The sequence below is a fragment of the Pongo pygmaeus genome, chromosome 4 (genome assembly GCF_028885625.2).
Source record: "Pongo pygmaeus isolate AG05252 chromosome 4, NHGRI_mPonPyg2-v2.0_pri, whole genome shotgun sequence".
NCBI classification, from domain to species: Eukaryota; Metazoa; Chordata; class Mammalia; order Primates; family Hominidae; genus Pongo; species Pongo pygmaeus.
Window position 1 is genome coordinate 87,320,072 of NC_072377.2, and position 144,179 is coordinate 87,464,250.

General features: G+C 37.5%; 1 protein-coding gene, 2 long non-coding RNA genes and 2 pseudogenes across 8 annotated transcripts; 3 read left to right on the forward strand and 2 right to left on the reverse strand.

Moving 5' to 3' along the window:
• Positions 1-10,289: 10,289 nt before the first annotated feature.
• Positions 10,290-83,957, forward strand: LOC134739593 (uncharacterized). Its single transcript, XR_010126408.1, has 7 exons — positions 10,290-10,788; positions 58,897-59,016; positions 60,308-60,479; positions 77,026-77,192; positions 81,349-81,406; positions 82,095-82,236; positions 83,416-83,957. It is a non-coding gene; the product is annotated as an uncharacterized LOC134739593 (long non-coding RNA).
• HAPLN1 (hyaluronan and proteoglycan link protein 1) lies at positions 31,396-112,733 on the reverse strand. 2 transcript variants are annotated; one of them, XM_063664953.1, is made up of 6 exons: positions 112,135-112,733; positions 68,802-68,851; positions 66,933-67,058; positions 45,872-46,243; positions 38,089-38,391; positions 31,669-35,504 (listed from the first exon to the last, which is right to left on the reverse strand). In XM_063664953.1, exons 3-6 carry the CDS (start codon positions 67,030-67,032, stop codon positions 35,215-35,217), a joined length of 1,065 nt encoding a protein of 354 aa, XP_063521023.1. In that variant the 5' UTR covers positions 67,033-67,058; positions 68,802-68,851; positions 112,135-112,733; the 3' UTR covers positions 31,669-35,214. The 2 variants fall into 2 exon arrangements, with proteins under 2 accessions (XP_054344228.1, XP_063521023.1); XM_054488253.2 differs by lacking the exon at positions 68,802-68,851 and having other exon boundaries at positions 31,396-35,504; positions 112,135-112,711.
• Positions 94,803-94,898, forward strand: LOC129037650 (U6 spliceosomal RNA; annotated as a pseudogene).
• On the forward strand, positions 101,422-109,250 carry LOC129036717 (uncharacterized). Of its 5 annotated transcripts, none has more exons than XR_008502628.2 (5): positions 101,422-101,832; positions 102,712-102,881; positions 104,217-104,414; positions 105,877-106,069; positions 108,708-109,250. It is a non-coding gene; the product is annotated as an uncharacterized LOC129036717 (long non-coding RNA). The 5 variants fall into 5 exon arrangements; XR_008502629.2 differs by having other exon boundaries at positions 102,715-102,881; XR_010126334.1 differs by lacking the exon at positions 104,217-104,414.
• A 25,338-nt stretch (positions 112,734-138,071) lies between the features above and the next one.
• Positions 138,072-138,759, reverse strand: LOC129037006 (large ribosomal subunit protein uL13-like; annotated as a pseudogene).
• Between the last annotated feature and the right edge of the window lie 5,420 nt (positions 138,760-144,179).

A 144,179-nucleotide genomic window follows, 5' to 3' on the forward strand; every position in this document is an offset into this window, starting at 1 on the left:
TATACATCTTCTCTATCCATATATATATATATATATGGATATATATATATGTGATATCTATTTAATATATGTGCTTATATATTTAATATATGTGCTTATTTTATATATATATAGACTTGGAATACTGGCTATGCAGGATAAGGGGAAGATAAAATGATATAATTGAGGCAAAGACTACAGAATTACCACCCTAGGGATTTTTTTGTATTGTCTTGATAAGTGGTTCCCACAGTGACCTATGACATGTGAGGGACAGTGCTAAGGCCTAGGAAAGAAATGGCAAACAAAAACAGTGGGTTAGGGCAGAATGCAGAAAGGTGGACTGTAGTGAAATCAGAAACACAAAGACATGTAGTGAGTTTTCCTGTAGCTAAAGATATTTACCTTGAAGAATTGGCCTTTCAAAATTATTTCTGTTTTATGTTAATGTTGAAATTTCTTTTATTTTATGAAATGATAATATTAGTAGGAAGAAGTTTTTATTTTAATATTCTTATTGGAAAAATTAAAACTTGGCAGCTTTATTATGGCATTCTAATTTTTTTTTTTTAATTCTCTGGTCTTTAAAGTCTTCAAGTCTGGGAGCCCTTTTGTCTGACATCTCTAAATGTCTATACTCAGAACTGAAGATGCCTCCCACTACAGATTATTATCCTCATTACACCCACTTCTCAACCACTACCATTGGAGAAGCCAACGGAGAAAGTAGAAGGAAACACCCTCCAGATTAATTCAGATAAGGCTGAAAATAAATAGAATTATATATTGGGTAATGAATAGCATTAAAGCTTTCCCTAGGGAAACAATTTTACTAAAGTACAGGGTTTTGCCAGAAGATTGTTGCTACATATTAAATTTGGATCTCTAAAATTGCTTTATAGAACATACTTTATTTTTTATACGGTCTCCAGTGGAATTTAACCTATCCAGTATTTTTCTGGTAAACAGTTCCAGGATGTGGAGTGATATCAGATTGGATAACTCTTTACCTAAAATAACTGACCCTATCAAATGAACACAAGGTTCTCCTTCCCCATCATAGTCCATTTGGCTCAGATCATTTGAGAATCTATAGACAAACCTGTTGCAAAAGGATGTTTGGTTAGTGCCCAAGAGAATCAAAAAATGATCTACAAGCCAGGCCAGGTGGTTCGTGCCTATAATCCCAGCACTTTGGGAGGACAAGGTGGGTGGATCAGCTGAGGTCAGGAGTTCTAGACCAGCCTGGCCAATATGGTGAAACCCTGTCTCCACTAAAGACACAAAAATTAGCCGGGTGTGGTGGTGCGTGCCTCTAGTCCCAGCTACTCAGGAGGCTGAGGCAGGAGAATCGCTTGAAACCTGGGAGGTGGAGTTGCAGTGAGCCGAGATCATGCCACTGCACTCCATCCTGGGCAACAGTGTGTGACTCCATCTCAAAAAAACAAAAAACAAAAAACAAAAAAAACTATGAATATCCAAAAACTAAATGTGACCATATTAGTGTATGTACCAATAGCCCTCAAGTAGAGAACTTGCTTTTATACTGGGAACAAATGTTGAAGAAATCAAGAATATGAATGAATGAGAGGAAATAGCTCTTTTCTCTAGAATGGTGAGCAGGACAAAAAGTGAAAAGAATTAAGCCCTTCAGGACAGCTATGATATACTCCAGGATAAACAATACTTCATGATAAGCATCTTCTTGGTGCCTACAAACATGAAAAATGCTGGATGAAGAGCAGGGCTCTCCTTGACTGGAGAATTCTAAAGGAAGCAGAGTTAGCATGGGCTGTCAAGGTGGTGGTGCACAGATTATTCGAGTACAGGCACAGCACTGTGTACCTGGACAGTGTCCAAAAGAACAGAGCAATTTCCCCAAGACAAGGAGACATATGTGATTGACATGAAATGGCTCTTTAAGAAGGCTTATTGGAAGTGTTCAGAAGATGGTCTTTAGCTGTCATCCCTTGAGGAAGTGACTGTGCTCCAGGTGTTCACATCTTGCCCAAAGACACATCCTTCCTAGGACAGCCCACATCCAATGACTGACTGCTATATAAAGGCTCAGACTCATTTTCACCACAATGTGGGACTACTCTGAAGGGCCATTTGAACTCCAGGACTCCTCAAGGAATCAGCTGAAGCTGTGCTAGTCTGAATCTTTTTGTCCCTTCAAAATTTATATTTTGAAACTTAATTCCCAATGTAATAGTATTAAGAGATGGAGCCTTTAGAAGGTGATTAGATCATGAGGACTCCACCCTCATAAATGGGATTAATGCCCTTATAAAAGGGGCCTCAGAGAACTTGTTTAGCCTCTGTTATGTGAGGACACAACAAGAAGGTGCTATCTATGCAGCAGAGAACCCTCACCAAACATTACATTTGCTGGTGCCTTGATCTTTAAATTTCCAGCCTCCAGAACTGTGAGCAACAAATTTTTATTGTTTATAAATTACCCAGTCTAGGTATTTTGTTATAGCAGCCCACATGGACTAAGAAGAAAAGGGGTATCAAGAGTGGGGTGCTGATGTAACAAATGTCTAAAAATGTGGAAGCATCTTGGGAAGGGTAATGGATACAGGCTGGAAGAATTTGGAGCTGCATACTACAAAAAGCCTGCATTGTTATACATGGAACATTAAGGTGGATTCTGGTGAGGGCTCAGAAGAAGAGGGGAGACATAGAGAAAGCCTCAATCTTTTTAGAGATTACCTGAAAGATGGCAGGCGGGATGTTGGTGGAATTATGGATGGTAAAAGCCATTTGGATGAGGTCTAAGATGGAAATGAGAAATATGTTATTAGAAACTGGAGGAAAGGTGATTCTTGTTATAAAGTGGCAAAGAAGTTAGCTGAATTGTGTTCATGTCCTAGTGCTTTGTAGAAAGTAGAACTAACTGATGAAAGAAGATATTTGGTGGAACAACTACCTAAGCAAATTGTTGAGGTACGATATGGCTTCTCTTGACTGCTTATCGTAAAATTTGAGAAGATTAAATTTATAATAAAAAATGAAGCAGAACTTATGCCTGGCCATGTTGTAAAGAACAAAAAACATGTTCAGGACAGAATACCAAGGGTGTAGTCAACCTAACCTTTGATAAGGAGATTAGTATAGATAGAAGGAAGTCAGATGCTACTTATCAGGACGATGGAAGAATAACCCTGAATGCATTTCAGAGATCACTGGGCTTGCCACTTTCATCACAGGCCCAGAGTGCCAAGGCCTTGTGGACAGAATTATGTCAAAAAAGGAGTCTTCGGTGCCTGTAGGGCTTTGGTGCTCACCCTGTGCTGCCTAAAGTCTCTGCTCCCCTCATTCTGGCCCAGCACTCCTTAACCATACCATGTGGTTCAAGCTGATTTAAGTGTAGCTCAGGCCACCTCTCTAGAGGGCAGAGATGGTAAACCTTAGCTGCATATGTTCAATGCCGTCTCCAAAAACGTGAGGAATGCACAAGCTGTTCACCATTACTACCTCCATTTAGATTTCAAATGATGCCCTGTTGAGTCTTGGGGGCCTGGTGGAGAACTGCACACAGGAATGGGGTCACCACAGAAAGCCCCCACTAGGGCAATGACTAGTGAAGCTGTGGAGGCAGAGGCGCTGCAGAGACTCCTTACTAGGGCAATACCTAGTGGAGCTGTGAAAGTGGACTCACCCTCAAGAATCCAGCTCAGTAGAGCTAGCTGGGTGCAACTCCACTCTGGGAGAGATACAAGCACAAAACTCAACCCATGAGAGTTGTGGCATTGGCCACACCCAGCAAAGCCATGGGAGCAGGGCCACCTAGAGCCTTGAGGTTCCAATTCCTGCCCTAGTGTGTCCAAAAGATAGAACATCAAGTCAAAGAACATTATTCTCCAGCCTTAAGATTTAATGTTTGCTCTATTGAGATTCGGACTTACTTGATACCCATTAACCTTTTCTCCTTTTTTCTAATTTCTTCCTTTTGAAATGGGAATGTCTATTCTATGTCTGTCCTACCATGTATGTATTTTGGAAGCACATAATTTGTTTGATTTCCCAGGCTCACTGATGGAGGGAAATTTACCTCAGGGTGAATTGTACCTTGAGTCTCACCTATATTTGATTTAGCTGATATTTAGGTGAAATTCTGAACTTCAGACTTTTGAGTTCATGCTGGAATGAGTTAAGACTTTGGGGCTGTTGGAATGAATGTATTTTTCATGTGAGAAAGACATGAACTTGGAGGTGCAGGGGCAGAATATTAAGGTCTGAATATATCCCCTCAAATTCATGTGCTGAGATTTAATTCCCAATGTAATAATTAAGAGGTGGGTGTCTTTGAAAAGCGCTTAGGTCATGAGGGCTCCACTCTTACAAATGGGATTAGTGCCTTTATAAAAGAGGCCCAAGAGAGCTCATTTGGCCTTATACCTTGTGAAGACACTGCAAGAATCTATGAACAGCATCTACGAAGCAGGGAGCCCTTACCAGATACCAAATCTGCTGGTGCCTTGATTTTGGGCTTCTCAATCTACAGAACTGTAAGAGATAATTTTTTGTTGTTTATAAATTACCCAATCTAAGGTATTTTGTTATAGCAGCCCAAAAAGACAAAGACAGGCTTCTTACCAGTCCTGTATGATAGCCTGCCTTCCTCCTCTGCTAATTCTTTCCTTTTCCTCTCCTACAAGGGCACTCCCTAATAAACATTCCACGTGCTAACCTCTCCCTCAAAGTCAGCTTCTTGGAGAAACCAACCTGCACTTGAGTAACATTCAAGGTATTTCTTCTCTTGAAGCAAAACTGGGACACCTTCTAGCTGATGTAGCTGGAGGAAATACTGGTTACAATTATAAACAAACAGTGCTACTGTACATAAAACAGTAGATTAAAAAAAAGTAGGGAATAATGTTTTATTATATTCTAATTCCAGATAACTTGGTGAACTCAGTTCTTTTCAAAATCCAGTTTAAATGTCCATGACCCTGTTATTTGATCTGTAGATTTCTCAGAAAAAAAATCAATCTCTTCTTTTATTTTGCTCATAGAGCACTTAATACCAGTGTCTTACCAAGGGTATGGGAGATGGAAGGGGGTTTGGAGAAGAGCAGTCAGTCCTGGGCAGGTAACAAAGGGGTACATTGTCTGTGGAGAATTTAAAAACTGTAATAAAACTGACTAGAAGTCAGCCTGCTTTGTATTATCACTGTGCTTGTACAATTTCAAATGATGTCAGTAACAAAATACTCCTTCCATCCATGGAAAGTTGTTCCCCCTTTCTACCCTCACAACACTTACACACATATACTCCCTTACACCTTGTTATACTATGACTCAGTGTATACCTTAGTTATGGCATACATCAGCCACCTTGCATTATAGTATTAACTCCCAGACTATGAGTTCTTCATGTCAAACTTAACTACGGCTGATCTTTGCCCCCTCCTTTTCATCTCTGTATGATCCTTATTAAAGTAGCCGATCCAGAGTAGACACCGATAATTTTTAGTTGAAGAAATAAAGGACTGTAATTCAGTTCTTCATCCACGTGTGGGAGTAGCTGATTAGCACAGAAATAATAAAGTCTTCCATCCCCAAAGCTCAACCAATGTCCCAAATCAATGCCATTATGATTCCCTCAAATGTGTTTCTCTTAGTTTTCCACATAGTTATTAAGTCAAAACTTCACTTTTTCTGGTGATGTGGTTCAGGATACACTAACCCAAAATATGACTGTAAGAGACCAGAATATTTTTACTAAAAAGCCAGGGGTTTAGTTTAGGTCCCATTGCTTGTCCCGCAGAAAGCCAATCACCAACGCAACAAGTATTGCCAGGGAAGAAGGCTTTTTATTTGGGGGACTTCAGCTGAAGAAGTGAGAGCCAAACCTCAAATTTGTCTCTCCCACTTGACTAAATTTGGGGTTTATATGGTAGGAAAGGAATATAGCTGTGTTCAGGGAAAACAGGAATCAGAAACAAGTAAGAAAGCAATCAAGTGGATGAGAGGCCTGGCTTCTCATTGTCTGGATTTGAGGAGTTACAGTTTTTGCCTGAGGGATGGTTTCCTGAGGAAGGAACTAGAGCAAGACAAATTTAAGTTTCAAGTTTTAAAACCAGGGAGAGTCAATTTCTATGTTTATTAAAAAAAACATAAACATTAGTTCCATGGGACAATTGAGCCAGTTTCGATATGCCACCCCAAAAAGCCTCTTTGGCATATGGATTATTTTGAGCTAGTTATTTTGAGAAATTGCTGACTAAGGAGTAGTTCCAAAAGGTTATCCTTTGGTTAGAGAAATTTACATCTATTAGGAAATCTCCATGTATAAGAGTGTCTCCCTTTCTGCACCAAGAAAAGTAGGATGAGTAAATCACTAGAGATTCTTAATCAATGGAAAAGGTATCAACTTAAATCTGTCCAAAAATCCTTACCAAAGGCACCTGGTGTAAGGGGGAAGTGGTCCTGAGTATCAGCATGTGCTCAGCCTATGAAGCAGTGTGTCTGGTGCCAGGAGGTGATGTTCTATCTCAAGGTGATATATCTATCTTCTCACAGATGTCCTGCAGGGTTGGCTTTTTTGATTCACAATCAAGAGAATGGTGAAAAGTCTGAATGAGAGAAGAGAAGGGAAGGGGCTAGAGGAGCAGATGGTTAGGACTGAGAAAGGAGTCTTTTAGGAGAGTTAGGGTGAGAAAGGACCAAAGCAGCTGCAGGTTGGGAAGGAAGGGCTAGGGGAGAAATGGGATTTTTAAGAAGCATTGCTCAAATATAGAACCTAAGCTACTTTGAAATTTCTTTTGATTGCTAGGCTATGTTTTCTTTGTCTGCCATAGTGTTAGCAAAATCACTTTACATTTCAGACTCTATGTCTCAATTTAAGTAGGTAAACCATCAGTTAAAATCTGTAACTGCCTTCCAGATCAGTGTGTCTGGGACAATGAAGGAATCCATTCATCTTTGAATTCACCAACTATTTGACCTTGAGAAAGTTAACAATTTTTGAAACGTCTACTTTTTTCATCTGCAAACTAAGGTAATAATGGCACCTCTCCCATGAAGTGATTGTGAGGATTAAGTGAAATCACGTATGAATGAAGCCCTCAGCTCAGCCTTTGTCAAAGAGGGAGTGCTAAATAAATGATAATGACCTGTTCTTGTTTATGTTGTTAGAATAGTGAAAACCAAGCAGAATTCTTGGCAGTCTCAAAGAAAAATTGTGTGTCCTAGCAAACTAGATGGGGCCAAGAAGAACCCCTGGGGCTAACTGAATTACAGTGACTGGAATCAAAACATTCTACTCCTTGCAGTGGTTCCTGTCATCTGCAGATGCAACATATTTTTATTTCTAACTGCAAGCATGTCATATTTTCCCTAAATAGTAGTTTCTTATGTTAAGCATTTCATATAATTTTAACATTATTCTGTATCTCATTAGCTTAAGTTTTTTCTTCCATATTCCATCTTGTTTGCTTGCTTCTACTCAATCTTCCTTCCATCAAAATAATATAAAGATTGTAAAACTCCTCCAAATTCGAATTCAGTGATGAAAATAAGCTTAACATCCCACCTCTTTTCTCTCACAGTCATTGCCCTTTCTCTCCTGCTCCTTACCTTACACCTTAGATATTTCACCTGAGAACGACTTGCTCCTCAAGATCTCAGCTCTTTCACCTTCAGAGATAAAAGAGGGAGAGGCCTTTAATCAGTTGAATCTTGTCTCATAAGGAAGCAATAGCAATAACAACAAAACCACACTGCCTCAACAGCTAGTTGTAATTAGAAGCCAGACACAACTTAAAATAAAATTCAAACTAATAAACAAAACACTGGGACAAAAGCTCTTTGAGTCATTGTGGTCCAAGGGGATGCTTTCCTTTCACTTTCTCCTACAGCTCGCTCTTTGCTTGTTGTATTGCAGAGTTCTGTCCTCTCACACCATTTCCATAGGTGCATTGTTCTTAATCAATGGTCTGAGGACAGTAGCACAAAAGCTTTCTTCCTGGAGTCCATGAATTTCAAAACTTTTAACAATGTGTGTGTGTGTGTGTGTGTGTGTGTGTATTCATGTGCACAGGCAGATATTTTCTGGGAAAAGGATCCTATCTATCAGCAAAATGCCAGATGCCCCTCCAAAGTAAGTCATACTTTGCAGGACTTAGATGGTTTATCCAACTCTTAATTCCATTTACTTGTTTTCTTCCTGCTTTTCTCATTGCACTTATACTATTTTCACACACTAATGGTTCTATGTAAGCATTTTAGATTTCAAAGCAGAAATATTTATTTCTTTTTCACTACTGTCTTGAGAGGATTATCTTTTAGTTCAATGACTATATAGTAGGCATTTCAATTCAAATGACATTTTCAAACAGTGCAGATGCCTGGTGATATAAGAGAGAATTAGGCATGACTCCTGCTGTCCAGGAGCTTATAATATAACAGGAAGGCAGATAATGTTAAAGAAAAACAACTACAGTAGCAGCAATGAAGAATTAAACATGGAGAGCTATAAGAAGGATAGATGAGGAGGTTCTAAATGTGCCCAGGAAAGTTAGGATAAACCTGTTGAAATAGGTGACATTCAAATGTGTCTGGAAAGGCCTTGGTGAGTTTTATAGGGAAAACAAGTAGGAAAGAACATTCCTGGCAGAAATGGAAACAACAGTGACACAGTTTTGTTCTGTGTCCCCATCCAAATCTCATCTCGAATTGTAATCCCCATGTGTTGAGGGAGGGACCTAGCTGGAGGTGATTAGATCGTGGGGGCAGTTTCCCCTGTGCTGTTCTTGTGATAGTGAGTCCTCATGAAATCTGATGGCTTAAAAGTGGCACTTCCTCCTTTACTCTCTCTCTCTCCTGCTGCCATGTATGATGTGCCTTGCTTCCCCTTCACCTTCTGCCATGATTGTAAGTTTCCTGAGGCCTCCCCATTCATGTGGAACTGTGAGTCAATTAAACCTCGTTCTCTTATAAATTATCCAGTCTTAGGTATTTCTTTATGGCAGTGTAAAAGTGGACTAATACAAACAGTTTTGGTATCTCTGAGGCCTGAGGTGAATGTAGGTGTGGTGGGACCTGGGACTGGAAGGTCACACTGGAGTCACGTGAATGATCCCAGTTGAATGACCTGGGACATCAAGCCAAATCATATATGCGTATGTATGGGCATGTGTGTGTGTGTGCGCACATGTGTGTGTTGTGTGTGTGTTGCATCCTTACCTATGTGCCTATGCAGAGAAAGTATACTTTGGGTAGAAGTCTGCTAAGTTGCCTAGCAGTTCCAAGGCTGTGGAAGACAGGAAGGCAGAGGCTGAGCAGAAACAGACCATTCGGGAACTGAGGAGTGCAGCATCTGAGGCCTAGAAATACAGGTCCAAGTGAGAGGTGACACCGTGCTGGCAGTCCTCACAGCCCTCACTCGCTCTTGGCGCCTCCTCTGCCTGGGCTTCCATTTTGGCGGCACTTGAGGAGGCCTTCAGCCCACCGCTGCACTGTGGGAACCCCTTTCTGGGCTGGCCAAGGCCAGAGCCCACTCCCTCAGCTTGCAGGGAGGTGTGGAGGGAGAGGCACGAGCAGGAACCGGGGTTGTGTGCGGCGCTTGCGGGCCAGCTGGAGTTCCAGGTGGGCGTGAGCTTGGCAGGCCCCGCACTTGGAGCAGCCGGCCAGCCCTGCCGGCCCCGGGCAATGAGGGACTTAGCACCCGGGCCAGCGGCTGTGGAGGGTATACTGGGTCCCCCAGCAGTGCCAGCCCACCGGCGCTGCGCTCGATTTCTCGCCGGGCCTTAGCTGCTTTCCCGCGGGGCAGGCCTCGGGACTGCAGCCTGCCATGCCTGAGCCTACCCCAGCCTCCATGGGTTCCTGTGCAGCCCGAGCCTCCCCGACGAGCACCGCCCCCTGCTCCATGGCGCCCAGTCCCATCGACTACCCAAGGGCTGAGGAGTGCCAGCACATGGCGCGGGACTGGCAGGCAGCTCCACCTGCAGCCCCTGTGCGGGATCCACTAGGTGAAGCCAGCTGGGCTCCTGAGTCTGGTGAGGACGTGGAGAGTCTCTGTATCTAGCTCAAGGTTTGTAAACACACCAATCAGCACCCCGTGTTTAGCTCAGGGTTTGTGAATGCACCAATTGACACTCTGTATCTAGCTGCTCTGGTGGGGCCTTGGAGAACCTGTGTGTGGAAACTCTGTATCTAACTAATCTGATGGGGACATGGAGAACCTCTGTATCTAGCTCAGGGATTATAAACACACCAATCAGCGCCCTGTCAAAACAGGCCACTTGGCTCTACCAATCAGCAGGATGTGGGTGGGGCCAGATAAGGGAATAAAAGCAGGCTGCCCGAGCCAGCATTGGCAACCTGCTGGGTCCCCTTCCCCACTGTGCAAGCTTTGTTCTTTGGCTCTTTGCAATAAATCTTGCTACTGCTCACTCTTTGGGTCCACGCTGCTTTTATGAGCTGTAACACTCACCGTGAAGATCTGCAGCTTCACTCCTGAACCCAGCGAGACCACGAGCCCACCAGGAGGAAGGAACAACTCCAGACGTGCTGCCTTAAGAGCTGTAACACTCACCGCAAAGGTCTGCAGCTTCATTCCTGAGCCAGCGAGACTACGAACCCACCAGAAGGAAGAAACTCCGAACACATCCAAACATCAGAAGGAACAAACTGCAGACGCGCCACCTTAAGAGCTGTAACACTCACCGCGAGGGTCCGCGGCTTCATTCTTGCAGTCAGTGAGACCAAGAACCCACCAATTCCGGACACACAAGTTCAAGTTGGAGATGGAGACAGTTCCCTGAGGCATGAGGGAGGACAGGAATCTGCCAGAGGGTAATGAAGCTAAATTTGTTATATACATTATTCAATTCTATGAACATTTAAAAAGGCATCATGAATATAGATCCTTAAACATTTCTGTTTGTTATTTAAAATGGGCTCTTTCAGCTTATTTTGTCAGGAAGATTCCTGAGTTTTGTGAAGAGCATTGTGCAGAGTGCACATGGATTAGGTCATGCAATTATGTTCTTAATGAAACCCTATTATGCACTGATAAAGGTCAAACGTAAAATGACTATTTTTGAAAAGGTGACTTTCACATAATTCCGTTGTATTTTAATAAGTAGCATGGTAGTAGACACTTCATTCTGAGCACATCTTAAGTGCTTTCACAAACAGGCCTACGTGTTATTTTCACTGATAAACACAGTACTGAGGGCAAAGCTTACAGGCCAGTTCTGAGACTAAACATTGTAGTTGTTTGTATGTTACAGCACTCTGTGAAAGAAGCCTTTGCCCAGGGCTTTTTAGAGGTAGTTTAGCTGTCAAATAAAGTTACTAAGTGGACTTTTAATTTACTGTATATATCAGAACCTTAGGATAAGGTTGCAGGTATCTGAAAATTGGCTAATGGAGCAACATAAATGTGTCTGTTATCACTGTTCAAGGGGCTACATTTGAATCATTGTTTTAATTTGCAGAACTGAAGTATTTTTAAGGAGGTGCAGATAAAATTGAATTAAGTTTAGTGGGCAGAGTAACTGTGGAAAGATTTTTGCTCTAAAAATGGGTTTTACCTAAGGCCCTTTTCATGATAAAGATTAAAAATTTTGTAGGCTGATGTTTTATTTGCCTTTTAGTTTTTGTTTTTCTTTTTCTCTGCCGAGTAATATCTACTAGTTGTCTTTCATGATGACACTTGTTTCTTCCATTGTTACCTTGATGATTTTGTCTGAGCATGTGGCTGGTGCATGGGCTTTTTTTTTTTTTTTTTTTTGGTTTATAAACAACAAAAATTTATTTCTCATAGCTCTGAACACTGGGAAGTCCTAGATACATTTTTAAAAAATTTTTTTTATTTATTCTTTTTTTAATTTAATTTTATTATTATTATACTTTAAGTTTTAGGTACCTGTGCACAATGTGCAGGTTAGTTACATATGTATACATGTGCCATGTTGGTGTTCTGCACCCATCAACTCATCATCTAGCATTAGGTATTCTCCTAATGCTATCCCTCCCCCCTCCCCCACCCCACAACAGTCCCCAGAGTGTGATGTTCCCCTTCCTGTGTCCATGTGTTCTCATTGTTCAATTCCCACCTATGAGTGAGAATATGCGGTGTTTGGTTTTTTCTCCTTGTGATAGTTTACTGAGAATGATGGTTTCCAGTTTCATCCATGTCCCTACAAAGGACATGAACTCATCATTTTTTTGTGGCTGCATAGTATTCCATGGTGTATATGTGCCACATTTTCTTAATCCAGTCTATCATTGTTGGACATTTGGGTTGGTTCCAAGTCTTTGCTATTGTGAATAGTGCCACAATGAACATACGTGTGCATGTGTCTTTATAGCGGCATGATTTATAATCCTTTGGGTATATACCCAGTAATGGGATGGCTGGGTCAAATGGTATTTCTAGTTCTAGATCCCTGAGGAATCGCCACACTGACTTCCACAATGGTTGAACTAGTTTACAGTCCCACCAACAGTGTAAAAGTGTTCCTATTTCTCCACATCCTCTCCAGCACCTGTTGTTTCCTGACTTTTTAGTGATCACCATTCTAACTGGTGTGAGATGGTATCTCATTGTGGTTTTGATTTGCATTTCTCTGATGGCCAATGATGATGAGCATTTTTTCATGTGTTTTTTGGCTGCATAAATGTCTTCTTTTGAGAAGTGTCTGTTCATATCCTTTGCCCACTTTTTGATGGGGTCGTTTGTTTTTTTCTTGTAAATTTGTTTGAGTACATTGTAGATTCTGGATATTAGCCCTTTGTCAGATGAGTAGGTTGTGAAAATTTTCTCCCATTTTGTAGGTTGCCTGTTGACTCTGATGATAGTTTCTTTTGCTGTGCAGAAGCTCTTTAGTTTAATTAGATCCCATTTTCCAATTTTGGCTTTTGTTGCCATCACTTTTGGTGTTTTAGACGTGAAGTCCTTGCCCATGGTGCATGGGTTTAAATCAGGAAACCCCAGGGTCTTGCAGGAAGCAGGATATTTGTTAATGTTTTATAGGATATCACAGAATGTAGGATTTATTAGAAATGTGGGGAGGTTTTTGAGGGAACCACCATCTGGAAGTAGCTTTTCTCCTACCAAAGCCTACAATACAGTGCAGAAATTGTGACCAGTAGAGCCACAGAGAGAAAAAACCTTCCAGAAAGCCCCAGGAAGTACGTTTGCAGATAAGAATTACTCTAAGAGTAAACCTCTTAGAGTCTGGCCTTCACAGGGCTCTAGATATATTGGATACAGAGTTTTACCAGAAAAACTGAACTGTGTTAATAATGGCTGAAAGATATTTCTCCATCTTTGGTATATAAACCTTAACACAAAGATGTAATACATTCAGTGCAGGCTAGTGTGCGACACAGAAGAGGAGAAGCAGACAATCCAGACTTTAAAGTCACGGCAGAAGAAAACCTGGGCAGAACCTTTCTCCAAACCTATCTCCTTGAAGGACAGGGATATCTTTAAAGTCCAAGTGTAGAGTACTTGACTAGATTTAGGTAGATCTTTATAGATTTTTGCTTGGGTAGTGGGTTGAAGAAATTATTGTAGCCACTGGCAGTGGAATTTCTGTTAAAGAGGAAGGTGTCTGTATTTAGGGAAATAATTTGTGAAATGGCTTGGGGTAAAAAATGAGAGCTTGGAGTCAGTCAACTTAAAAAATGGCATAGTGGTTGTGCATTAGGAATAAACAGGGATTCATGGGAGAAGAGATTCACTATAGAAAAGTAGTGGCATGGATGAAGGACACACAGCAAAGACATTTCAGAATAGATATTCCTAAGGTTCACTTTCAAGTTTTGTTGTCATGCTTTGAATGTCTTTCTAGCTCACAAAGATGGTTAATGGAGTCTGTTGTGTACCTCCAAGCCTTTGTGTAATTGCTAAGACAACACTTTTCTTTGGTTCTTGGAGGTGTATGCAAAAGATAAAAGAATAAAAATATATGTAAGTGTTCGGACACTGATAAAGAACACTTTATCTCTTTAAGTACAGTTTTATGATGTTAAAATGTTAATCAGAATGTTTATCATATAGAGTCACATTTTAAAAGCAATTAAATAAAGAAATTATATATATAATAGCCAGGCTTCATAGGATTAAAGAATTCTATTTAGAGGTTTTTTGCAACTGTGATTTTCTGGTTTTTATTTTCCTTTTTTGGTAATCCATTTGAAATCCTTTCTGGACTTAAAAAAATAACTTTACATAGTGGTTCAATGTGTCTTTATCCTACCTTTTATACAGCAAGTTATGATTGCTATTTAAAAAGCAATTTATTAGTTCAATGTTACACCTTGTCATAACCAATTAACTTTGGATGCTGGTCCCCTACTGTGATTTCTAAAACTTTATGTATCCCTTATATTGTTAAGTTGTATCCCTTACTTTGTTAGCTAAAAACATTTTGTTCATGAACGTCACCAGTTAGCAGTTTAAATCTTTACAAAGCTTTCTCTCGTTTAAATATGAAATCATAACTTATACTTTTACCTAGGGACTACTTATGTAGAAATACAGTTGTTTTAAATTGTGAATAAACCTCATCACATAAAATTATAGGATATTATACATTTCAAAATATTACCATCCTCCCCTAACAAAATTTAGTTATAATCAAAACTGTTGCCTTGTAGAAGAACCCTACTAGCTTGTTTAGAAATGTTTTTCTCCTAAAGACAAAGACTAGGTCAGTGTTAGTTCAAAAAGATCAATTAGACAGTTGGTATGTGGCATTCAATGCTAAACACTTTTTACAGAAAGATGGTATAAAGCTGGGCTCTGTGGCTCACACCTGTAATTCAAGCTGCTTGGGAGACTGAGGTGGAAGAATCCTTTGAGCCTAGGAGTTTGAGTTCGAGGCTGCAGTGAGTTATGATTGAGCCACTGCATTTCATTCCAGCCAACATTTCATTCCAGCCACTGCATTTCATTCCAGGCAACAGAGTGAGACCCTGTCTCTAAAAAAGAGTTTTAAAGGTAAAACATAATAGATAAAAATTATCCAAGTAGTCACATTTTTAAAAGTGATTAAATCAATGCATCTTGGCACATATCAGGTTTTTAAAAATTGTTTTCTCTTCTTTTTAGCCTAATCTTGAGTTGCTTGAGCAAATTTGTTTTGTATCTATTATTGCTAAACTTATAAGCTCAGTTTTTCAGCATTTCACACAGGAGCAGCAGTCCTATATTATCATGATGTCAATACTAAAGGTTTATAATGTAATTTGTAACTGCAGGAAGTATTCCTGTTCCCAACACTTTAAAAAATGTGTATACATGAAAAAAATTAAGTTTCTCATCAATGTTGATAGATAAATTGTTTACTTAAAATACTTGTTTCTTCAAGGTGTTAATAGCCATTCCATGAAGCTATTTGAGTAAATGCATAGTTTTATATTTTTGTTTGAAGAGAATGCATAAAAAAGAGCTTTTAAAATTTAAGGTATTTTATTATCATGGCTTATTTGTTTCAGAATCTAGAAAAACCAGTCATTTGACCTATAAAATGAATTATGAAGGTAAATTAAGTCTGTGGAAGTCACAAAAATCCTCATTCGGGCATTGCATTTCTGAACAGTGATGGTGCAGATGTGCTTTTTTGATATTACTATAGTAATTGTATAGTATTCCTTATAACAGGAATGATGATACAGGGCTGGCTGCTTCTGATTTCTCTGCAGGGCTGCAGAGAAAAAAATTTATAAACCAGAATTTTTAATTTTTGGCTCCAGGCATGGTCAGAGGATCAGGAGTATCTTAAAATACATTTTTTTAAAATCTCAGATTACCACAGGGCTGTTGTACCTAAAATAAGACCTGGGAGTTGCTGATGATTAAAGAAGTTGAATTTACAGATTTACTGGATCTCTTCTGTGGATGAGAAGGAGGAAAATAGGATTGGAAGGAAACATTTATATTAGCTTGGGTCATACTGAGTATCCCAAACCCAGTCCCCACAGCACCTCCTCTGCCAGCAGCAGCAGCAGCATCTCCTTTCTTGATGCATGAAGCTGGTCCTGCTTGCCTGGTAACCTGAAACAACCTTATCTGAAATGGTTATGCTGCAAATGCAGTGCTGACTTTTCTCATGGCCTACCCTTGCTATCTCTCATTGCTTCCAAATGATGGGGTACAGGAAGCCCTACCCCCAAATATGGCATCTTGGCATACTGAGAATTTTAAGCTGAAGGAACTGAGAAAATGCAGAAGCAGAAATGTTTCCCTGACCTTCTCCTACTCCTTCCCTCCTGACAGGTGTCCTGCCCTATACCTGGAGGACAGGAATGTTACATAGAGAGGCAAAGAAGAGTCACTAGGGTCTCCCAATTTCTTACCATTAGATCATATCCCCTTTTTGTCTAACCATACTTATACAAGAATGTCTGATTTTTATCAAACTAACGCATAAAGATAGTTTTACCTGGGTCTTCGGGTCTTTGTTTCTATAGGATTTCTTGTCACATAAAACTTTGATTAAATAGATTTGTTATGCTATTCTCTTGTTAATCTGTCTTTTGTTATAGGAGTGTCAGCCATGAAACTTGCACTGGACGGGTAAGAAAAGATTCTACTTTTCTCCCCTACACAAATCTATATCTAGAATCAGGTTCCAGCAAGACCCAGGAAGAAATACAAAATGTGACTTGAGAGGAGAATGATGACAAAAAGACTTGCAAGATTTTGACAATTCATGTAATCAAAAAACCAAAAGGTAGATACCACCTCCCACTCATTAGGATGGTTACTATGAAAAAAAAAAAAAAAGAAGAAAGAAAATAACAAGTGTTGATGAAGAAGTAGAGAAATTGGAACCCTTGTGCATGGTTCGTGGGAATGTAAAATGATACAGCTGCCATGGAAAACAGTATGGCAGGTCCTCAAAAAATTAAAAAATGCAATTGCCTCTCAGCACTTTGGGAGGCCAAGGCAGGTGGGTCATGTGAGGTCAGGAGTTCTAGACCGGCCTGGCCAATATGGTGAAACACCGTCTCTACTAAAAATACAAAAATTAGCTGGGTGTGGTGCTGGGCACCTGTGATCCCAGCTCCTCAGGACACTGAGGCAGGAAAGTCACTTGAACCCAGGAGGCAGAGGTTGCAGTGAGCCAAGATTGCGCCATTGCACTCCAGCCTGGGCAACAAGAGCAAAACTCTGTCTCAAAAAAAAAAAAAAAAAAAAAAAGGAATTGCCATTCCATTCCAGCTGGATTATTCCAGCCATTCCTCTTCTGAGTATTTATCCAAAAGAATTAAAGCAGGGTCTCAAAAAGGTATGTGTATACTCATATTCATAGGAACATTAATCACAATAGCTAAAATGTGGAAGCAACCCAAGTGTTCATCAACAGATGAATGAATAAGCAAAGTGTGGTATAGCCGCACAATAGAATATTATTCAGCCTTAAGAAGAAAGGAAAATCTGACATATACTACAACATGAATGAACCTTGAGGATATTATGCTAAGTGAAAGAAGCCAGTATTATGACTTGAATATTCATCCCCTCCAAAACTACTGTGCTTGAAACTTAATCATCAATGCAACAGCACTGGGAGGTAGGGCCTAATGGGAAGTGTTTAGGTCATGAGGACTCTGCCTTCATGAATGTATTAATGCCACAATAAAAAGGCATTTAGGAGTGGGTTCACCCCCTTCTGCTATTCTGCTATGTGAGGAACAGCATTCCTCCCCTTCCAAGGATACAGCGTTCAAGGTACCATTCTGGAAACAGAGACTGGGCTGTTACCAGACACCAAGCCTGGTGGTACCTTGACCTTCTTGTCATACTGGTATTGTTGACTTTCATTTGTGGTGAATTGGGATGGATTTTGGTGAAAGAAATGCACTGGTGGGTACAATATCTAGGTGTTTCAGATTCAGGGAGAAATTGTAATGATAAGGGCCATGAAAAGAGATGGCTGCTGCTGGGGGCCATTGATGAATTAGAGAAAGACAAAGAAAAACTAAGGGTAATTAATCATCAATCAAAAGTAAATTGTGAAATTCAGGAGATATCCTTGGAAGCACATAAACTCTCACTTCTGTTACTGTAAGGCAGAAAAAGGATCAGGCTCAGGACTTAATTAGAAGAGTAGTAAAGCTTCAGAGAAGATATGTTGAAATTCTACTCCCAGCAAGTCTGTGTGTCAAAGTTTGGGCCAGCACAGGGAAATCATCGGGTCTTGAGAGTGGAGTTTGATGAAATGATGTACTTTCATCAATTCTGCATCTGCTGGCAGAAATTGGATCAATTGCCAGAGATGAGTCACAACATAACCTGGCTAGGAAAGTGCTGGGTGTACTAGGGAAGGAAAGGCTCTGTACCTGGAAGAAGCTATAGGACTTGGCTGACATATACCAGTAGGAGTTGGGACCTGATGAATCGGGCAGGATTTTGAGCATGCTGTATAAGGAGAGTAGAATGTGAAGCTGGGTAAGAGACAGTTTTTTCAATACAGGAACAGCCTCCTATGATACAAGATTCAACACCCTGACAATGACCTGGGAGATACTGTCAACACTCTCTACCGACAGCTCTTACAAGTTTGGAAAAAATAATGGCCCACACTAAGTAAAGTATAAGTGTCAGAACTGCTGAGGCAAGTAGTGGAAAAAGATTAGGTCCAAGGCTTAAAGTGGGCATGCTATGTGGATGTATTAGGTAAGGTCAGAAAACATACCAGCTGGAGCTTTCCAGAGGAAACTCCAGGTATGATGGATTTCAGGATGGTGAGTCCTATCACATTACCATTTAACTCACCTGTTTAGCTCATTAAGCTCACAGATGATTCTGTTAAATAACAGTGCATTATTGTAAGCTTAATAAAATAAGTGACTTCAGATGCAGCTGATGTTCCAAGTTTCTTCACTAGAATAATCAACAGAACCCTGCACCTGATAAGCACTTATCAAGTTAGCAAGCCTTCCTCCCAATTTATTTTAAACTGAGCTTGCCAGAGCAGTTTTCTTTTATTTGACAGAGACTGTGCATCTTCATTGTTTTACATCAGGGCTACATCAAATAGTCTGGGTCTATGTCATATTTCAGTCCACAGAGACATTGATCACCTCTCCATAACATGAGACATCTTCCTAGGACATTATTGACATTCATGGTAAGCCAGAGAGTAACAAACATCCTAGACCCCTTGGTAAGACATTTACATAGCAGAGGATGAAATATAATCCCATAAAAATTCAGATACCTGCCACTGAAATAAAGTTTCAGGATAGTCCAGTGGCCAAGGCATGAAAAGACAGTCTCTCCAAAGTGAAACATGAGTTCTTATACATTAGACTCCTTATTATTAAGAAAGGGACACAGCATGTGTGATCAATATATCCCACATTTGGGTACATTGCTCCAATTCACTTAATGAGAAGTACATAAAACTGTAAAGTTTTAGAGTCCTGGTAGAGACTGAACTCATAACTAATGGATAGAAAATATCTATGTGGCCTGAAATACTCTTCATGAACTGAGTGTTTCTGATTCAGCAAACGATAGAATTGGATCAAGCCATCATCAAATGAAAGGAGTATATAGGAAATTGGGCTTAGACAGGTCTTGAAGGCATGAAAAAGTTATACAAGTAGATGGCTCAGCCACCCAGTGCAACCATTTGTTTGGCATTACCACCCCTGCCTCAGTCAACGTTTGTGACACATTTACTAAGGAAGAAAATATTTATGTCTGTTTTATAGGTGATTGTACCAGAAATAGACAGAAGTGGACTATCATGGTATTATAGTCTCATTCAAGAGTGGCTCCCAAGCAGAGAAGGGAAACGAAACCCTTTCAGTGGGCAAATGTTCATCTATGTATCTTTCTGGTGTTCCTTTTTGCTGGAAGATAATATAAGCACACATATGAACATACACTGCTTTATGGGTAGTGGCTATGAATAGGTCAAGATAGTCAGGGGCCAGATAGCCCCTGAATCTTGGAAATCAGTATATGAATAAACCTCTCAGAAGTGGTTCATGGGAATGTCACCAAAGTAAACTCACTGCAAACGGGGCTCTTAATAACCAGGTGGATAGGATAGCCCATTCTATTCAGATTATTTAGCTTCCTCCCCTTACTATTCTGGTGCCTGATCAATGACTTATCAACAAAGACATCATGGTGGCAAGAGTGGAGATTATGCTGGGTTCAACAACCTGGACTTTCACCAATCCTATCCTAGCTATCATCACTGTGAATTTAAGTCTGTCAACAGTGGAGAGAAATACTGAGCCGCTAATAAGAAACTATAAGCTTTTAGAACCAACCAGCAACCTGGTTCCATTATGGAGGGGGAAGCAACTCATCCTCACTGGAATAGATAATTGGATTGTATCCAGTTTATGTACTTCCTCACATTTTCTTGGCCCCACCCATCCCACTTGTTTGCTCAATGGAATGCTCCGGTCTGGTCATCATTACCATTGTCTCATCTCAAGTCCTGCATGCTTTCCACCCTTTCTTGAATGAGGGCAAAGGGGAAGCCTACTTTTCCCACCATATTCAAACTAAATTGAAGCAACCTGCTTTGGAGCATGGTATCTGGCTCCCCAGTGACTGCCCAGAGGCGCTAAGTAGCACAACTTGGAAGTGTGGGGGAGTTAATACCTCAAATGGTGAATTTTGACCAGTAAGAGATAGGGAAACAGAAAGAAGCCACAGCATAATGAGTGCATATTTGTTTGCATAATATTGGTGGGAGCATGTTGTTGATGCTATTTGTTGTTGTTTTTCTAAACAAGTATACAAGTATACATGCTTGAGTATACATAAAGAGTGTACATCTATGTTGAGTACTCAAAAGGAAGGCTTGCTTTGGCTATGGTGGTTTGGCAGTCAATATTGATTTTAATCACCTGTGTTGCCTTCCTGTATATTGAAAACTAGAAAGATTTTTTTTACAGGTGCATTTCCAAGTCTTCCTTGCCGTGATGTTTTGCTATATAAGTTCCACTGAAAAGATTCAAAAGATGAAAGTATGGAGAAAGTTATTTTTCTGATTCTTTGACTTTCTGATGGCAAGGACCATTTGGACACATTGAGACTTTTACGCACTGCTACAGTTTCTAGCCACTAATTTTCATGAATATTAAGAGCCAGCTGCAATTTGTGGCAGTGGTTTTCTCCCTGTATCACAGCTGTAGCAGTGTCCTTAGCATTTGGCATATAGGAGAAACTAAAAAAATGCTTAATGAATTGAACTGGATTTCATAGAACTTGTAAAGAAAAACAAAACCAAATTTATGCTGTAGTCCATAAGTGCCAGGGTGCACATCATTTGCAGCCAGTAACTGTATTCGTTACATTTTGAGCCTCCCTTTTTGGTGTATTTTGTTGTTTGTTTTTAACTACATATGTATACTGAGAAGGAGAGTAAAACAGGGGCTGTGTGCTCCCTCACAGTTCAGAAGGGGCTTTCCTCCTCTCCTGCAAGGTATACAAGTCTCCTCTGTTCTGGATATGTCGGGTAAGGGGCTGGGCAGAGTCTTTTGGTACAAACCATGGTGGATGGCTGATGATTAGGCAGAGGGCTGAATGCTGGCAGTTGGTGCTCCTGATAGGGCATCAAATCTGTGCTGATTCAGCACACAAACCGCTCCCTAACACTGATGGGGATCCACAGTTCTGTTCACACGGCAGCCCCCTGTTCTCTCTCCTCTCACTCAGCGCATCATTTTTCTAGTCCTGGAGAGCAGTAAATTCTCTCTGCAAGCATGCATCTGAATCTATTCACCTCCTGTTAGACTGGAAGGCTGTTGAAGAATTGAATATCTTAGCTTTCCTTCATAGGCTCTGCATGGGTGACTTGTATCTGCCCATAAAAACTTGGGGGAGGAAACTCTTAAGATGTGAGTGAACAAAATCGGTATTTGGTAGAAAAGACACAAACTAATAATTAAAATATTATTCTACCACAATGTGAATTGCTGTATTGTTTGTTCCTTGTGAGTTGGCAGAAAATAATTTGAGAACTGCCAAAATATATAACATCACTTAACTAGAACCATTAGAAAATATTTCATTCAAAGCTGGTCTGAAGTATTCGTGTGTTTTAAAATCTGTGGGCCTTCACAGGTTCCACTAAAACAGGTTACACTCATTTCCACTTAACAACCATTTATTTAGAATGCTAGGGACAAGTTGAGTTGTGTTCTTGGAAATTTATCTTATGATCCCAATTTCTTTCCATATTTGCCAAGGCTAACTCATATTAAATCACCCAATAAAACCTGAACAAGCATCAATAATATTTTCTCCTTACACAATTTGCTTTCTATTGAAGGCTACATGAAGAGGAGAAGCTCAATTATTTTAAGATAAAACTGTTAGATTAGGTGGAAGTCTGCATATTTGCTGGCCATCTGGTTCAGTCACAAACTCCCCAGGAATCCTGAACATATTTGCAACCAAAAAGAATTTGAACTTGAATGACTTTTAAATTGGGACATAAAATGTGGTAACCCAGACTATGCACAGACACTTACAAAGGACCAATTAATAGATTTATTTTGAGCCTTATGCTCTGTGATATTTTCTTTTCTTCAGAGATAACTAAAAGAATGCCAATATTTGTTAATAATTGAATAAAAACTCTCCCACCTGTAAAATGTATTATAAATTTATCCAAAGAGTCTTCTGCTCCAAGGTTAGCCAGAAAGAAGCAAAAACAAAATCAAAAGCAAGAATTGCATTGTGTGTAATCTTTCTCATTTGCCAGTTTGCAGGGAAACAGTAGTTAAGTTCCTTATGCAAAGGAAACTCCTACAAAGGAAACTCGAGGTGTTTTATGATTAGTCTGGAGACGACAAAATAACAAACCTAATTTTTGTTTGTGGAATTATTTTCACAATTACATCAGACACACCTCTTCAGCTATCAAGCTGCAACTTGATAGAAAGTCTACAGTGAGTAGTGTAAATGAGAGCACATGTTGCTGGAACTATGAAGGAAATAGGGAACTATGTACAATATTTCATCTCAAGAAACTTGTGATGTTTCTTTCAGAGGTGTTTGAACAAGAACAACTCCATCTTGAATAGGAGCTGGAGAAAATAAGGCTGAGACGTACTGGGCTGCATTCCCAGATGGTTAGGCATTCTTAGTCACAGGATGAGATAGGAGGTCGGCACAAGATACAGGCCATAAAGACTTGTATCCTTGCTGATAAAACAGGTTGCAACAAAGAAGCTGGCCAAAACCTACCAGAACCAAGATGGCAAAGAGACTGATCTCTGGTGGTCCTCAGGGCTACACTCCCACCAGCGCCATGACAGCATACAAATGCCATGGCAACATCAGGAAGTTACCCTATATGGTCTAAAAAGGGGAGGCATGAATAATCCACCCCTTGTTTAGCATATAATCAAGAAATAACCATAAAAATGGGCAACCAGCAGCCGTCAGTGCTGCTCTGCCATGCCTGTGGAGTAGCCATTCTTTTATTCCTTTACTTGCTTTCACTTTACTCTATGGATTCATCTTGAATTCTTTCTTGTAAGAGATCCGAAAACTTCTTTTGGGGTCTGGATAAGGACCGCTTTCCAGGAACATTTCTATGTCACAGATGTCATGTATCAAAATGCAAGTCACCAAGTCCTATGCCAGAACACAGCTCACCTTCAGTTTATAGTAGGATGTCTGGCAAACACCAATTTTAGATCTTGTTAAAATCATTGGTAAGAACCTTCCCCCCACCTCATTAATTATCTAAACTGCATTTACCTTCACAAAGGAACTGCAGACTATACCAACACAGGCCACATGCTGTGTTCCAGGATTATCATTTAAAGATAATTCAAACTTTTCAAGTACATAATTGACAGTGAATAATTTTGAGATATTGACTCTAATTTTGAATCCTAGAGGGAGGATCTTAATGAAAAAAAGCTTCACTTGCTACAAGAGGATTTGCTAAGCTAGGAAGAAAATATTTTCAGTTCAAATGTTACTGGTCTTGTATATTAAAAAATTGTAATCTAGCCAACACAGAAAATTTCCAAAGGAGTATGTGTAACTTGAAATTTACATTATATTTTGTTTTGCAACTCAATAAATGTTTGTGAACTTTTACTGTGGCTCAAATTTTGACTGTTGAGCAGGAACTATTTAAGTTGGTCACCTTATTGAAGAAGAAATATCTTGCTTTGTGCGGAGCATGATATACTTATTATAAGCTTCCAGGCTTGGGCAAAATTGCTATGTGATATACTGTGTACAAAATTGCTATCTGATGTACTGTGATTGCAAAGGCAATCACAAATAATGGAGGTGATAATGATGAAGAAGATGATGATGATGATGATAATAATTCATGATTGCTGATGAAAATAACATTATCAAACCCTTACTATGTGCCAAGCACTATTAGAAGCACTTACACACACTAATGAGTTTAATCAGCAAATAATCTTAACCAACGAGGTAAATGCTGAGATGAGCTAGTTTCTCTCCGAATCTCTGGCACTGGTAAAAGAACTGCTAATAAATAAGAAATTAGGGTTAGCTAAAATACCTAGGCACTTCCTGGAGAAGCTCAACCTTGATGGAGCCCACAGTGGGTGGTTGGTTTAGGAAGGAGCATGCCCATCTGGCTCTGGTGACACTAAGGCCAGAGCTTGGTTGTGGCCACCTCATAGCGGATGTAATAAACTCCACTGGGGTGCATCATAGCTTCTTTAGTCCCCTTCTATTTCGTCATTCCCTTTATAATAAAAAACTCGGGCAGTTCTCTAGAAAAGTACTATTTTGTATCTTGGGGATGTAGGGAAATGTGTGTCCTGTGTTTTGAGTTGTCACAATGATAGGAATTCGGTTATCACTGGCAATGAGCTACTGGAGGAGTGAGGGATGTAAAGTGTCTTGGAAGCTAAGATAGTCTCAGATGGTAAAGAATCATTTTATCCAAAATGTCCATGGCTCTCCTTTGAGAAACAGTGTTGATGATTCAGGTCCTCAGCAAGTGATATCTAGGCTGGCTTTTACAGTGGTAGAACTGGAATAGAAAATGATACGGTAGGGAAAGGCTGGGCGTGGTGGTTCACGCCTATAATCCCAGCACTTTGGGAGGCCGAGGAGGGCGGATCACGAGGTCAGGAGATCGAGACCATCCTGGCTAATACAGTGAAACCCCGTCTCTACTAAAAATACAAAAAATTAGCTGGGCATGGTGGCGGGCGCCTGTAGTCCCAGCTACTCAGGAGCCTGAGGCAGGAGAATGGCGTGAACCTGGGAAGTGGAGCTTGCAGTGAGCCGAGATAGCGCCACTGCAGTCCGGCCTGGGCGAAAGAGCGAGACTCCATCTCAAAAAAAAAAAAAAAAAAGAAGGAAAGAAAGAAAGAAAATGATATGGTAGGGAAGAAATTATAGAGTCAAATCGGGAATATTTCCCCCCAAGTTTTTAAAAAATTGTTAGGCTGCAATGAGAATGTTCTAGTACTGCAGTACATTTATTTGTTAAATAGTTGTTGTAGAATACATCTTTGCAATGGAAACTCTAGAAGTAGGAGGGAAATATATTTGATGGATATATTGAATGAATTTCCTTCCAGGCATATTATTATTATTATTATTATTATTATTATTATTTTGAGACAGAGTCTCACTCTGTCACCCAGGCTGGAGTGCAGTGGCGCAATATTGGCTTACTGCAGCCTCCACCTCCTGGGTTCAAACATTTCTCATGACTCAGCCTCCTGAGTAGCTGGGATTATAGGCGCACACCACCACACCTGGCTAATATTTTGTATTTTTAGTAGAGATGGGGTTTTGCCATGTTGCCTAGGCTTGTCTTGAACTCCTGAGCTCAGGCAACCTGTCCACCATGGCCTCCCGAAGTGCTAGAATTACAGGTGTGAGCCACCGTGCCCGGCATTCAGGCATATTAATTGACTGTGTGTAGGAGAGATCATACACACAACGCATATTTTATTTATTTATCTATTTACTTATTTATTATACTCTAAGTTCTGGGATACATGTGCAGAACGTGCAGGTTTGTTACATAGGTATACACGTGTCATGGTGGTTTGCTGCACCCATCAACCCATCATCTACATTAGGTATTTCTCCTAATGCTATCCCTCCCCTAGCCACCCACCCCGCAACAGGCCCCAGTGTGTGATGTTCCCCTCCTTGTGTCCATGTGTTCTCATTGTTCAACTCCCACTTGTGAGTGAGCACATGGGGTGTTTGGTTTTCTTTTCTTGTGTTAGTCTACTGAGAATGATGGTTTCCAGCATCATCCAAGTCCCTGCAAAGGACATGAACTCATCCTTTTTTATGCTTCATAGTATTCTATGGGACAACACATATTTTAAAATTGCTATTTTGATTATTTGCATTAGAATGGAGTCCTTCAGAGCCTCAAATCAATAGTGTATATTTATAAATTCTGGACTTCTTTAAGGCTTCTGTATGTAAAGCACCATTAAATATTTACCTCTCTTTAAATATTTAAAGGAATAAGCTTTAATTATATTTCCAGTGTTCTATTTATCTTTGCGTTATTCCAAACAAAACGGGAGGGAATTTATTTATACTACATGTCAAAACTGTCTTGTGAAGTAATGCTTTAGCTAATATTACAGAAAATGATAAGCCAAAGTATGACTCTTTGGTATGCTAAGTACTTTGAACTAAAGGAGATTAGAAGCCCTCAGAAACAGCCTCAGAAGCAAAGTCTCTCTCTGACCTCCTGCCCTTCTGTCTCTTGTCCCTCTTTCTCACTTGAAGTGACTAATAGAAACTGGAATTCGTCTTCCTCTTCCCTAAAGCAAACCATAAAACCTCAAAAGGTCACTCTGTGCCTTCTCCCTCAGCAGTCTCATTCCAGCGGGGTCCTGCCCCATACCCAGGAGGAAGGAAAGCTTCACAGCCAGAAGAATCTAAACAGACAGGCCTTGTGGGTTTCCAGCCTCGATCTATTACCATTAGATCATAGATTGGACCCTCTGTCCAATCACATTTCTATACAGTTATCAGTTTTTTATCAAACCTAAGCATATGATAAGTTTCCCTTGGGTCTTTGGTTCTGAAAGCTCCCATGTCACGTAAAATTTTGATGAAATAAATTTGTTATGCTGTTCTCTTGTTAAATTGTCTTTTGTTATAGGAGTGTCAGCAGTGATCCTTATGATGGATAAGGAAAGCTATTACACCTTTCTGCCCTTACATTAATACGATGTAGGCATTTCCGTAAACCAGCTGTCATAGAGATAGCTTTTCTCCATGGACTTTCTACAGCATTAGGCTGCAGTCTCTAGGCACTGTTAGGCTGCTTACCTGCCCAAGAGTTTTCAGGTTTCCAGAGTACATCCTGAACAGTGCTCTCCCACCAAAACATCAAAACCCTGATGTCTGAAATTTCTTCTCTGACCCTTAGAATGAAGTCAGCTCTCAATGAATTTGTCATACTTCATCAGTTTTCTATATTTTTGGGTGACAACTAAGTGTTATTATATTTTTAGTGCACCTCTCTAATTAATATTTATCCTTTTTAATTTGATAAGATACTTGCTTATTACCCTTTTCTTTAGAATTAGTCTTCCCAGTGGAAAAGATACAAAATAGGACTTTATTTCTTTTGCACAGAAGTGTGCTTGTCCGAAGCCTCTGTGTCTTTAGCTACGTGTCTTTTCTTTGTGTACTCTAAAACTAGAGTAGGAAGAAGGCAGGCCCTAGTCCCCTGGCACCAATGCTGGGCCTTAACCTGTGCCTCTGTGCTCTCTAGGAGAGTCACGGAATTCAGGACTCTAGATCATGGCTGAAGGAGTTATTAGGCTATCCCTCCTAGTGGGATCATCCAACATTTAAAGAAGTTTATTATTGAATTTTACTGTTCATATATTTCACCTGTATCAGGGTGAGTTATAGCAGACTCCAATAGCCATACCATATCCACTGGTCAGTTTAATTAAACACTTGCTAAATTAATTAATCAATCCTGGAAAATATGAAATGTATGAAACTATGTCTTTAAGCAAACTATAAGTGATATTCCTAAAATTTTGGGTATGATGATCTAATTTTGATTAAAAACTATGATTTATTCACATATATAATGGTAAATATGATATTTTAAAACAAAATTTGTGTCATTTTGTCCCCTGGATATTTGGATTATGAATTATAATAAATTTTCATTTTCTTTTTGTACTTATCTGATTTTTTCAATATTTTTTCTATAAATATGTATTCAGTTTTAAGAAAATACAAATTTCCAAACTACATTGACAGCACTATGCTAGCCCTTGCAGTGAGGTTGAAGAATTATTAAGATAACATTATGTAGTCTATGCTTTTAGAAACTTATAATTTGGTTTATTGACCAAGGACATATGCAAACAAAAATGTAAGTAATTATATATTAAAGATTTAAATAGTAAAAAAACCAACATATTTTGAGATAGTGTGTAATGATAAGTGATAATGAATTTTCTATCTTTAAATGACCTTATTTAATTATTAGAAAATAAACCTTATAATGTATTCTGATCATCTTCATTAGGGTGAGAAAACTGAGGACTGTTTTTTGATCTGACTTGTAAATCTGTATATAGATTACAACATAATAACAGCTAATATTTACAGGGTGCTTATTATGTGCCAGGAACCGTTCCATGGTTTTCCATGAGGTTAAGTATGGTACAGTGATTAAGAGGGTAATTCCTTGAAACTTCTGCTTGACTTAAGTCTTCACTTTGCTATTAAGAGAAGCCACGAGAGCTTGGGCAAGTCATTTATCCTGATTGGGCCTTCATTTCTTCATTTTGAAAACTAAGGCAATAATATCTGTCTTACAGGGTATTAAGTGGATTAAATAAATGGTATACGTAAAATACTTAGCACAAATGTGGCATTGTGTTAGCTATTTCCACAATATATTAACTCATTCAAATTTTATAACGGTATCAGGCAAGCATTAATGATATCACTAATATTAATATTTCTACTTTTAGATGGAGAAATCAAGACCAAGAAATGTTAAATGATTTACCTGGAGACAGTAGGTGGCAGGGCTAGATTTGAACTATGGTACCATCATGCCAGTGTCTATGCTTGGAACCACTCTATTGAACTGTGTCTTCCAATTATAAACGGTCCAATATCTTTAACATTATGAATAAGTTGCTGATAAGTAATAAGTAATGCATGTCTTCATGATGCCATAAAATAATTATGCTTTTGGAAAACAGTAGTGATTATCTATGTAACGTATAGTATTAGAGTTTTAAGAAGTAAACAGTTATCTCTGGTATTTGGTAAACCAATTTAATTAAATTATATATCCTTACTGAGGACAAGGGTAGAATTCTCTCTCCTCTCTCCTCCTTCTACCCTCTCTGTCTGTCTTCCTCTCCATTCCACACTCCCACCCAATCTTCTACTTAGCTAGCATTGTGTTGCTTTTGTTTTTTGTCTGAGGGTCAGTGTTGGTAATGGAAACCTCACAGTGAATTCAAGTCTTTTTCTCTGAGATATAATTGAAATCTCAGAAGTCATTGACTTCAATGTGGAGTTCAAATTCTTATCCCAAAATATTTTACATGATTATTGTCATAGCCTTTACATTTCAGTACTTTAGATGGGAAAGGGTTTGATAATATAAATGGTTTAAAGTAGTTTTTATTGAAGGAGTAACAATAATAGGGTAGGCACATAATTTATTAGATACATATTTGCTAATGTAATTGGAACTATCACTAGAACAGAAATTAAATCAAAGCAATTAAATATTTATGCTTGAAGAATATTCTAAGTTCAATACAATTTAAACCAATTATAGAGTTTTTAAATCATTTTAAGTTGTGAGTCATAAATATCAATCTAATTATATATGTGTGGAATAGCTTTGTTTTTTGCCCCTAAAATAGTTCAATCCAGTGGTTCTCACCCCTGGCTGCACGTTAGAATCACGTTAGAATAGGGCGTGGGGGTTAAAAATTCTGATGTCCACGTTACACACTTGACTATAATCTGTGGGGAAGGGACTCAGACCACATTTTTCTGCAGATTCCGAAGTGATTCCAATATGCTGACTACAATTGCTTTAACAGATTACTGAATGTTCATGTACACTGAACTGAAAGTTTGGCTCTTCAAAGGCATTCTATTAGAATAGCAGAATTTGCTTCTCAGCCACTTGAAGTTTGGCTCTCATCACAGGAGCAAGCATCTTCCCATAGAGAAAGGACGTTCGTTCAATTTGGCAGAACTCTGAGCACAGGAAGAACCATGAAGGACATTATTTATCTTTTCCCTGGGCTTGCGGCAATCATTACACATGAACATGTTTATTTATTACAATAATAAATGGTTTTGTTTTTAGATTCACATGCAAGAATCTCAGCATCTTCAAAGAAGGACCTTTCATAGTCTCTAAAATCTCAAACTCACTTGTTTTTTATCTTTCTTTGCTCTCTGCATATATATGAATTTTGGCAGGCAAATTTTCATTGATTAAAATCGAAGAAACATTTTTTTCAAATAATGTTTTAAAAATCCCAGATATTTCCAACAGATGAAGAGCTGGCAATTGGGCCCCTTGCTTTGCAAGAAAAATATAAGGATACAATATTCTTAGAAGTCTATTTCTATCCAAGAATCTTACATTTGTTGTTAAAGCCAATAGCTTCATTGTCAGGTAATAGAAAATCAGAGCTTTCTCTCCGCCCTGGGGGTACCCTCCTGAATAAATGGAGCTCAGGCTGCTGTCAGACACCAACTAAATTAAAGAGCCATCTTTTAATAGCTGAGGCGTGAAGCTATTATCTTCCTGAATATACCGCCAACTGAGAAGCAAAGACTACAGAACCATCTTAAGATATGCCTCTAAATAATCCTAAATGGAGGGCCCAAGAAGTAGAGATAGGAAAGGAAATATCTTCTTCTTACACTTCTAGTGTCAGTTTCTTCTTAGTTCATTTTCTCCCTCATATTCTCCAATAATCTTGGCTTTTATGACTCCTCTTATACATCTACCATCATAGACAGGGTCCATTCTGCACAAGAATAGTCTTATTATAATCTGCACAAGAATAGTCTTATTATAATATTAAGCTCTGTCACTCTGTAGGACAGTAAGGACGTCATATCTTAATAGTTTACTTGTTTTATTTTAACATTATGAAACTCTGTAAGATCCTTCAATATTAGTATCAAGCAAGTTTTGTATATGACCAGGCCACAATATACAAAAATTGCTGGCAAGGTGAAGATATCGTCCATCTGTGTAAGAACTGAAACACTAAAAGTAAATGATTTAATTTCATATCATCCTTGGACTTTTTTCTTCTCCAAGGCAATTAATGTATTGCAAGTAAGTATGGGAAAAATTTTAAGGTACATTTTTATTTGAATATCAATGACAAACTCATTTAGGTGTGTTTCTGTTCAAGTCATTGCACCAGCAATAGATCCTTGCATTCAAGAATTCATTTCTGTATATCAGAAAAATCCAGAAACTATTTTTTATGTTGAAAATCCAGAGTAGGTATGGAAATATTGCAAAATATATTCCTTGTTATTGGGAGTGTAAAGTGCTAAAGAGAAGAACTTAAGTATGAAAAGAAAAACCTTTCTTTTAATTCAGCACTCATGATTAAGTTATAAAGAATTTAAAATGTGTTAATCTAAACAACAACACAATAGATTTCTGGGTTTGCTGAACTAGTGGGCAAAATAAATTATGCTTTGAGTCATATACAAAGAAAAAAGTCAATATATTTTGGGATAATACTATAGTTGATTTAGTGACACCATATATATGCTCTTTTTTTTTGACTTTGCAAGAGTACTAGGACATGAACATTGTACGTATTTACAACTTGAAGTCAAATGTATCAGAACAAGAATGAATTAAATGCCTTTCTTGGAAATAATGTATTGACAGAGTTTGACACAAAGAAAAATAGCTAAGATTCTACAACTCAGAAGAATTAAAAGATACTGCAGTAACACAAAATTGACTTTTAATGTACCAGTTCATTGTATCTTACAGAAAATGAAAACATTTTTTTTTTGGTAATACAGATTGATTCTTCTCCTCAAAGTTATACTTGATATCTATTAAATGCCTTTAAATATTGGTTTTCTTTTAATCAGGTGGCTTAATGACTTTTGTATTTTTCATCTCTTGTTGTACATCCATTGCCGCTCTGGCAGTAGTGAGCTATGATACAGTTAAGTTCTTAACAAAACGATGTCAGTTATCCATTGATATTTCTTAATGCATCCTATGCCAAAAACTGACAAGTGATTCCCTTTTAATCCTCCCCTCCTTAGTGGTCAGCTACTCCATGAGACCACCATATTCTTTGGAGTACTAAAATCAAGAAACCCAGAATGGCTGCCAGCAACCAAATTGGAATCTCCTTTGAGTCTACTTCTAATTGCCAAAATAAAAAGTGACTATATTATTGCATAAAATAACACTTTGACAGGTACCGGCCCCCTTTCCATGAGAGAAAGTTTAAATTTACAAATGCCATATTTGGCTAAAAATTACTGTGACACAATATGACAGCACTCACTTAAAGATGGCTTCCAGTGTTAATGTGACCAAATTATTTTCGTTCTTATATTGTTTTTTTATTTGAATTGCTTCTTTTTGTTTGGGTTTTCCAATGTAGATGTCTCAGTGAAATGTGCGGATATACTTTGTTCCTTATATGGTCACCAGTGTTAATTATGGACAAATACATTAAAACAAGGGTTCCTAGCCCAGTCTCCCATCTAATCTCTTTGATACTCTTGAAATCTAAGTCTGAGGAGCGATTTCTGAATTAGCCAGTGTTGTACCAACTTTCTGTTAGGAATTGTATTAGAATAACCTTTCTTTTTCAGACCTGCTCAGTGAGACATCTTGGGGAATGAAGTAGGAAAATAGAGATTTGGTGGAAAAACAGCAAAATGAGAACATTAAAAAGACTCATTCAAGTAGGAGTATAAAGGGCATGGAAATTCTGATCCTTTGAGCAAAATGAGAAGACAAAAATTCTGCTCAGCAATATTCAATGTGTTAAGATTTTTTGTTTTTTACACGAATGGAAAAATGATGTGTAAGTGGTATGGATTTTAATCAGCTAACAGTCGCTCCAGAGATTTTGATCAGCACCAGTTCCTATACTAGTAAGTATTTAAAAGTTAAGAAATACTACCACATTTAACATTATAAAGGTAGAGTTCTGGACATAACTGAAAATTAGATGCTTGCTTCAATAGAAATTTGTTCCCACTTGTATTTCCAACAAAATTATCAGAACATACATAATAATAGTTGAAGTATGGACTTCTTCCAATGAGCTAGCCCCCATATTTGAGGTGTTAAAGTTATTATTTGGGAGATAGTCCCCTCTTTAAATAATATATCATCTCATCCTAGACCATTTAGGTATCTTCCTTAATTTAGAAGTGCAAGTTCTATTTATACCACCAGTGTTTGAGTTTAAACTTTACAAACTCTTTGGATTTATAGTTTTGTACAGTTTGCATATCCAACCTAACTTAAAAATGTGCACGCATAACATTGTCATCTTTTAATATTAAAGCATCTGAAAATTTTCAGATATGTTTTTGATGAAAGAAAGGACCTACTTTTATTACAATATTTTGTCTGAATAATATATGATTATACTTATGGTTTCATGGACTTCCAATTGTTCTATACCTTCCACACACATAACTCTATAGAGTAAATTTATTAGAATTATTACAGAGCTTTAAATGCAACCACAATCCATTCAGGAAACAGATTTATTTACTTATGTTCATGGGAGGAAAATCTACATAAAAACATTCATGAAAGCATACCAGCTATGTCATACTTGGATTATTATAGTAAATCCCATTTATTAGAACTCATTGTGAAACAATGGGAAACCATGAAATGTAATTTGAATACAAATATTGGTCCCTGTGGGGTCTCAGCAGTCATAAAAATATAGGAAAACAGAGCTTTATTTAAGATTGGAGCTGCTAATGTGGAAAATTGTGTTTTGAAGCTGGACTTAACTTTTTATTTAAAGCCCTGAAGATTTTAGTGTAAACTCTTGGATGACAGCTTCAGCATTTAATTTAAGCCTAATGATGACCAGCAAGGAAAGTGACATCATTAACTACATTTTCTATTTGGGAAAAGGTTTAGAACTACACTGTTGACTTTTCCCCCCAAACACAGGCACTAGTTGGGTTCTCTAGTGTATATACAAATAGGAATAATAAGAATTTTGAAAGTTGCGTCTTTGTTTCTGCATTAGGGATTCCTTTTATAATGTAATTGATTTTCATATAATGTAAATATGAAATATTAAATAAGTTTAAAGTTATTTTTATAGGACAATAACATTTCATAGGCTAACAGAAAATCAAGCTGCTAAATTTTACAATTTTTCTGTCCAGCAGTTTATCTATATAACTGCCCTGAGTAGATGCTAAATGCTGCTTAGCAAATGGCCCTTAGAATTTAAATACAACTCGATAAAGCTACTCAAAAGATAAAACAATTCCTCTTAGACATGTGTAATTTTAATTATAAGAAGGTAGAAGTCTTTCATTGGTTAAATATTATCTGCTTATTTATGTGTCATACTTCATATAAATGGGATTATTAAGGAGTTTTAACTGTGCTTGTTACCATGGATTGGAGTCCATATGAATTTTTTTTTTCTTGGTCAAAAAGGCAGGATTTTAAAGAGTAAAATATTCTGTCTATTAGAGACTTGAAATATTAACTTTTAGAAAGGTATAGATTGTTCCCTTGTGAAACTGAGTTTTGTATAACCTCTCAGTTTATGTAAAGAAGCCTGTATTTCAAATGTGTTGCTCTAATTTGTTTATTGTAGTGCATTTCAAAATTGTACAAATGTGTAAAGTTTGTGCTTGTGGAACCTGCTGCTCTGAGTAGCTTTACTTTCCTTAATTTAATCCTAGCAATTCTTAAGCTATTGCATGCCCCGTTCATGAAAGGATACTTTGTTGGGATGATACAGCTTAAACAGTTTGGCTCTAAGTCTCCTTACGTAGAGCTTCCCTTAAATTTATATTAATTTATAATATATATTGAATGATAGCTTTACAAAAAACAAATCAATGAATTGGTCTTTATGAAAATGACTCTTTACAGTAAGTAAAAAAGGGTTATCACAGTTTTGGTAACTTGCATGAGTTCATATTGGAAAAAAAAAACACCTTTCACATGTTCTTAATGACTTTAAAACTGATGCACTCTAAGGGCACATTCAGTTGTATGCTCTGAAGCAGTAGACACCATACAGCTTATGCTTTTTATCTGGGAAACCTACAAAGCGCACTGCAGCCTCAGTAGGACTGCAGCGCCTTCTTGGCCTAGAGATAGGGTAGCGGACGCTGCCATCCGCCAACCAGCCCGCATCACAGCGGTCATATCCGAGAATTTTCCAGGCAGCAAATATCTGGCCCACTTTTGCAATCTGAGCACCATCATTGAGACAAGCTTGAACCGCTTCATCATAGGTCAGTTTGGTGGGGTGGATCAGATAGTAAAAACGGCCTGTAGAGAAAAGGAGACAGAGTCAATGGGCTGGTCTTCAACTGAGCCACACAGAGATAGAAGGAGCCAAAAACGGAAGTGTTTCTCAATGAAGGGGGATATAGAGCAATGTTTGTAAAATGTTGAGAACATAGAAATGTCAATTAAATGTAGTGTCCCTAGGTCACTTCCATTAAATTAGTTTTTTCCCTTGCCCCTTAATATGTGTCCAGACATGCCCCTTTTATCGCTCTAAAAAGAAAAGGGAAATGGCAGAAGCAGTTTCTGTTAGCTAATTAGTGACTAAAAGAGCCCTTCTGTGGCACTAGAGAAGACAGAATTCCATGTTAAAAGCAAGGGCTATTTAAATTCTAGCTGTAGCGAGACTGAACCCCAGCACAAGTTTCTGGAGAGGCAAAATTTGAATGTGAAAGGATCAAAACACATTCCTGACATAAAAGTCCATTTTAAAAAAAATCAAAAGCCCTCAAGTCCTTTTCATTACAGGTATCAATTAGACATTATTCTCATTCAAAGACTACGTATGAAAATGCATAAAATACAGGAAGTCACTTGCCACAGATAATACGTACTCAGAATGTAAACCTAATCTGTGTTGGTTCACTAGCAAAGAAGACAAATTTGTTTATTTTTTTTCAACTTCCATTTGTTGAAACCCTGACACCTAACTATTTCTCAGTTTCACTAGAAAGACAAATAAGTCTCGATCACTTATTGAATAGTGTTAATTACTGAGATTCCTTCAACATGTATTAAATATGTGTAAAATGTATAAAATATGACTTCAACTGACTGAAAGTGATAAATACACACGGACTGAAGATTTTCTTATGCATCTTAGTTTTAGGTTGAATCTAATCAGACTCTCTTACCTGATTAGACATTGTAATATGATGTTCCCCTGCCCGTCATTAGATATAGGTTACTGAAGTGTAAATTAATGCTTGCCAGTTCTTTCTAGACTGAGATGATGTGATTTGGAGAAAGGGTAGTGGCCACTGGAATATTAACTAGAGGTTAAGTATAATCATCTACACCAGAGTTCAGCAAACTATAGCTCATGGGTCAAAATTGGCCTCCTACCTGTTTTTGTAAATGAAGTTTTATTGGAATGCTGCCATCTCCATCTGGGTTTAGTATTTTGATGGCTGTTTTTGTGCTACAACATACACATTTACAATGAGCCGTTGCAGCAGACACCATATGGCCAGGAAAGCCAAAAATATTTACTATATGGCCCTTTACAGAAAAAGATTGTCGGCCAGGCACAGCGGCTCATGTCTGTAATCCCAGCACTTTAGGAGGCTGAGGCAGGCTGATCATGTGAGGTCAGGAGTTGGAGACCAGCCTGGCCAACATAGTGAAACCCCATGTCTACATAAAAAAAGAAAAAAAAACCCACAAAACCAAAAAACAAAAATTAAGTAGGCGTGGTAGCATGCACTGTGGTCCCAGCTACTCAGGAGGCTGAGGAGGGAGAGTCACTTGGGAACCAGGGAGGTGGAGGTTGCAGTGAGCCCAGGTCGTGCCACTGTACTCCAGCCTGGGTGACAGACAGGGTGATACCCTGTCTTAAAAAAAAAAAAAAAAAGATTGTTGACCCCTGACCCATAATCTCTTTCTATTTTTCCCAAAGCTTATCACCAGGGACCTCAAAAATAAATAATGGGGCCAGGGCTTGCTTCATGAGTGTGTGACCTGTGCCACCACACAGGGCCCCACATGGAGAAGGGCTCTGCATTTAGTTTAATGCTCTGCTGTCACCATCTTAAAATTTTTGACATTTTTGAACAAGGAGCTCCACATTTTCTTTCCTTGTTTTTTTTTTTCTTTTTATTTATTTATTTTTTCTTTTAGAGGTGGGGTCTCACTATGATGCCATGTCTGGTCTCAAACTCCTGGGCCTAAGCAGTCCCCCTGCCTAGCTAGGCCTCCCAAAGTGCTGGGGTTATAGGCGTGAGCCACAGCACCCAGCCCACATTTTCATTTTACAGTGGGCCGCACAAATTATGTGGCTGGTTCTGAAGACAGCAAGAGAAGGACTGAGAGGTATATGAATTTTATTCATTATACAGCATCAACACTGCTGCAACCTTTCCTTCTGCTTTCACCTTGAGAGTTAGTTCTACTTTCTTTTTCTTGCTTACTCCCCACTTTGTCCTGAGCTCTGTTGATCACCTATGAATAAGTGTATATGTGATTGAGAAAGGGAGAGCATGGGTAATAATGAAGGCACGCTTACTTTGATTGAGAGAACCATATCCTATGGAGGGCACACACTGGCAGCATCATCTTTGACAATAGGTAACAGACCTCAAGCCACATAACAGTTTCAATTGTTTCATGTAAAAATGGGATGAAATAAAATGTACGAGTACTGGTAATATGTACTTTTGCTTGACTTGTGTGGATATTTAAAAATTATGACACTCAAGAAATTTTTATATCTTTTTAAACTAGAGCAAAACTTCAAAGCTTGTTTTTGTTTGTTTTTCTAAGAAGATAAGATTAAAAGCCAAGTGTAGTGTCATAGTATGGAATAGTCTCTGAGATAGGAAAGAAGGCAGTACAGTTATTATCTTACCATTGAAATTGGATGTAAAACAGAAAACATCATATCTGCTTTTATCTTTATCCCAAAATCCATAGTTCCTGACTCCAGGCACTGTGTTCTGGCCCCCACAGGGCTCTCTGGGCTTTGTGATGGGATATTGCACAGAGCCATCACTGAGCCAGCCGGCATTGCACCAGTCCAGCCCACCCCGCCAGGCGTCGTACAGCTGGTCGAAGGAGGCAATCGCAGCATCCTGGTCCAGACACGCCTGCTGCGCCTCGTGAAAATTGAGATTGTAGCGCCCCAGTCGTGGAAAGTAAGGGAATACCACACCTGTCCAAAGGAGAAAGCAAGGAGTCATTAGAAGCCCCAAAACTAACAACTCTGAGCAAATGCCACCTAGTTGGTGAAAAACATAACAGACCCCCCATCAGATGAGACAGTAGTTTTTTGTCAACTAGCAACTGTTTCTCATGATCCCTTTCCCTTTCAAGCAGCCTCTCAGTTCTCAGCATCTCATGATCAGCTTTTCTATTTTATAACTTCAGTGATTTACTGCTTTAGCTAAGAGTTCAACTCAAGTCTTAAAATTCTCCTTTCTGAAGAGATCTGTCCACAGATTACAGTTTCCAAATAGCCCTCCCTGAGAACTTACCGTTTGCTGCCAGTTACTAACTCTATCATGGGTTACTACTGAGCTCTGTCACCTAGGGAAAAAGTCAGTATTGAATACTAAGAGTTGGTGGCAGATATAGAATAGTCATTGCGGAATACTAAGAGCAGAGGGGATGTAGTGCTCCAAGAGAAGGTATTTATCAAAATTCACAATGTTTTTCTTAGTAATTTTCCCTATATAATTAGTAATTAGTTTTATGTAGTCTTTTAAATGTATAAAGAAGCATATTAACAAATGATTCAAATGTAGATATATAACTTTTTACATGTTCTTCTAATAACTTACAGATAAGTAACCTTCACTTAGGGGGGATTCTTATTTGGAGAAATGTGAAAACAAGCTTGTCCAACCCATGGCCCGTGAGCCACATGTGGCCCAGAACAGCTCTAAATGCAGCCCAACAAAAATGTGTAAACTCTCTTAAAACATTGTGAGATTTTTTGTGATTTTCTTTTTTCTTTCTTTTTTTTTTTTTAACTCATCAGCTATCATTAGTGTTATTATATTTTATGTGTGCCAAGACAGTTCTTCTTCTTCCAATGCGGCTGAGGAAAGCCAAAATATTGGATACCCCTGCTAAAGTGGACTCCTTTGCATATCTAGCAAGAAAATAATTAAACAACCTTATTTCAGATTAATAAGACAGATCTGTACGAGGCATGCCTCCATAGAAAGTATCATGGTATTCTTGTATGTTTACTTTTAATGTAGCTCTTAATCTTATTTTTTTCCTGCCCTTAAATAGCACAAGTAAAACAAGGGCTTTCATTTAAAAGTATTTCCATTACTATTTTTCAACTTCCACATGTATATATTGCAAACTGAGAGTAAGGGGTTTGAAACATTTTTATTATAAACAGGAAAAAAAAAAGCTTCCCTAAGCTCGTCCTATAAAAGGTAGGTACAGAATAGACATCCATTGATTGACTAATGCCAAATAATTAAGTTAAATATTTTGAGGACAAAAGTTCCTTAGCAAATGTAAACAGTGTGACTTCGCATTTGATTTTGCCTAGGAAGATGTATGGCTTTCCAAAACATTTCTTTTGGTCAAATAATTATGGGAGGTGACTGAGCTGTCTCACAACACTCCGCCCAATTTCTTTAAAGGCTAAGGATTACCAAATAAGAAAGCAAAGTTGCATCACTTGCTGGACTTTGAAAAGGACTACTGTGTCAAAGTATTTCTCCGATGGTTATTAAAAGATAAGTAATTTTGAACCATTATTCAAGGGCTTGCCTTGAATTTTTGAATATAATTAGAAATAATTAGTATTTTGGCATGTGGAATGCAAACATTTGTCCCACTGACACAGTAATTTGGTGAGTTATAGCACATGTGCTATTTTATGAGACTGCAGACGCTATTCAAGATGATGTACAAACTCACTAATAGCATAACCAGTACACAGGAAATATTTCTTTAATAAATTGTCCTAGAAGACTCTACAAGAAGAAATTTCAATGGCCTTAAATCAAGTCACATCCACTGAAGGCCTCTGTAGGACACGTTTGTCTCTGTAGGGCAATCCAGCTGGCATTATCCATGAAAGGCAGAGATCCAAGAAAGCTTCCTGATCTCATTCTGCCTTCTCAGGTTCTTGGCTGAAGGATCTATAAGCTGAATCAGAGCCAAAAGGAAGGAGTAAAAGCCTCTCTTGGTTGCCACTAACTCCTGTGGTGAGGGGGGAGGGAAGGCCTGGAGATGGTTCTATCTAAGGAGGGCTCTGCCCAGGCACTGAGCTGGGAACCCAGTGAGTGCTGGGAAATAACTATTATGGTGCCCTGGTCACTCGTATCTTTTATCCTCTTTCCTCAGCAACCTTGGGATTGCTGATGAAAAGGAAAATATTCAATTTATTCAGTAGAGATTCCTTTTAGCTAGATCTTAAGTGACAGAAAATCTCAAAGTATCTCAACCTGAAGATAGAAAGAAACCAGTGGGGTTGACTTCCATTTCCAAAATGGCTGAAGATGGTAACATTGGAGAATGCAGAATATTTTAATTTATACTAATTTTAAAGACCTGGAAAATCTTTCAGGTTTAAATTCACTGTAGTGTATTTTGGTGGACTCTCATAAACATCGGGACAAGTTTTTCTCTAGTAATTTGTCCTTGATTAACCACTGAACATTACTTAAATATGATTTAGTTCCACAACAAGTGCTATATATTTTTATTTGAGTTGTTTTCAAATTTAACATAATTTCATACAATCATTTTTTAGAGTCAAAGTGAAACTTATGTTAAAATTTTAGTATTTTTCAGTTGTAAGAATTGTCAGCTAAGTGTTGTATCAGCTCAAAAGATTTACTTAACAAATTTGAATTACTGTTGGATATGCTGGAAAGAACATATTCCAAGTAAATCAAGGTAAAGCTCTATGCTTTACTCAAAGTTTTAAAACTTTCCTTGTATTCTACAAATTTCACATGCACATTTCAACAGTAAGATGTATCTTACAAGCAGGGCCATTTTTGGAACTTCATGATTGTTAGTATTTTACTTGCTTACTTATTATACTTCTGGCTAGTTAAGATTTTAACATCCAATTGCAGAAACCTTCTTGGCTCTGTAGAAAAAATGTGCAATTCTTACAGCTGAATTCTGGAGCAAATGGTTGCTTTTATCCAATGTTGCAAAAATAAAAAAAGTTAAACTTTTATGGATGGGAAAGAAGGTGGTATGATTGTCCAAGGAATATCTGACTAATTTAGCCTTCATACTTATATGTCAAAATATAATCAAGGGACACATAAAAGTTAGCTTTAATAATTACATAAAGTAAATATTTCTAGTCATAAAAAGGCAGAGACCATGTAGCATAAATAATGTTACCTTCCTTAGTGCCTGTCGTAGTGCTTATCAGTGCTATGCACATATCTGAAATTGTGTTTCTATTTCTGATAGTTCTCAGACTATAATTTTGTATATTTAGCCCCATTTTCACCAATGGAAGATAAATACAATGGAAGTTTGGAAGCATAAATGTCATGTTTTTCATATCATTATTTGTGTATTTATTGATTGCTGCGCTCAATTGAATTGCTGATTCTGTAGTCCAAGCTTCTTCCTAAATTCCTAGTGACACTCTTTTGTTACATCTGTATAAAGCTTGTTGCTTGTTGCATGCTATTTCTAGGTAGGTAATTGGTGGCAGTCAGAGGGCTCTGCCCTATCCAAGATTCTGTATGAAAATACTGTGTTTCCATATCTAATTCCAGCTCACATGGAGGTCAGTCTTTGTTAAGGATTTACAATTTTTTTTTTTGTCAGTGTGATTATATGGACAGTTCTTAAACAACAACTAACAGCAAGGCACTGTGCTTGGTACTCTAGGATATAGGTATGGATGTGGCCTCTTCCTGTATTTGACAGGATATATATATATATGGTTTGAATCCAAGGCAGAATAAAAGCTTGTAATACAAATAGGAGCTATATAATTTAGGCTACATGAAGAATTTTTTTTTCTAATTGGTAAAATTCTTTAGTGTAAATAGCATTTAAGCTGGTATTAAAGGACCAACACAATTAAAGATAATGTGCAATTACAGTTGGAAAAGCAGCTCAATCAAGGCATTTAAAATGAGATGCTTCCCTGGCCCTTTGGTGCATGTTAGAAGACTGACAGGGAGCTTGAGTACCACTGCCTGATTGGTAGATAGTCACATGTAAGAATGTAATTCATAATGAAAAAGGTTAAAAATGAGAATGAGAGCTAATAAATGATAACCAGAAGGTATGTCTCTTGCCATGTGTGGTTCAGCACAGATTTCAAACTCTTATGCATATAATCTGCTGCATCTTGAGTTTCTATCCCAGAATACATGGAGATTGTCCTTAGCTTATGTCAAGTTTTCTCAAATTTTATTTTTATGGCTTTTATTTTATTCTTGTGGCTATCTTAATTTGTTGTAATTTTACTTTGAAATATCAATCCTCATCTTACTCTGAAGTATATTTAGATAAAATAATATCCCGAGTTTTTCTTGAAAATTATTCTGTGGTAGTGGGAGTAAGAAAGCAAAATAAAATAAGATTGGCTATATCATGATACTTTTTGAAGCTGGATGATGATATATGGATTCATTACACTATTCCTTTTACTTTTCCAAATGTTTGAAATTAGCGACAATGAAAAGTTAAACATTTTTATCCCACCCTGTCACCAATGTGAGACTTAATGCAGGCAAGCTGGAATGCTGTCGGTGGTATCTGTTGTTCACATTTTTGCTTTGAGTAATTTCTCTCTCTTATCTATGATGCCCTCTCTCCTGCTTTTTCATGCTCATTACCTTTTGAAGGGCTTACATTCATGGTCCAAATCAAGTATCTCTCTCTTTTTTTTTTTTTTTTTTTGAGACTGAGTCTTGCTCTGTCACCCAGGCTGGAGTGCAATGGCCCAATCTCCGCTCACTGTAACCTCCGCCTCCTGGATTCAAGCGATTCTCCTGCCTCAGCCTCTAGAGTAGCTGGGATTACAGGCATGCACCACTATGCCAGGCTAATTTTTGTATTTTTAGTAGAGATGGGGTTTCACCATGTTGACCAGGCTGGTCGCAAACTCCTGATTCCAAGTGATCAACCCACCTTGGCTTCCCAAAGTGCTGGGATTACAGGCGTGAGCCACCGAGCCCGGCCAGGTGTCTCTTTCTTAAGAATGGTTTCCATGACTCCCACATTGCATGCATACTTTTTTGTATTTGAAAGTTTAAACACTTTGTATCAAACATTCTTTTACTTGTAAACTATTTACTGAGCATGAATTCTGTTCTTGGCACTCGAATGTCCTCAAGTAGTTCATGCTTAACAGACAAAGAAGTTTACAAATATTTACAAAACAAAATGTGATTGGAACTATAATGGAAGTCTACAAAAGGTGCTATGAGAACATCATGGAGGAGGGAGATTTAACAGCTACCACGAGCCCAGGACAGGTCCTAGCTTATCGCTCCAATAACTTTGGGCCTTTCAGAGTTTTCTAAAGCCTGAAGCTGCTGAATGCTGCTGTTTTTTTTAAAGCCTCTCCTCTACCAACAGAAAATTTCTCCTTCTTGCAAACCCTCAAATCACAGTGGAGTAGAGCATAGGCTTCATGCAATACCTTTGGTATCAAATTCCAGCTCTAGCTCTTACTAGAGCTAGCCATGTTATCTTAGAAAAGATGTTTGTCTTAAGCTTCATCTATAAAGAAGATTGACCGAACATGAACAAAATAAATAGAACATATGATTATAGAAATTTGTTTGTGCCTACTTATTTTACTGACTTCTGCCTTATTGCATTAAATTATTTGAGAATCTTTAATGGACTATAAGATTGTTGAATGAAAAGAGCAAAGATTGGAATTCTTTCCATCTCGTGGCACCAAAACAGCACCTGTAAAAATATGTATCAATTAAATTGGCTTCTTGGACCACATTTACTTAGCTCATATGCCTATGTGATATAGGGCAGGAATGTTCCCTAAGCATGGAGAATCTGGAGATTTGCAATAGTGCAGAGCCTAGGAGAAAAAAAATTATTTTCTTAGTCCCCTTTCAGTGTCTCTAATTGTGTCTTGGAGGAGCCTTGATTTGACCCTATAATGCATTATACTGTAACACAGGCTGAAGCTCCTTTTAAACAGTGACCTTATTTTATTGTATTTATTTTTATTATTTCCTTCTATTTCTGGTAAGTTATACTGGTTTCTTTTTATTTAGAGTTTAATTTTGTAAAACAAACATAGACAGCAGATATTGCATGTGAATTACTTAAGTTTAGGAAATATTTAGCTATATAAACGTAGGGTTTTAGGAGAAAAAGTAACAACAGATAATAGAATTCAAACTCGTTTATGGATAAATGACCTGCCCCAGTTAAAAAACTGATACTGGCAGAGTTGAGGTGAACCTAAGCCTCTTAATACTACTAGCTCAAGGCTCTCTCCAACCTTCAATGCCCCTTTGATAAATAGTTTCAATTAAGATTTGATGACATACTGTCTTCTCTAAGTCAACTCCTTCCATCCTGAATAATGCCAATGTTCATGGATATTAATGTGAATCAATAAAATCTTAAAGCACAAAGTGGCATGTACTCAGGGGCCAAGAACTACCTATAAGAGACAACGAAAGGTCACAAAAATATACTTTACGATGTTCTGCAATTTATTAGATGTATAAAGCAGATACATCTCCATACATGTGATAGGATTGTATGGGATTCAGAAGGTCAAATAGTCAGTGATATGCTAGTGGACCAAACAGATATTTTCCCCAAAGCCACAAATCTGTCCTCAGAGGTGAAAGGAGCTTCTAGCAAGCATACACTTAGAGTTTTATGTAGATAGGGAAGGAAATCATTCTCTCAATGCTGCCAAAACCCACCCTTCAGTGTAAAATAATGCTGAAATTTATGAAAAATAAGATGTCCTGTGATCCATGAGAAACTAAGGAGAGGAGGGTCTCCACAGGGTGGACACTGGGCAGAGGGGAGGCAAGGATGGCAAGGACACTTTTTATTGTACAGGTTTTTACACATGTTGGTTATTGAACCTACTGAATGGCCTACATATTTAAGAAATAGAATTCTCCCACAAAATACCTCGACCAAATGGCTAAGAGACTCTGAACCATTACAAAATCACTTCTTTAGAAGAATATATAAAGAAAGCTAGAGATTACCTTTTTGTTGAATTAAGGTTTTGCAGTTATTTTACAGAATACAATTACATATATTTTAGTTAACAGATGTCCTTTACAAAACATGCCATTATTTTGAAACTGAGATAATTTTAGAAACATAATAAAAAAGTACACAGTCTGAATTTCTCAATAACCATATAATGGAATTTAGATGATTTTGAACAGCATAAGGCAGTATCTGAAAACTGTTAATTCAGTTCCACTGCACGTTTCTCCTAGTTACAAATAGCTTCAATTTTGCACATAAGCATTGTGTATGCATTTCAAACATGAAAGCTGGAATCATAGGCAGACTGTAGAATACAAAAGAATAGAAAAAGATGCTAGGCAAGGACTTTGGTTTTTCACTTGATTACTGTGTTAACCACTAGACATTACTCCTCATGAAAAAAAAGCGACTATTAATGACCATTTCTACGTTGAACATGACTTATAGATACCCACCTTGTAAGTCCAGTGCTACCACAGCAGTGTCATCTTCTAATCCTTCAATCACCTCACACTTATATCTCCCATAATCTTCCAGAGTGAGGTCTGTGATGACCAGAGAAGCATCATTATCACTGCCTCCCTTCAGAAACACTCTACCCTGGTAGCCTCCATAGGTTTTTTTGTGGTATCCCATGGAAACAAAAACATCCACTTCCTTGAGGTAATCCGAAGTTAGCTTCGTCCACTTAATTCGGATTTTATGGATTCCTGAGCCAAATGCTGTAGGGTCTCGATAAAATTTACATGGCAGTGTAACATTGCCACCTCTGTGTGAGAACACCTTGGCTTGCTCTGCTTCCACAAGTAGACGGGGGCCATTTTCTGCTATAATTAAAAAGGAAAAAAAAAAAAAACTATTAATATACTTTCAGACATTTTCGTAAAATGAAATATATCACATATATAGGGTATCTGACAAAGGATAGCTTTGAGTGGTTAGCTTCTCTACGTAATCTCTTTTGAACCATATAGAAAGGGACCTCTAATAACTAGAAGGTCTCTAAAGTAGTCATGTATTTTAAACCAAAGGGGAAGAAGTTACATTAACGTCAGTAAGAAATATTGGATATAAGACTCCATAGTCATCTGAAGGTCAATGATTTCATAATAAATTCTATCTATTATTGTTTCAATTTTTTCTTCTACATTTAAATATCAAAAATATAGAAACAAGACCAAGAGAAGTGCGAGAGTTGCATGACGGGTTCGTCAATACAAACCCAAACATTTCAAGGTAAGGAAAACCCAGCTGGGCTTTCTAATACAATAAATTTATATTGTACTTACAGGCAAAATATGAAGCAACATGATTCATTTTCATACTGTTCTGGCCAAAGAACTCAGAATATCCTCAATTTATGGCTTCTAGTCAAATATACACCTGTGTTAGGCTCTTCTGAAATATTTCAGGAAATATGTACTTTGTTTTCACAGAAAGGTTAGACAAAGGTAATTTTAATAAATGCTTTTGACAAATTCCAGAAGATTTTGAAATGTATTCCTCAAAATTGGAATGTTAAAAGCGTATCCAAAGTTATACTTCTTTTCTGATTAACCAAATAATTATTTGCTTCTTTACTCCCTTAAATATCCTTCTATTCTCTCTCTTTGTTTTCAGCTATGTCTTGTTTTGCAGTTATCTTATTACTTCCACCTTTCCTTTCCTTGTCCTTTTGTTTTCCTCCAAGTCCTTCCTCCAAGGACTCTATTGCCTTCCAAAGAGCACCACAATATCCTGAGTCTGCCAAGTCAGCAGGTCTGCCGTTTTCTACATATCAGCTGTTATTTTCAGATTTTCGCTTTCTCTGGGGTTTCCCCCTGGCTAGCACATTGTGCTTTTGACCTTGACAGTGTCTCTTGAGGATGTGCAAGATTTGAAAATGAGAAAGCAATATAAGAGCTCCTGGATATAGATATCTTTGTGTCTATACACAGCTTTCAACAGCTACCAAAGCTGCCCTTCACACAACTCTGCAGACCTCCTGCTTGGGCAGATAGGTGTTGAATAATCCTTTGCCATGAATCATTTAAGATGTCCAAATCACTGGGAAGAGTAGCCATGTTGAGACACACAGTTATTGAATGGCAAATATAGGATTTGGATTTTAAAATAGAAAGTATCCAAAAAATAGACATAACATCTCTATTTTTATCTTATAGCAATCAGAATTAATATTTTTAATGAGCATATAATTTCATTTATAAGTGAGTCCCAAGCTTCAAAAAGCTGAAAAGTTTAGTAAAGCCATCAATGCCCCTCACTTTGAATAGATAATGAAGTGCGAGGATAATGGCTTCATTTATTATTTAGTTAAGAGGAATCACAAATCCAGCTCATTAAGCATTTCCTTTATATTCCATTCTTGATCTCATTATTTAGGACCATAGAACCTCAAGATATAAAAGATAAATCTATGTAATTCTACCCTACATATAATTTTTTCCTTACAATATCCACAATGCCTGCATCCAAGTTCTACTGAAACATCTCTAGTGTCTTCTTTCTGGGAGGAGGAAAAAGTGCTGTTGACTAAGTTTTCTCAATAATGCCTGAGGGTCATAGGGAACATTTCCTCACCAGTATCTTGTAGGGGGCAAGGGTGGTGTGTGGGAACACTCCAGGAGCTGGGCCTTCCCATACTGAAACATAGTTTAGATATGACACATAGCTAAAATAGGTCTCAGTTTCATTATTCTTTCAGTTGTTTAGTTCAAAATCAAAAATAATGCCCAAATGCACTGGCATAGAGGATATCATAGCAGTTGTGAACAAGGGCTCTAATGTGATATAGACCTTGGTCTAACCTCACTTCCTCAATTTACTAGCTCTGTAGCCTTGGGCAAGTTGTGCAACCTCTAAGCCCTAATTTCCTTATATGTGAATTACAGATACTATTACCTACAATGTACAATTAACCTAATACACATAAAGCACTTAGGACAATGGCTGACCAATACGAGGTGTACACTAACTACTAAACTGTTCCTACTTCATAGATTTTACACAGTATTTTCCAACTAAGATACTGCCCAATATAGAGCATAATTTTGTCATATATTAGTCTTCCATAATTTCACTTATTTATAAAGTTTTGAATCATGTGGAGTAAAAAGTAAATACATAAAATGCCACCTGTGAGACTTGGAAATAGGGGAGTTGGAAATTTGGGAGGTTTAGTGTAATCATAAACTGTTCCAGAATGAACACAAGGTCTAAATGTTTTATAAATTAAAGGGTTAAGGCAAAGATCAAAACTCTTGTATAAGGGACTCAGACTTCTAATTTTTTTCTGTGGTTAACTGTAAACCATCTTGCAGTATTTTAGAAGTGTAGGCTTCTGATTTTGTTTTTGTTTTACTTCTACTCCAGCATTGTGAATAGAGGATGACTTGTGTGGTATAATGTTGAAAATTAAGCAGACACCAAACATCCACTGACCCTCACCCAAAATAGTTTTTTAACAAGCCTATCAAAATGTATAAAATTCTACCATTCTCATTTGTTTTGGGGTGTGTGTGTGTGTGTGTGTGTGTGTGTGTGTGTGTGTGTGTGTGTTGAAGTAATAGCTGCCAGAAGTCTCTGGCTGAAATTCAAAGAACCCTAGCAAAGGTATATAACATATTTAGTGACTAAGGCCATTAAGGTTCCTTAGGCTAAACCTCCAACATGGCCTTGAGAATAATGTTTTCATTTGTTTGTTTGCTTTTAGAAGATCTACACTGCAGATTATACAGCACTGAGCATTGTTGGAGAAGTGGTCTATTGCAGGCTCTCCCATGCCTTAGCTGTTGGACTCTGATAAGTCTACCTCATGAGAATCTTGAGCTTGCAGTTCTTATCAGGTGCTATGTCACAGGTTGTCATCACAGAGACCAGCCAGGAAACACACTGAATTAGACAGGGAAATGAAAGGGGTGAAGACACAGGAAAGGGAACCAGAGGCGTTGATTACAAACTTTGCACACTCTTGCCTAGAGAAAGTCTTGAATCTGATAATTGGATTTAAACTCCTGGATCAGTTTGAAATTAATGTTTAAATCAAAACTGTTTGATTGGGGCTGGGTGCAGTGGCTCACGCCTATAATCCCAGCACTTTGGGAGGCTGAGGTGGGCAGATCACTTGAGGTCAGGAGTTCGAGATCAGCCTGGTCAACATGGTGAAACCCCGTCTCAACTAAAAGTACAAAAATTAGACAGGCATGGTGGTACGTGCCTGTAGTCCCAGCTACTTGGGAAGCTGAAGCAGGAGAATTGCCCGAACCTGGGAGGTGGAGGTGGCAGTGAGCTGAGATTGTGTCGCTGTACCCTAGCCTGGGCAACACAGAAAGACTACGTCTCAAAAAAAAAAAAAAAAAAAAAAAAAAAAAGAACTGTTTGATTAGCAGGCTGTTGCATAGCAATTGAAATGCAAAAGATAAAAATAAACCTTCATCACTAGAATGAGTATTGCTTTTTTTTTTAAAAAATGCAAACAATTTTTTAAAAATGCAAAAAATAAAAATAAACCTTCATCATTAGAATGAGTATTGCTTGTTTTTTGTTTTTTTTTAAAGAAAAAAACAACATGCGAAAATAAATAAAACTATGTAGCATACAAGTGTCCATTTCCCCTTTTCCTTTCAGTGTGAAAAGGTGCACATAAACACTTGCATAGTGTTGAAGAGCTTAATTTTGTCCATAAATGAGGCTGTATGTTGAAATTCGGGAAATTGAAGATGTCCAGTGGGGGACTGAAATTTTTTAAAGTGCAATTTACAAGTAAATAAATTCCCCATTTCCATTAGTGACAATGACTTGAAAGATCTGATGCCCTTCAAAGCTCAGAGTTGTCTCCAGGGGAAACAAGTAGGGCCTGGTGAGAACACTAATGGGGACTCACTGAACCGCTGGGGCCTCGTTATTATCTTACAAATTCTGCTGTGAAATCCAGAGGACATCATTTAGTTTCACCAAATAATAAAAGCAATGGCGTGAGCAAACAACTGATCTTTATACTTGCTATGAAATTTAGATGAAGACTTTTAAACAACAGGACAAGCGCAACTGGAGAAAAACAATTTAAAACTATGATATTGGACCACTGCCTATTGTTCTTAGTCCTATTAAAAGCATAAAAATTTATTTGGCAGTTTATACTCACAGAAATCTAGATGATAGAAAAAAGGAAAGGGTGCTATGAATCAAATTTTGTGTGTGTTTTTTTTTTTTTTTTTTTTTTTTTTTGAGACAGAGTTTCACTCTTGTTGCCCAGGCTGGAGTGCAATGGCAACATCTCGGCTCACTGCAACCTCTGCCTCCTGGGTTCAAGCCGTTCTCCTGCCTCAGCCTCCCGAGTAGCTGGGATTACAGGTGCACACCACCACGCCCTGCTAATTTTTTGTATTTTTTAGTAGAGATGGGGTTTCACCATGTTAGCCAGGCTGGTCTAGAACTCCTGACCTCAGATGATCCACCTGCCTCAGCCTCCCAAAGTGCTGAGATTACAGGCATGAGCCACAAAGTTTATGTTTTTAATCCATACAAAGTCCTACCTTAAACTTAGGTCATTTGTAGTTATACATTTTGTGAATCATCATGGGAAACAATGACATTACATGAAATTGGGAGCCCTCCTGGAGAAAGACAGGGATGATTGGTTGTCAGGGGCTTCCTCGCTCCTCTCTAGAAAGCCTTTCCCACTAGAAAGACTTTTTCATCCCTCCATTCTCATGGTCCTTACACCACTCATTTTGAAAGTGAAGCCCTTGGGAACCACCCTGATACAAATCAAAATTTCCATGCTAAAAAACAAGTTTGTCTTGGTGCAAGCTAGCCAGTCTTGATGTTGGTTACTTTCTCCACCGGTGTATGGATGAAGTAAATTCGAGACTTTTGGATTTCCTAGATCAATAATAATTAAAAAAAAAACCCAACTGGCAAATGTATTTAAGATGGCTAAATAAGAACATTAAAAATGATCTCTCCAAGAAAATACTCTACCACCATCATTTAATTTTGTCCATTGTGATAAAATATATATTTAAAAAATTGCATTTTAACCATGTTTACGTGTATAATTCAGTGCCATTAATTACTTTCACCTTGTTGTGCAACCATCACCATTACCCGTTTTCAAAACTTTTTCATCATCCCAAACAGAAAGTTAATTTCTTTCTGACATTCCAAACCGATAGACATAGACTCAATTGTCAGCTCCATAATGAGTTATTTGAAAAAAAAATGCACAAGGTTTTAAAAATAGTTCTTTATTTTGTGACATTTGTTAACACTTTGGTAGATTTGGATGTGTAATACTAACACTTTGGAAACTGTTATTTTCCTTAGGGTAGCCAAAGCCTGCAGGAGAATGAGCAGCCAGGATGGATTTCTGTCCATCACTGTGCTTACCATGGTCTATTGCAAACAATCACTCTGCCTTGTTTATGTTGTTTCTCCAGCATCAACATAGTGCCTGATGCAATAAGTGTCTGTGACTGAAATATACTAGTGCTGCATACAGCTTGGGCCTAGCTATGGCAGTAAACATGGATATCTGAGCTTGCTTCACGCCATACTACCTCTCTAAAATGAAAACACTTTATAAAAACAGTTATACACATTAAAGACACCATATTTAAGTAGAATACGTAATTTAAACATTTGTCTCTCATTGTACTTTACACATTACATTTGAGTAGGACACAAAATTTAGAAAATAAAGAGTGCCTTACTTATTAACCTTTAACTTTATCATTATTTTGTTTCCTTCAGACTGGAAGAAATCTAATTTTTCCTGAAACTGCTCACCTGGAGTCAGAAGAACCTATCTTTTGGTCATAATTCTAATGTGTCTAATCAGATCGCATTAGAAACCTTTCCAGGCGCTCACCCCCATCCATGCTGACCCTCTCCCTTCGCATCCAGCCTTTACTGTTCTTTCAAAGAGTTCATTACTTTTATCAGAGACCAAGTTTTAGCTTGCTTCCCCAGCTATTCTTGAATGCAGAGGATCTTGAGTCTCTAGAAGGGAAGACAGTAAGAAAGGTAGTAGAAAAATGATCTCATTCTTGCCTTGTGCCCTCACCTACTTGATTTGAATTTGAAACCTGGAGCTGGGTGCAGTGGCTCACGCCTGTAATCCCAGCACTTTGGGAGGCAGAGGTAGGTGGATCACCTGAGGTCAGGTGTTTGAGACCAGCCTGGCCAACATGGTGAAACCCCATCTCTACTAAAAATACAAAATTAGCCAGGCACGGTGGTGCACACCTGTAATCCCAGCTACTTGGGAGGCCGAGGCAGGAGAATCGCTTGAATCTGGGAGGCGGAGGTTGCAGTGAGCCAAGATTGCACCACTGCACTCCAGCCTGGGTGACAGAGCGAGACTTCGTCTTAAAAAAAAAAAAAAAATCTGGAATTTTTCTCTGGCACATCTTTGCTTTCACCTGGAAGTTTAAACTTTGATCTGAAGATACGAAGGAGTATGTGTGCTTCTTACCATATGTGAGAATTCAAAAGTTTGTGTAGTGTAGTTTGACATAAAGTATATCTGAAAGGATTCACAAGAAACTAACAGCCTTGGTAGACTATGAGAAGCTGTGGGGAAAAGTGGGTAGAGGAAGGCTTGGGAGATTTTCACATCTACACTTCCATATTTAAAAAATTTTAAACCATGTGAATGTACCACCCATGCATAAACTAAATAAAAATCTTATAAAAATAAATGTAGAAGTTGAGGGAATTTAACAAATAGACAAAAACCCTTTATCTAGAGTCTGTCTACACAAGAACCTGGTAGCCATAATTATACTATATTATTATAATTGAAGGATTATATTTTCTCAGTATAACTATTGCTGTGTTACTAAAAATGTTATCTTTAAACATGTATTTAAAACATGAAATACATGGTATCACATTTCCCTATTTTTTAAAGATACTATTGCCAAAGATAGTAATTATTGTCTAGTTTTGAACCATAAAGGAAAAAAATCTAATGCTGAAAATAGGATAAGTGGAGATCGCTCTTTGATATAAAGTGATTAGTGCTGTTTTTCATCATCTGTGACCTGCCTTTTGGTCTCACAGGCTACGAGATCATACTCCTCCATCCAGCCCACTTCCCAACCCTGCCAGGTGCTACCTTCTCTGCACCCACTGTATAGTCCTCATGCTCTGCTCTTTCCTATCAATCTATAGCTAAATTGTGTTTTTATAATTTCTCAAACGGCATGTTTTGCCTTCCTGTTGAGATCTGCATTATCACATGTGATATGCTATGAAGCATTCTTGTAGGTATTGACGAAATCCATCATTTTTTCTTTCCTTAGAGCTAAATGGATTATGTGATGGAAAACTGCTCAATAACAAAATATAGTATTGTTTTGAGTGATGCTGATCATGAATGTGTACTATGTTATGATCATATCCATGTTTCATAGTAAAAAAATGAAGACAAATTCTATCACTGTTTTGGAGCCTGGAGGTTTATCTATGGCAATGTTTAAAAAAAGTTTTTCAAGAACAGTGGAATTCCTTGTCCCTGCAAAGGATATCTAAGTCAAACCTTTTCCATGTAATCTTATAAATGTGAGCCTCTCTGCTTGAGATGGGCATCACGAGGTCCCAAGGAGCTCTAGGAAGTCAACTGAACATAGTTTAAAAATCACTGTTCTGAGATGTACACCAGAAACTCTGATAATATCCTGATAAATATTCTGTCTCCTGTTAATTCTCTTTTCTTAATCTTTTTTTTTTTCTAGCAGGAAGAAGTAAAATGTGAGGAGGAAGTTTAGCTTTGTTCTGTTGGTAAAGTTCTTTGTGGCTTCTGCCTTTCCACATTCATTATTTCATTTCTTTTCTCAGCAGTTACAGAGTATTAGTTAAGCATATGGACTATATCTCTTACATTGTGTCACTTAATCTTTCTGTACCTCAGTTTCCTCATCAGTAAATGGAAGTAAGTCATCTTCATCCCTGGGTTCTTGTGAGGGTTAAAGGAAGTAATTCACATTGAGAACTTAGCTTGGTGCCTGGCCTATAGTGAGTGCCCAGCTCATGTTGACTCTTACTAGCAAATATTTACATGTCCAAAGTGTGCCTGGCGTACAAAACAGCTTCTATCTTCTACACTGTCTTCTTTACTGTGCTCTTCCAGAAGGCGGTTCCTAGAAAGTATTGGTTCCTGAGAAATTCACATCTCATCAACTCTTCAGGATCGCCTAATCTAGTGGTTCTTAGCAAGACAGGAGTGCATTTCACGACTACTATTTTAGAAGACTTTTTAAACAAATTTATCACTATCTTTCCACCAATGCCTATGTCTTTGTCATCTATACCTATATCATCTATATCTATACCTGTGCCTATATCTATCCATCTATATCTACATTTATATCTACCTATATCTATAGCATTCAATTCCTGTCTGCTCCTTCCTCTATTTCCTTGGGAGTTTCAGACAGTTTGTATTTGTGGTGGATGTGGAATGTGTATATTTGCAGTTGCCATCCATTCCTTGCTCCTCTTACCCCTGTTAAGAATCACAATGGTGGTCTGTGAGAAAAGCTTCTTCTTTTTTTTTTTTTTGAGACGGAGTCCTGCTCTGTTGCGCAGGCTGGAGTGCAGTGGCGCGATCTCGGCTCACTGCAAGCTCCGCTTCCCAGGTTCACGCCATTGTCCTGCCTCAGCCTCCCAAGTAGCTGGGACTACAGGCATCTGCCACCCCGCCCGGCTAATTTTTTGTATTTTTAGTAGAGACGGGGTTTCACCGTGTTAGCCAGGATAGTCTCGATCCCTGACCTCGTGATCCGCCCGCCTTGGCCTCCCAAAGTGTTGGGATTACAGGCGTGAGCCACCGCGCTCGGCCCAGAAAAGCTTCTCTAAAGCCCAAGACCAAACTTTATTTCTCTTAGTGATTTTATTTCTTCTGAAACGTAGTTATATAAATTGAATGGAATAAAATGGGGACCATTTTTACCTATTGCATCATGCAAAAGATGCCATGAAAAGGCTTTGATGTTGCTGTGTGTTCATGTATGGGTTTGGAGCACAAAAGCCAACCTGCCTGTGTTTAATCTCATCCTTACCACCTAACAACCACGTGACCTGGGACAAGCTATGTAACCTCTCTCAATTTCGGAAGTTAGCTGGGATTATAGGCACCCGCCACTGCATCCGGTTAACTTTTGTATTTTTAGTAGAGATGGGGTTTTGCCATGTTGGCCAGGCTGGTCTTGAACTCCTGGCCTCAGGTGATCTGCCCCCCTCGGGTTCCCAAAGTGCTGGGATTACAGGCGTGAACCACCATGCCCAGCTGGTTAACCATCTTTATACCATCTTATGGTGAGTGCTAAATGAGATGACCCGGGTAATGAACTTTTTATGAAAAGTACACATAGTAAGTGATTTTAAATGTTAATATTAATTTATTACTATTATTATCATTGTTAATTCTGATGTAACTTGTTATAGAAGTAAAAATAATCTTAGTATCTTTGTCAACTTAGAGTTGTCTGCTCTGGTTAATAATTTTCAGAATTTAAATTTATTTGTGTTATCAAAGATTTGTGGATAAATAACTAGCATTTAATTCTTATGTTTTAGACCTAGAAAACACAAACCAGGTTATCATAATTACAGAGTGATTAAAGAACACAAGAAAATGAAATAAAATTAGAATATTTTAGTAATATATTGAGTGACATTCTTAATATAAATATACTCTGTAGGATTTTAACTATATTAGACGTTTGTTTCAAAGGATATGGGGAAACGAAAACATTAGCATGAGTCATTCTTCTTCATTAGGCTGTAATTATCTACCACTCCTTAATTATTGGAAATGTGCCTTGATGTGGTAAAGGCATAGAGCTCAACTCTACTTGTCTCCGCTCAGACCACTTCCACTTTGTGGTGAAGTGTGAGGTTAAGTAATTTGTAATTTGTAGAATGACACTGTTGGTTGTATATACTTTTAAGGCTAAAGTCTTCACTTAGTAAAGAAGACATCAAAATAATCCCATCACAGGAGTCAATCCTAGAGGCAACAAAGGATAAAAAGGAACTTTGATTTTTTTACCTAATAAACATGAATCAATAGCCTGCAATGGGTCAGGTAAAAAGTTTAGTGCTGAAACAAAACAAAAGGTAAGTCAAACACAAATGCCCAGGTGGGCAAGGCTGAGGGGAGTGAAGAGAGCACCTGGATATGATGAGGATGATAAAGAGTGGAAAAGACTGTACCTATTGTGGGGAGCACAGGCCCCGTTCTAAACAGGCAGCAGATACAGGTTCCCAGTGATGCTGTCTTATGAGGATGAAGGCTGAAAAATAGCAGGCCTTTGGATTTTTCAACAGAGGCTAGAAATGCATTTTTAATGCAAAAATCTCCTATATCCAAATGCTTGCAACTGATTTAAAGTTTTAAAAAATCATATGATAAAAGTAATTTCACACATCGGTGATCAAGGTTCAGACTCTGGGAAGTGAATATGTGCCCTCTGCATTTTCCTTTATCCCACCTGTCGGTATTGAGGGTCTTCAAAACTCATACCAGGTCCATCTCCTTCCCTTTATCTGCATATCTCCCCTCCCCAGGTGATCTCATCTGGTCCCATAGTTATAAATACCGCTTATGTGCTGATGATTCCAAAACATTCTTGCATTATACTTCTTCCTGAGCATGAAACTATTAAACCCATCTTCCTATTGGTCCTATATTGAATGACAAATAACTAACTTGAGTCCCTCCTCCCTCACCCAAATCTGTTCTCCCAGTCTTTCTCAATTTAGTTTATGCCTCCATCATCCATCCTTTGGTTCATGCCAAACTCTAGCAGCTCAGCTTGATGTGTCTGTTTCCCTTAATTCCTACATACAATCTATCAGTAATTGCTGCCATTTCTTCCTTCACTTTATTTTTTCAAATTGGTTCATCTCCATCCTTTTCTACTGCTACCATCCTGGTCCCTGCCACCATGATTTCTCACCTGAACTTTGAAGATCCTCCTAAAAGGCAGCCTCACCTTTACTCTTGGCCCACTGTAATCCATTACTCACATGGTTTTTTATAAATGTAAATCATATTATGTCACCCCTTACTCAAACAAACCTTTTAAACATTTTCAAATGATTTTGGGATAAAGTCTGAACTCTGTACTCTGGACCACTTATAAAGTACTGTGGTCTGCCTCCTGCCTACTCTCTGAAAGCACAACCTCCCCTCTGACAGGCTGCAGTCTCTTGGGCTTCTTTCGGTTTGAAAGCATCAAGCCTATTCTAATCTCAGAGAATTTGCATTTTCTACTTTTTCTCCCTGGAATGCTCTGCCTCTGGTTTTTTATGTGACTGTCTCCCACTCATTATCCAGATCTCAGCTTGATGTCCTTGCTTAGAGGGCACCTCCCATACTCGTCCTCAATGGCAAACGAACGCCATTGAGCCCACTGCCCCCTCAGTGCTCTCTCACAACCTTTTTTCCCTTAAAAACATTTTTTTTTTTTGAGCCCTAGTCTCACTCTATCACCCAGGCTGGAGTGTAGTGGCGTAATATCAGCTCACTGCAATCTCCTCCTCTTGGGTTCAAGCGATTTTCCTGCTTCAGCCTTCCAAGCAGCTGGGACTACAGGCATGAGACACCAGGTCTGGCTAATTTTTGTATTTTTAGTAGAGACAGGGTTTCACCATGTCGGCCAGGCTGGTCTTAAACTCCTGACCTCAAATGATCTGCTCCCCTTGGCCTCCCAAAGTGCTGGGATTATAGATGTGACCCACCGTGTCTTCCAAAAAAAACTTTTATATTTATTATTTATATGTACATTTGCTTTCATTTATTTATTCAATTATGTACATAAGCCAAATAATGAGTTATAAGAAAAAAGGCCGAAGTTCAAGAAGCTTTATTTTGGAACACACTTTGATTTTAATATATTGTGGGAGGTCTATAAAATGCTGTTACTATATGCATCTTTTAGAATAAGGTATTCTGTTTATACGGAAACATTTAAATGAAGCATTAACTATCTAATCAGCTTTTCAGTACTTTGGTACTTTAAGCTCTTAATTAAGACCCTTTGTTAATGACTGTGATAAAAGACAAAGCAAAATGAGGATATAAAAATAATCATATGCAGATTTTTGGAGATTTAAAGCCTGACAGCATAATTGACAACATTTTTCAAGAGAAAGTAAGAAGTAATTGTTCATAACCCATATAATACTGAAGAAGAAAATTTGAAAATTTAAAACTTTGTAATTTACCTTTCTGTGCTGAAGAAACCAAAAAGAAAAAAAAAGAGAATAAAAAGCCTTGTATAAAAGTGTTCATTATTTTTTGCTAGCAATATTATTAGTCATAGATAATCGTGAAATCATTCCGAACAAATATAGTCATCTAGAAAGAAAATACATTTGTGTCATATATCTTGTAACATATAAGGCTATATTATACATATCTTTGACTTACGTCTTTCCTTTCACCTGCTCTTTCTCTACCCTTCAGTAACTCTGAGCCAAAAAGGCAAACATAATTTCCAGTGCTTTCCAGGAACAAGCTAAAGCAGGGAGGGAAGCAGCATTTCAAACAGAATCAACTAGAAGTGGAAATCTCCTCCCTTCAAGGGTATGTTTTCAAAGGAGCTTTTATTTTAAACTTTCAACCCCTCTTTAGAAACAAGATAGGACTCTCCTTTGTTCCTACTTTTTTACCTAATCTCCATACTTGACTGTAGTAAAATGCTTCTTGTTCTAACATACTTCATTCGTTTTATACATGATGGATTATGGCCTTTCTGGGTTTTCTAAATCCAAAATGTCTGTTTTTCTTTTGAGTCGACAGTGTTTGGAAAAGGTAGAGAGAATTCTTATTTAACTTATTTTGTTCAGTATACTCCACAGCACAATCCCTGAGCATGTAAATATTACTCCACACACCTTAGACATGGTGACTAGTCACTAACAGTGAAGTCAAGTAACCAACATGTTGAATTAAACCAAGATTAAAATGATACCATTTGTACTGACTACTTGATAATCATTCTTGAAGGCAGACAAGTCTGGGGTTAGTGTATTGTGGCAACACAAAATACACAAAATATTTTTGAAGTAATTTTATTTCCAATAATTTCCTATGTTTTTAATGTTTTCATTTTGAAATAAGAATATAGCTTTAAAAAAGATTTCATTTCCTCCCTAGATACTATTAGTTTGATAACCTCTTGATTGAATATTTTAATTTCTTAGCATTTTGATGTTTGTATTCCAAAAGACTTTTCTAAAATGGCAATTTTCCACCTTCCACTTAAAGAGTATAATCAATAAAGAAATCTAAAGCTATTATTTCTTGATATTTGGTAAAATCAGAGAATCATCATATTGAAATCACTGTAACACTAAGCCATTAAGCTATAGTTAGTGCTTTAGCTGAGTCAAGGTTCTTGTAGAGCTGCAACCAAAAAGAAAGGTGTCACTATTTAATAGGGTTTTCTTGGTATTTGGGAGAGTTTCCAAACAATCACTGGCTTCACACATACTATGCTGATTTCAGCACAAAGGATAAAACAGAGAAAGCAATGTCTGTTTAGTATGGATTTGTTACCACCTGCAAAGATTATTCAATATAAGCTTTTATACCTTGAAATATTACAGAACTGTATTGTTTTATTAGTTCACAGAATAGCATAGAATTCAGCATTCTAGATTTTTCAATATCAAGTTTAGAAATACTCTTAAGATGTATTTTATGAGTTCTGCTCTATTAAGTGATTAAAAGTTTAATGGATATGGTTCAAAGTTCTAAATAGTAAGCTCTTTTAGTTTGGTAACTACTTACTCTTTTCTCTACATTTCCACCTTTATTTAACACTTATTTTATTTTTTTTTTTGCTTGCTTGTTGCCTTGATAATATTGTCAGTAAGCACACTGAGGAGATGGTTTATATGTCCATGGAGAATAACCCAGTGTTTTGCGTGGAGGTGGCCAATGTTCAGCAAATGGCTGAATTTTGTTTTCTCAAAAGGACACACAACTACAAAGAAGACTAGGACATGAGCTAGCAGTTATGCTTACTGATAGAAGCAAAGTTGGTAAGAAAATATATTTTTCTGTTACCATGATTAATAGCTCTTTATTCTTAGTAATGACTGTCTCTCTCACTAGACTATAAACTGTTGAATGCAGAGACTGTATGTTTTGTCATCATATCCCTAATGCCTCTACGTAAGCACCTAACACATTTGTTGAATAAATAAGTTGTCTATAGGTGCATATGCATGGGTGCAATATATGAGTATTTTTACATATGTATGTATACTCCTACATATATACTTTTGTTCTTTACTTTTGAGCTCATTTATTATATTAATATGGTGATATTCTAAGTTTGATCAAATGGCAAGCCTATGTTTAATGCTGTATGTTCTTATTATCATTTTTGGTTTCATGCCCTCTGGTAAATTGATAAGAAATTTAAGATTTAGTCATCTAATACAGATGATGTGCTAATTTTTATAATTCCTCGATGGAATTCTCTGATGTTTTATAGCTATTAGTTTTTAGACAGAATTATTAACTATATATATATTTCCACCTGTGATTTATAAAATATTTGTAGATATTTTTCCTGGTATTTGTAGATTTTGCATTGGTGGCTGCAAATAAGATATTCTGCCTCAAAAAGACAAAAATGAATTGATTTAACTTTTCCAAACAGACTCAGATAGTTTAAATAAGTTTTATATGGGAGAGAGAAAATTAAGACAGAGTAACATGTATCCAGTTCTCCCATTAAACTTTGGCTCTGTAGATGGTTTGTGATCATACATTATTAGATTCACCCACTCCTTGTGATATATTCTGTACCACCAAATCCCAACTCTGCAGTTATTACACAAGGAACAGGATAGCATTGCAGTGACCAAATGTAAATCCAATACTCTTCAAAGCTGCATACATGCATGAGGAAGATTGCTGCAACCTGTCTTTGGCAGACTCTCGTGGAGTATCAGATGCTGCATGTTATGTGGGAGCCATGCACAAGACCAAACAAAATTTGCAACCCAAATGCATAATTCTCTTGTTCATCTGCTGCTTCTCATTCCATGAATTGAAAATATTTCCCTGGGATTTGGAAAGGCTGAACCAAAACTTGATTAGAAAAAATAACTAACTGGATTTTGGTCCTGGATTTATTTAGCAAACATGTATTGATCACCTACTATGTGCCAGTTGTTGGGTTTATGTGACTGGGATGCATCACACAAAGATTCCTGCCTTTGTGAAGCTGTTCAGTATTCTTGTGGTAGAGACAGATGACAAACAATTACATAAAAATAAGTAGAGTACACAGCCAGTGCTACAGAGAGAAAGAAAAGAAGGGTGAGAGAGATTAGGATACCAGAGGGGGACAGATTGCGGTAGTCAGGATGACTTCATTAAAAAGGTGAGAAATGAGCCCAGATTTGAAGAAAAGGAAGGGGTTAACCAGATAAACGGACTTTTTATCAGCCAGGTAGCCTGGGACAAGCAATGCAAAGCTCTGAGTCTTGATTTCTTCATTCGTGAATTGGAAGATTGGTCTAGACAATCACTACCAAAGTCCTTTTAAGTTCTTAAATTGTGTGAACTATGATTTAGCTGATGCCAACATTACGGAGTGAAAGCAGTCATCTAGCTAATGTTCATTAAGTGCACACAATGTGTCACATGCTGCTAAATGCCAGCGATGTCACAGCATTTAACAAATGCTCATTATGGTAGTGACAATTTAGAAGTATCTCGTTACATTCATCATTCATTTGTTCACTCACTTATTCAACAAACATATATTAAGCACTTACTATGTGCCTGGCACTGCTCTATAGTTGGAGTTAGTTACAAAGCTGAGAGACAATCTGATGAGGGAGGGAGGCATGTTAGCAGGAAGTCCATGTGAGGACTGAACCAGATTTGAAGAAGGGGAGGCGGGTTCAGGACACACAGCAGGAGGAGGAACAGTGAAGAGAGGAGTGCGCACTTCTGCCAGTGGTTCTGGATAGACTTTATTTTTTTCTACTTACAGACATAAACTTCTGGCAATTCCTTATTTAAGCAAATCTACTTGTTTTATTTGTTGACAAAAGTGACAATTACTTTTACTTATTAAATAGAAGGACACAGTTTTCATTTCTGGGATTTCCTCTTGTTCTGCCTTACAAAAATTTAAAGTTAGTGGATCTGTGCTCACATAGTAAATACATTAAGGGAAAATATTACTTATGATTGGAAAACGTTAGTTTCTAACAGGAAAGTAAAAATGGTCAGATAATATTTAATGTGCCTGGGGAGGCTGGGCGTGGTGGCTCACACCTGTAATTCTAACACTTTGTGGGGCTGATATGGGCTGATCACCTGAGGTCAGGAGTTACCAGCCTGGCCAACATTGCAAAAACCTGTTGCTACTAAAAATACAAAAAGTAGCAGGGCACAGTGGCAGGCACCTGTAATCCCAGCTACTTAGGAGGCTGAGGTAGGAGAATCGCTTGAACCTGGGAGGCAGAGGTTGCAGTGAGCCAAGATTGAGCCATTGTACTTCCAGCCTGGGCGACAGAGCAAGACTCTGTCTCAAAAAAAAAAAAAAAATTAAAATTAAAATGATAATATGAATGGTGACATTTTAAATTGTGAAATTAAAGAAGGCAAAGAAAACTTATAAAATGCTTACTTTATTAGAACTAAGGTGATGATATGTTCTGTTAACAAATGTACTTTGAAAAGCATGAATTTTTTTGACCAGTATTTGTAGTCTGTTTTCTATTTAAAAATCAATTTTCCATAACAGGGAGGAAGCAATAAACATAATGATAACAACCACCTGGATAAGTATCGGCTCTTGGGAACCAGGCACTGTACTAAGCACTTTCCACATATTATCTCATTTAATTCTCACAAAGCTCTATGGAAAAAGCAGGCATTAGGCCTGATTTTACAGATGGGGTAACTGGGATTTGGAGAGATTAAGTAAATTTTCCAAGGTCTAAGCTAGTTAGTAGCATTACAGGAAAGACTGAAACTTGTCATCAGAAGACCTCTGCTTGAACACCAAACGCAGGAAGCACTGACTCTGACCTTGATAAGGTCAGGCAGTTACATGTTCATCTATTTTGCTTTGTATATTGGTTAATAGGCAAATGGTCATAAAATTTCTCTGTTATCTTAAATGTCTTCTAAAAAGTTGTATTTTAAAGAGTGTATTCATCATCTCTAAAATTCTACTGGTAGTTGAAAGGCTACACAAAAGTTTTTGGACCTGATACAAATATTATAAATATTATTCTTTCTGTGTGATTTGATACTCCATATAAAACTCTTCCTAATGGTCTCAAGTTTCAAAGGATTTAAAAGTAAAGTAAAAATGTGGCTACTTAGCCACATTGTGACATGAGGAACAAAATCCATTAGTTTAGTGTATAGAGAGGATATTAACAGTGGCCCCTCTTCCTGTAGAAGTATTTGAGAAAATAACTATTGCCTACATTGAGGACAGTATGTTATATCCAAGCTAATATCTTGATTGCATATTTTTAGTAGACTTTGTGGACAAATGAAGTTTGCGTTCCTGTATGACCAAGTCATTTCAATGAAAAATTAAAGGAAATGGATTAGTACGTGTGAAATTTTTATCTAAAGCTAAGTCTTTTTCCATGGGAAGCTGGGAGAGATTTCTTTTTCATTAACAGAGAAATGTTTTTCACTAGAAACACCTTGCATAGGGGTCTACACTTGCTATTTTCTTTCCTGGCCATCTGCCTTTTTACCCTTTTTTTTTTTTTTTTTTTTTTTTTTTTTTTGTGATGGAGTCTCGCTCTGTTGCCCAGGCTGGAGTGCAGTGGCACAATCTCGGCTCACTGCAACCTCCGCTTCCTGGGTTCAGGCAATTCTCCTGCCTCAGCCTCCTGAGTAGCTGGATTACAGGCGCCTGCCACCACGCCCAGCTAATTTTTGTATTTTTAGTAGAGACGGGGTTTCACCATGTTGGTCAGGCTGGTCTCAAACCCCTGACCTCGTGATCCACCCGCCTCGGCCTCCCAAAGTGCTGGGATTACAGGTGTGAGCCACCGTGCCTGGCTTTCTTTCTTTTTTTTTTTTTTTTTTAATATCCAGATTAAACTTTTTTGTGTCTGTCTATATCTCTATAAAACCTCCCACAATAAAATGATAAGGAGGCCTTCAGAAAAACAATTAGCTAACCCATATACATGGAACTCAAAAATATATCATTAAAATGTTGAGCATCTGCATCAAGGCAGCCAACAAAAATTTGAGACTGATTTGCACAATTTTCCCAATATTGTTCAGACCTTGGGAACTTGGAGTACAAAAATAGAAATTTAATAAAAAATGGGAGAGAGTAATGATATTTTTACAGCAACGTGAATTTTCAACTATTTTCCATCACTAACAGAAGCTCATACTGCTTATCAGTACCATTCAAGAATCTGAGATTGAGATAGCTAATTTAATCATCTGACCAAATTCTTCAAAAAATTTGTGAGGATTTCGGCCCCCTAAAATTCCTTCTGGGCTATGTTTGATAAATAAAAGTTTTAAACATAAAATATGCAGTATTTCAAGGAAGTAACAAAGCAAGTAAGTAATCTGCTTTATTGATTCTTGTGCTATCTGATGTATTTTTGCATTGTAAAAAACAACTGGAATTATGGAAGGTCACTTGGAAGCAGTTTCTCTGAAGGACTATGGGATTTGAAAATTCAATCTGAATGCTATCACAAAAACATTGTTGGGAAAAAAGTAATGAGAACAGGTATTTGGTTTATGGGCATAACATCATAATCCCGTGACCTAAATCACATTTCAGCATTAAATTTCCACAAGCCAAATATAGTTCTATTACTTGAAAGCTCTTTAGCAACTCTTTGAGGCAAGCCTGCACTTTCTAAGAATATGAATTTACAATTAAAATGAAGTGGACTATCAAGCCTTTTTAAAAATGTGGACAGTGTATGCAAATAATCTGGATAATCCTGATACTCTGGGTCAGAAATCCCCTTGCACTAAGTTTCAACAGAGGAGATGGGAATGGAAAGGCTGGAGTAACAGAAGTTTTCCTTCCTGAGATAACTTGAGTCTGACTTATAGGAGTAATTTTTCAAATGTTAGTACATTTTTAAAATACTATTCTCATATCTGAGTGCAATTTTCATTAAATGGTTTGTACACAATTCATAATACAACTTTGGTATCTGTCATCTAATAACTTGAAACCATGGCTTAAGTTTCTATTGCATTGGATATAAAATTGGTATTATTAATAATGACTAGGTATTACTATTTTGGCTGAATTGAATTCTGTCACTAGAATTCTGTCACTAGAAGGTAAAAGGGTATTATTCCTCATTAGAAATCTCTATGTGTAAATATCATATGGTCTTTGGGAAACAGCTCTGATTCTACTATATATTACAGAAACAGCTGAGTCAGCCGCTTGCAGAGTAAAATGTATGATTACAATTTCTTTTCTCAGTTCAACAGAGAAAAAAATAAAGCTGTTGGAAGCAAACAAAACTAAAAGAGATGTGTCTAAAATAGCTAGACATAGACAAATTCAGAATTCTATTTCCTGTACGTAGTCATAATACGTACAGGAAAATACTTCTAGACAGATTTACACTATCATTTGACCTTCGCAAGTCATACTTTTCACAGTGAATGCAGTTTATTGAGGCTACACTTTTGACCTTGAAGATGTAACTTAGAGTTTTATGTCTCTTAGCAAACTTATCATGCCTCTGGTACCCCAATGGAGTTTATCTAAAATTATCATCGTCTGCTTAAACTGTTAAGTTCTATAATTCCTTTTTTAATTATTCAGCATCCAAGGGCAAGGAGAGAACTGTTCCTCTTATTGCATAAGTCTCAGCTTTCTTAATGCAGGATGTCCCTCATCTGAAGCTGGGACTGAGGAAATAGCTGCATTGTACTGCAGCCTCAAATCTTGCTACAGCTCTCAGGCTTAGGATTCAGCTGAGCTGAACAGAAATGTGCAGGGGCAATGCACTGGTCTATAGGAGCTAAAGCTTAACTGAAGCAGATTATAATAGGGTAAACTACTTTTTCCTGGACAATAACTTGTCTAATTTTCATTTTATTTATATTGTTTCTCTTAATGATTAAACAGTTACTCTAACAGAATGACCTTATACCGTAAGTTTTACTTCCTATTTTCTCTCTCTGACTTGCATTTAAATGAACTTTATGCCCTCCATTTTACTTGAAGATAGCAACTGCACTTAACAGCCTTGAATGATTACACCAACTCACTGCAGCTGGACATTCTTAAGCTACTCAACTTTAATTGTCACCAATTCTTAACTCTGCTGTAATGCAATAGTGTTCAAAAGCCAGGGAACACGTTCACCAATTAGCAGAAAGGGAAAGAAAAAGTCAATGCAGCAGAACTAAAATTAAGAAACACTAGCCCAGCATCTCAACTCTAACTTAAAATTAATTAGGCTTTGATAAGAGAAGCTGTGTTTCCTTACCTTGGATGTGAATAACTCTGTCATGATCCAGAGTATAGTTGTCTGAAAGATGATCAGCCCAGCAGATTGAAATCAGCACCAGAAGAAGTAGACTCTTCATCTTTATAGCCCAAAGAATCTTCTTCACTGCGAGAGCATCACATACAAAGAGGCTTGTGAGATTTGGAACCCTTTGGAGTCTTGCACTGCACAACTTATTACCGCCTTATCATCATAGAATGGGTCTGTAAAAATATTTAACCCAATCTGTTCAGAAAGTTACTGTAGCTGCCTTTAAGAGCTGAAGACGGCAGCTTTGAACAATTCCTGCTACCATCATGTAGCCAGAATCCAAATAGTGTTTAACTCTATCTTTGCAGAATTGTAAATCTAGAAATTTAAAACACCGTAGTTTTGATACAGAGAATTACAGCAAATAACAAAGAGATGTGGCAAAAATATAAACACTCTTAAAAAAATGTAAGCCTCTGAATTTGCAACATAAGTTAATAAAACAGCAATGTGTTATGTCTCTATATGAGTATTTATCACTTGGTCTAATTAGAAACTGAATCTAAAGCCAGGGCAAATAATATTTGCAAGAAACTTGACATCATCATTCATTTTACATGTGGCTTCCTAAGAAGGTTAGACTTGCTTGTTCCAAATAGAAAAGAGGACAAAAAAAAAGTGCCCGATTAAGCAGAAGCAGCACATTTGTTACAGATTCACTTGCCATCATAAATACTGCTTGGGTCTAGGGTGAATAGTTGAAAATTATGAACAAACTAGGTTAGAGTTGTGCACGCTACCACTGCAGTCATCCTGATTGATTTTTCATTCATTTCAACCTAAAATGCTGACGCACCAACTTAGAGTGCCAGGTAGGGTCTCTGCAGTCGGCGGAGCCACGGCTGCAGGGAATGTCCCTGCCAGCCTCCCAGGGCAATTAGGCAAATGAAAAGCTGAAACAGACAGGGAGGCACAGATCTGGTCCTAAGTGAAAAAGGCAGAGCCATCACTTGCCTGTCCTTTATTGAAAGACTGATGTGATAAAAGAGGACATAACCTCTTCCCTCCCAAAAGTTTATCACTGGAAGAACCAAAAGTGATTCTAAGTGATACGAACCTTATAACCTTTGCAGTATTTGCCAGGCAAGGATTTCAGTGGAGCTTCTCGGTTTTAATGTGGAAGCTGACACGAAAATTAAAAAGGACCTTTTTTTCTCTCATGCACACAGCAGCCTTGACAATACCGGCTATTTTTAAAACTGAAATTGCACAGTACTGACTTCTCACACTAATTTGTTTTTTCCAAGAAAGCCTGACTCCCTGGGATACTTATTAAAGAGCTCTGAATCTGTTCCTGGAGGTCCTTGTAGGAGAGCCTCTACTCCAGAACTTAATTCACTTATTCACAGAAGGTCCCCAAGTCTCTTCTGAGACTGAAACACGTCTCTGCATTTTCCCCTGCGAAGATTTGCACTACGGTGATGCTGATGGCTTTAGTCTTTCACGTTTGCTTTAAAGCTTTTCTTTTTCTTCATTATATCACATAAAGAAGATGGTAGATAAGCAAACAAATTGCGAAATTTATTTGTCAAGGAAACCAAGAATGTTAGCTTCAAAATTCTACCTGATTTACTAGTCTTATTTTCAGAAGTTCACTTCTTTGTTCCTCTAAGAACTTTTTTGAAATGATTATTTTTTTCGTTGTTGTTGGTTGTTTGTAGTCACTGACTTTTGTCTACAAAATTACAGTTTAAAATACTACCTATTTTCAACCCAGGATTGTGCTTTGGGTGAACAAATACAAAGGTGGCCTTTTGGAATTTGGAATATAATTGAGATAACTGTAAACACAAATATGAAACAACAGACAAACAGTACCAGAGTTGTGATGTGCTCTCTGCTTGTTTACAGGAATCAGAGAAGGGGCGCTGTGGAGGAGAGAGTATAAAGAAGGTGTATAATTTAACAATCAAACACAGGAGACATTCTAGATGAGTCAAGATGAGCAAAAGTGGAGAGTTTGCTACATTAATGTTCACATTAGTGTGGTCATGTATAGTGTAATTTATAGGGAGCTGTATATGATACACACACTAGGTTAGAGTTGTGCATCCTACCACTGCAGCCATCTTGAATTTCATTCGTATTAAAAATATATGACACATCTATTTATATATCTCCTTTAATTCCATACCATAGTATTTAAAATTATACTACTAAGGGTTCATTCCAATGTGTTAAAGTACTGACTATCCAACAACCTAATTTAAAAGTGCAAACATCTTGAGTGCTTGTGAGGGAGTATGGGGAATAAACAATGATAAAAACACCTTTCATGGAATGTCTACTGTTCGCCAGCACTACAAGCAGCATTTTGTCTGCAATCGCTCATGGATTCCTTAGAACAATAATGTGAGACAAATATTTCCATTTCTTGGGATACAGACAGTAATCTTGCTGGAAGGTACACATCTAGTAAGTGGCAAAGTCTGTATTTGCCTTCAAGCAAATTTAATTTGTTATTTCTTTTGTTGCCTTTTTAAATTCAAGCTCTTTAACTTACAACTACTATGATCTTAAAACTTTTACTTGTGTTATATATGAATATAAACATTTTTCCCGAGACTTACATATTGAGAAGGCAGTCAGGTGGTATTTTTCTTAACATGATTTGCCCTGCCTCATTAATTATATCACTCTGGTACCATGAACAAAGTCTTGGTGGTTCACATGTGTTCACACATACACAGAGATACGCACACACAGAAAGATAGATACATACCATCTTTGAAAAATTCAAGTATATTGGACATCTGCAGTAATTTGTGATTAGAGGCCTCTATCAGTGAATACTTTTGAGTACCCTGTGCTGGATTCAATGCAATCCAGGGAGGTGAGAATGGAAATTATCTTTGTTACTCTGGTAAGCACAACAACCATCTCACTGGTAGACATGAAACTAGAAAAGTATACTTTAGGGTCACAGTCTTCAGGTGTCTGAGCAATAAGCTATATAAAACAAGGTGCTGCACACCAGACTGAGGTCATTGAGGTCAAGGACTATGCCACGGGTCTAAGTGCTGGTCCCAGTAGAAAAGGACACCTCAGAAATAGTAGGTGGTCATGTGAGTAAATAAATCTGAGTCCTGCTTATTTGCATTTTGTAATCATGCCTCCTCTCAATGTCTGGGTATGTTAGGTAAAAATTTGCAGTTTTTGATATGAGCTAAAATTTAGACAATCGTGGAGACTTTTCCACAACCAGCTATTATGAACTCCTGAATTAGTGCTCTCAGTTCACCTGCAATTCACACATTGAAGGTCTCTTTTCACAGCCTTACAAATCTTGATGCTCGGGCAGCCAGCTTCAAGATGAATCCAAACTGAAATGTCTGTGTTCATAGTCAAAGACAGATGATAGGAATGTAATTTTACAGTCCTGCTTTGTTGATAAGTGAACCACAATTTGGAAGCAATATACCTTATCCAATGTGAAAGAGTAATAGTTTGATAGAAATGCAGATATACTAATATCAACAGTCTAATACCAAGATGGTCAACTTCTATTTCTTAAGTGTCTACTACATTATCATTATCATATGAGGTAATGGGGAGATCAAACCAAGTGAAAGGCATGTGTGCTACTTCATGTGCCTTGAGAGCTAACACTACATATTTCCTGAACTGCTATTTCTCAGAACAACTCAATTGAGGTAAGTATGTTGTTAGACACATTTTACAGCTCTAGAAGTGGAGTTTTAGGGGGGTGAGGTACCCAGCATGTACAACAAGGAGCTGGTAGTCTGGCCAGTGTGACCCCAGAGACGCATTCCCAACTACCATTATCATTGTCCTGGGTCCCCTGATGAGTGCTGTCAGCTCTCTCCTAGCCGGTCTTGCAACTCCTTTAATGCTTCATGCAAGCTGGAATTTTCCTTGTCATATTGCATAGTTCTGTGAAAGTTCGAGCTACCAAGTCAGCTAAAAAGCTTTTCTGATGCCATGGACTGGATGTCCAGCCAAGACCTTTTCATTGTGGTGAGCTTTCAGTCTGGACATAGGCAGCCTATTGTTCCCTTAGCCTGGGCCTGATCCTTTGGCAACCTGACAAACTGAGAAAAATCATAGACCAGAAGGAAGAAAAGTGAGCTCTATTCCAGTTCTCACAACCAGTACATCAGGTCTCAATTTCTTCACCTACAAAATAGAAGTAAAGACAATGTCTCCCTGGTTTGAAAGTATTCTTGAACAAGTATACAAATCACAAACACTAAGGCATTGTTATTAAATTGGGAAGGACTGCCTCAAACTTGATTGATCGTTATGGATAAATGTAAGAAAAATAGTGAATCAAGGACATCTCCATTTCAGAGACAGATGAAATCCTCCCATAAATCTGCTACTTGGAATAAGTTCAGGAGTCACTTCCCAGCAGCAGCAGCATTTGGAAACTGTTAGAGAATGGAAATTCTTGGGCCCCTGATACGCTGAATCAGAAACTCTGGGGGATGGGGTCCAGCCATCAGTATTTAGCAGTCTCCTTCCCCTTCAGTGATCCTGATGCACGCTCAAATTTGAGACCCACTGGGCTAAGTTTTTAAGATTACTGGGCGTTCTTCTGGGTTTGGGTTTGAGCTTCTGAGACTTCCCAATTCTTGGAAATAACACCATGCTTATGTTCATTTTTCTTCTCTTTACTTTTCCTCATTTTCCTTTTTATCTACTGTGTGTGTGTGTGTGTGTGTGTGTGTGTGTGTGTGTGTTTTAATTAAAAATATTACTTTAAAACACTGGAAATGAATGCATATAACATATTAGTTATTTTCTAAAAATAATAGGCAGATGGGTATTTTCCTTTTATTTTACAAACTCTTTATATTGTGGCTACATTTATAAGAATTAAGGCGAAAAATGTATAATCAGAAAGATTCTCATCCACAAATGGTTAACAATTTAAACAATATATTTGTCATTATAAAAGATTATTTGCCATGGTTTATTTTCTGTAAGGTTAGGATAGTTGTCATTTTACTGACAGTCTCGGAAATATCTAACACTGGCTGTGGACTTTGGATGATTTCAGCAGGACTGGCAGTGCAGGTCCCTCAAAGCATCACTCTGGGCCCACTGCTCTTCTCTGAAGCCAATACGACTGCCCTTATGGGCTCAATTATCAAAGGGTGGAAAGTGGGTAGAAATGCAGTAGAAAACAGGAAGAAGATATAAGGGGATTGTAAGAGAGGAGAAATAAAGAGGAAGAAAAGGCCACTCAAAAATAAGAGGAAGGGCAATAAAAAAGTAGCAAATGAATAATAAATGGTGAACATTTGGCACACTGCCTCTAAGTTTGAAGAAATAAAATGTCACAACAAAATGAATACTGAACTACAATTCTCAGATCCAAGAATTTCTTAAGATGGCTTCTCTAAGAACAATGTTTGTTATGGAGTTTAATATCAAGTTTTTCTTGCAAAGATTTGGCAGGGTATGGAGAAAAAGATTCAGTGGCAGAAACAGAAATGAGCAAGTCAGCCATAGACTTCCCAGTTTTTTATGGGAGCAATCTACCACCATATTTGAGTGATATAAGGACATATATTTCAGTTTAATATTCATTAGGCTTGCCAATGCCTGCAGTTACTGCTAAAGGAATCTCTAAGAATACCTTAGCCACTTACATATAAACTGCTTAGATTTAGAGCAAATAGTTTAAAATGACTGCTTTTTGGAGTATCACTTAGCTGTAGATGTTTCCACAATTTACTTGTGGTTTCTTTTCTAATTAAAGATCTCAGAAATCTCAATCATGAATTTGTACCATGCGTATAAAACATGGGAGGCTGAACCTAGGATCCTCATGACTCAGAAATCTGCATTCTTAAATTTACAAATAATTTATATTCCTTTTTCTCCTTGATGTTTTGAAATCAGCCTATTTCTACCCTGTTTTTCCCCTAAATTTTCTATTCTCTTTCTAACCTTTCTCTGTTTTACTTTCTTGCTTTTATTCCATTCATCACCTCCAAATCTTTCTCACCCACTCTTACATAATTTATTCTTTTCTCTTTTCCCTATATTTCATATTTATTACATTATATGATATTTGACGTGGTCATAGGATTATTTATCATTGAACCAGGCACAGAGGAAGCAGGATAACTACTTAGAACTATACTAGGAAAACAGTAACATGTAAATTGGAGCTATCCTGGATAGATGGGGCAATATGGCAATGGGTACAATGGAGGAAAGGTAGAATTTAGTTTCATTTCTTTATCTACCGCTTTTTAGCTGTGTGACCCTTGAAGAAGTGATTTAACTGCTTTAGGGTCAAGTATTTTTTATCTGTCAATTAAAACAGTTGATGTCAAATGTTCAAGCTTCATGTTAGTTGTTATTATTATGATTTAATTTTTTCTTACTGGAGATATCAGATCATCTATTCTACTTATGTTGCATTCTAGGACTGTCCTCATCAGCAAATAAATTCATGGATTTTTAAAGGGATAATATCGATAATGCTTGTTTAAGCAGAAATTCAATTTACTTACTGTTTTTGGCTGTTGCTCTTTGCTAGCTGTCTCTCAGACAATATTGACAGGGTTTGAGACAAACTCAGCAACCTTTCACCTAATAGAAGTGCATTTGCTCAGGCTGCTCACTGGCCCCTTAAAACCTGCTTTAGATAATGCTTGAGATGGGGGTTAGACTTCTCCAAAACCAGCTTTTTAAGTGGATTCTGCAGTAGTTTTGTTTATTTATTGATTTTCTAAAACAAATATAAAAGGCCTATCTGAGCAAAAGCACATGTCATATTTTGTGTTTATAATGTTCACGTCCACAGCCTTTAATCAAATATTTAGGGTATCTGGGGAAAGCAGTACATATATATACTAATAAATGCAGGGACCACATATTTCTTGCCTCTGAGCAGCTAAAAGTCTGGAATACCTAAAGATAGTATTTAGCATGTTTCCGTAGTTATTCTCGGTATCTACTAAAAAATTTTTCAGTTACGTGAGATTTCATACAGGTTTTTATGGGCATGTGTTCCGTAATTAATAGTCTGTTTCCGGACCAGATAGTAGAGGAAGTCAATAAATAAATATTAAGCAATATATTTTGATGATGATGGTGACATTAAAAGGAAATAAACCTCTTATCTTCCCCTATGTTTATCTCTGGAAAACTGATCCTATTTTTTATGCCCTAAAATCATAATTTTACCATAGAACACTAAAAACTAGACAACCAATATTAATATTATGTTGTGATGCTATTAAAAATGCATCCTTCATAGGCTGCAGAAGAAAACATCTATATTCTATCATTATACATAAAGATCATCAAAAATAAAATCACCTCATGAACAATTATTAAAAGACAATTAAATCTGTCAGAATATAAATAAGCAATACTGCCACTTCCCAGGCTAACTCATAATTTCTTTGTGGTTTAATATGCTAAATGCTGCCATGGTATATTGGCTTTATGAGAAATACTCTTTAATGGGTATGCTTGTTAGACATACTCATATAGGAAAGACATTTTATAGATTCACTCATTCTTGATTCTATGATCAAAAATCTGAGTAGCATCAATAACAAAACATTGTATTAAATAATATAAAATTAGACCTTTAAAATATTGTCTTAATGTATAAAATCGAATGACTCATTATTATGATCAGTAATAGTAAATGAATTTTGAATATTGACAAGGAATTTGGCACTAAATTAAGGACTCTACAAAGGTATACATGACTTATTCCCTAGTGAATTGGAATTTAAATAGAAGGAACCTAAACAGAGGCATTTTAAAGAGATCAGAAGGCCCCTTGTAACCAATTATGTATAATTTTGCCTGAAACATTCTAAAGGACTGTTCTGGGAATTATCAACAGCTTAGATTGCTATCTCATTGTTTCTTATCAAGCACAAATAAAAAATGGACAAAAACAAATAAAACAACTCTCATTTAAAATTACTTTTTTACATCATTTTATTTTAATTAGTTAATTAATTAATTTTTTTGAGACAAGGTCTGTCTGTCACCAAGGCTGGAGTGCAGTGGTGAGATCACGTCTCACTGCAACCTCGACCTCCCAGGATCAAGTGATTCTTCCACCTCGGCTCGCCAAGTAGCTGGGATCACAGGCACGTGCCACCACACAAGGATAATTTTTTGACTTTTTGTAGAGAGGAGGTCTCCCTATTTGCCCACACTATACATCATTTGAAATATATAGAATAACTCTCCTCTTCATATTATAATGTACAAATAAAATTAAGAATTTTTAGGAAATTCAGAATTGGTCAGGCATGGTGGAGGAAATTTAGAATTTAGAATTTTTAGGACTGCTTTTAAATGTAGGTTATATAAAAATGAGTTTAGACTCTTGTGCTCATATGCACAAAACTAAATGAATACAAACCTCCTAGTTACAGGTTTTATAATTTGAAACAAGAGTTTTTAAAATAAGATTTCTAGCACTAGGGTTTATATGGGTAGGAAGTTGATCATTACATCAGTTTCAACTAAATGCATTTGAAAGTGTTTCTAACTGAGCCAGCAAAACAATATTTTAAGACTCCATTTCATTAAAATTTTAAATCTCTTTAAAAGTTCAAAATTTCAACATCTGTCAGTTAAACATTTCATTAACATTGGATCTAAAAATACAACTGCAAAACATCTACATGACAGCTTTGGTGCCATCACAAATATGTAAAAAGTTTTCTACATGTTGCAAAAACACTAAGCTCACCACTGCATCCCATGTGTCATTCTAAAGTAGTTAATGAACAACAAGAATTAGGCAATTCATAGATATTTTAAAAAGTCACCAGACTCTGAGAAGGCATAGAAAGATTTTTAAATATGTGTCAATTCTGATTTTCTACTACATACAATGAGAAGTTTTATGATCATTGATTTACTGTGGTACCTAGTTATACTAAGTCATAATAAAAATAAAAATAATATATTAATGGTTTTTAGCAGCAGAAACTTCTGTTCTCTCCAATGCACTTCATGCAGCAGTCAGTCCTCATCTCTGTTGGCTGACTCTTTTCAGGTATCTTCCAAGATCCTTAAGAAAGTTTACTATTTGTCCCCATCCTACATCAAAACATGACCTCATCAGAATTCAGTTCATTGGTATATAAGTAACAAAGTGTGTTCCAGCCGAAAGGGCTGTGTCTACACAGCTCAGAAAAGGGAAAATACAATATCTTCCAATTAATTTAGCAAATATTGACAGCTAAGCTCATTAAATTGAGTTTCCAAATTGGTTTTGTGATGCAGGATATACCCCAATAATTCATCCTAATAGGTTTTTAAATTATAATGATCTTTGAAGGTGTTTTTTAAGCTTTTAAAACTAAATAATTCTCATTTATAACTTCTTTGGCTCAGGAATTTGTTCATCCTGAAAACACATAAAATCATTTAATCAACTTTCTTTATAGGCATGGAATCTTAGCTAGAAACTACTGCTCTAGACTTCAAAAATATCTACATAATTTGTAGCTTTCTTTTATGAAGAACAAAGGCATTTAAAACTTTTATATAAGTATCAAAGCTTGCCATTGACTCAGAACTAAATAAATATACATGAGTAAAATACATAACAATATGGGCACTATTGTCCTAAGAATGAGGGGAGCTGGGTATAAAAAGTCTCAGGTTTTACATTATTCTAAATACTACAAAATTACCAGCTCCACATCTCTCTCACAGATCCTCCCTTTCAACCTGGGCTGCAAATTCCCATCATTACAGTTACCAGTACAAAGTTCCCCAAGGTTGTTTCCATTTCAAACGTGATCATGTTTTTGTGAAGTATTATCGTAGTGAGGGCAGCGTAGAGGTGGCAGAGTTCCTGGGTGAGTACTAACAAAGTTAAGAGGAAACGAGCAGCTACAAAGAACTAAGCTTCTCTCTTCCATAATTTCCACAGAAAGCAATGGTAGTGCCATGAGCAATTACATAAAAGACTCAAATTCTCATCAGTGTTGGGCAAATGACAGTTGAGGATAATGTGCCTACAGTTGAGGATAATGTGACCTTTGAATAATCTCTTATACTTTGTTAACTTTAGCAGGTACACAGATATATTACGATCTGGATGATGAAGTGTAATCCTAAAAATACAGAACCTGGAAATCAAGGGAAGTGGTGACATTGTGCACTTCTTCAAAAAGGAGCTGCTATCTAAAAATGGTAGAAAAACCTCACATACACAGCTGCCAGTCATCACTCTCAGAGGTTAGTAATAACTGCACACCTCAAAGTAAGTCTTAGTGAGCACAGTACTGCAAATACTGAGAGAATACTGACCATATAAATGTCATGGGAAATAGAATGTAGATCTGAGATGGACTTCTAAAAGTGTGCATTCTCAGTAGGCAATTGTTTAAAAAACAGGGCCCCTACTGCTGAGAAGCAAACAGAAAAGAACAAGAGCAATACAAAGAGGGAGAAGCAGACTGCGGGGAGGAGGAGGGGGCAGAAGGAGGAGGAAGATAGCAACTGAAAAGAGGCCAAGGAGTAGTGTTCTTTAGTGGTAATGAACATCTGCGAAGAGACCAGCAGCATGGCCCCTGAGAATGGGAGCAATGACTTGAAGGATAAGCATTACAATAGGGGAAAAAAACACCAGGCTAAGTGAACAATCTGAGCATATCCAAAGAGAGAAATTCCAGCCTCACATATCTCAGGGGCACCTAAATTACGTACTGTGCCAAATGAAGCTGTCATTCAAACAATTATCCATTGAGAATCCACCTTATACCAGGCAAGTAGAAATAAGGCTCAGCTTCAGATCCGAAAGCAGGTACCCTCAAGAGAGGCTGGGAAGCAATATAAAAGAACAAGGTGGCAAGTGCATATAGGCATACTCAGGATACTATTGGAAAAAGAAGAGGGGCTCTCCAGCATGCAGTCGGAATGGTGCCCACTAAAACTGTGCAGAGTGACAGCCTTGGCAGGCACCTAACCCAGCCTGGCTGGCAGGATATAGAAATAGTTTCAGCAAGGTGATCGTTCAGCTGGGCTGAAAGACAAAGAGGGGATAGCGAAGAGGGGAAAGGATATTGCTGCTTAATCATATGAACTGTGAGGGAGCTTGGCGTGCTTGTGTGACTGCATGGAGCTCGTGTAATTGGAGAGTGGGGTGATCATAGTAGAGTGGCTGGAGGTGAGATTGGACAGGGAGTCAGGGGCAAGACAAAAAGGCCTTGAACATAAAATTAATGAGAACTTTCCCTAGTGCAATCAGGCATTCTAACCAGTGCCACACCACTGCAGGTTACTTACTTTATCTTTACATACCTCATAAGAAGATATAACTGTGTACAAAGTACATAGTACAAAGAGGGATCTTCTCAATCTGACATGCATACTCTGTTTACTAGGGAAGATGCATGTAGAACACACTTTTAAAGACTTCCAATTTTTTATAGAAATAAAATGTAAAGATTTCAAAATACAATGGGTTAGCCTTTAGCTATTGGATTCTCACTCATTCTTTAGTAAGGGCAGATTAACACAGCTATTGTTGTAAATTCAGTGATCAGTGTAATCATTTATACATTTAATATTAATACATTTTCATAATTGGTTATATCAAAAGATTGTCAAGCCACATAATTTAAAATGGTACTGGAAAAATGGTATGGGATTTGATAGCAGAATCCATCTCATTGTCTGCATGGGTAACTACTAGAATGCAAGCTCCAGGAGGGTAGAAACTATGTTTACCACTGTGTCCTCTGACACACAGTAGAAGCTCAGGGATGCTATGTATGCCTCTGTGGCTTTGCACTGCACACTGCAGGATAAATGGAAGCCCCCAGAATTGTACAGTATACAACCTACACAACCACATGCTGCAGACTTCTAGATATTGTTCAGTACACAACCTGTAAAACTATATGCTGCAGACTTCTAGATATTAGACATCACACGCACACACACAACTTATTGAAGAAATCATCACATTTCATACAACTGTAAAAAAACATTTGATTCTCAAACTATTAATGAAGCATCTAAAACATTTTGACCCCGTGCTAATGTTACAAAAGTGTAAACTTCCTGAGGACAAGGACCATATTTTATTAGTCTTTATACTCCTGGATTTATTGGTCCTTCTAATCTTGAGTTTTCATGAGTGTTCAATGAATGAATAAGGAGATTGGCATTTCTGTAGTTCTAAACATAGCTGTATATGAGGGCGAACTAGAGGTAACTGGAGTTGTCTGAAGTAGTTACTAAGGGAACTCAGTTACTCCATTATTGGAGTTGATTGGTGTGAACTTTTCTCTCTTGTCGGTGCCTCAATCTGAACTTGTCAAGGGCAAATCTTCCAAATATGTGCTGCTTATTTGAAGAGAATAATGTACTCTGATAGAAAAGGTCCATTTTTGGCCAAGAGCATATGACTATCTTGTATATTTCCATACAAGTTCTTGAAGTCCATTTGTAGGAGAACATAAAGCATATGCGCTTTTGATTTTCAACATAATTTCCTACTCCATTTCTCTACGCTGGCACACTGGAGATTATTTGAAATTGTACTATCACCAATGACAGAGCCAAAACAACAATTAGAGATATAAAATGTAGCCAAAAAAAAAAAAAAAAAAAGAAAGGAAAGGAAAGGTCAAGACTTGAGGTCAAATTACCGATCTCATTTCTTCCTACTTGCTAATTTAAAATTTGCCTAAGAATTGTGCTCTTTGATCCACTCCTGGCAGAATTAAACTACCTGTCTTAAAAAGAGAAAATTATGACAGGTAAAACAACAAAACAGCTGTTGCTAGAGGTGAAAAGGTAGAAAAGGGAACAAGACCAGCCTGTCAAATAGAATCAGTTCTAGTGAGGCTTTCTGAATTCTGCTTGTCCTTTCTTGCCAGGCTTATGGAAACTTCCTTTGGTTTGGCTGAGAGACAAAGATAGTGAAATCCACATATGTTCATTCTTATCTTAGTTGACAATAGTGATAGCAACAATAAAGTAAGAAGGATCAATGTCGCTAGACTTCAAATAGTATGTTCTAGTGATGAATTAATTCAGAGACAGCCATGCCACCTCTTCATTCTGCTAATGCTGACTAAAATTGTAATACATCAAATTCAACACAAACACACACACATATCTCATTCCCTTCACTGTATAGCCCCCAGCACCTGCTGCCCACCTGCCATTTTAGAGGCAACAAGTGAATTTAGCAAAGTTCTCTAAATCTGCACTGCTGGGCCAATGGGTGGGAGTAGACAGTACAGCAGGTGGGGTGCAAAGTGACAGAAAACAAAAGAAGGTCACTTAAATTTCAGGGAGTTCAGGAGCAGGATAAGGTTTATTTCCTCTACATCTGAAAGGGTGTGTTGTTTTTCCATTCCTGAATTTCAAGGAAACAATTTTTATTCTGTAAAAATACCATTGCTAAAAATAAACAACAATAACAGAAGTTAATAGGTGGAACTGGCTGTTTGAAAGTGAAGGTGACAGGTATTTTGGAGTATAAAACAAAAGGAAATGCACTGAAAAATTATGAAATATGTAAAACAAAACTGATATAAGGAAGAGCAAGTGGTATTTATAAAGCAAACCTCTCCTCAAAATCCACAGGAAATAAGGAAAAGAAAATGATTCATTTAATTTCAATGCTGGTGTAGTCAAAATCAATTTTTAAAAACGGCAAAAAATGGCAAATTTTCTCTCAGTATATAGTGAATGGCCTAAGGACACATCTGCCATTCCTCTCATGGAGGAGAATAAAGTAGTCTTCAGTTAGGAACCTCTTGACCACAATTTGCATTTTCTAGTGATAGTTTAGGAAGGTCTTTTCAAAATAAGCCTCTCAGCAAGAGCATAAATTTCTGTTCAGGCATATGCATAAACAATATAAATAGCTACTTGCTGGCATCATATTCAAAACATTCATTCAACAATGTTTTAGGAGCAAGCACATAAGATGCAATCTGTGTCCCTGAATATCTCTCACCATTATAGCATCTAAACAAGGAATGACCTCTTTAAATCTGAATCTCAGCATTTGGTGTCACACTAATGTGATGAGATACTCAGCTTTGCTAATTAAAATGCAACTGACTTGACGAGAGCAATGTCTGCATTATATTATTAATCCTTGTATCTCCAGCATATATGCTGAAAAAATTTCTTCATAACTGTTTTGCAAGTTATATCTGTTAATTGTAATGTTTTAACATATCCTATTCCTTCATTTACATATTGGGGGCAAAATGAGAGTGTCCGAAGGATGGAATATCCCTTTGATTTTTGCTCTTTGGTGTTAGAATATTTAAATTCTGGAAATGCATTTATGTAGAACATTCTGAGTTATTGTTCTTGTACTGAAACATCAAAAGGCTGTTTTTACTCTCTTGGTTTTCTTAAGATACAAGCATTGGATAGACAAGAATTTCTATGACACAAAATAGGCCAAGTGGGATGAGGTAAATTTGCTTTCATATCTGCCCATTCCTTCCTTTGTCTCAACCTTTTTGTCTTTTCTCTTTTTGGAACACTCTGGTATCCAGGACATTCTAGCTACTCATGCATCTACACTTCCAGGATTTCTTGTCAGACCCAAGCGTTAGCTCCTTCTTGACCCTCTCCCATTGAAACCATCATTTTCTTTGCCTTTAGTCTTCTGATACTCTCTTGCTTCTCCACTAATGCCTTTGACTTAAAGGTTTATTTTCTATAGTGTACATTTTAGGCATGGGAGAACTATTTTGTCCAAGGAGTCATCCCAGTGATCACTGACACACCATCCACTTTGGCTGCCTCTCATGAGGCACCAGGCTCCACATATCCCAATGTAGCAGCAGAGCTCCTGCCATTCTCTATTTAGTTCTCTTCACATGTTAAACTTTTCAATACCCACAATAGATCTGGCATGAGCTGACTGGCACAGTCCCCACTTTAAGAAGTCCTCATTCTCAATCGTCAAATGAAGTTGCTTCAAAACACTAGCGTAATTGCCAAATCAAATTCTTTCCAATAATTAAATGCACATGAAAAGCAAATGGATGTTGACCTCTTTTGTGGGCATTCACGATTTTGGAAAATTTCCTGTGCTAGTATTTGCCAAATGCAGCTTTTGATTCTTTTTTTTTTTTTTTTTTTTTTACTTTGGAGAATGAGTATTTGAGGAAAGCTTATTTAAATGGAAGACATTAATACAGACTGAAGAGAGAAGAGACAATAACTCTAGAAAATGATGCATTCAGGGCAACGGTGGACAGAAAACGAACTCTTCTATCACCCTCTGCTATGTACAGTGAGAAAGAGCTACTAAAAATTCCTCTAATAAAGCCATAAACAAAGAAAGCTAAACTGAAGACCATGTCAATATGCATTTGTCAACAATGCCCATTTGGTCCATATTTGATGAGGCTGAGCAGAACCATGGGAACTTAAACTCAATGCTCCGTGTTGAGGCTTAAGTACAATTCTTAATACATGCATTGTATTTGCACAGGCAAAATTCCATTTAGAATGAACTTGTCTGGAGGATTTGCAAAGCCTACAATAGGTGCATAGTCTACCTTATTTAAATTTACTCAGTCCATTGACCAATCAATCCCAAGTATTAGGCTCCTGTTTGTAGGAAATTTCCATTTTTCATGATAAAATTATTTTGACTATTCTTCCTATTTGGAAGAGTGGGGCAAGGAGGGTTAGGGATCTGTGGATTTAGCTAAGATCAAAGTTGAATATGCTGAGCACCTAAATAATGACTGTTCTCTTTGCCAAACTGCTACATACACATAGCTCGTGTATTAATGAAAATCAAAGTTATGGACATTTGCATAATGAAGATTACTAATATTACTGGCTTGTCCTATGTTTCCCTGGAAATATAGGTAGCTACCTAAATGAACATTTTCATTAATAAAAGGCCTTATAACTGAACTACAATTTTTTTTTCACTCCCCAGACAAGAAGAATACAAGGGAAAAAGGAAGGGATGGAAGGGAATTAGGGTGCCCACAAAACCAACTTCAACAACTTTACTATTTTGCCTAGGGCAGGCTGCAGTGGAATGATAGTATCAAGGGCACATATGGGGTGATTTTAGACTTGAAAGTGAAATCAAATGTGCAGAACAGGCTAAATAATGGCCAATTTTCTCAGAAAGGGAGAGATTTTTTAATTTACTACGTACCCCCAGATATTTAAAATTTATTATACAGTGATTTTACTATAGAAGGTTGTGTGTGTGTGCATGCACCTATAAAAGTAAACAAATCAGATAGCTTACACACACATGCCCCAAATTAATGGCTAATTCTAAACCCAAATATATAAACTTAAAATTTTTTCATTGGATTTATATAGAATTTTTCCTTCTGAAAGGTCAGACAGGAAATTGTATATGAATAAACAAAATATCTAATTGCTATTCATTCTTTCTTAGCTTCAAAGCTAAAGAACTAATGTTATTTTACATTTACAGTATTATTAGTGCACTGCTTTCTTCAAAGAGCTATTTTCTAGAAGACCACCCAGAAGTTTCAACTAATTGAGGAAGCAATCTTCAGTTTACTTAAATAGGAAGGCTACGTGGGACACATTCCTGGCATCAGTACTCCTCTGTCATATCTGTTTGTGCTGGATATAATGCAAAGGACAATGTTAAATTCTGAAAATACCCTAGACTGTTTCCCCCCATCAAACAACCAAAGCAAAAAATAGTTAATTTCTGATACCTTTTTCAGAAAGATTGTTTTATAATCTGGGCTTTGAAAATTCCAGGAAAAATGAGCCACCCAAGGCGATCATAAAAGCCAAAGTTACAGATGTAGAAACAGGTTTTTTAGTAGTGTGATGAATTTCTGAGATTGGGGAAAGTGTAAGATGTTATTTGAAGTGGCACAGAATTAGCTGTTTGGTCATGGGAGAAACATCTGTAAATGGGAACTAAAAGGTTTTATGAACAATTCTTTGAGAAATATGTTGGAATCTAGAATAAGTAAGATTTGGGGTAATTTATATGTGGAGATATGTTAATTCTATTTTCACAGATTTCATTGTAACATGCTGTGGTTTATTAAATGGGTTTTATATATTTAAAGAGTCACATATTTTTCTTTTCAGATAAGGCATTTCCATTTTTATCTGCTAATTTATGAATTGGTGCACCCCTGATTTTCTCTTCCTTAGGGAAAAAAAACTGACATAATTTCAATATTGTTAAAGACATTGAAAACTATTTATGTAACTATTATATATTCAGGAATATTATTATGATCAATTACCAAATCTAGTCCTTTAATACTATCCTGAGTATTTTATTAATATGTCGCATATTTTTATTAAGTTTTATATGCATGCATGTATTGTTTTAGAGAAACTAGAAAAATGAAGAAAAGCAAAACTATGAAAATAAAACCACCTAGGACTTCTGTTTCTGATCAAGATGAAGTAAGAGGAGCAGTATTTACCCTTCTGTCTCAAACAACTAAAAAGATAATGGACAAACTACAGAAAAAAAACAGACACTCAAGATATTGGACATCGGGCAAACAACAGTAACTTCTGATTAATAGAAAACAAATGAGGTGAGTCATATAATTGTCCCAGTTTATTGCCTAAAGAAAGTTTTCATACAGTACAGGAAAAAGGAACCTACCTGGAGCCTGTTCAAAAACTTGACCTGAGGCGATGAGAGCCAAGAGTTCTGAAAATTGACAGTTCCTAGAGGTTGCAAGGCAGAATAATAGAAATGAGAGGAAAGGAGAGAGTGACACAGAGTTAACTTGGGATGTTTAGAGTTTTCTCCTGGAATATTCAGTTGAGGACTGACCAGTGCATATGTGTGAGAAATCTGTCCAAGTCTAAGGAAAAAATGATCCTAAAGGATTAGTCTTCACCCAGCACTGGCAATAGCACCTGTTTCCAACAGGCAGTCTAAAAGCCTCATAATTCTTGGAGAAGATTTAAAATCTTAAGAAGAATCTTTACTCACTAGTGGAGGGAAAAGTAATACCAAACTTAAGACAGCTCTAGGACTACCTAACAAAATTTAAAAGAGTGACCTGAAAGAATCAAACTGTTTCTAAGTACCTTAACCATATCTCTGAACAATGTATAGTAATATTTGTAGGAATAAGTAGTATCCAGCCGTAATTAAACAAGGTAAAATTTAAAACATATGGAATCCAACAGAAAGCTACTGGGCTTGCAAAGAAGCAGGGCATACCAATAATAATAATAATAATAATAAAGAGAAAACTTAGTCAATGGGCAGATCCAGAAATTATAAAAATGATAGTAGATACAGATGATAGAAACAGTAGATGAGAACATTAAAATGCTATTATATCTATATTTCAAATGTTCAAGAAGCTAGAAGAATTATTGAATATGTTACATAGAGGCATGAAAAAGACATTTACAACCAGCCTATATAAAACATTTAGAGATGAAAATGACATTGTCTAAGATAAAAAAAAATTGAATGGGATTAATGGCAGGTTAAACAATTCAGAATAAAAGATGAGTGAAGGTGAAGATGTTGCAATAATCAAAACTGTCCAAAATGAAGCAGGGAGAGGAAAAATGACTGAAAACTAAAAAGGAAAAGGGCATCACTAAACTGTGGGACAACTTAAGTGGCCAAAACTTATGTAATTGGAGTCTCCAAAACACAGAAGGGGCAGAAAAAAATTTGAAGAAGTAATGACTGAAAAATTTCAAATTTGATAAAAATTACAAACTTACAGACCTAAGAATTTCAGCAAATATTCTAGCACAAGAAACATGCAGAAAATTAAACCAAAACCCTCAATAATGAAACTGCTTAAAACCAGTGGTAAAGAGAAAATCTGAAAGAAAGGAAGAAAAAGACCCATTATTCACAGATGAATAAAAGTAAAGATGAAGGCTGATTTCTTGTCTGAGACAAAGCAAGCAAGAAGACTGTGGAATGAGATCTTTAAAGTACTGAAAGAAAACTGTCCACCTAGAATTCTTTACTCTGCAAAAATATGTCTCATAAACAAAGGCAAATAAAGACTTTGTTAGACCTACAAAGCTAAAAATAATTCATCAATGGCCTACACAGCAATAAATATTTAAGAAACTTCTTCATGCAGAAGAAAAATGGTAACAGTTGGTAAACTGCATTTATGCAAAGAATGAAGAGCACTGACTATACTAACTATAAGTAAGCACATTTTTCTCATTATGTAAATGTTTTTCAAAGATAATTGAAACCTTAAGGTAAAAATGATATGAATGTATGGTGGGGTTTTATATTTAGAAGAAAAATGCATGACAACTGCATGACAACATTTGTACAAAGACCATGTCTAGGGGTATAGAAATATGTCATTGTAAGGTTCTTATATTAATACTTTACATGAAGTATAGTAGTCCCCCTTATCTTCAAGGGATACATTCTAAGACACCCAGTGGATGTTTGAAACTGTGGATAGTACCAAATCTTACATATACTGTGTTTTTTCCTTTACACACATATCTATGATAAAATTTAATTTATAAATTAAGCACAGTAAGAAATTAACAATAATAAAATAGAACAATTATAACTATATACTATCATAAAAGTTATATGAGTATGGCCTCTCTCTCTCAAAATATTTTGTTTTACTATACTCACCTCTTTTCTGACTGTCATTGACTGTTGGTAACTGAAGCCAAAGAAAATAAAATTGCAGATATGAGCAGGACTACTGTAGTAAAATATCACCTGAAAGTAGACTGTGAAAAGTTAAGGTACATACTATAAAACCTAAAGCAGCCAGTAAAAATGTAAACAAAGACTCATAGCTAATAAACCAACAAAGGAGACAGAGTGGAATTTTTGGAAAATATTCAAATTATTTCAAAAGAAGATAGGAAGAGAGAAGAGAATGAAGAACAGAAGAGACAAATAGAAAAATTAACAAGATAGTGGATTCAGAGCCAAGCATATCAATATTTTAATTAAGGGTAAATCATCTATAAACCTCCATTGAAAGGCAGAGATTGTCAGATTGGATTTAAAAGAACCACTATATGTTTTTAAGATACTCAATCTAAATAAGAAAGACAAGAATATATGACAAGTAAAAGGATGGGAAAATACATAATATGCTAACACTAACCAAAAGGGAGATAGAGACACTGTATTAAAATCAGACAAAATAGATTTCAGAATAAAAAATATCAGCAGGGGAAATGAGAGCAATTTCATAATGATAAAGTGTCCAATTATCAGGAGAACATTACAACATTAAAAATGTATTCTTCTAATAACAGAGGTTCAAAATACTTGAAGCAAAATAAGATAGAATTGTAAAAGATTAGAGCATCTCTTTATCAACAATTGATGGAACAAGTAGGCAGAAAAATCAGAAAATACATAGAAGACTTGAATACTGTAAACCAACCTCACCTAATAGATATTTATAGAATGTTCTACTCAACAAGAGCAAATACACATTCTTTTCAAATGCATACCAACCACTTACTAAGATAAACTATATTGTGGGTCATAAGACAATTTTCAATAAATGTAAAAGGATTTACGTGAGGCAAAATATATTCCCTAAGTATAGAATTAAGGTAGAAATCAATAACAAAAAGATATGCAGAATACTGTCTATTTGGAAACTAAAGCACAAAAATTTTAAATAACCCAAGGGTCAGTGAAAAAATCAAAAGGGCTATTAAAATTATTTTAAACTGAATAAAAATTAAAACATAGCATATCAAAATCTCTGGGATGCAGTGAAGCAGTACTTAGTTTAAAAAGTATTCCCCTAAGCACATTAGAGAAGAAAAGTTTCAAATCAATGACTTCAGATTCCACATTAAGAAACTAGAAAAAGAAGAGCATATGAAACCCAATGTAAGCAGAAGAAAAAAATAATAATATCAGAGTAAAATAAGTAAAAACAAAAGATGGTTCTTTGAAAAGATCAATATAATTCATAAATCTCTATACAAGCTAATCCGATAAAATATAAAAGACATGAATTATCAATATAATGAATGAAAGAGATAATATCTCTATCAATTCTATAGAAATAAACAAGAAAATATTATGAAACTTTGTTTTAATAAATTCAGTGAATTAAATGAAATGGTGAAATTCTTTGAAAGATAAAAATTGCCAATACTCACACAAGAAACAAATAGACCAAATGCCCTATATCTATTTTTAAAAAGTCAAATTTTTAGTTAAAAAATTCCCATGAAAAACAACAAAAATGAACAAACAAATAAACAGAACCAATTCCAGGCCTGGGTGACTTCACCAGGGAATTTCGCCAAACATTTAAAGAAGAAATAATATCAACTTTACACAAACTCTTAGATTAAATTGAAGAGGAGAGAATATTTCCCAATTTATTTTGAGGCTAGCATTATTTCAGTACCAAAATCTGACAAAAACATTTCAAGAAAAGTAGATTACAAATCAATTACCCTTCACAAACATAAATTTAAAAAAATTTAACAAAATTGCAAATCTAATCCAAAAAGATATAAAATGGATTAATACAAAATGGGGTTTATCCCAGAAATTTAAGGTTTTCTTTACATTAGAAAATCAATGTAATTCATTATATATATATTTTTGAGATGGAGTCTCACTCTTGTCACCCAGGCTGGAGTGCAATGGCGCGATCTCGGCTCACTGCAACCTCTGCCTCCCGGGTTCAAGCGATTCTTCCGCATCAGCCTCCCGAGATCATATAATTTGCAGTCCTTTTATGCCTGGCTTCTTTCACTTAGCATAATGTTTTCAGTGTTCATTCTGTAGCCAGTATCAGTACTTCATTCTTTTTATGAGTGAATACTATTCCATTTCATCTATATAGGTACCATGTTTTATTTATCCATTCATTAGTTGATGGACAATTGGGTTATTTCCACTTTTGGGCTTTAATGAATAGTGCTGCTATTAACATCCATGCACAAGTTTTTGTATGAACATATTTTTTGAATTCTGGGCATTATCTACCTAGCAATGGAATATGGTAACTATATGTTGAACTCTTTGAGAAACTCCCAAACTGTTTTCCAAAGCACTGCACTGTTTTACGTTCATGCAACCATGCATGAGGGTTCCAATTTCTCCACTCTCCACATCCTCATTGACACTTATTATTGTCTGCCTTTTTCATTATAGCCATCCTAGTGGGTATGAAGTGATATCTCATTTGGGGTATGACTTGTATTTCCGTAATGATTAATGATGTTGACTGTCTTTTGATGTGCTAATTGGCCATTTGTACATCTCTTTGGGAGAAATGTCTATTCCGATCTTTTGTCCATTTTTTAATTGGGCTGTTTATTTTTTAATTGTTGAATTAGAATTTTTTATATATTCTGGATATACACTAGCATCTGATTTGCAAATATTTTTCTTCCAATCTTTTGGGATGTGTTTTTATTTTCTTGATATTGTCCTTTAAAGTATTAATGAGGCCTCATTCATTAATATCACTTTGGTTGCTTGGCTTTCGGTATCACATCTAGGAAACCACTGCTTAATCAAAGGTCATTAATATTTACACCTATGTTGTCTTCAAAAGTTTTGTAGTTTTAGTTCTTATATTTAGTCTTCAATCTATTTTGAATGAATTTTTGTTTATGATGTGAGGGAGGGTCCAACTTCATTCTATGTCTGTGGCTATCTACTTCTCCCAGCATCTCAGGTTTCCACTGAGAAGTCTGCTGCCAGACATACTGGAGCTCCATTGTATGTTATTTGTTTCTTTTCTTTTCCTGCTTTGTAAGGAGTATACTTTCCTCTTTGAATTTTCGTGGTACTCTTGTAAAAAATCTGCTATCGATTTTTAAAAATTCTTTGCATATTAAAGATACTGCTTCTTTTTCTGTGGCATATGTTAAAACATTTCCCTGTATTTTGATTTATAGTTTTTATGTCTAGAATTAATGAGCATTTATGGAACTAAATCTATCAGTGTTTTCTTTAATGAACTCTTCTGCCATTATTATGATAAGAAATCCACCTATAGTTCCCCTAGTAGTAGTTTATGAAAATAATGTAAGTAGCTACCAATTGTTCATTACTTTCTATGGTGCTTTACATATATTATCTTGGTAGTATCTTGACTACAAACACTATGAGGCAAATATTATCAAAAATTCTATTTTATAATGGATAATAAAACTCAGGGCTCAAGTAATTTGCACAAGGTGCAGAACTGATACACAGTAAAAATCTTAATTGGAATTTAAATTCAGGTCTACTTGACCCCATAGTACAATCTCTAAAATAAGTGAAATGAATTTGAACTTCATCAGCAGTTCAAAATTTGGTTTCTCCAAAATTTTTCTGATATAGTATCTTATACATGATACTCAATTCTATTTAAAGAGCAGCATCTCTCGATTAGGTAGAAATACACTATTTTTAGCAGAGACTATGCTATTTTAAATTTTTATAAAACTTGTTAAATATGTTTTTAATTCCCATTTAGTATATAAGATATTTAACATCAAATTCACTGTTGTGTATAAATTATTAACCACTGGTGAAAAAAAGGTGCTAAGGCCATAAAAAAGTGAGCTTTGTCATTCAAAGGGTACATGAAATGAAGAGGATTTGAAAATGTAAATAGCCAAACATAAAATATTAAATTCAGTGTACTTTACCATCAAACAACTATTGAAGGAGATTATTTTTCTCAAATGTGTCCAAAATGTTTGTTAAAACTATACAGTGACTCTACTTTGTTAGGGCAACGTACATAGTGGCTGCTCACTCTGAATGACGCCTTCCAGCAAAGGTGTCCTTAAGAAGGAAATGTACAGTTCAGATTGTAAATCACCAAGGCCCAGGATGCTACTGTTTTGCTTCTAGCAGAAATCTTGCAGGCTAGTTAGAAAGCTGCTCTGCTATTGAGAGGTCTTTAATCAAAAGGTGTAAATGTTCCCCAGAGCATGAATATAATTATGTTAAGATCTAAGCTCCATAGTCAATATACTATAAGGCATTTTATGTATGCTTACATGTTTTTCCAATTGTGTATCAGAGCCCAGATGATAAAAAATGTTTTACCACCCATTCAGATCTAATTTTCCTGTCCTGTTCACCAATATGCCAAAAATTCAGATTTGTGATTCATGGAAACATTCTGCTACATAAATGAAATGTGTAAACAAATAAATACCTGATTTCTGATATATTGAATATTAAATCAATCCTGTTCCATAGTTTCTGATAATAAGCTTAACAACCAATTATACTATTGATAACAATAGGAGCATGAAGCAAACTACACTTCTACTTTAACATTAAAAGCAGAGTACCAAAATGCTTCCTGCTGGTAAACTGAAACAATTGTTTTATTTAAAAACTACACCTTCACACCTGTAATCTCAGCACTGTGGGAGGCCGAGGCGGGCAGATCACGAGGTCGGGAGATGGAGACCATCCTGGCCAACATGGTGAAAACCCGTCTCTACTAAAAATACAAAAATCAGCTGGGCATGGTGGCTCATGCCTGTAGTCCCAGTTACTCAGGAGACTGAGGCAAGAGAATCGCTTTAACCCGGGAGGTGGAGGTTGCAGTGAGCTGAGATTGCACCACTGCACTCCAGCCTGGGTGACAGAGTGAGACTCCGTCTCAAAAAAAAAAAAAAAAAAAAAGACAACCACCACCACCACCACAGCAAAAATTACATGTATCTACTCTGATACTGCATACAAATAAAGACTTTTTTTTTAAAGAGAAAAGCATGGATTTCCAATTATTGCCAACGTGTCATGCCTGAAGGACCGTTTTCCCACCCATCAGTTTGAGGTGACAGTTACTGACATATAGCAATATCCATCACCATTCAAAATTTAGAATATTATTATGCAGAAGTCACATACTGTTCACCTCTCATCCTCACCATGGACACCGTCATCCTGGTGCAGGCAAGGAGGAATAGAGAAACGAGAAAATTTTGCAAACGAGGAGAAAAATTTGCCAAGAATATATAGTAATATAAATTAAGGTCACATTTTGCTTTATACCAATTACAGTAAATTGGTATTTTCTTTTAAATGTTTGTGTCTCAAACTCTCCTTTCAAACTATTCTTTTTTTAACTTTTGGGCAGCTAATGTACTACCATTCATAATGACTATTAGACTAAACTAGGTTTCAATTTTTGCTATGATCTATCAGTTTAAGGGTGCAGATAGTCAATGATGGCACAAAGCTCCTCTCATTCTGCTCTCTGAAAATTAATTTGAAAGGGTAACCATATGTAATGAAATAAGGACACAATAAAAGAGTGCAGATGATTAATGCCTTCTATTTTCAAAATAAAGTTTTTCAACTCTGCATTAACATTTATTTTCCATATCTCTGGTGCACTAGCTATTAGTTTAATAAAAGGAGAGCTTTCCAGACATTATCTTATTAATTTCTGTAATTCTGTTACACTATCAGTCAAGAGGTTTACTTTCAAGTGATGTTAATATAAATGAAAGTTTTCCTTTTAGTCTTATAGTTTCAAGGCTCAAAGCCTGTATATGGGTTGTAAAGCTAATACTAGACTAATTGCAATGTGACTTGAGAGCTAGAATAGAACCATCTGCAAAATTTGGAACGATGTGACCAAAATAACAAAATTTTGCAGGAAAAACATAATGCTTTGCATTTAGAAATAAACGGCCCAAATATGGAAAAGCTATTAAACTTATTTCGTGTAGCTTCACAAGGCAAAACTGGACCAAGTGGGTGGAAGTTTAGAAATCAAATTTTTCACACTGTCAGGAAGAATTTCCTAATAAGTCATCTAAAAGTGAAATGAATTGCCCTGTGAAATACACAGTGCTTTCTCTACCGCAGGTGTTTAGGCAGATCAACAAACATCTGCCTATTGTATTACACAGGGGATTTGAGAGTAGGTGGGGTATTTGGAACACATTTGGTCCTTTGATCTCTACAGTTTTAAATCTGACCTTTCAGCTCAGAATTTTGAAGGATGTAAAGATGGATAAAACAACCCATTAACAAAGAGACTACAAATAAATAAAAGACATTTCAACAGTTGATTATATTCAACACATGAAAAAGTATATGAGGTGGGGCACGGTGGCTCACGCCAGTAATTCCAGCACTTTGGGAGGCGGGTGGAGCACTCGAGGTCGGGAGATCAAGACCAGCCTGGCCAACACGATGAAACCCCGTCTCTACTAAAAATACAAAAAATTAGCCAGATGCAGTGGTCCCAGCTGCTTGGGAGGCTGAGGCGGGAGAATTGCTTGAACCCGGGAGACAGAGGTTGCGGTGAGCCGAGATCGCTCCACTGCTCTCCACCTTGGGCGGACAGAGTGAAACTTCGACAAAACAAAACAAAACAAAACAAAACACCTATATGAAGTAATTGAGGTACAAATAAAATATTAAGAGAGAAATGAGAAAGGAGTGACTAATTCCAGCTAGTGGCACAATGCAAGGTTACCGGGAGGAAGTGTTACATGAATGATGCGAGCATGAGCCATGTTTCAGGTGGGTGGGATGAAATGATAAGGGATTCCTGCTTGAGAGAACTGTGTGAGCTCAGAATTAGAGGAGTAGAACTGCATAAATGTTTGGGAAGAGAAGTTAGATATCCTGAGAGATTTTAATGACTGGAATCTTTGTGATAAATTTGGCTTTTACTTTGGCCTGCCTTTCATGGCTTAAAAAAATAGATATAACATTGTCAAATATCCTGTATAAATTATAAACTTTTCAGTCATCATTTTTCTTTTTATAATTTAAAATTACATTAGATAGTGATAAAGATGGATATGAACATCTCAAACTGCTTCCAGAATTTTGTCTTGTTAGCAATAAGACTGTAGAGCATCTACAAAAGACTGCAGGAACTGAGTCCCCACCAAAATTTATCTCAGTGCAGCATCTTCAGGGAGGTAGGCACGCTGATAATCCCTCTAGGCTTGAAGGGTTTGGTCTCTCAGAGAAAGCAGGCCATGAAGATAAGGGTTACCCAGAACATAGTCAAGCCAACCCACTGATTTTTGGCATTTCTTAAAGTGGAAAGAAAAGGAAATTTTCCAACTAGCTGATTTTCTTACTCGTTAGTCTGTCTAGTGCCTTTTGTTTCTGGAAGCTTTCAATATGCCCTCTTTTTTTTTCCCCAACAGTTTTCTTTTTTTTTTTTTTTTTGAGACAATCTCACCCTGTTGCCCAGGCTGGAGTGCAGTGGAGAAATTTCAACTCACTGAAGACTCCACCTCAGCCTCCCAAATAGCTGGGACTACAGGCATGCACCACCACACTTGGCTAATTTTTGCATTTTTAGTAGAGATGGGGTTTTGCCATGTTGGCCAGGCTGGTCTTGAACTCTTGACCTCAAGAGATATGCCTGCTTCAGCCTTTCAAAGTGCTGGGATTACAGGTGTGAGCCACCATATCTGGCCTCCAGCAATTTTCTTATGCCATGCCTGGGTGTGGGTGTTTTACTTTTTGGTGTTTATCCTGTTGGGGCATTATAGTGCTTCCTGAATTTGTGACTTGTTGGACAGCCACAGACATTATTTCTAAAATATTTTTTCTGCCCCATTTGCGTTTACTCCTTCTGAGATGTCTATTTCTATATCTCACATGCCATTTACGACCACTGCTCCCTGCTCCTGGAAGTTTCATTTTTCTCTCCGATTTTAGCCTGGTTACTTTTGTCAGACCTATTTTCCAGTTTACTAAACATCTCCTCAATGTTTCTAAACTGTCCTAAACTCATGTATTGAGTTTTTAATTTTAGTTATTACATTGTTTTTAGTTCTAGGATTTCCATTTGAATGAATTTTTTGTAGTTTCCAGTTCTTTTTTAAAATTCTCTACTTTAATGTCTAATTTCTGTGCTTGCTTAAGTAGCACACACACTAAAATTGGAATGATTAGCATGGCCCCTGCACAAGGATGACACACAAATTAGTAAAGTGTTCCATATTTTTCATAAGTATTATCAGCATGATAGACCAAGCTGAGGGAAAAATCTTAGAACTTGAATACTGGCTCTCTGAAATAAGACAGTCAGACTTATGAGGACTTAAAAAGAAAAAAGAATGAAGAAGAATGAAGAAAACTTCCAAGAAGTATGAGATTATGTAAAAAAACTAAATCTACAAATCATTGGCATTCCTGAAAGGGACAGGGAGAAAGCCAACAACTTGGAAAGCAGATTTCAGGATATCTTCCTAGAATCTAGCAGGGGTTCTCTGTATTTCCTGAAATTGACTGTTGGCCTCTCTGGCAAGTTTTGGGAAAGACCCAGAGAGGCCATAGTTGACTTCAGGAAATACAGAGAACACCAGCAAGTTTCTACACAAAAAGAACATCCTAAAGACACATAATCATCAGATTTTGGAAGATTAAAATAAAAAAAAGAATGTTAAAGGCAACTAGAGAGAAACGGCAGGTCACCTAGAAAAGGGAAGCCCATCATACTAACAGCAGACCTCTCAGCAGAAACCTTACAAGCCAGAAGAGATTGGGGGCCTATATTCAACAGTCTCAAAAAAAAATCTTCAACCAAGAATTTTATGTCCAGCCGAACTAAGCTTCCTAAGTGAAGAAGAAATAAGATCCTTTTCAGATATGCAAATGTTTAGGGAGTTCATTACCACCAGACCTGTCTTACAAGAGATCTTGAATGGAGCACTAAGTATGGCAAGGAAAGACTGCTGCTAGCTAATACAAAAGCACACTTAAATATAGTGTCACAGGCAAGTGACACTATAAAGCAACCACACAAACAAGTCAGGATAATAACCAGCTAACAACATGACAGGATCAAATCCACATGTGTCAATACAAACCTTGAATGTAAATGGGATAAATTTCTCACTTAAAATGCACAGAGTGGCAAACTAGATTAAAAAGCAAGACCCAGTGGTATGCTGCCTTCAAGAGAGATACCTCACACGTAATGACACCCATAAGCTCAAAATAAGGGGATGGAAGAAAATCTACCAAGCAAATGGAAAACAGAAAAAAGCAGGAGCTGCAATCGTAATTTCGGACCAACAGACTTTAAACTAACAAAGATCAGAAACTAAAAAAGAAGGGCATTACATAATAATAAGGTGTTCAATTCACCAAGAAGACCTGACTATCCTAAATTTATATGCACCCAACATAGGAGCACCCAGATTCATAAAGCAAATTCTTAGAGACCTGCAAAGAGACATAAGACACCAACATAGTAATAGTGGGACAGTTCAGCATTCCACTGACAGTGTTAGACAGATCATCAAGGCAGAAAATTAACAAAGATATTTTGGACCTGAACTCAACATTGGACCAAACGGATCTGACAGACCTCTACAGAACTGTCCATCCAAAAACAACAGAATATACATTTTTTTCTCATCAACAGATGGCACATTCTAAAACTCAGCCAATAATTAGACATAAAACAATGCTCAGCAAATGCAAAAGAACCAAAATCATACCAAACACACTCTCAGACAATACTGCAATAAATAAAGAAGTCAAGACTAAGAAAATTGTTTGGCCAGGTGCAGTGGCTCACGTCTGTAATCCCAGCACTTTGGGAGGCTGAGGCAGGTGGATTACGTGAGGTCAGGAGTTTGAGACCAGCCTGGCCAACATGGTAAAACCCTGTCTCTGCTAAAAATACAAAAATTAGCTGGGCATGGTGGCACGTGCCTGTAATCCCAGCTACTCAAGAGGCTGAAGCAGGAGAATCACTTGAACCTGGGAGGTGGAGATTGCAGTGAGCCAAGATCGCACCATTACACTCCAGCCTGGGTGACAAGAGTGAAATGTCACAAAAAAAGAAAAAAGAAAGAAAGAAAGAAAGAAAATTGCTCAAAACCATGCAATTACATGGAAATTAAACAACATGCTCCTGAATGACTTTTGGGTAAATAATGCATAAAAGGCAGAAATCATTAAGTTCTTTGAAACTAATGACAACAAAGACATAACATACCAGAATTTCTGGGACACAGCTAAGGCAGTGTTAAGGGGGAAAGTCATAGTACTAATTTCTCACATCAAAAAGTCAGAAAGATTCCAGATTAATGACTAACATCACAACTGAAAGAATTAGGGAAGCAAGAATAAATCAACCCCAAAGCTAGCAGAAGGCAAAAAACAATCAAAATAAGAGCTAAATGGAAGGAAACTGAAACACAGAAAAACACTCAAAAGATCAACAAATCCAGGAGTTGGTTTTTCGAAAAAATTAATAAGATAGATAGACTGCTAGCTAGGGTAATAAAAAAGAAAGGAGAGAATATCCAAATAAACATAATTAGAAATGACAAAGAGGATGTTACCACTGACCCCATAGAAATATTAATAAAAACAACCATCAGAAATTACTGTGAACACCTCTATGCCCACAAACTAGGAAACCTAGAAAAGATGGATAAATTTCTGGAAACATGCACCCTGCTAGAACTAAACCTGGAAGAAACTGATTCCCTGAAAAAGACCAAAAATAAGCACTGAAATTGAATCAGTAATAAATAGCCTACCAACCAGAAAGAAAAAAAAAAAAAAAGCCCAGGGCCAAATGGATTCACAGCAAAATTCCACCAGATGTACAAGAAAGAGCTTGTACCATTCCAAAAAATCAAGAAGGAGGGACTCCTCCTCAACTCATTCTATGATGCCAGCATCATCCTGATATCAAAACATGACAGACACAACAACAACATCAAAAAACTTCAAGCCAATATCCTCGGTGAACATTGATGCAATAATCCCTAACAAAATACTTGAAAACTGAATCTAGCAGCACATGAAAAGCTAATCCATCATGTTCAAGTAGGCTTTATCCCCACCATTTAAGGTTGGTTCAACATACACAAATCAATAAATGTGATTCATCATATAAACAGAACTAAAGACATCTGCATCTCAATAGATGCAGAAAAGGCTTTCAATAAATGTCAACATCGCTTCATGTTAAAAACTCTCAATAAACTAGGTATTGAGGGAACATACCTCAAAATAGTAAGAATCATCTATAACAAACCCACAGCCAACATTATATTGAATGGGCAAAAGCTGGAAGCATTCCCTTTGAAAACCAGCACAAAACAAGGATGCCCTCTCTCACCACTTTTATTTAACATAGTATTGGACGTCCTAGCCATAGCAATCAGGCAGGAGAAAGAAATACAGGGAATCCAAATAGGAAGAGAGGAAGTCAAATTATCTCTGTTTGCAGACGACATGATTCTATATCTAGAAAACCCTATAATCCTGGCTCAAAAGCTCCTTGAGCTGATAACTTCAGCAAAGTTTCGGGATGCAAAGTAAACATACAAAAATCACTAGCATTCCTATACACCACAAGGAGCCAAGCCAAGAGCCAAATCAGGAACACAATCCCATTCAAAATTGCAACAGAAAGAATAAAGTACCTAGGAATATGGCTAACCAGGGAGGTGAAAGATTTCTACAGTGAGAATTACAAGACACTGCTCAAAGAAATCAGAGAATACACAAACAAATGGAAAAATATCCCTCACATGCTTATGGATACGAAGGATCAGTATCATTAAAATGACCACACTGCCCAAAGCAATTTATAAATTCAATGCTATTCCTATCAAACTACCAGTGACATTCTTCACAGAACTAGAAAAAACTATTTTAAAATTCATATGGAACCACAAAAGAGCCCAAATAGCCAAGGCAGTCCTAAGGAAAAGGAAGAAAGCTGGAAGCATCACACTGCCCACCTTCAAACTATACTACAGGGCTGCAGTAACCAAAACAGCATAGTATTGGTACAAAAACAGGCACATAGCCCAGTGGAACAGAATAGAAAGTCCCCAAACAAGACCACTCACCTATGACCATCTGATCTTTGACAAAACTGATAAAAACAAGCAATGGGGAAAAGACTCCCTATACAATAAGTGGTGCTGGGATTACTGGCTAGCGATATGCAGAAGATTGAAGCTGGATCTCTTCCTTAAGCCATATACAAAAATCAACTCAAGATTAATTAAAGACTTTAATGTAAAACTAAAAACTGTAAAAACCCTGGAAGATAATCGAGGCAATATCATCCTGGAAACAGGAACGGGCAAAGATATCATGACAAAGACACCAAAAGCAATCACAACAAAAGCAAAATTTGACAAATGGGATCCAATTAAACTTAAGAGCTTCTGCACAGCAAAATAAACTGTCAACAGAGTAAACAACCTACAGAATGGGAGAAAATGTTTGCAAACTATACATCTGTAAGAACTTAAGCAAATTTACAAGAGAAAAAAGAGAAAAACAATCCCATTTAAAAGTGGGCAAAGGACGTCAACAGACTTTTCCGAAGAAGTCATACATGTGGCCAACAAACACATGTTATAAAAGCTCAATATCACTGGTCATTACAGAAATGCAAATCAAAACTACGATGAGACACCATCTCACACAGTCAGAATGTCTATAATTAAGAAGTCAGAAAATAACAGATGCTGGTGTGGTTGTGGAGGAAAGGGAACACTTATACACTGTTGGCGGGAATGTAAGTTAGTTCAAACATTGTGGAAAGAAGTATGATGACTCCTCAGAGAGCTAAAGAAGAACTACCATTCCATCCAGCAATCCCAGTACTGGGTATATACTCAGAGGAATATAAATCATTCTACCATAAAGATACATGCACACGTATATTCATTGCAGCTCTATTGACAATAGCAAAGACATGAAATCAACCTAAATGTCCATTAATGACAGACTAAATAAAGAAAATGGGATACATATACACCATGGAATACTATGCAGCCATAAAAAAGAACAAGATCATGTCTTCTGTGGGAATATGGATGGAGCTGGAGGCCATCATCCTTAGCAAACTAACACAGGAAAAGAAAACCAAATACTATATGTTCTCACTTATAAGTAGGAGCTAAATGGTGAGAACTCATGAACTATAAGAAGGGAACAATAGACAATGGTGTCTAGTTGAGGGTAGAGGTTGGGAAGAGGGAAAAGAGCAGAAAAAGTAACTATTAGGTACTAGGCTTAATATGTGGATGATGAAATAATCTGTACAACTAACCCCCATGACACCAGTACCTATATCACAAACTTTTGCATGTATCCCCTAACCTAAAAGTTAAAAAAAAAAGGATTCTAAATTAGAATAAGTATTTTACTTACATAGTAGATACTCTTCCTTCTGCTACATTAAAAATATTTATACTTTGAAACAGCAGGAGGAGTATGAAAATATTTCTATAAAATATCTAAAATTATCAGTTTATCTTTTGTCTTTTCTTTTCTTTTTGTTTTCTTTTTTTTTGAGACACAGTCTCTGTCACCCAGGCTGGAGTGCAGTGGCGTGATCTCAGCTCACTGCAACCTTCCCTCCAAGGTTCAAGCTGTTTTCCTGCCTCAGTCTCCTGAGTAGCTGGGACTACAGGCATGTGCCACCATGCCCTGATAATTTTTTATTTTGTATTTTTAGCAGAGACGGGTTTTCACCATGTTGGTCAGGCTGGTCTTGAACTCCAGACCTCCCAAAGTGCTGGGATTATAGGTGTGAGCCACCGTGCTCAGCCCAGTTTATTTTTCTAGCCATGTATTTCTCTAAACTCACAGAGATATCTGGAATTCAACTAACTAAATGTGTAAGTAGTGTGCTTGTATTTTTCTGTATTGCCTAACTTATTTTCATATTGGGCAAATGTTCTTTTTACACAGTAAATAAAAGACAAAATGCTTTCCTAAAAACAGTCTAATTTCTTAAGCATATTAATCACATAAAGCCTGTGTCTGAGAAGTCTAATATTTACATCTCCTATTGGTCTATTTCTATTTTCTGTTTTACTATCTTGGCTTTTTCGGTCATTGAATCCTGTCAGCTAGTATATTGGGTAATTTTATTTAATTAATTTATTTATTTTACAAAATTTTCATTTTTATTTTAGATTCAGGGAGTGCATGTGCAGGTTTGTTGCAAGGGTACGCTGCATGATGCTGAGGTTTGGGCTTCCATTGATCCCATCGCCCAGATAGTGAACATACTGTATTGGGTAAGTTTAGATGAGGCTGCTTTCCAGCTAAGAGCTCAAGCCAGGTCACTAAGAACCTTGCAAATCACTTAAAATAATTTGGACCTAATTGTCACAGCAATGAAAAGACATTGAAGTGCTTTAAGTGGGGAAATATTTTCATATTTACACTTTAGAACAGTGACTCTAGCTTCAGTGTGAGGGAATAAATTAAAAACTAACAAGATGGGAGACATAGAGACTGATAGGTGAGGTTTGCAAGAATTCAGTAAGAGAGGATGATAATGAAGGGCAGGATTTATACTAATGGAGATAGATATTTATGAGACAGAATCCATAGGATGACTCCTATGTTCCTGTTTTTGAAAACTGAGTGGAGAGAAAATGGTGCTATTTACTGAACTAGATAAAATTGGGGTGGTTCAAATTCAGGAGAAAGAAAAAGAGTTCATTATGGACTTGTGGAATTTGACATGTTTGTGAGATGTGCTAGTGGAGGTGGTTTAGACACTCACTGGATAGATCTAAAGATGTGGGAGTCGCCAGCACATAGCTGAGTGCAGCGTGATGCATGGACGTAGATGGAAATGTATAAGGAGAATATGTAGGGTGGGGACAAGCATCTTGGGCAGAAGTCATTGGAATACAAACAGCCAAGAGGCCAGTAGACTTCTCTTTAGAAGCCTGAAATGGAGACTGAGATAGATTAACCATAGAAGCCTGAAATCTAGGAAAGAATGACATCACAAAGCCCAGGGTATTGTTGTGAAAGGAACATGGTCACCAGTATTAAAATGCCACGAAGAAAGCACTGAAAAAAAGTAATTGTTGACCCTGCTGAGGAGCATTTCAATGGAGTAGCTGTGGGAGAAAGCTCATTACAGTAAGTTGAGGAGAGGATGGGGGTGAGGGGATAGACAGTGAACATAGGTAGTTCAGGAAAAAAAAGTGGCTCTCATGAAAAGGAGAAAGATTGATAGAAGATACGTGACATTAGAAAAGGTTTATGTTTTTAAGACAAAGAAGATTTGACTGTGATGAAATGCCAATAAGAAAAATAGGCTGAGGGCGGTGCCTCATGTCTGTAATCCCAGCATTTCGGGAAGCAGAGGCGGGTGGATGGCCTGAGGTCAGGATTTCGAGACCAGCCTGACCAACATGGCAAAACCCTGTCTCTACTAAAAATACAAAAATTAGCCAGGTGTGGTGGCAGGCGCCTGTAGTCCCAGCTACTCTGGAGGGTGAGACAGGAAAACTGCTCGAGCCCACGAGGCAGAGGTTTCAATGAACCTTGATCATGCCATGGCACTCCAGCCTGGGCGACAGAGAGAGGTTCCGTCTCAAAAAAGAAAAAAAAGAAAAATAACCAGAGTGGGAGAGGTTGATAATACGAGAGAATAGATCTGATAAACAGAGATGTATCCAAGAAAACTGGAGGAAATGAGATCCAGAGCTCGGGGGCAACATCCACACTGGGCTCTTCGAGGTAAAGGAGATTTAAAAAGATATTATTCTACAAAAAGGAAAAAAGAGATAATGTATTGGGGGTACAGACCAGAGGCTAGTTTTAGGCAAGACAGGTGGCTTCTATTTTCCATGTGAATTAGACAGGCTTGCGCATCTGCTACAGGGAGCTCAAGAAACAATAGACTTTTAAGAAATATGGTAGAACTGCCATAAAGCATGAAAGATACAGCTGACATCAAATACCATAAAGTTCTAAAGTTGTCCCATTATGCAGGGTGATATTTACTTTTCTTAGCAGTTCCCAGAAAATTGCAGCAAGTGTGGAGGACGGCGGCAGTTAGATTCATCATGAAAAAAGATTTTGTTTTTTGGATCCCTTTGCAAACAACAGAACAAGGACATGGAGAATGCTGGCAAGCATGATGGACAACAAAGAAAGAAGTGAAGATGAAAGGGAATGAATAGGTAGGAGGAATGAAGAAAATCTGAGATACAGATTCCAGTTCACTGCCCTGGACCTGTAGTTGAGAACAACAAATTTTCTAGTTTGGGTGATTGGTACTATAATTATTTTGAAATTATACGTAAGTGACTAGTTTCCTTGGGACGGTCTTTGTTTATGCCTTTTTTGTTATCATGATTAGTAAGCCATCCCCTTTGACTCTTAAAAGTGTTCTGGTTTGACTAACACATTTTATTGTATTGATATATATAAAGAGAGATGACACGAACTAGGCTTGGTGAAAGGAAAATAATGAGTTCAATTCTGGAAATGTTAAGTTCATGAAGCTATGGGAAATTCAGATTGAAAGGTCAAGTAAACTGAACATACATACAGACACAACTAAATTTATCCATAAAACATAAATTCAGACAGTACTGAATAAATTATAATTTAGTGATTGACTCAAGAATGATATACTAATTTGCATACAGACTCAGAAAATATTTGCATTACATACTTGAAGTTACTTTCTCTGTATTAAATTATACAGCAATTTAGGTAAAGTGAAAATATTAGTCATGTAAGGATGAGGAATCATGTTAACATTGGCCAAATGACAAGCTGGACTTTTACATTGGGTAATACCTCAAAGTGTCACAAGGTGGCAGCACAAGCACAATATAACACGTAATTAACAAGGGTCAAGATCCTTTCAGGTATTCTGCAGTTAGAATTTATACCTGTTGTACATTATATATATATTTTTCTGAATGTATGGTCCTTAATTTAAAAATGATTATTTTGTTTTATTGTTATTGCTGACTTGAAAATGGAGCATATAAAAAGTTTAATTTTCTAATATGTACATTATTTTAAAATATTTTAGCTAGAATAAAAAACATGATCATGAATACACATTGATGGCATTCTCAGGATAATTATTAGCACATAATGTATATAATGTCATAGTTATAAATGCTTTGTAAGTTTGCATCTTGATTAGTATATTTTAGATCAAAAATTTTATTTAGATCATCTTTTTAATATATTTATCTCGCTAGTAAAATAAAATCTGTGACTTTTTTCATTGACCTGTAGAAGGAGAATGTTCAGAAATTTCATGAAAAAATTTTTATTTGGCATATTCTAGTTACAGTAACTTTAAGTAGGGGATAGGGTTGCCAGGTTTAGTTTAAAAAAAAATACAGAATACCCAGTTAAAATTGAACTTTAGAAAAACAAGAATTTTTTTTGGTTTAAATATGTCCCATGAAATATTGGGGGCATACTTAAAGTTATTCAATGATTGAATTTTTTTTTTTTTTTTTTTTTTTTTTTTTTTGTATTTTATCTAGCAGTCCTATAAGGGGTGGGAGGAGAAGCTGGACCAAAAAAAAAAAAAAAAAAGGAAGTTGCTGAGAAGTCCAGAGAAATCCAGGATTATGGACTACAAATCTGACCTAAGATTTAGAAGTCTCAGAATCAAGGAACTAGAAAACGAACTATAAATAGACTTGAATTAGTCTGCATTCTGTTGCAAACTCATTTATATGGTAAGCTAAACAACATGGGCTACGGTTAATCAAGTACTCTGGTGAATTACCATCTACACCACACATTGATTACTGATTTTTAAACAACAAAATGCAGCAACATATATTTAAAGTTAGTTCCGTATTGGACAAAATGTAATAAACAACTATAATCTAGACATTTTGGGGTCTTACTCAGGGTTATCATTATGAAAATCTGTCATTAGAGCATCAAGGCACGGAAATACCATTTTAATTTCCTTTAATTCAACAAACATGTCTGGCACCTTCTATATGCAGAGGACTGACTAGGACTGTGAGATGTAAGGATTAATAAGCATTGCTGTTATCCAACTCAGTGGATATTTATAGTTAATAAAATAAAAAGTTAAATTCATGCATAAATCATGTCAAAACTCATTCTTACTAATTCTTCCCTGGGTTTCAGTTCTTGGTTAACTGCTTCTCCCTTAGTATATCCCTGGGATGATCGATCCCTTCTCTCTTCCAGATGATTTTCAACTACCATTTTAATGCCAGAGTCTTCCAAATCTCCATTTCCAGCCATGACTTCTCCCATGTACTTAAGAAATGTGCATTCAACTCCTATGAGTTTTTGGCTGTCCTGTTGGCACTTCTTCCTAAATTAGACTAATCATTTTCTCCCAGAAACTTCTATTCTTCCTATATTCCTAATTTTAGTCAATTGCATCCCTCCTCATGTAATCATCCATCCTTAAAACAGTCACACTATCTCAGACTTCTCGTCCACATCCAGTCAATGCATCCCATTCAGTCATGCCTACACTGTTTCGATGACCTCTAAATGGGTTTTCCACCTCCAGTCTTGCTTTCCTTAGAGATTTACTGAGATTAACAATTAATTTTATTTACATGATTAATTTTATACTGTAGTGATTATCATTTACATCTTAAAAGAGTTTATAAATTTAACAACATTGATGGGTAAGAAGAGATAAGGAAACAGAAACAGAGCTGGGGAATGGTTTGGGTTTGGAGATATTCAGACATCTGAAATATAGGCACTTGGGATAGAAAGTCAGGACACCGCTGAAGCCCCATGTTCAGCACTGTGCTGGACACCAACAGCGGCAACAGGATGTCAGGCATTCATAATGCAGGCTAATGACCCCTCTCCTCTAGGCTACTGGAAAGGCAGTAAAGGAAATCACCTCTCTAAATCGGGGTCATCAGTCCTAGAAATTTAATAAGCTCTGAGCACATCTTTATGTTGTAAGACCAGAAGAATAGCTTACAAGAGCACCAAACGATGGTAGCATAATCTAATGGGGTATAATAAAAAAAAACCTACATGAATTAATGAAATACTTAACAAAATATGGCTATGATTATGCTGTATGCTAATTAAACATACACTGAGAAGATATTTAAACAAATGACTCTGACTCATGTCACTTTTATAAAGCCAAATCAGATTTTCACTATTTTCTTTTTTTCATAGCTTTCCAGAAGCTATGAACGGCATCAACGCTGAAATGTCTCTGAAACCAATTTTGCTGTACTTAGATACCTGAGCAAATATATTTAGAAGATGTTGGCTTTGACCCATACTTTCAACATGATGGCTGATTCCTATGCTTCTCCTATGCATATTCCTTTTTCATCTCCATGACTTTGAGGAATTTTTGGACCAAGTATGTGGATTCTCACTGCTCCCCCCCACTAAACCTGGATATTTGGGGTGGAATAAGGGCTCGAAACTGTAGAACTTAAGAAGCTATGGATGCGCTACCTGTCCATGGGCCACAGTTGAAGCACTGTCATGAAGGGCTGAGGGGATCTAGAGCAGATATTAAGGCAAAGTGAACAGGAATGTTAAAACAGGATGGATGTTGGATGCCCCTTGGGGCAAAGGGAAGAAAGATCTGTCTTGCTAAAGTGCTAGGGGAGGTGGAAGAACAGGTTGATCAGGCTCAGCTGAAAGGAGCCAGTAGTTAACATGGTCCTTCAAATTTCTGGAAACAGGCCTTGAGGGAATCCGTCTGTTCTCACACAGGGAGTGGGGATAACTGAGAGACTGAAGACCTTGGGGGATTGAATCAGGCTTAATTACACCCTTTGGTGTAAGGATGGGAAGGCTCCCAGATGTTTTAAATTCTTTTCACAGAAAACAAAACGTTTACTTTAAAGAAATAAAGGACTTAAATTGTAAATGCATGAGTGAAACTCATTCACACTTAAGTGTAATGCATGAGTGAACCCCATTCACAATTAAGTGTAGTCAAGAAATCAATAAACCAGAGAACTATCAGATCCTCTGGGATGCAGGGGTAGAGAGCAGGAGTCTCGGTTTATGAGATAGAGGGGTTAGAAGGCTTGGGTAAATGCAAAGAAAGGGAGCCAGGAAATTAGGAAGGCAAATTTCACCTACTTGGCAAATTTTACTAGTGATTCATGATGCGTATCCATCTGTCTCCTCCACTGGTTTGTGAACTCCTTGAGCCGATTACTGTGCAACACCTAGAGTGGTGCCTGCCTGGTGCAAATGGTAAGCACTAAATCATTCTTGCTTAATCTGAATTTTAGTTTCAAACTGGTGGACAACAATTCTGTGCAAATGCATTTTTGTGTTTCCTGTCCATCCAAGCAGACATATTATTGGATCCCTAGGCCTCCTGGGGTTTTGGAGTGTCAGAGCTGCCATTCCAGGCCCATCTGTGTCCACACAGCCAAGAAACAAAGCTGTTATCCACTCAGCTCAGCATTTGCACACAAGGAAAAATAATTCTTAAAAATGCATGCTCAAAATTTTCTTAATACCAAAACTGTGAGGCCAGAACTTTTTGGTTATTTTTGTTACTCAAAGTACACTTCAGGACCTTGTAACATTTTGGGTTTATGACAACAGTTTTGACTTTCTGATTATTTTAGAATGGATTTTCATAGTGTAAAGTGAGGGGGATCACATGGAACTAGCACAGTGCCTGGTAAATAGCCAGTGCTCAATACATTTTTGTTGAATAAACAAATGAACAAATGAATGATCAAATGAGGTGATCCTCCAAATTCAGAGCAGAGTAAAATTGAAAAAAAAAAATCACAGAGTATGAATGAAGACAAAACCAAGGATTATCCATAAGACTTTGTGAAAGGCTTAGGGAAATCTAGACTTACCATAAACATAATTTGAATATTATTTAATTTAATTGGATATTATAGTAATTGGAATGTAGTAACCAATAGAGTAAATTGTGTTCTTTTTGGATGTTAGATTGGACAGAAGGGAAAATTTCTGTTGTCTTGAACAGATTGAGAACCAGCCCTTTAACTTTAGTAAGTTTTGCAAGTTAGTTTTACTCTGAATTTTTCTTTTTGTTTTGTAAATAGTCTCCTGGTCTTGTAGCAATACCCTGATCTCAGGTGTCACCCTTGTTAAGCCGTAAAACAATCAGTGAAGTCTCAAAATAGTCAGCAACATTTGATACTTAAATTCTGGCTATCTCTGAGACATATAGCTAAAAACTATTAATACCAGCTATCTCCTTCCATGTCTCTATCAGTGGGAGAAGTTATTATGTGGAGCAAAGGCAATATAACTATAAGCATCAGACCATTTCAGAGAGCTTGGCTGGTTTTCTCTTGTAGAGTTTGTTCTTGTCTAGTATCCTTAAGTCATCCGAAATCATTAAAACTTCTTGTAACATGGCAGAAAACTTTAAAAGAAGGCTAAGCATGGTGGCTCATGCTTGTAATCCCAGTACTTTGGAAGGCCGAGGCGGGTGGATCACTTGAGGTCAGGAATTCGAGACCAACCTGGCCAACATGGTGAAACCTTGTCTCTACTAAAAATACAGAAATTAGCCGGGCATGGTGACACATGCTTGTAGTCCCAGCTACTCGAGAGGCTGAGGCAGGGGAATCGCTTGAACCTGGGGAGTGGTGGTTGCAGTGAGCCAAGATCACACCATTGTACTCCAGCCTGGGTGACAGCAAGACTCCTCTCAGGAAAAAAAAAAAAATACTAGAAAAGTTATGATTAAACTTCTACTTTAAGGACCTCTGACTTTTAGGCAGTCTCTCACTAGCTCTCTCACTAGAATGAGTATGCAATTCATTCTAAATCACAAGGATGATCCAATGAAATTATTAACAGAATGTGTTTTTTTCCTGGTAGATAATGATCTATTGGAAATAAAAATTAAGATAATCTGCTTTATTTTATATAATTGATGGTGCTAATTCCAAACAGTACCTCCAATCAACACAGGTTATAATTTTGTGATATTAATGAAAAACAACTTAATGAGCGGGTCTCCTTCTTTCACTGTGTAGGTTTCCCTGCCATACAAAAACCAAACTCTTCTAAAGAGGAAACTTCCATTCTACAACAGCAGGCCTAACTCTATTTTTGGATTACACCTACAAAGTTCCCCAAGTAACAAATTCATCATTTTTTTCTACTGAGGCATTTTGCCTTCCTAGATGAATTTCACAACTTGTATTGATTAATGCTGACTGTCCTGATCACTGTTGTAATTGTCACATAACTTGCAAAGAGCCAATTGGGGTAATAATTCGTATATCTTTTAAAGAAAAGGTTTTTAAAGCTCTCAGTGCAATACTCAAATGGACTAATCTTCTATGGTATCTTAATGCTTCCTTCAAGTGGTGGTTTTCCATGTAATTGTTTTTGTCTAGAATTTTTTTTCTATTAGATCAACTTCATGGAAGCCAGGTTCCTGCTTCAAAACTCCAAGTGAACAACAAGTATAGATGAAGCTGTTTTACATGCTAATTATTAGTGTTTGAGAGCAATATTTTATAAAATAGACCTCATTACTCAAAAACAACTTGTACTACTATCCTTTCCAATTTAATAAAAAAATCAAAGAATATGAAACAAAATGTGCAGCTGTGTGGTAACCTTTTAAGCTAGTAGTTATTTACCCAACTAAATTCAGTAACATTAAACCTTACAGAAATTTATTTCTATTTGAGGAACAGTGATTTAAGATGGTCAAACTCTTTCCAACAGTCCTTGAACAATTTCATGATCTGTCTGTCTAAAACAAATCCTATATTAGAAGTGAGTTGCAGTTATTAAGCTATATCCTTGTGGAGGCAGAAAGTTAATGGTAAAGTATCCAATAAAGAGTAAAGTGATCTTATATACAACCACTAGGGATTTCATAAACTGTTTAGTTGTACCTTAATTTTTAACTTATATAAACATCACTTGCTTTATTTTCTACCCTGAGCACCTATCCCAATGTCTGGCGTGTAGTTAATGTTCAACAAACGTCAACCAAGGGAGTCAGAGTATTTTAAGCCGGTAAGAAAGCCTTCTTTGACTTATCCACTAGGTGGCACACAGGGACCATGCTTCACACAGTTAACCGCCACAGACCCTCCCATTCATAGTGTAAATAAAGAGATGCATTATTAATTTATACCGCCTCGTCCTCTCTACTCCTAATAATTGTTTAACCAGCTGTTTCCTCTAATCCTCCTTAAACACTATTGATTAAAATCCTAAGTATATTCAGGTTTCCATCCTTTCCTACTTCTTCCAACAGCATTTTGTTACCTTTAAATGACAGGCTAAGTACACTTAAATGACATAGACTAAGTACTATGGTTACTAATCATGGCTGCAGGATGTCAGAAAATTAATTTGAAGCACTATCAAAATTATTTTCAAATTTGCCTGGTATTTCGTCAGAATTTTAACTGGTGAGATATCATTATCTTAAAAATGCAATCTGAAAAATAAAATGTGCATGGGGCAAAAAGAAGTCAAAAAGAAAACTAGTATTTTCTAAGGAAGGGAGTCATTTTCTGAATAAAACTTTTGTTCGTCTTTACAAAGATGAAGTGCATTGCTACCTTAAGATTCAAAGGACTTCTTCAACTGTTCAGAAAATATCAATATTCCACACCTAAGATGCTAAAAAGGCAGGATTGTTTAGTAGACCGTTTACTCATAAAGTATCTTTCTGCGTACTCTGAATGTATTTATCCTGGATGTGTTACTTGCTCCCAAAGGAAGGAAAAGGAAGTGAAACCACTAGGGATATAATGAATTGATTCTTCTCTGTGAAAGTCTCTTCAGTACTTCTAAATTACAGTGTCAGTCATTCCTCTGAGAGACAGGGCCTTGCTGAAAATAAATGGCTCATTTTATAAATAAGAACATAATGTTTCCCCACCTTCTTGTTTCTCATAGAAAGCCCAGGCCCATCAGGCATTCCTGTCGAGAATACTGGCCTCTGGGTACATTCCTCCTGTAGACCAGTGGTGTGTTGAGGTTGTTGGTTATCTCTTGTTCATTTAATTAGCCTTAAGCAAAATTACTTCTTATCTAGTTCTGTTTTTAAGCTGTTTCCAATTTAGTGGAAGAGGTCATCAACAAAAATATAAATTCATTTCTTAGCTGAAACAATTAAATTTTTTAAAATGGGTGGTATAAGAGTGACTAAAGACTAAAGCTGATATCTGAAGAGTCCTTTGGTATACATTATATTTTACTGAATGGAAGGGAAACTTTCATTTTTGTAAGTAAATGGAATTTGTTAACTGATATAAGAATTATGAATCATATCACATTAAAAATTCTCCAAAGATAACTACTATGATATACTTTTGATAGAAAAATATTCCCATTCCATTAAAATACTGAAATGACTGAAATGTGTATAAAATCTCTGCAAATTTAGTACACAGAAATAATCACATAGAAATAGTTAACAGAAACTACAATTGTAATGAATAAATATTACATTCATTTAGAAATTAATCCACAGCCTTAATTTCTTAAGAACTATTAGCTTCCAAGAAGCCAGCCAGTATGTTTGATTTTATGACATCACACTGGAACATGTACAGGAACACTTTCCACCCTAAAAATTCCCAAATGTACTGGCCACTGTGTGTATTTTTCCAGTGATAAATGAAAATAAAGCAACTTATTCTCAAATTAATAAGCCATCTTATTTTGAACACAACAGTCACATTCAATGGAAGAAAACTACTTAATCGAAGCCCAAACAAGTTTAGGTTTGTTTTTGGTGGTGAACAGTCTCAACATACAAATAATTTCTTTAAGCAACTTTTAACAGTAATCTTAATTATGACTATAAATTCTCTTCAGTGCATTCAAATTATCCATCAACATCATTGTGTATATGAAATGCATCATCATTCTATGATCTTAATTTCATAATTAGCTGGAGAAGGAAGCCTGGGCCAACAATGGCAACATGTCTAAGATTATTAATCTAACAGGTATTACCTATGCCTAAAGTAACTTTCTTTTTCACATAACCCTATATATTCTCTAAAACAAAATTCATAAGCCTGGCTGGACATTCCCATTCCTCACCTTTCCCTTCAGCCTATACTATCCTTTTTTCATCTCAGGTGCTATAAAAATGGTTGTTGAAATACAGATAGAAAAGTCACCACTTGGAAATCGTGACCCTACCAGATTTACAGTAGCACTAGCAGAAGCTAGGATACTAGAGTTAATTCTTTCTCCAATTCTAGACTGAGCCTGTTTATTGTAGTGAAATATTTTATCCGACAATATGAAACTTTTTTAAAAGTTGAGGTGTCATATTAAATTCAAATGAAAACTAAATTCAAAAGAAAAGAATAAAATTTGTTTAATGTATATATACATTACATGTGTATTGCCCTCTGAAATCTTAAAGGCACAAAGGTATAACCAAAAGAGGGGGAAACAGTGTGCAAGTTTTACCTTGTCCTGAAATCCAGGAGTTCGGACGCTCTCAAGTTCTGCTTAAGCTGGAAGCTGGAGATGAAGTGAAGCTAGCGCTCTTTCTCCTCACCTTAAGTTTGTCTCTGGGCAAGTGTGAAAGTGTGTGTGTGTGTGTGTGTGTGTGAGTGTGTGTGCAGAATGTCTCTTTGTGGCGCTGGATGGCAGAGGTCCTGATCCTGGGAAGAAGGAGGCACTTTCTCACCAAGAGCAGAAGAAAAGCAAAGCGTCACCAGGAAAGTTCTCCTCCCAAATCCCCTAATTACAGCCTAACGTGCACTTCATGCAAACTTCAGGGAGGAAGGGAGGGGCAGCTCTGTGCCCAGACCTTGTAAAGCAGCAGCCTCTTAGATGACTTTCCCCTCTGCTCAGATCCCGAGTATCCCGCTCTGGGGTTTAGGAAAGCCGGCAGCTACAGCACACAAGCCCCCACCACACCACATCTCCCGAACCCGAACCCTCATCACTCCTGGGTATGTCCAGAGGGGATGGGACAAGGGGTCTGTGGAATGATCTGCGTGGCAGCGGTGTGAGCAGACTCCTCAGGACAGTCAGTTTGCGCTTTGTTTCATTAGCCTCTCCTTAAAAGAAAAATCCAAGGGTCGGAGAGGTCCTCTCTTTCCCGCCTTCCCCTCCCCAAAGAAGATCAAGATAACAGACAATGATGATAGCGGTACATAAAGCTTCCTAAACTGGAGATGGCCTTCCACCCAAATCACCAGAAGCATATTTTCTGGTTTACTGGACTCAGTATTGGTGTTGAGTTTAAATTTCTCTTAACAAACAACTGCTATTGTATCCTTGGATGACAGAGCTCAAAGAACCTGGATTTATTTATAGAATGAGGAATGCGAGGGGGAGACGGGATGGGTGGGGTTGGGTTGTGGATCCATACCCAGGATTAGAACCAGATGGGCACAGGGCGCGCGCGCGCGCACACACACACACACACACCCCTGAAATAACCACTGGGGAAGATGCTGGGACACGCGGGAAAACGCCTCCTGAACAAATAGACATTTATTTATAACTCCTGGGAGAGTATATAGGTCCATTGATTCCCGCCTTGAGTAACCAAGGGTTTTGGAGAGGAAATGGCTTCATATTTCAATAACAGAGCCACTTTTGATGGAGTCTAGGAAGGGGAAAAAAGAAACACACCGCAGGAAGCAAACGGCTGTTGGAGCAGCCGGGAGGAGGGAGCAGGGCTGGCCCTGGGACTGAGGACAAGCAAACAAGCCCGAGGGGCCCGCGGCCAGGGTGGAGGCGAGACGCAGGCCGTCCCCGAGTTGCAGCGAGCTGGGCCCGGTGGCGCCGGGCGCTGGGGACGTGCGGGGATTCGCGGCCGTGCTCCCCGCTCCAACCTCCGGCCCCGGCGGCGCGGCGCGGGCGGGACTGCGGGCTTCTCAGGGCCGCCGCCGCCGCTCGGGCTGTGGCGCCGGTGGGGGAGAGGGTTCCGTGGGCCGTAGGGACTGAGGGAGTCGTTAGTCGATGAGCTAGTGGGGCAGGAGGATGGGCGGGTCCAGGGCGTCCTGGAGGTGCCGGTGGGACGGGAGGACCTGAGAGGCAGCCAAGCTGCTGGGGAAGCCGCCGGGACAGGGGCTCTGGCCGGCAGTGCAGGTGGCCGGTGGGCAGATGAGCCAGCGCGCGGGGTGCGGCCGCCGGGATGCCGGATCCGAGTCGCGCGGGTGGCGGCGAGCGGCGCTATTGTCTTAAAGATAAAGCCTAAGCCACGGAGACTGCCTCCTCCTGGACTCTGGAGAGAGGCGGGAGAGATTGCAGGGGAAAAAAAGGCTGCTTCTTGCGTCTTCTGAGAGATTTCACCAGTTCTTGCCTCTGGGCTCCCCCTTGCCATTCTGTCTTTGGTAAATCAACACGTGCCTCTTGGAAAGGTTTCATTTCAAAGACAAACCGAACACTCACACACCCTCCCTAAATGAAGATAGTTACATTCAAAATGAATTCTTCATCAGGCGTTCAACACCTTTCTTGGAATTCCAAAACCTGGGTGAGGGCGCTTCTCTTATTTTTCTGTTTCCCCTCCCGCACAGAGAACAGGTTTTGCAGTTTTATGTCCCTAATCTAGTGGCTATTGAGGCAGCTGTTATATAGGCCTCTACATTAACTGCCAATAAAAATAAGATACATCTCGACTTTTCAACTATGCAAAGGGTTTTTATGCTATTCATATTTCTTGTAAACGTTCAGGGTGGTGTGTATTTTAAAGAACATAAACGAATTAGACTTATAAACAAATATCCAATTTTTATATTAAAGCACCATAAAGGTAGTGAGGCTGGTGGTGTGTGGCTATGATATCATATAAAGACAGTTTAAATACCGATCTTGTTCCCTCAGCTTAACAACCTAATTTCTGGCGATTGCCTGGAGCGTGAATCAAATCAGCTGGCTCATGGCTGGCACTTGTTCCCCTATTTTGTGGTCTGCTCTATACACTTATTCCGGCACAGCATTAAGAGAATTTAATGTATTCTCTTCTAAAATTGTTTATTAACAACCCAAGACAATCTATTTTGCAACTTAGTCACACCATGGTGAGCTACACTAGATTTTTTTTCAATTTCAGGTATAGCCACAACCATTGAGATAGACTTCCAGAAATAATGACAGGTACTTACCTCTGAGTCATCCTGTGCCTCCTGGTCCTCCCCTATTTCCAGCCTTCCCTTCCCCATTGCCTCCTTACTAGTCTTTGTTAAAGATCCCCAGTCTTTTTAATCACAAATATTTAACCTATCAATAGTGTGTGTTTGAAGTGTTATTCAGGCTTAATTTAATTGACGTTATATACATTTTTCCATTTGTTTTGGGGTTCACATGATTTTCCAGTTATTTAAAATTTACATTGGAATTAGCTTTAAGAGTCTTTAAAAAAGATTTTTATGTTCAGTTAATTAATGTTCAGCCAAATTGTGCTTTATGGAGGCATACATTACTTTGATTAGACCTTATAATTTTTCATCAGGGCACAGGCATTATAAGAAGCCATAGTAAAAAATCAAATCAAGTAAATGCAGCAATAAATACAACTCTATTTTCATGACTAAATATTTTACAAAGACATAAATTGTAAAAATAATTTTTGAAGACCAAAATATCTTCTCAAAGAAAACCGCATCAAAAAAGTATTCTGTATTTGAAGATTTCCTGTATTTATTAACATTAGTAAGTCATGTAGAAATTCAAATCTTTCCTTTGTTAAATCAAGTTTAGCCTAAAGCTGTCTTCTTACATATTTTAAGTTTGGCCTAAAGATTTGTCTGTATATTGTGAACTATAACCTAAATGGAAATGTAAACAGACTGTAGCCTACTCTTGTGCCAACACTGAGCTTTGGCCAATCACATGTGGCCAACTGTTCAAACCCTGTTCAAATAAGGCAAAGGTGAAGCTATAAACAGTCTGGGGGTTTCTGTACCTCACTTTCCTTTTTCTGCCCATAAACCTTCTACCACGTGGCTGTGCTGGAGTCTCTGAGCCTACTCTACCTCTGGAGACTTTTGGAATTGTTCTTTGCTTAATCAAACTCTTTTAAATTTAGTTTAGCTAAAGTTTTTTTTTTTTTCCCTAACACATAGCGTATTGAGGTTTGTTTTGTTTTATTTGCTTTTTTAATTTGGAGAAGGCAAATAAGCCATTTTTTTTAAGTTTCAAGAAAAACCAAACTTTTTTTGATTTTTCAATAATATATTTTGAACTATTTCTCATTCTTATTAAATAATCTCATGTTAAACAATATTATTTCAAAATATGCTGATATATTTATATTATATATAATTATATATCAAAATATTCTATATATAATATATACAGCATATTTTGAAATGATGTTGTTTAACACAATACAAGAGTATTTTATAAGAATGAAAAACAGGTTAAAAATGGTGTTATAAAATGTAACTTTGCATTCTTTTGCTAATTGTAAGACAATTTGTGCAATTAGGTTGAACCAGATAAAATGGAATATTCAACATTTTTTGACCTACCAAAAAGCAATTTCAGCTGGTTTCACCTTATACAAATTTGAATATGTGCATAGCATAAGTGTAGCAGGAACATTTTCAACATTTAAAAAAATATTGATCTGCAATATCATAAATATTTAATATGTAATGAATTCCCAAGCAGAATGGTATCCCTGCTGGCATATTACACTCGTAACAAAATATACATTTATATTCAAAAGGAGATTATCTAAATTCATCTCCTCTTCAAACTCCAAAAGAGGCTGCTGTTATCCACTAAATTCCAGAGAATTGCTTCCCTCTGAGCACTTGTTTCCTGGAATTTTTGCCTCAGGCTAATATTATACCTGATTGAACATCTGCTAGGATAAAGGTTCAGCTTTGTGCACTTTGGAGGTACTGGGGGGAGGAAAGCCATTTGACCTTTCCTGTCTGAGGGCTCAGAACTTCATTAAAGCACCTCCTGGGATTGTGGGCATAGCCATGAGAAAGACATCATTTGTAATTAAGTCCTTCCCACTGGCTATATTGCTGTTGAACTCGATGATTAAAATACAAATTCAATATTCTAAATGGTCACAAAGCATTTGATAAAAGGTTATTTTGCTTTAAATGCAGTGAGGGGGAGGGATGACTTTCCAAGAGCCCACTTTTTGTGCTCACTCTCAGAAAGTGTCCAGCAGACAGACTCTTCAAAAGGGCACGCTAAATAATTAGGCAATAAATTTTTCAAATGTTAAGAGCAGAGCTGTTCCAGAAGCTACTGAGGCCAAATGAGTATCATACCAAGTAATAAATATCCTTGGCTCCTAAGAAGTAAGCGTCTGCTTGGCCCTATGTTTGTCTATTGAATTGGTTCTGGGTTCACAGCATCATCCATTATCTTTCTTGTAATTTATTGTTCTCTCAGCGTGTTTCTTTTGTCCAGAACATCCAAACTCTTCCTTCATTTCTTCAACGAATTGATGAGTATTTCATTATTGTCCTGATTTTACTAATTTTGCAATAGGACCCAGATTCAGTCCCATCTCCTTTGTCAGCTTTTTGTTTCTGTTTGTAGCTACAATGAATTTTAAAACATAACTTTGTAATACTTTATTTCTTTTAAAATATCTGACACAATGATAAAATATTAACATTTTTCAAATCTGAGGATTGAAAACATTGGTCTCAGTTTTTTTTTCTATTTTCTGTTTGAATTACAACTGAAAAAATATATAAATCAAAAAGATATAGGAAAAAAGAAGAAAAAAATAAGTAAGGGTCACCAGAATGTCAGCTCTATAGGGCAGACATCTTTGGTTGGTTTGGTTTTACTGGTCTATCACAAGCACTGAGAACAGTACCTGGCACTCAGTAGGTACTCCCATAGATATGATTTGAAGGCTTATGGCACACATGTCACTATTTAGAAGTTGAGATGCAAGGTCACACAAGTAGGGAGTGAAAAAGCTGCGATCAAACCTAAAGTCTGGAATACTTTCCTTGTCCCATGTTGCCTAGAAAGTCTAGATCCTTCAGTGTTTTTTTTTTTTGTTTTTTTTTTTGAGACGGAGTCTTGCTGTGTCACCAGGCTAGAGTGCAGTGGTGCAATCTCGGCTCACCACGACTTCCACCTCCCGGGTTCAAGCGATTCTCCTGCCTCAGCCTCCCCAGTAGCTGGAACTACAGGCGCATGCCACCACGCCCAGCTAATGTTTGTATTTTTAGTAGAGACCGGGTTTCACCATATTTGCCAGATAGTCTTGATCTCTTGACCTCGTGATCTGCCCACCTTGGCCTTCCAAAGTGCTGGGATTACAGGCATGAGCCACCGTGACCAGCGATTCCTTTGGTATTTTTAAAACATAGATCTATCCATGCTTCTTTGCATTGTTGACAATGAAAACTTATATATACCAAATACTACGTAAATTCTTCCAAATCTCAGAAATGGTAGAGATTTGAAGGTAAAACTTCCTCTGTGTGTATGAACTTCTCAAGGGCCAAACTTTTAATACTTACCTCATTTCTTACTTTTTTTTAGTTCTTTCTTCTAAAAATAAAAACAAGACACATGTGCAGAATGTGTAGGTTTGTTACACAGGTATGCATGTGCCAAGGTGGTTTGCTGCACCTATTGATCCATCCTCTAAGTTCCCTCCCATCACCCTCATCTTCCACCCCACAACAGGCCCTGGTGTGTGTTGTTCCCCTTTCTGTGTCCATGTGTTCTCAATGTTCAATTCCCTACTTATCTCGTTTCTAGTGCCCAGCACAGTTTAGTGCGCAAAGTGAACTGTCCTCATTTTTGTGGCCATCTGTAGCAGAGTTTGAGTGATTTGTCAAATGATTAACCCTTCTCCTGTGTGTTTGCAGAATAATCCAATTCTGCTTAACTTAGAGTTTTTAAAGTGGTTCTAGGAATGTGAATCATCACTGGAGATGAATATCTTTCTTTCACAACATCAAATATTGGTTCCCTTATTGATGACAATCAATCCAAGTAAGTGATCCTTACATGCATTTCTGTCTGTTTGGGAGCAGGTTGATAAGAAACCAAAAGCAATGGCAACAAAAGCCAAAATTGATAAATGGGATCTAATTAAACTAAAGAGCTTCTACACAGCAAAAGAAACTAACATCAGAGTAAACAGGCAACCTACAGAATGGGAGAAAATTTTTGCAATCTATCTATCTGACAAAGGGCTAATACCCAGAATCTACAAAGAACTGAAACAAATTTATGAGAAAAAACCCCATGAAAATGTGGGCGAAGGATATGAACAGACACTTCTCTAAAGAAGACATTAATGGGGTCAACAAACATATGAAAAAAAGCTCACCATCACTGGTCATTAGAGCAATGCAAATCAAAATTGCAATGAGATACCATCTCATGCCAGTTAGAACGGCAATCATTAAAAAGTCAGGAAACAACAGATACTGGCAAGGCTGTGGAGAAATAAGAAGGCTTTTACACCATTGGCGGGCGTGTAAATTAGTTCAACTGTTGTGGAAGACAGTATAGCAATTCCTCAAAGATCTAGAACCAGAAATATCATTTGACCCAGCAATCCCATTGCTGGGTATATACCCAAAGGATTATAAATCATTCTACTTTAAAGACACATGCACACATATGTTTATTGCAGCACTGTTCACAATAGCAAAGACTTGAAACCAACCCAAATGCCTATAAATGACAGACTGGATAAAGAAAATGTGGCACATATACACCATGGAATACTACGCAGCCATAAAAAAGGATGAGTTACAGTCCTTTGCAGGGACATGGATGAAGCTGGAAACCATCATTCTTAGCAAACTAACACAGGAATAGAAAACCAAACACCGCGTGTTCTCACTCATAAGTGGCAGCTGAACAATGAGAACACATGGACACAGGGAGGGAAGCATCACACACCGGGGCCTGTCAGGGGGTGGGGGTTTAGGGGAGGGATAGCATTAGGAGAAATGCCTAATGTAGATGATGGGTTGGTGGGTGCAGCAAACCACCATGGTACGTGTATACCTATGTAACAAACCTGCACATTCTGCACATGTATCCCGGAACTTAAACTATAATAATAAAAAGAAAAAAAGAAACCCTTAACAAAATTGGGACTATTATGGGAAGATCTGGGGCAAATGTCTACTCATTAGGGAGGGACTCCAAATTATTTTCAAAGACTTATTCCTGTTACTTTTGGTGTTTCATTCAATAAAATCCAGTGTTTCTTATTGACACACTCATACAGATTAATGCATAGGAGCAGCCAGAACAAAAAATGAGATATGCCAAAAAAGTGCTTAGGATAAACTGTAGTCACAGAATCTGAAGAGCTTTCTCAGTGGTGACTATTCAGACTGGCACATTTTAAACTTCGATGAAATTTGAAATGTCTTAGGATCTAAATTTTAAAATTCATGCTGTCAGTGGGGCAAATTATATTTGTGTTAGGAAGAATCCTGAGAATTTGGCAACCTCTTTGGCTCTTGCATTTTGAGGATTCAGAATTAGAAATGGCCCACTTTTAGTAAATGTTGGGCATAACTGTCTTCCTTTGGACAGTCTCCTTGTTCTTAGTGATGCCACAGTAATCTTCAATCTCTTGGTCTTGCTTAGTACTATTTCTATTTTAAGAAGTATACAATTTAACTGAAGGAATTTCTAAAATTTACATAAACGTTTTTCCTTCATCACCATATGTATTCATTCCTGAAAACTCATGTAGTTTTTTTAAAAACACGTTTACCTATCTTTCCCCATTCCTGCCCAAGTCTTTATCTTATCTTATCTTATTTATTTATTTTTTTTTTTTGAGAAGGAGTCTCGCTCTGTCGCCCAGGCTGGAATGCAGTGGCGCAATCTCGGCTCACTGCAACCTCTGCCTACCGGTTCAGGTAATTCTCCTGCCTCACCCTCCTAAGCAGCTGGGATTACAGTCGTGCATCACCATGCCCAGTTAATTTTTGTATTTTTAGTAGAGACAGAGTTTCACCATGTTAGTCAGGCTGGTCTTGAACTCCTGCCTCAGCCTCCCAAAGTGCTGGGATTACAGGCGTGAGCCACTGTGCGCAGCCTGAGTCTTTATCTTGTCTCCTCCCTTGGTTGGATTGTGTCATAGAGTCAGTTACTGGCTGATTTAGAAGAGCTAATGGTGGCTTTGGTCTATGCATTTTTATGTTTTGTGAAATGACTTTCTGTGATTTCTGAACTAGTGTTTCATAAGTTATTTTCCATTCAGCCATTGCTGGTTTATTGCTCTTCCTGATTACTTTCACCAGTGAGACCTTTGGATAGGAAAGAACTATTGTCTTTACAAGTATTAAGCACCTATAAGATTGCCATGAAACCCACTTCATGTTGCAGGAGATTCAACCTTTGAATAAGATTCAACCTTTGAATAAGATAGAGTATTAAATATTTGAATCTATATTAATTGTGCATTTCTTTCTAAAGGTTTTTTATTTTAAACATCTATTTTTTAGTGGATAAAAATTGTACTTATTTGTAGTGTACAATATGATGTCCTCACATATGTCTACAATGTAGAAGGGCTAAATTGAGCCAGTGAATACACAGGTTATCTCACAGAAGCATCTTTTTTCTAATCCACTTGCTTATGTCATGCTGTCTTTGATTGTCCTAATATTAAGAAACTTCTTGGCTGGGCATGGTGGCTCAAGCCTGTAATCCCAGCACTTTGGGAGGCCAAGGTGGGTGGATCACAAAGTCAAGCATTCGAGAACAGCCTGACCAACATAGTGAAACCCTGTCTCTACTAGAAATAAAAATAAAAATAAATTAGCTGGGCATGGTGGCAGGTGCCTGTAATCCCAGCTACTTGGGAGGCTGAGGCAGGAGAATCGCTTGAACCTGGGAGGTGGAGGTTGCAGTAAGCCGAGATCGCACCATTGCACTCCAGCCCAGGCAACAGTGTGAGACTCCGTCTCAAAAAAAAAAAAAAGAAAAGAAACTTCTTTCTCCCTCACAATTTCACATTACTATCTAGAACACCATTTGCTACTTTTATACTGCCTTGTATTTTCATGTATTTAGTTATTTTATCGGGTGCATCATAAAGTCTCTGAGGGCAGATATTATGTCTTTACATCTGCAGTTTGTAGCACACAGCCTTGTGGTTAAAAGCTGATCAAAAAATGTTTATTCCTATCTTTGAAGATGATAATAAGATTCTTTATATTCAGGAGAGAAAAGAAAAATAAATGAAGAAAGCTAGTTATTGAACAAACTAGTTCAGAGTGTTTTGCATCTAACAGCCAAAGGAATAAATAATAAATCATCAAAAGGTGATTAATAATTTTATTATTGTTATTGATCACATAGAATTAAAAGAAATATAATGCATATTTTTCTTCCATGCTTGGCTGATAAATATGATTGTATAAATGTTAATCAACAAAAGTAAAATGTTTATTCTTTTAAAAAGCTAGGTTGAGGTTAGCAACAAAATTGGGTTATTGTCTTAGGATTACAATATCAGCCACTTGAATATTGACTTTTTTCACTTATATTTATAAAGTTCTTCTAAATTTAAACTAGTTCTAACTATCAGTAAATTTAGTCCTCATTGCATTTTCTTTTTGCTCTTTTTTCTTATAAACTTCAGAGAAAAGTTTACCAAGTCTAATTGGGCTAGAGTGATTTATATATAGATCTTCTTACGGTAAAATGGGCGAATTAGCTAATGCATCAAGGTTGACATAGGGCAAGACTGCTCAGAAAGCCTGAAGGATAGGGCTTTGATTATTTGGAAGTAATAGAAAATAGTCCAGAGTTGTTAGAAAGGCAGAGAGAAAGACAGATATATATGTATCAGAAGTCTGTGACGAAGAATTTTGAAAGGGAGACATTAGTAAAGTTCCAAGTTTATGAACAGTTCTACTAGAAGAAAATATTAACATAAATACTTAAAAGAACATACCTCTTAATAAACTTTGAATTAAGTGGTTTGGAAAAAATATCTAGAAGGTTTTGACATTTCACATATAAGTCTATGCTAAACTTTATAGGTAATATCTAATTTTTCTGAAGATCTCCATAAATACACAATTCTCTCTTTATATCCAAGTTTTAGGCAGCGGCTACGTAGTTTTTTTTAAAAGAATAGCTAAGGTACATATCTACATCTCTATATACGTACATATATGTGTATCTTTCTTGCACTGAGGTCACCAGAAGGCTCACTTTTGGTTTATTTTAAGTACTGACAAAGTAGAAGGACTTTGGAAGGAGCCTTTCAATAGTGGATGTAGAAATAGCCTTACACACATTTATCTTGAACAGTTCGTTTCACAGACTTGTCCAGCCAATTGCTTATACTGTAAATTGGAAATCTGTGTGTTTTTCTTTTTTTTTCCCACGATCTAGCTGTTCCAACATATAGCTAAATTAAGACATGAAAGGCTGAGCTGGAAGGAAGACTCTAAGAGCAACAGAAGAAAAGAAGAGGAAGTATTTCTCCATTCGTGCCTAATGACCGCTACCCTCATGGCTGAATACACAGTAATTCTTCCCTAACACTGACCTAAATGTCAGCTAGAGAATGCTGAATCTCTTGTAAGTTTAAAGCAGGTAATTTGGGTACATGAAAACTACTGAAATGATGCAAAGTTGGAGTGACTGTCTCTCAGCTCATTCAGGAAAACAATTGTTGGTAACTTTAGAATCTGTGATCTTTATGAAGTTTTTCCCTATTGATGTCCTCTACTCTAAGCTCTCCTTATCTCCCCTCATCTCTTTCCTAACAAATAAAAAGAAGGATAATTTTTTTAGAATCAAAAATAAGTTGCCAGGCCCAGTGGCTCACACCCGTAATCCCAGCAATTTGGGAGGCCGAGGTGGGCAAATCACTTGAGGTCAGAAGTTGGCGATTGGCCTAGCCAACATGGTGAAACCTCATCTCCACTAAAATACAAAAATTAGCTGGGTGTGGTGGCAGGAGCCTGTAATCCCAGCTACTTGAGGGGCTAAGGCAGGAGAATCGCTTGAACCTAGGAGGCGGAGGTTGCAGTGAGCTGAGCATGCCACTGCACTCCTGCCTGGTGACAGAGTGAGACTCTGTATCAAAAATAAATAAATGAATAAACAAAAATTTAAAAAAAGTTAAAATGATCTAAGTAAATGCTTAGTATTTTGATAAATAGCTATTCTTGTGGTAGTGAATAAGTCTCATGAGATCTGATGGTTTTATTTTTTATTTTTTTCTTTATTTCTTCTAAAAATAAAAACGGGATATATGTGCAGAACACGCAGGTTTGCTACACAGGTATACATGTGCCATGGTGGTCTGCTGCCCCCACTGACCTGTCCTCTAAGTTCCCTCCCCTCGCCCCCTACCCTACCCCCAACAGGCCCTGGTGTGTGTTGTTCCCCTCTCTGTGTTCATGTGTTCTTCATGTTCAGCTCCCACTTATGAGTGAGAACATGTGGTGTTTGGTTTTCTGTTCCTGTGTTAATTTGCTGAGGATGATGGCTTCCAGCTTCATCCATGACTCTGCAAAGGACATGATCTCATTCCTTTTTATGGCTGCATAGTATTCCACGCTGTATATGTACCACATTTTCTTCATCCAGTCTATCATTGATTGGCATTTGGGTTGGTTCCATGTCTTTGCTGCAAAAAATATGTAAATAGTGCTGCAATAAACATGCCTGTGCATGTGTCTTTATAGTAGAATGATTTATACTCCTTTGGTTATATACCTAGTAATGGGATTGCTGGGTCAAATGGTGTTTCTGGTTCTAGATCCTTGAGGAATTGCCACACTGTCTTCCACAATGGTTGAACTAATTTACACTCCCACCAACAATGTAAAAGTGTTCTTATTTCTCCACAGCATTGCTAGCATTTATTGTTTCCTGACTTTTTAATAATTGCCATTCTGACTGACCTCGCTCTGTGCCTGGAGATGTTACTCAGGGAGGCTGGAGAGCAGCAAAGATGGGTGTCTGCTCCTTCTTATGGGACCTCTGACCTCGAGGGGCACCAACGTGATGCCAGTAGGATTGCTTCTGTATAAGGTGTCTGACAACCCCAGTTGGAGGGTCTCACCCAGATGGGTGGCACACGGAGCAGGACCCATTTAAAAAAGCACTTTGTCCCTTGGTGGAGAAGGTGTGTTTTGCTGGAGGAAACCCACTCCTCTGGGCTTCCCAGATTCCTCAGAACTATGAAGAGTGGCTAAGTCTGCTGGTCTGTAGAGACTGTGGCCTCTCCTCCCCCTAGGGGCTCAGGCCCAGGGAGATCCGAATTCTGTCCCTGAGTCTCTGGCTGGAGTTATTGGAGATCCTGCAGGGAAGCCCCATCCACTGAGGAGGGATGGGCTGGTGTTGGGCCTGAAGAGGCACTGTGGCTGCAGACTGCCACTGCTGGTGTATTGGGCTGTGGGGACAAGACTTAGGACCAAGCCATTCAGTCTCCCTGGCTCCAAGCAGGGGAAAAGCACAGCCTGGAGCTATAGAAATGGGTGCCACCCTTCCCCTGCCCAGGGAGCTTAGCATGTTAGGTAGCTGTGAGTCCCAGTGCTGGCTGGTGCCCCTCCCACAAGGAGCTCAAAGGGCTTAGACAGCAGCTAGCCGCAGCCTGTGCTGGTGGCGCCTCCCCAGAGTGTTCAGTAGGCTTAAGGAGAGGCTGTAAGAATCTGTGCATTCTGGGGTTGGGACACTAGGCCCCAGTGGTGTAGGTTCACGAGTGGGATCTTCTGATCTGTGGGTTGCACAGTTCTGTGGAAAAAGCACAGTTTCCCTGGTTGGGTAGTGTGCTCACTCACCACCTCCCTTGGCTGGCATAGGGGGTTCCCCTCCCCCGTGTGGCTCTCAGGTGGGCCGCTACACCACACTGCTCTTCCTTCTCTCCGTGGATCATGCCAGCCTCCTAGTCAATTTTGATGAAAGAACCTGGATACCTTGGTTGCCGGTGAAGGATTCACATGCTTATTATGGTTTTCTTCAATGGGAGCCTGCCATCACTGCGGCTTATAGTCAGCCATCTTGGCCCCACCCCCAATCTGATGGTTATATAAATGGGAGTTCCCCTGCACAAGCTCTCTTGCCTGCCACCATGTAAGATGTGACTTTCCTTGTTATTCTCCTTCTGCCATGAGTGTGAGGCCTCTCTAGCCATATGGAACTGTGAGTCAATTAAACCTCTTTCCTTTATAAATTACCCAGTCTCAGGTATGTCTTTATGAGCAGCATGAGAACAGACTAATACAGTAAATTGGTACCAGTAGAGTGGGACAGTGCTCTAAAGATACCTGAAAATGTAGAAGTGACTTTGGAACTGGGTAGCAGGCAGAGGTTGGAAGAGTTTGGAGGGCTTAGAAGAAGGAAAATGTGGGAAAGTTTGGGACTTCCTAGAGACTTGGAGGACTTGGAAGACAGGAAGATGTGGGAAAGTTTGGAACTTCCTAGAGACTTATTGAATGACTTTGACCAAAATGCTGATAGTGAAATGAATGATGAAGTCCAGGCTGAGGTGGTCTCAGATGGAGATGAGGAACTTGTTGGGAACTGGAGTAAAGGTCACTCTTGCTATGCAAAGAGACCGGCAGCATTTTGCTCCAGTCTGTGGAACTGAGAGATCTGTGGAACTTTGAACTTGAGAGAGATAATTCAGGGTATCTAGCGGAAAATATTTCTAAGTGGCAAAGCATTGAAGAGGAAGCAGAACATAAAAGTTTGGGAAATTTGCAGCCTGGTGATGCAATAGAAAAGAAAAACCCATTTTCTGGGGAGAAATTCATGCCTGCTGAAGAAATTTGCATAGGTAACAAGGAGCCTAATGTTGATCTCCAAGACAATGGGGAAAATGTCTCCAGAGCACGTCAGAGACCTTCAAGGCAGCCCCTTGTATCACAGGCCTAGGAGGGAAAAAAATAGTTTCCTGGGCCAGATCTAGGCCGCCCCTTCTGTGTGCAGCCTAGGGACTTGGTTCCCTGCTTTCCAGCAGCTCCAACTGTGGCTAAAAGGGGCCAAGGTACAGCTCAGGCTTTGGCTTCAGAGGGTGCAAGCCCCAAGTCTTGGCAGCTACCATGTGGTATTGAGCCTGTGGGTGCACGGAAGTCAATAATTCAGGTTTGGGAACCTCCACCTAGATTTCAGAGAACGTATGGAAACACCTGGATGTCCAGGTAGTATTTTGCTGCAGGGGCGGGGCCCTCATGGAGAACCTCTGCTAAGGCAGTGCAGAAGGGAAATGTGGAATTGGAGCACCCCCACAGAGTCGCCATTGGTGCACTGCCTAGTGGAGCTGTGAGAAGATGGCTTTTGACCTCCAGACCCCAGAATGGTAGATCTACTGATGGCTTTCACTGTGGACCTAGAAAACCCGCAGACATTCAACATTAGCCCATGAAAGCAGCCAGGACAGAGGCTATACCCTGCAAAGCCATAGGGACAGAGCTGCCCAAGGCCATGGGATCCCACCTCTTGCATCAGTGTGACCTGCATGTGGGACATGGAGTCAAAGGAGATCATTTCAGAGCTTTAAGATTTGGCTGCCCCCCTGGATTTCAGACTTGCATGAGGCCTGTAACTCCTTCATTTTGGGCAATTTCTCCCATTTGGAATGGGTGTATTTACCCAATGCCTGTACCCGTGTTGTATCTAGGAAGTAACTAACTTGCTTTTGATTTTACAGGCTTCTAGGTGGAAGGGATTTGCTTGTCTCAGATGAGACTTTGGACTGTGGACTTTTGAGCTAATGCTGAAATGAGTTAAGACTTTGGGGGACTGTTGAGACAGCATGATTTGTTTTGAAATGTGAGGACATGAGATTTGAAAAGGGCCAGGGGAGGAATGATATAGTTTGGCTCTGTCCCCATCCAAATTTCACCTTGAATTGTAATAATTCCCATGTGTCAAGGGTAGGACCAGGTAGAGATAATTGAATCAAGGGAGTGGTTTCCCCCATACTGTTCTTGCAGTAGTGAATAAGTCTCATGAGATCTGATGGTTTTATGAGGGGGAAGTCCCCTGCATATGCTCTCTTGCCTGCCACAATGTAAGATGTCACTTTGCTTCTCATTATCCTTCCACCATGATTGTGAGGCCTCCCCAGCCATGTGAAACTGTGAGTCAATCAAACCTTATTCCTTTATAAATTACCCAGTCTTGGGTATGTCTTTGTTAGCAGCATGAGAAAGGATTAATAAAGTAACTGAGTCTAGTGAGATTAAAGAATTGTTCCAAAGTCACTCTGGTATCCTGACAGGTCTATGAAGTTTCCCAGCCACCCATTACTTCATGTTGGAAAACTTAGAATGCAGTTTCAGTTGATGTGTGTCTTCTAGAATGTAGCTAGGAGTTAATTCTTTTACCTAAGCGATCATTATATCTAGATTATGGAACTTAGTATAGTTCAATTGATTAGCTAGGTATTTATTGGTCTCTTTCATTATACTAGGAGCATATTGCTTGTTCATATCTAATTCATTCTTAGATCTTCCAACACTGCTTCCCAACTCATCCCAAGCACAGTGCTTTATTCAAGTAGGGGTAGAAACAAATTTGTCGAGCTGAATCATGTTAAAACCATAGAGTATATATGTTAGCATGAAAAAATTGGGAAGTGACTTCAAGTCAGATGTCCAGGTTTATCATATATATATATATATATATATATATATATATATATATATATATATAAATACTTTACGTTCTAGGGTACATGTGCACAACATGCAGGTTTGTTACACATGTATACATGTGCCATGTTGGTGTGCTGCACCCATTAACTTGTCATTTACATTAGGTATGTCTCCTAATGCTATCCCTCCCCCCTCCCCCAACCCCCCACCCCACAATGGGCCCCAGTGTGTGATGTTCCCCTTCCTGTGTCCATGTGTTCTCATTGTTCAATCCCCACCTATGAGTGAGAACATGTGGTGTTTGGTTTTTTGTCCTTGCGATAGTTTGCTGAGAATGATGGTTTCCAGCTTCATCTATGTCCCTACAAAGGACATGAGCTCATCATTTTCTATGGCTGCCTAGTATTCCATGGTGTATATGTGCCATATTTTCTTAATCCAGTCTATCATTGTTGGACATTTGGGTTGGTTCCAAGTTTTTGCTATTGTGAGTAGTGCCACAATAAACATACGTGTGCATGTGTCTTTATAGCAGCATGATTTATATTCCTTTGGGTATATACCCAGTAATGGGATGGCTGGGTCAAATGGTATTTCTAGTTCTAGATCCCTTAGAAATCGCCACACTGTCTTCCACAATGGTTGAAGTAGTTTACAGTCCCACCAATAGTGTAAAACTGTTCCTATTTCTCCATATCCTCTCCAGCAACCCGAGAATGGCGATCATTAAAAAGTCAGGTTTATCTTCTACAAGAAATCACTATATGTTTTGATTTGGGACTCAACTTGACTCATTTTATGACCTTTAGTCCTTCCTTCTTTCCTCTTAATTTCTCCTTTCAACATCTTCATGCTTCACCATGCAAATGCTTAACCTATCCTATTACTTAGGAATTGCTGTGCCAGAATCCTGTCTCCAGAAGGATATCTAGAATGTTTCTCACACCTGTGTCTTCTTTTTTTTTTTTCATTTTAAATATTCTGTTCTTACTTGAATCTCACTCTTTTGTAGTAGCATCTTGGTTGCCTTCCCTGACCCTTCCTCCCCTTTGCGGGAGTCTACTTCCACATGCCCATAAGGCTATTTCATTCTGTCTTAGCTCTGAATATAGCATTTCCTTTATCAAAAACTTTTTTGACAAGGCTTTCTGGAGAGCTGAGCTCAAAAAACCCAAGATGTGTATTTGATTTTGTGACCTAGATATTAAAATCTACACTGCTTTACTATATTTGATCTGAGAATAGCATTCTTTGCTCTTTGAATTAATTAAGTTGTTTGGAGGCAGGAGAAACTACCTTTAGATCAACTTGATTGAATATAGTTGTTCATCAGGCTCTGGCAACTCCTAAAATACATTTTTTGATTACCTAAATTACTACGCATAAAACTTACTTAAGTAAATAGGCCTCTGCTGAATGGAATGTTGTACTCCAATTTCATAGACAGTCACTCTGCTTCATTTCTGTATATCTAAAATTATAAAATGATAGACAAATATTTGCAGAGTAAAAAATATACTCGAAACTTCTGTATTATGGTTTGATGACCGTGGATCTTCTTGCAGCTATTAGGTTTAGTGTTATTTGAGTATATTTATCATTTGGATATTATTATTAGTGTACAGAGAATTTAGAAGCCCCTTCCCTCAACTGGAGTATCTTATATTAAAAAAACCCTAAATGTGTCCATTGCCTTACTGAGTTTTCACTTTTAATGCCACCGGATAATTTAAGAAGCTAGTAGTAAGCTTCCATGATATCTCATCCCAAACGAACATTCATAGTCTTAACAACCACTAAGAAAACACAGAAAAGCACAAATTTTGAGCTTTTAATACATGCTATTTCATTAAAAATATATTTTAATATATTCCCTAGCTTCTATATAGCCAGCAGAAAGAGAGGGTATAAATAAAATAATTTGGTGCATTAGGAGTATATACCTGATCCTTTGATAGACTAAAGCTTTGTTTCTGTTTAATGTTTTGATGAGAGGACTGTTTTGGGTAAGGTTTTTGTTGTTTCCATTCCAAAATGAAAGTTAATTTTACCTCAAACCATGAATTGGGTAGCCACAATTAATGGATCAATAAAATAAACAATAATCTCTTAATGTTTTAAGTCAATTTAGCTTATATTCCTGTATCAAAATATTCATAAAAAATTATGGGCTTATTTGCTTTATTCATTCTTTGTCATGCATTGGAGACAAAGTTAATAATTAAACTTGAAACGTGTGTGTGTGTGTATTCTTTTATATATTGGTAAAATCATTCACTATAGAAGTCTTTATATCTTCCTTTTCAATACAACACATGTCCTTTCAAGGAAAGTTTTATATCCATGAATCATAGATGCTAGGAAAAGTTACAATGGGGCAGTAATTTTAGAATCCTAATTGCCTTGCCAGATAAATTTTTCTTTTTATTTTTCTCAGACATCATTTGATTCTGTCCTCCTAAGAAGTGCTTACCAGCACATAGGCAAAAAGAAGTGTAATCATTTCTGGTTTTATTTGCACTAAAGAACTAGCTTTTGGGAAAAATCATCCACTTAACCTATCAAGATAGTAAAAAACTTTTGCTTATGCTGTCTCTGAATTTCAGTCTCTACAAAATTATATTTTAAACTGAATTAAGCTATTATATTTGTAATATATAAGATCACTACCTACCTCATTCTAGTCACTTTTTTTATAATTAGGAGTACAGTTAGGGATAAACAAGAACCAGAAAAGATCCTCAATTATCTTTTACTCCGTTATTTTCTTATAGTATTTTTCATATGAGAAATAATACACTGTGGAAACTGTAATAGATTTTGAGGTAATGATAACTAAATTTTTCCTCTTAAGAAATATAGCTTTGGCCTGGCGTGATGGCTCATGCCTGTAATCCCAGCACTTTGGGAGGACGAAGTGGGTGGATCACCAGGTCAGGAGTTCGAGACCAGCCTGACGAATATGGTGAAACCCTATCTCTACTAAAAATAAAAAAAATTAGCTGGGTGTGGTGGTGTATGCCTGTAGTCCCAGCTACTTGGGAGGCTGAGGCAGAAGAATCGCTTGAACCTGGGAGGTGGAGGTTGCAGTGAGTCAAGATCGCACCACTGCACTCCAGCCTGGGCAACAGAGCAAGACTCTATCTCAAAAAAAAAAAAAAAAAAAAAGAAAAAAGGAATGAATACAAATACAATGTCAAGAAGTTCAAAATGTTTAGGGAGTATATGACAGAAAAACTGAAGATATATTTCTTTCTTTTTTTTTTTTTTGAGACAGAGTCTTGCTCTGTTGCCCAGGCTGGAGTGCAGTGGCACGATCTCAGCTCACTGCAACCTCCGCCTCCCAGGTTCAAATGATTCTTGTACCTCAGCTTCCCAGTAGCTGGGATTACAGGCGTGCGCCACTACACCTGGCTAATTTTTGTATTTTTAGTAGAGATGGCGTTTTGCCATGTTGGCAAGGCTGGTATAGAACTCCTGGCCTCAAGTGATCTGCCCACCTCAGCTTCCCAAAGTGTTGAGATTACAGGCGTGAGCCACTGTGCATGGCATATTTTTACTGTTGCTTTGATATTTGTCTTCTCTGGTAGAGCTTAAGCTAGTAAATCCATTTTAATTCACTGCTTTGTCTTTGGTGCTTGAGGCATGATAAGTTGTTGACAATATTTGGCAATTGTTTAAAAAATAAAGTTTTACTTTAAAAGTCCAAAAATAATCTAAAAGGTAAAACTCCATCATTAAAATTGAATTTCTGTCCAGAATATCCTTAATTGAAACTTTGAATGGCATTGAAACTTGAGAAAGAAGAGTTTTCATTTTCTCCACACTTCTCACAAATATCCTTTCAAATCTATTAATAAGAAATTGTATTCAGTTAGTTTGTACTGGGATGATCCTACTTATAAACAGAATAGGAGGCAACATTAGTGTATAATTTGAGGAACCGAAAGAGATCTGCCTGTTCAAAAATAGCTCCCACCTAGCTACCACAGTATTTTAAACGCCCATCACTGGAGCTGTTTTGTTGTTGTTGTTGTTAAATGTGACTCGGGGGTAGGGGAGCATTTTAAGAGTACTTATTTTGGTAGTTGTAAAAAGAAAATGACTTACCCTTTATGGGGCAGTACTTGCAATTAGGGGTTACCATATGAAAGATAACCTTTTCATTAGTAAAATAACGTACAATGTGCTATTATTTTTGTTGAATAGGCAGAGTTTTTTGTGTGTGTGTTTTGTTTTGTTTTACTGAGACGGAGTCTCACTCTGTTGCCCAGGCTAGAGTGCCGTGGCGCGATCTCGGCTCACTGCAACCTCCGCCTCTCGGGTTCAAGCAATTCTCCTGCCTCAGCCTCCCGAGTAGCTGGGATTACAGGCGCCTGCCACCATTCCCGGCTAATTTTTTGTATTTTTACTAGAGAAGGGGTTTCACCATGTTAGCCAGGATGGTCTATTTGAAAGAGAAAAAACTTATAAACCTGTAAGAAGATTTGTTTAGCTTCAGGTAAGGATTAGGAGGTACTTTTTTAGGGAGAGTAAGAGAGTAGGGTAATAAACAGTATCAGTGATTAGAATAAATGTGCAAAGTTTAAGAAAAAGAAAAGAAAAAAGGAAACATCCCTGAAATACAGAAGATCCCATGGAACATGGAAAATTAATATATTCTATGTTTTTTGATTATAGAATGAATATGATGACAGGGCTAGAATTTGATGAGCAGTGATGTGTGGGACAGACATAGGGTTGAGGAAGGAGAGTTGCTTAGCAACCCAAAGGCCGCCAAAGCAATGAGACCTTATCAGAAGAGATGCTTTGGCTTATGGGATCACCATCTGCTCATTTACCTAAGCCAGGAAGCAAAGGAAAATGGAGCTGGGAGTGGCACAGATTTCACTTGTTTCATAATTTTACTTACAGTTGACTTCCTTATTTTGAGTTCACCTTTTCTATTTTCCGTTTCCTCTTTGGCAAAGGTGAAAATGTGTTCTGCAGTGGCTAGAAGGCACAACCAGGAAAGAAGAAAATAAAATAATAGACTTGAGTTATTCCCATAATAAGTATTCAGGCTCTTGAGTCATTTAGAACTTGAGTCAATTTCTGTTATTTTTATTAAGATTTACCCCCTTAGCAACTTTTAAGTACTTACAATGCAATATTGTTAGCTATAGGCATTTGCTCTATTGTAGTTCTCCAGAACTTATTTATCCAGTGTAACTGAAACTTTGTACCCTTTGACCATCACCATCTGTTTGTTTTCTTAACCAAACATTTCCTCCACTGAATGGATAAATGGTGTGCATGTGGAGGAGAATCCAGGGTGAACAAACCATAGTGTACAGATTGTGGCTATTTCTATTCAAACCTGGGCACTCCCCATCCCTAGTTGTATCCTCAGGCAGGTTATTTAACCTCTCTAAATTGAAATGTAATCCGTTATAAAAATGAAGTCAATAATGGCTCCTGACTGCTGGGTTATGTGAGGGTTAAATGAACTAATGCATGAAGAGAGCATAACCCATACCATGTTGACAAACTGCTCAATAAATGTCAGCCGTTATTCATCAGGGAAACACCCCTTTCCTCCCCAAAAGCTTGATCAAGCAGGAATGATCTTAGAGTTAATGATGACCCAGAAATTCTTAAGATGTCTTTGGAGACACCAGTTTAACACCCTTCTAGGTGTTAAACTATGGGTAATTATACAAAAGCAAAATCCCTGAGGGCTCCCAATTGCAGTAAGAGATATCTGTCTCACTGGCATAAATATGTTATAAAAGGAAACCTTTGATCTATAACAAAAGTGACATTTTATTGAGGCTATTTCTCTCCTAGAAGATTTGAATCATAAGTAGTTTATGTTTCACATGAAGTTAACGCTAAGTTATTAGAGAAATTCTTTGAACTATAATTGTGGAGAATTTTAAGTACTACATGCCAGATAATTTACTTAACAGACAAGCTATGCTGGGCAGAACTAAATACCCAGCGTTTGAGCTTCCTTCTTGCACATTAAGACAGACCTCTTTCTTTTTATGTTTTTTGGTCCAAACTCTATCACCGTTCCCAGATATTGCTCTAGAATCTTACAGTAGCTTCTTTCATTCAGCAGTACCCTTTTAATGTTCAGCCACTGCAGCCTGGCTGCTGCCTCATCCACTTTACTGTTCTCATGGGGGATATTAATGGCGTCTATAGTGTCAACTCTAAACCAATGGGTACTCTTCAGTCCATATTTGTAGGCTTTGGTACTAAGGATCACATTATATGTTTTTAAAATTATTTATTCTATTTGCTTTCATGAGGATATTCTCTCCTTGTTATAAATCTCTGACTGCTGTTTCTTCGTCTCTTTTGCAGGTTTTCCCTCTTCTGCCATCCCTTTAATGCTTTCTAAGGTTTGATCCTTGGTCTGTTTCTCTTTGCTTTTTCCATACTTTTTTTGGATGATCTCATTTATCTACCATCTATATGTCAATCACTCCTAAAGCTGGATCTCCAGATTTCAGCCATATTTTCAGACATCTATCTGACCATATGTCCAAGGAGGACATCTTCACCCAAACCACCGCCATCACAAATGTGCTCTTCTTTTTTTCTGCTTTGGCTTATGAAATCACCATCTGCCCACTCACTTCAACCAGAAAGCCTAAGAATCATTTTCAACTGCTGTTGCATCATCCCCATATCGAAGTCCAGTCAAATTTATTTCCTAGTATTTCTCAATCTGTGCTAGGTGCTACAGTCTTTACTGCTGTTGCCTTCATCATGTATTTATTATTTCAAAAGCTTTCTAAATGCTCTCAATTTTCCAGTCTTACTCTTTCAATGATGATGATGATAGCAGACCCTTAAGTAGCATTTCTATATGGGCCTCTGTTCTAAGCGCTTTACTTATAAACTCATTTAATCCCCAAGACAACCCCATAAAGTAGGTAATCTTATTATATGCTTTTTATAGATAAGACTTTGTGGTGCAGAGAGGTTAAGTAACTACTCGTTACTTAAGATCACAGAGCTAGTAATGAACAGAGGCATGATGTAAACCCAGGCAGCCAGGCTTCAGCATCCATTCTTCCTTACTCTTTTTTTTTTTTTTTTTGAGACGGAGTCTCACTCTGTGGCCCAGGCTGGAGTGCAGTGGTACGATCTTGGCTCACTACAAACTCTGCCTCCCGGGTTCAAGCAATTCTTCCACATCAGCCTCCTGAGTAGCTGGAACTACAGGCATACAACACCACACCCAGCTAATTTTGTATTTTTAGTGAGATGGGGTTTCACCATATTGGCCAGGCTGGTCTCGAACTCCTGACCTCGTGATCCCCCCCCCCCCCCAGGCTTCCTAAAGTGCTGGGATTACAGGTGTGAGCCGCCGCACCAGGTGGATTCTTCTTATCAGAGTAATCTGTGTACAAGGAAATGATCTGTGTTGTTTCTCGGCTGCCCATTGCCAGCAGAATAAAGCTTACTCTCTTTAATATGGCATAAAAGTCTGGTCTTTACCTTTCTGTGCTCCTTCACTTGTTTTCCACTTCACACTATATTCTAGCCACCTTCTGTTTGTACCATACTCTAACATTACACATTATGTACTGTACTATAGCAATGATCATCTTTGCATATCCACGATGCAGCTTGGCATTCATTTTCTCTGTTCTTGTACTGATAAATTTTTCAAACACACATTTACAAATGCTCTAACACTTTAGACAGTTTGTTGAAAGTGTAATGTGCCAGGAAGAATTTTAAGATGGTCACCTCCTCAGATTCCTGGTCCTTGGCGTACACATACCTTCTCCCAGTTAGTCAAGCAACCATGAATCTAGGTACTGCCGTACATTTCAGTTCCAGCAAATGTACTGGGGTTTGTCTCATGGTCTAAAATTCCTTCCATGCTGTGAAGGAATTTTGCAGATGTTATTACAGTTCCAAATCAGTTGACCTTAAAATTGAGAAATTACCTTGTTAGGCCTGACCTAATCACATGAGCCTTTTTTGAAGCAGAAGGTTTCTCCCAGCTTGTCATGGAAGAGGAAGTCAAGAAATTCAAAGCATGAAAAAGATCTGATGTGCTGTTGTTGCCTTGAAAACGGAAGGGGCCCCACGGCAAGAAATGAGGGAGGCCTCTAGAAGGTAAAAACAGCCTCTGGATGAAATCCTGCAAGAAAACAGGAACCTCTCTACAACTGCCAGGAACTATATTATGCCAACAACAAGAATGAGCTTGGCAACTGTTCTTTAAATACAATATTATGCCATCTGCTAGTCGAGATAGTTATACTTTTTCCTTTCCAATTTGAATGTGTCTTATTTCTTTTCCTTGCCTAATTTCCCTGACTAGACCCTCTAGTACAATGTTGAGTAGAGGTGACAAGAGTGGACATACTTGTCTTCTTCCTGAACTTAAGGGGAAATTTTTTAGTCTTTCACCATTAAATCTGAGGTTAGCTTTGGGATTTCTGTAGATGCTCTTTATCGGATTGAGGAAGTTCCCTTCTATTCCTAGTTTTTTGAGTGTTTCTTTTATCATGTTGAGAGTTTGTTTTATATAAAAAGGGCATTGGAATTTGTCAAATGATTTTTCTGAATTGATTGAAATGATCATATAGTTTCTTTGTTTAATCTATTGATATGTTAGGTTACATTAATTGCTTTTTGGTGTTAAGGCTACCTTTCATTCCTAGGATAAATCCCACTTGATCACAGTGCAAGATCCGTTTTATATGTTGTTGGATTCAGTTTGCGTGTATTATGTTGAGAATTTTTATGCCTATCTTTATAACAGGCATTGTCATGTAGTTTCTTTTCTTATGAGGTCTTTATGTGGTTTCAGTATGATAATAATACAGACCTTAGAATGAATTTGAAAGTGTTTCCTCCTCTTCTATTTTTTGGAAGAGGGTTTGATTTTTATTAATTCTTCTTTACGTGTTTGGAGGAATTTGCCAGTGAGGCCATCCAGGCTTATGATTTTCTTTGTGGAAAGTGTTAAAATTAGTCATTTAAATTCTTTACTTATAGATTGAGTCTGATCTCCTACTTCTTGAATAAGTTTCAGTAATTTTTGTCTTACCAGGAATTTATCCACTTAAATTATCTAAGTTGTTGCCATATTAGTCAGTATTCTTTCATAATTCCTTTTATTTCTGTAAGGCTAGTAATTATATTCTCTCATACTGAATTTAGTCGTTTGAATCTTCTTCCTTTTCATACTAGTCATTCTAGCTAACAGTTGATCAATTTTGTTGATCTTTTCAAATAACTTTTGATTATCTAGATTTTCTTTAATGTTTTCTATCATTTATTTCATTTATTTTTATCCTCTATTATTTTCTTTATTTTGTTTAGTTCGAGTTTACAGATCTTTTTGTAATTTTTTTTTTTTTGAGGAATTAACAGTCTTTTTTTTTTTTTTTTTTTTTTTACTAATAACACTATTTTAATATGACCTTCAGGATGTAGACATTGTTATTCTAATAAAAGGAAAGAATTTGATGGTTCATTTTAAACTATTATGTGAATTCTTAGCCTAAAGACTATTACAGTTCTATAATGTGAAGCAATGTCTAATAGATAACCATTATGAAATAACCTGATTACATTTTAAAAGGTGAGCAGTGACTATTTTATAAATGTTTCCTAAGAAACTCGATTCAGTTCTTCTAGTTTTCCATATAGCTAACCCTTTTATTTATTTATTTATTTATTGTTTTTTTAATGTTTTTTTCTTTTTTTTATTATTATTATTATTATTATTATACTTTAGGCTCTATGGTACATGTGCGCAACGTGCAGGTAAGTTACATATGTATACATGTGCCATGCTGGTGCGCTGCACCCACCAACTCGTCATCTAGCATTAGGTATATCTCCCAAAGAATTAACAGTCTTTATTGGGCTCAGACCAGAAGCCCCTGGGTCTTGAGGACCACTGTGTATTTGTCAGTTTTCTTCTCCACGTTCTTCTCGGCCTGTTTCTGTAGCCTCATGAGCTGTTCCTTCTTCCGGTAGTGGATCTCGGCTTTCTCTTTCGTCTTCTCCTCCAGGGTGGCTGTCACTGCCTGGTACTTCCAGCCAACCTCGTGAGCCAGGCGCCCCAGATAGGCAAACTTTCTTGTAGGCTTCAGACGCACGACCTTGAGGGCAGCAAGAACCACCATCCGCTTTTTCTTGTCCTAGGGCGGTGGGATGCCGTCAGACACCTTGAGGTGGTCCAGAGCAGCCTGGCCTCACTTGGTCTTGTGGCGCAGCATGCCTTGCACAGTCCGCCAGAAGATGCGGCTGGGGGCCCGGAAGTGGCGGGGGCCCGGAAGTGGCAGGGGCCTCGGGAAGGGTTGGTGTTCATCCGCTTGTGGAGGAAAGCCAGATACTTCAACTTGTTTCTGTAGAAACTGCCAGAAATGTTGATGCCTTCGCAGCTTACGACCAACGCCTTCCGGCCCAGCAGTACCTGTTTAGCCACGATGGCCGCCGGGCGGCCCAGGAGATGGCCTCAACCATCAAGCACCAGGACCTGCACCTCTGCCATCTTCGGCAGCCGCTTGGGAAAGTCATTTTGTAATTTCTTAAGGTGAAAGCTTGGTTATTTAGTTATTTATTTATTTATTTTTGAGACGGAGTCTCCCTGTCACCCAAGCTGGAGTGCAGTGACGTGATCTCGGCTCACTGCAGACCCCGCCCCCTGGGTTCACGCCGTTCAGCCTCCCGAGTAGCTGGGACTACAGGCGCCCGCCACGTCGCCCGGCTAATTTTTTGTATTTTTTAGTAGAGACGGGGTTTCACCGTTTTAGCTGGGATGGTCTCGATCTCCTGACCTCGTGATCCGCCCGTCTCGGCCTCCCATGATTTATTTTTTTAACACGTGTTCACAGCATAGAATTTCTCTCTAAGCACTGCATTAGCTGAATCACATAAGCTGTAGTGTAGGTGTTTTTCTTTATGCCTCTTCAATGAAATTTTCCTTGTGATTTCATCTGTGACCCATTGCTTATTTAGTACTGTGTTGTTGAATTTTCACATTTTTGAATATCTTAAATTTCATTATTATTGATTTCTAATTTAATTCTATTATGCCTAAAAAAATATGATTTTAAAATTTTAATTCCAGCAAATGTTCTGGGGTTTGTTTCATGGTCCAGCATATGGTCTATTCTGGAGAATGTGCATTTGAAAAGAATGCGTTGCTTAGGGGAGTGTTTTATAGATGTCTGTTAGGTCTGGTTAGCTTATGGTTATTAAAGTTTTCTATTTCCTTGTTGAACTTCTGCTAGATATTCTATGCTTTGAAAGTAATATCTTGAAGTCTGCATCTGTTTTATTGTTGAATTGTCTGTTTCTCCCTCTAATTTTGTCAGTTTTGCTTCATTTATTTTGGGACACAGTTTTTAGGTGCTTATAAATTTATAATTGTTATGTGTTTCTTATCAATTGACTCTTTGACATTATAAAATGTCCCTCCTGTTCTCTAGTAACAAATTTTGTTTTAAAATCTATTTTGTCTGATATTGGCATAGCCACATCAGTTCTCTTTTAGTTACCATTTGCATGGTATATATATTTTTTACATCAATTCACTTCAATCTATTTGTATATTTAAATATAAAGTGTGCTTCTGTAGGTATTCCATATAGGTAGGCCATTTATCTATCCTTCTAATTTCTACCTTTTCATTGGGGTGTTTAACCTATTTGTGCATAATACAATTACTGATAAGGTAGGATTTGTGCTGGCCATTTTTGTTATTTGCATTCTATGTGTCTTAGTTTTGTTTCTCTACCCTTTTATTTCTTCCTTCCTTTGTTTTAAATAGATGTTTTCTAGTGTACCATTTTCTTTTCCTTGTTGAGTCTTTATGTCATTTTAGTTATTTCCTTAATGTTTGCCTAGAGAGTTACAAATTAACACCTTTACTGAAAACAATCTAGTTTAGATCCCTGTCAAATTAATTTGGATAGTATAAAAAACTTTGCTCCAAAATAGATTCACTCTCTCCAATCCTTTTCGCTACGTTATACAAATTGCATCTTTATGAATTATAAGCTTATCAACATAGCTTTATGATTATTGCTTTATTCAGTTATCTTTTAACTCATATAGGAGGAGAGAGTTAAAAACAAAAATACATTCACATTATCTTTATATTTACTTATGTAGTTACCTTTACTTAATCTTTTTATTTTTTTATGTGGATTTGAATTTCCATCTGGTATCCTGTCATTGTTATGTGAAGGACTCCCTTTATTATTTCTTTCTTTCTTTCTTTCTTTTTTTGTTTTGAGACAGAGTCTCTCTCTTGTTGCTCAGGCTGGAGTGCAGTGGCATGATTTCGGCTCATTGCAACTTCCAGTGCTGCCTCAGCCTCCCAAGTAGCTGGGATTAGAGGTGTCTGCCACCACGCCCAACTAATTTTTTGTATTTTTAGTAGAGTTGGGGTTTCACAATGTTGGCCAGGATGGTCTCGAACTCTTGACCTCAAGTGATCCACTCGCCTCAGCCTCCCAAAGTTTTGGGATTACAGGCGTGAGGCACTGCGCCCAGCATATTATTTCTTACAGGACATGAATGTTGGTGACAGTTCTCTCAGTTCTGGTTTGTCTAGGGACATCCTAATTTCCTTGTCAGTTTTAAGGGATATGGGATTGTTGGCTGACCGTTTTTTTTCTTTCAGCCCTTTGACTATGTCATCTTACTTCTCATCTCTGTGGTTCCTGATGAGAATTCAGTTGTTAAACTTATTTTAAATCCCTAGTAGGTGACAATTAATTTTCCTTTAGTTGCTCTAAATATTCTCTTATCTTTGGTTTTTTGATAGTTTGACTATTATCATGGCCATTTTTGAGTTTATCCTACTAGAGTTTGCCGAACTTCCTGGACATTTTGATTAACGTTTCTCATCAAATTTGTTTTACAATCTAACATATGACCATAAAATATTTGGCCATTATTTCTTCAAATATTCCTTTTGCCCCTTTCTCTCTCTCTCTTTTTCTTTTGAACTCCCATTCTTAAAATGTGGTTATGGTAGATGATGTTTCACAGTTCTCTGAGGCTCTACTAATTTTTCTTCATTTTTTTTTCTGTTCCTCTGACTAAATAATCTCAATTGACATATCTTCAGTTCATTGATTCTTCCTTCTGCCAACTCAAATCTAATGTTAAGTCCCTTTAATGATTTTTTAATTTTAGTTGTTGTATTATTCAACTCTAGAATTTATCTTTGGTTCTTTTTAATAATTACTATCTCTTTATTGATATTCTCTGTTTGGTGATACATTGTTTACAGTTCTTTTTTTTCAGTTCCTTAGATATGGCTTCCTTTAGATTTTATGCATTTTTATAATAGCTTATTTAAAAGCTTTGTCTAATAAGTCTAACATCTATGCTTTGTTATGGATAGTTTCTACTGACTGCTTTTTCTCTATTTATAGGCATACTTTCCTCTTTATTCCTTCCTTTTCTTCCTTCCTTCCTTTCTTTCCTTCCTTCCTTCCTTCCTTTCTTTCCTTCCTTCCTTCTTTCTTTTTTTGACAGGGTCTCACTTTGCCACCCAGGCCAGAGTGTAGTGGCATGATCATGGCTCTCTGCAGCCTTCAACTCCTGAGTTCAAACAATCCTGCTGCTTCAGCCTGTCACGTAGCTGAGACTACAGAAGTGTACTACTACACCCAAACTTTTCTGTTTCTTTGTGTGTCCTGTAATTTTTGTTGGAAAATAAATATTTTAAATAATATACTTTGATATCTTTGGAAACTAAATTACTGTACACAATTATTGTTGCTGTCATTGGTCATTTGCTGGATCATTGTTGCTGTTTCTTATCATCGTTGTTCTTATTTTTTTGTTGAATGTCCTTCTTGGACTTACTCTCTATTCTCTATCATAAGCCACTGAAGTCATTGATAAGTTAGCTTAATGATCAGCTAATGATTACACAGTTATTTCCTTAAATGCCTTTATCCAATAAGTTTCCTCTCTGCTGAGGGGCTATCTGTGCCTTGGCAGTTTACAACTCTGCCTTAGTCTTCATTTCCTTTTTGTTCAGGATCTCAGGTTCAGCCAGGGGTGAACCTGTGTTTTTCCTTGATATGTATCAATCCCCGTACATAAATATGGCCTTCTAGATTCCCAGAAATATGTTGGAGGTCTTCCAAGACCCTTATGGACATTTAATTACTCAGATACTCTTTTTAAGTGTTTTTGGTCTGCCTCTTCTTTTCTTCAACTGGTATCACTAGTTAAGGCAGTTGCACTGCTAGCAATTGTGGCTAATTATTTTTGACAAAGATTCCATGAATAGGGATTTTCCTACTGAAGGAGTTTTGAGTCAAGTCAAATAATGAAAAGCCCTGTGAATGGAGATTTTCCAGAGAGCTGGCAGACAGAGAAACTAGAAGCAATTCTCAAAGGATAGTGCTTTTTAAGGAGCTCCAAACCTAGTCGGCTTCCTCAAGTTGCTGCTAGGCTGATGGTTTTCACAGTTGCCATGGTTATAATGCTGCTGATTTTCATGACTCTTATAGAATTGGGAAGTAAGGAATGGAAATAGGGGAAGCTAAAACACCACAGAAGCTTGCTGTCCTTACCAAAATTTAGGCATTTTCCTTGAGTAAACACTCCTTAAATTCTTACAAGCCTTTAGTTCATTTCCAGGGTTCTGACAAAGTTGATTTTGACAATTTTGTCAATGTTTTAATTACTGTTATGGAGAAGCAAATTTTTGGATCTCCTTACGCTATCATTCTAAAAGCCTGCATCCTAAACAGTCCCTTAATAGTGTCTATTCTTCCCGACTTGGAGCAGGTATGTTATTTTTTAATAACATCTCTGAGCTCTAATTTCCTCATCTGTAAAATGAAAATTGTCATATATGCCTCATGGAGTTGTTATAAATATTAAATGAGAAATTACTGAGCACTGTGCCTGGACTATAGTAGGCTGTTTGGAAAGGTTGTTTCTTCACTTCCTCTTTTATACTTCCGATTTATTTTATACCATTTAAATATTTTCAAAATCTAACTTAGAAATCAGCCATGATTATTCATATTTGTTAAAGTCTACTACTCTACTTAGCTTTCAGTTTCTTCCATAATAGACCCCCTGTCTTCCCTACAGATTTGCAGTCATGCTTAGCTTTAGCCAAGCTGTTTCATTCACTTTTCCTTGAATTGCAAGTGATATGGAGTTTTGTTTCTAAGCATTTATTGTTTATTTCCTGAATTTGCCTTCCCTTTATTTCTGCTCTCTCATTGGTACTATGCAAACTATTTTTTATCCTCTAGCCCAAACCAGGGGATAATCAATTAATCAAGGCATTTCTTATTTCGGTGAAATACAGAAACATTTGGCTCCTGCTAGCAGAGTTATTTCTGGGTTCCTCCACCTATTAACTAAGCAACCTTCAATCTTCTCTGTCCTCAGTCTATACACCTTTCAGGACTTCAGCCATCATCTCCTTGTTAAACTGTACATTCATGCTAGTTTGAAGCTCTACTTCTGCATGTAGTTACAGTCCATTTATTTATCTTTTGTCTTTGGTCTTTTTCATTGCTTTATGACCAATGCTTTAGCAGGGATTGTATGTCAGCATATCAGTACAGTACTACCTTGAGTTGAATTACAAACATCAGAAGAAAACATGAATTTAAAAGATCTGAGTATAAAAGTAAGCAATATTTCAGAGAGGGATTAATAAAAAGAGTTTTTATGCAATTTATTTCAGCAAATTTTGCCAAAAGCTTCTAAAATAAAAGTGAAATATTTTTAAAACAGTGCGAGTCAGAAAACTTTAACTCTGAAAAGTATCTGTTAAATACTGCTATGAAAGATTAGGAAGTCGGTGCATATATATTTTCCCAATTCCTATGAACCACCTTTGTACTATTTTTGTTAGTCATATTAATTTTTTTAAATATTTTTAAGGCTTATAACGTATAAACCTATTATATATAT

Excerpts from the sequence above, each read along its gene's own strand:
- HAPLN1 (XM_054488253.2), bottom strand. The coding sequence starts at position 67,032 with ATGAAGAGTCTACTTCTTCTGGTGCTGATTTCAATCTGCTGGGCTGAT. Across the intron at positions 38,392-45,871 it reads GGTAGCACTGGACTTACAAG|GTGTGGTATTCCCTTACTTT; the intron begins GTGGGTATCTAT and ends TCCTTTGGACAG. Across the intron at positions 35,505-38,088 it reads TTTTACATCCAATTTCAATG|GCCGTTTTTACTATCTGATC; the intron begins GTAAGATAATAA and ends TTTTCTCTACAG.